This window comes from Hoplias malabaricus, chromosome 14 (assembly GCF_029633855.1).
Source record: "Hoplias malabaricus isolate fHopMal1 chromosome 14, fHopMal1.hap1, whole genome shotgun sequence".
In the NCBI taxonomy this organism is placed as follows: domain Eukaryota; kingdom Metazoa; phylum Chordata; class Actinopteri; order Characiformes; family Erythrinidae; genus Hoplias; species Hoplias malabaricus.
Window position 1 is genome coordinate 27,651,002 of NC_089813.1, and position 114,319 is coordinate 27,765,320.

Here is a 114,319-nt window from a genome sequence, read left to right on the forward strand (position 1 = left end):
AAATAAATCTCTTTATATAAAATAATCTCTTTATCTGTTATTAATATACTTACTCATTCAGCAGTGCCACAATCACAGTCTAAACTTAGATTTTCCTGCTGAATAACAGATAAGAAAAACAGCAAGCAAAAAAAAAAGAGCCCAACAACAAAAAATATTGTCAGCTGTAGCCAGACGCTTGTGTAAACAGACAAGGAGCATTATTTAGCATTCACTTTCACATAGAGGAGAAGAGACAACATGTTGAGTCATGTTGGAGGGAGCTCATTCACATCTACTTTGGTCTGGGGGAAAAAAGTGATTTTTTTCAGATGCGACGAGATGTTAGCGATCAAAATCAAACTGAATTTACATTCTGTTCACGTGCAGTTTGAAAACAGGTTTTCAGATGGTTCTGGCTTTTAGGCCTTTTACAGGATGTCAACAAGACCAAGGAATTGATTGGACCAGGAGGAGAGTGCTTTGAACATTGAAAGGACCATGGTGGAAAATGTGAGCTGCTTCAAGTTCCTACATGTCCACATACCTGAGCATATTACCTGGTTAGTCAACACATCTTATATCACTTAAAAGCTCTTATGTAGGTTCTCCAGAAAGATGTACAGTGACATCAGAGCCAGAACCACCAGATTCAAGAACAGTTTTAACCGGCACTGTTAATGTGGTCACACCAGCCACAGCACAAACACACACATGCAGACTGTTTCTGATCACTCTGATACTCCTAGTTCACTCATTACATCTACAATGAGCTCCACTACCTCAAGGATATATGCACTTTGCACTTTATCTGGAACTCCCTCCACTGTACATAAGCTATCTACTACTGTATACACTACCCCACATGAACAAACTGTACTCTTCAATCAGTTCATACTTTTCATACAAAGTCCATTTTAATTACTAAATTACTTATTAATTAATGTTTAGTTTTAGTGTAGTAACATATTTGGCACTTTAAATTTGACCACTGCCTTCATGCACATATATGTGCATGCTCATATTTATATTTATTGTATTATATTTAATGTCTATTCTATTTATTATCTATTTAATTTGTCTTGTGTTTTAACTATTGTCCCTGCACTACTGTCCATTTCTGTTACTGCACCAGAGAAGTGTGGTACTGTACATACAGTGCCCTCCATAATTATTGGCACCCCTAGTTAAAATGTGTTAATCTCACTCTGAAAAAAATTAGAAAAACACCACCTTCAATTCAAGTGAAAAAAAATAAAAATAAAGAAAAAATCCTAAGAAATAATTATTTCCCATAATAAAAAGCTGAAGATTGGTCGTCAATGGGACTTTCAGCAAAATATCGACCCTAAACATATGGCCAAATCTACTCAAAAGTGGTTCACAAGGCACAAAATCAAGCTCCTCTCATGGCCATCTCAGTCCCCAGACCTCAACCCAATAGAAAACCTGTGGGAGAGTGCATAAGAGAAGACCCAGGACTCTGGAAGATTTAGAGAGGTTGTGCAAAGAGGAAGGGTCAAAGATCCCTCTTTCTGTATTCTCCCATCTTGTGAAGAGTTATAGGAGAAGATTAAGTGCTGTCTTGATGGCAAAAGGAGGTTGTAAAAAGTACTAACACCAGGGGGCGCCAATAATTGTGGCAAACATGATTTCATTTAAAAGATTTATTTCCTAATGTGAGATTTTTCCCCCACCAAATAAAGGCACTGGAATTAAAGCTTAGATTTTTCTCTTTTGCTGCATTGTTGTCCTATATATATATATATATATATATATATATATATATATATATATATATATATATACTTTTTTATTTATTTATTTCTTTTTTAAGAATTTATTAGAAGCCAAAGAACACTTCTTAACCAGGGGTGCAAATAATTATGTAGGGCGCTGTATCTGTATAAATATAATGAAATTGCAGTTGAATTGGATATATATTTGACATTTGGGAATGATTTTATATAGCATGAAAATGTGTTACAGTGTAACCATATTGTGCGGCATAGAAACTTTTTTTTTCAAAAAGGTTACGTACATACGTCTTTTCCCCCAGAAATGTCACTGTGCAAAGAATCATTTAAGCATACACACACTGTATAGGACTCAAGCTGATAAATAGAACTGCTTTCAATAAAGAACCACTGAGGGACCATCATTTTTTAAGAGTGTAGTGTAGGGGCTAATAAAATCAAACTGCTTCCTAAGCTTGGGGTGGTTATGGGGGTGGAGTTGTAGCCTTGAAGTGTTACGACATTCTCTCGAGAAAACTGTCATTTTGGGTCAGTGCAGAGCTGTGAGTGGAAGTGCTGAGAAAATGGCAGACGATAACACACAAGGACCTCAATCCCTCCAAGGACAGTCTATAATTAATTACATTAAAACAAGGAAAGGCATCATTCTCCTGACCGAGAGCGTAAGTATTAATTGATTATCACTTACAGACCAGGCGTGCAGCAAAGTCGCGTGAACATAAAAGAAAAATATGTAACTTTAACCAGGTAACTTTATTACAGTTGTTACTATGCTTTTTAGAAAATTAGGGAATTAATTGCTTAGTAGTCATTGATTGAACCAGCCGTTGTAAAAGAAAACTAAAAAATAGAACAATATATGGCAACTTAGGTTTTGAGTGCTTTTTTTAAGACAGTTTCGAACGTTAGTAAAGATTTGCAAAAGCCCATTCAAATAAATTGCCAACTGACACATATATGCGCAATGGGATTGTATTCCGAAATTGGATCTAAATTTCCACTTAAGAGAATGACCAACCGGACACTGAACCCTTTTCAGATTCCTTTCACGGTCAATGTATGGGTTTTGGGACTCACTAGGGGCGCTATCGCACCATCTACACGTTCAGAGCGTCGAGCGCCACCCTTTAGGATGCAGTTTTTGGGTGTGAAAGGATTTTTTAATGGAAAAATCTATACCATGCACATTCCAATATAGTCAACGGTGTCATATATATTGCAAGTAGAGGTGGGCGGATCGATCCAAATATCGATTTGTTTTTCTTCCGCTAAAGTCTGTGAGCGAGGCAGCGCAGAGCACCCCCCCCCCTCTCTCTAATTGCAAATGGGATGTGTTGACCTCTCTACATTCCAGCCCAAAGCGTGGGGGAGGGTCCAAGCATCCAGAAGGAGCGTAAAAGGTCCAAATTACATATATAACATGGCTTTCCCACTTATGTCATTTATTATTTAAATTTTTATTTTTTACACAAATACGTTTGATATCCCATTTGAAGCATATGTATCCCAATTCACATATACTGCCCATGGAAACATGAAATTTAATTACTTTTTGTATTTTTAACATCCCAATCCCAATATATTTGAATTGCACGTAGTATATTGCAACTGGACACTTGTATAAAAATGTTCATATGCTCATATTATATTGTAAATGGGATGTTGGTCCAATTAGCATATACTTTGTGATATATATATATATATATTGGGAAGGACTGGCGCCCCCTCCAGGGTGTATTCCTGCCTTGCGCCCAATGATTCCAGGTAGGCTCTGGACCCACTGCGACCCTGAATTGGAAAAATCCCTGAAAAAAGTTGAATAAAAACAGAGGCCTAAGTGACAGTTGGAGAGGATTTTTCTGGAATAAATTTGCTACGATATTACAGGGGGCTGTATGACATATGACATATTTGATATGTTGTTCCGATATTAGCCGGCAGTCGACGCTGTGAAGTCAGCAGACCCCTGTAAACCCTGTTTCTGGACATCCCACTCCCAATTTATTCCCATTCAAAGGTCATATATGGCTTTTGGACACCTCTTAGAAGGGTCCGATTGATCCCAAATTGTAATATGTTTATGATGGACACTCCATGAGATGGTGTGTGAAAAGGCGTAAGCTTAGGGTGTTGTTTTCTATGAAAAATCCCTAAAAAGATTCCATTGTTCTGTGCACACATTTGAATGGAGACAGAGGCCTAACTGACAAGTCAGAGGGGATTTTTCTGGAACTAATTACATTTTTTTCCATACTGGGCAAGGTCGCAGTGTCACGGATCTTCGATATGTTGTTCGGGGGTCCGAGATGAGTCCGCAGTCGAAGCAGAAATGTCGGCAGCCCCCCGCATACCGGTTTCCGGACATCCCAATTATATACTAATAATTTGTGTCAAATATATTGCAACTGGGATGGTTAAAGTTAAGACTGTATACATTTTGGGAAAACATTTTATATGGTTAATAAAATACATGTTTCCATACAACCCAAGTCCCCCTGATCTTTTTTCTGTAATTAGTACTGTAAAATTCCACTGTCCAAAACCCATATATTTTTTTGATTGGAATATATTGGAAGTTGGATCATCAGATATCGGCTTAGGAGTGAGATAGCTTGAAAGTAAGACCAGTTTTCTCTAAGTCTGAGTCTCATCAACTCAGGGTGTGAGTTTGGAGATGATTGGAGAAAATAAATATTTTCACTTAAAAAAAAAACTCAAAGGGTGACCCCTTTTAGTTTTTTTGAGTGAAAATAGTTATTCTCTCCAATCTTCTCCAAACTCACACTGAGTAAGATAGACTCAGACTTAGAGAGGAGCGTTTGTAAAAACCTCATATGTTGTTCTGAAGCTGAGATCTGACAATCCCACTTCCAATATATTCAAGTCAAAAAAAAAAATATGGATTTTGGACAGTGAAATTTTACAACTCCAAAGACAGATATGAGATCAGGGAGCCATGGGATGCATGGCTAAATGTTTTTTTAGGCATTAAAATTATGTTTTCCTTAAAAGTACTCTGATGACTTTATGTAGTGATTGGACACCATCCCATTTCCAATATATTTGACACATTCAGGATATCCATAACCTCGGGATATACGTCACCTCAATCCCAATATATTTGACTGCAATGGATTATATTGGAAACGGGACGTTCAGGGCGCCACCTGGTGGGCCCAAATTTTGAGGAATTTTATCTCCCACCACGTGAGGAGCAGGAACTCGGAGAGGGCCGGGAAATACCAGGCGGGTTCCCCCCAGTGCCCAAGACCCACCCCGGCTTTGACAGCTAGATGGTAGCAAGATGAGATCTCAAATTCGCATTTCCCGTATTGCCTTGTCTAAATTGGCTGGCTCTCCCTTTTAATTTGGTTAAAATCCGAAATATGGAAAAATTACCTTTAACCTTTACTTTTTTTGTACAATGCATACCCTTTGAATTATAAGGTACTCTATGAGGAGAATCTGGGGGTAAGGCGAATTGCTGAAGGGCACCTAAACCATGGATTGAATCCTCTTGCCCCCAATTTTCGTGCCAGTCATTGGGATCAAACCAGTGGCCTTACAGCTCCAGACCCACTTCTCTAAACATTAGACCATGTAGCCTCAGATGCTCTCTTGATGATATCTTGAGCTCACTTGAAAGTATTTGAATTCACTTGGCGCTCACTTAATATTATCTGGGTCTTTATTTATTATAAAAATAAATGATTTAGATATTGCTATGAACATACTTGACTTGTTTCACAGTAATGCATCATGAAATGCAAAATTCATTCTACTGTTGGCAGATGAACTTTAGTTAACCCTATGAAGAGGATGTGGTTCCTGGGGAGGATATTCCACTGGATGATTCATTTATACAGTTAAGGTTCCATAGAACATGAAACAATTGAGGTGAAACTGCCTTTTTAACAGTCTGTCTACTGCTGCATTTCCATCCATGCCATATAGTCTGTATAAACTACAAATAAAAAAAATATTTTGAAAGCAGTATTTTATAAACTTATGAATTTGTACCACTTTTGATTAAGACTACACTCATAATCATCAGGTCTATGAATCAATTAAAATCTGTTTATTAATGCATATTATATATCTTGTTATTGCATTAAAAGTCATTAATAACCAATTATTGCACATAGGGCAACAGTGACCTGCTGTTTGGCAAATAGTGAACCCACATCTATCTATACTGTTAAACTTCAGATCATGGCAGATACTGTCCCTACTTTGTCTTCCCATCAGTTGACATTAAGCCAGTCAGCTTCATCTCATGTTTGTCACTAACTAATCTTTTAACCACCGGGGTTAATAGTTTAACCGACAACAGATTGTCTTTTTATGAATTAAGGATTATGTGGTTAACCTTAACATATGCAATGACTAAATTCACATTCTCAGGCCTGGGATTATACCTCATTATGAAATTCTCTGTATGTTTTCTGACATTTTCAGTATTAGACATAAAAAGAGGTCACTGTTGCCCTTTTGATCTCTGTGTTACAAGTGACTTTTTAAATGGCTTTTAAGGAGTTTACAACCTAATTAATAACCATGTCATAAACAAGTTTTTAAGCCCTTTATAAACATTTAGAAACTTAGTCAATTTAGTCTTATTTTAGTGCTCTCTATATAAATATGCCTTTGTGTGTGTGTGTGTGTGTCATTACTGACAAAAACCTCCCCACATTTGAAAACATCCACTCTTCTTTGGACCAGAGGAACTTATTAACATCAGAGATAAGAAGTGTGTGTTTCGACCCAAACTACAGATATTGTCAGATGAGTAAGACAGCAAACTAAAATGAGACATTACTGCTACTAAGTTCATCAAAAAACTCAAATTTGGCAAGGTATCTAGATATTTTACCTCGGTTTGGCTACTATGCTCTAATTAAAAGGGTGAAAACAAAATGGACATCTCTGGTGCCCATTTTATACAAAATAATGATAAAGTTGTTTTCTTTCTAGGTTTGTTTGTTTCTTTTTATTTCTGTAACACATGCTGTAAATCTACCATTAAATTCACATTTAGAGAGGTACAGGTTTTTGTTAGAAGAATAAAATTATGGTGTGCAATTAGTCAGTTGCGTTGCTCCTAATTTTACCTTGTTTGTTCTGTTTATGGAAAATGGGAGATCATCTAACAAGGAGAGGAGTGTTTGTAATTTCAGTTTGTAAGTGGCCAAGGATGTGTATATATTTTTTGACGCTCTTGCTGATTTGCTGCTAATTCTGCCTTTGTACACATAGGTGCTGTCCTTGTTCATCATAATTTGCTTCTCCTGCTCACTGTATGGGCAATACATCATGGTGCCCATCTGGGAGTTGGTCTCCACCCTCATTATCTTTTTCATTTTTGCCCTGGATCTGCAAAATCTCTTCAAATTCATAAATTTTCCATGGACAGTAAGAGACCAGCAAATACATATTTTCCATTCTATAATCCCTTGATGATGGATGTAAAGACAACTTCAGTCTATTGTTAACATATTCTTAAAGTTCTTTATCACAAAATCACATTTCATGTGCATACACATACATCGTAAAACGTCTTATCAGAATTATATTTATTTATGATTTTTTTTTTGTGGGTGTGGGTAATTTCACTCATGTCAGCTCAAATTATTTTTGTAGGACTTTTTCAGAGCAATCACCAGCTGTATCATCTACTTCATCATCTCTCTCCTATGTGTGTTCAGTCGGTGGAAGGACGGTCCACAGATAACTGGAGGGGTAAGATGTTAATGAAGATCTAAATGTGTGTACTACTTAAACAAAAGTGTTTCTATATAAAAATATATACAATATGTGGAAACTCACTACTTTAGGTAGAGGAGAATGAAGAGACAATATGCAAAGTATATTGCCAGTTGGTATTAATGATTAAGTAAGGGTATATTATAAAATGCAATAAAACCAATAATGTCTTATTTGTTAATTCTCTTGAACTGTGAGGCTGTGCATGTGCAGAATGGGACTTGGCATTGTCTTGCTGAAATAACAATGGACAGCAAATGACATGCTCATAATTGAGATACACAGCTTTAAGTGTTTTATGCACTTTTGTGACAAAAAGAACCACCAGAGCACAAAACAAACTGAGCACAGAAATGCAGTATTTATTTGTTTTATCACCTCTATGGATTTTCTTGTTTTGCTGCTGAGGCTGTTTATACTGAAAAGTTTCACTTGTAAAAAGCAAGGCAAATTATTTTGAATGTCTTTCCATCTTGCAGATCTTTGGAATAATGGCAGCGGTTGTTTATGGCTATGATGTTTTCCTCATCTTAACAGACATCAAGATCAATAAAAGACAGAATGAAAATGTAGTTAGTAAGTATTTTCTTTTTTTCTCTGCTGAACTCTGAAATATGCAAAGGCAAAAATGGACATTAAAATATAGCAATAATGAACGATGTTATATATTATCTATAATTGTTTTTAGATTGGCCCACAAAAAGTTAGTATATTATGTTAAACAAAGTACAGAATATGCAAAACTAACCCTATACTGTGGAATCATTGTGAGTGTACATGTATTTTGTAACTTTTGATAACATCCTGTTATTTATGTTAATTATGAAACTCAAAACAGCAAGTCCTCTACATACGAAACCTCAGCTCGCAAACATCCATGTCCATTTGTATATAATTTGTTTAAATAAGTGAAAAATTCAAAATCCCTTGTTTTTAATAAATGCTGAGTAGTCACGTGCATATAGCATACCATTTAGGCCAAAACTTTTTGAAATCATTCACCTGGACATACATCTGATATGAATTTCCTTCCTCCCACTAGTTGTAGGTGTCTGACGACAGTCCACATGAGGATGAAGATATGAAGCAGAACTGAAGATGTCCTGAATGAAGAGGTGTGGGGTCGGCATGACAGCATCAAACTCTCATCTCTGAAAAAAAACACAACAAAGGGACTATAAGAAAATTTTTGTATATTTTTGTATGACTATAAGATTTTTGTATATTTTTACTACTAAATTTTTTACAGCCCACTAAATACTGGGTAAATGCAGAGTAAGTACATGTTAAGTTAGCTGTAAGATAAAATAAGTATTGAGTAAGTAAAGGGCAAGATACTAGAAATGTGTGATTATTTCTGGGTATTATTACTGGGTAAGTACAGAGTACATACATATTAAGTAAGGTGTAAGAAAATGTAAGTATAGAGTAAGTAAAGGGTATTGCACTAGAAATATATGGTTATTACTGGGCATCTTACAAAAACTTACAAATAATGCACATAACTAAGTCCCGAATCTATTGTACCTCTAAGCATAATTTTAGATTACAAAATTTAATCATGTATTACAGTTTATGCAAGTGACTATTATTGCCATTTTTTATAAATAAGATATATATCATTTAAGATTATTTGCAATGCACATAGAGGGAAGGACATGGTCAGTTACTTTCATTACATACACTAGCAGAGTTTTATGGTGCTATAGGTTCGGGACATGTGATTTACCACAATAATCATCATCACTTAGGAGATGTTTTACACTGCTTAGCCTATATGTATTGAGGCATTATATGTACATAGCTGAGTAATTATAAAATTATGAAATGAATTGTAAGATACCCAGCAATAACCACATATTTCTTGTATCATACCCTTTACATGCTCAGTATTTATTTTATCTTATGGTTTACTTAACAGGTATCTTTTATTTTTACTTCAGTGTTGGAATGAACATTTAACAACTTTTCAATCCATGAAACTATGCCTTGCATTTGAGATCTCCACTTTCAGTATTTTCGGACAAATTTACATTTTGATATTGGAGGCTTATGTGTGGAGGCTTATGTCTGGTTAATACAGGTTTTCTGTCATTTTCAACTTGTTTGGAAAATTTATAAAAGGGTGTTATTTGACTTTGAACAGTACATGTGTTTTTTTCTCTTCTGTGAAGACCAGAATTAATTTACAATGAGTCTTAAGTGTTCAGTGCATTTTACATTTAATAGAAAATCATTACAAAAAAAAAAAAACACATTATGGACACAATATAAGACACAAGAATTACACATAGAAAGAAACTAAAGAAGGACAAGATGTACCATATACATGTGCCTGTTTCTCAACACTCCACACACACTTAACAACATGAAGAAACATACAGAATCATTCAGTACAAAATGTATAAAATTATTATTTTTAAAAATTTCAGTAAACATTGTTTTATCTTAATCACATTGCAGCTTATGGAGTTTGTTTAAGTTCTTGGGTATTTCTCAGATGTGTAGGGTCTGTAAACTGGTCTCCTCTTGGATAGATCGGTTCAGCTGTATGAGATTCTAACATTGTTGTCATGAAGTGGTCACCTTTTGATTCCGTTAGTTCAGATGACCCAGTACAATTCTTAAGACCATTTCTAAGCTCCGACAGCTGAAGGGCATGATTCACGAGGGTGCTGTTAACCTGGGACAAGTACTGGTCTGAATGTTTGTCCAGTTCCCCTCGGATAAGCTCCAGATCTTCAGCCAGCCGCGCCAAGCCACCACATTGACCCTCAACGCGGGCCACACGTCCCCCAACCTCAGTCACTTCTTTCTGGACATCAAGGGCAGTGGAGCGGCAGCCTTGGAGCTCGCCAGCCAGCCTCCGCCGAAGGTCCTGGAGTTCACCCTTCAGACGGGTCAACCTCCTTTCTCCTGCACCCAACATGGAGGCCTGCCGTCCAACCAGCTGCACAACCCCTTTAACTTGCTGGGCTAGCCTCTCCTCGCGGTCCTGCCAGGTGAGGTTAATGTGTCCTACTTCTTCGACCACTTTCCCAAATGTGTCTTTCAGGCCGCATATTGTGCGGTTGACAGAGTGAACGCTCACCCTTAGCAACGTCACTTCACTTTCAATACCATTCTCTTCTTGACGTTCAGATAACCGAAGGATCAGAGAGTTCAGAGTGGCATTCAGACGGTCCAAACGTTCTTTCTGTTCATCAAGCTGTCCATTAAGATTTTTGTTAATTTCCTTGATTTCTTCTTCTGGGGCTTGTAGTGGTGCCACAAATCCTGTTAGAACTGCTTGTGGGGCACAGTTGGAAGTGCAGAGAAGCTCCAATGAGCTAAGCTGCTTTTGAAAACGGTCCACATCCACCTCTACTCTTTTCCTGAGGGACTCAACTTCTGTTTCTAACGTGGGCACTGCCTGGCCTTCCAAAAGAGCTGGAGCTGTGGCATTACCAAGTTCCTCTACTGCTGCAAAGAGACGACCTTCAAGGGCCTTCATCTTCTCCTCCAGACATGTCTCAAGGTCACCAAACGTTTCTCTGCCAAGGTTTCCCTGTTGCTTTTCAGACATGCTCAGCTTTTCTTCCACATAGCTCAGTCTACCCTCAATCATGCCCTCAACATGGTCCTTGTGGCTTCCTATTTCAGCTTGAAGATTCACTTGTGACAGGTTTAAACCCTCTGTTGACTGCTCCAGCAGGATGACCCTTTCAGTCAGACCTGACACTGCAGTGCAGCAGGCTTCATCAGGGTCTAGTCCTTGCAGTTGGCCATTGACCTTTCCAAACTCCTGCCTCAAGCCTGCTACCTTGCCATTTAGGGCCTGCTCCAGCTGCTCCAGTCCCTCCATTTGCTCCTTCTTGCATTGGAGACGCACTTCTATGGCACGGCCCTCACACCGTTCCTCTGCACTCTCCACACGCTTCTCAAAGCCATCTAGAATGGCTGCCCTTGCCTCACTGAGTTTTGACTCCACCAGTATCTCTAGGACTTGCTGAGAGCCTGTGAGGTCCACTGCTTTATCTTGTAGCCTCTGCAAGGTCCCATTGTGTTCCATGACTGTTCCTTTCAACTCTGCCAACTCTGTGCTCTTAGCCACTAACTCTGTGCGTAGCTCTTCTATTTTGCCTACCAGCTCGCCCAAGGTTGAAAACTTCCCCACCATGTCCATGCCCTCCATATCAGGTGCCCCACCAGGCAGGTCCCCAAAACCAACTGGGGAATGCTGAGATCCAGCAGCGACTGGGGCTGGAGCTGCGGACAAGAGGGCAGACAACATACGGTTGGCGTCTTCCCGGAGTGAGGAACGCAGGTGGTCCTCTAAACCAGTAACTTTACCACGAAGAGTCTCCAGACCCAGTGAGAGTCTTTGCACGTCTTCCTCCATCCGGTTCAAACGGTCAGCTGTGGCACTGTCATCTTCAGTGTCTGAGGGAAAAGGAGGGTTGGCAGACAACTTCAAATATCAGACAAATATAGACAAAGTTTCTCTGTCATGAATGAATATTTAATACTCACTGTATGAGTTGTACACATAATTGTCAAATAAGAAGAAATGGCAGCTAGTTTTTCCACATTAAGTTTTAAAAAAGCAGCCACACTTTTCAACCTATTTTTAATAGGGAGTCCTTCACATTAATAGAACTGAAAAATAATACTAAATACATTTTAAATACGTTTTCAAGGGTTGAAACGGGCTATATTATCTATGCACAGAACAATCACTTAATTTGAAACACCCACCTTGTATCGTGACTCACTGTCCATTTTCTCTGCTCCACTGACCATAGAGGAGCGCTTTGTAGTTCTATATTTACAGACGTTAGTCCATTTGTTGCTCTGCATACTTTCTTATGCCCATTTCATCCTGCTCTTCAAAGGTAAAGATCTCTCCACAGGACCACCACAAAGCCAGTATGATTTTGGTGGTGGATCATTCTCAGGGCTGCAGTGACACTGACGTGTTGACGGTGGTGTTAGTGGGAATGGATCAGACACAGCAGTGCTGCTTGGGTTTTAACAGAGTGGACAGTGAGTGGACACAGTGTTTAAACTCACGTCCTTGGTCCAGCTTGCACAAGTGAAGTCATAGGCAGTAGCTGCACACATATGTTGCTGCACAGTTTGTATTGTTCATCCCCTAGTCCGTCATCAGTGGACACAGGCCGCTGCTGTCTGGATATTTTTGGTTGGTGGACTATTCCCAGTGCAGCAGTGCCATGAGGACTTTAAAAACTCTAGCAGCCCTGCTGTGTCTGATCCACTCGTACTTGTACTAGCAAAAGCACCCACTAACACAACACAATGTCATTGTCAGCACAGCTCTGTGTAAAATGCACTACCTAAAATCATTCCTCTGTTTTGTGATAGTCCTGTAGGGGTCTTGACTTTTGAAGGCAGGATGAAATGGGGATAAGAAAAAACAACACATGAACTACAGTTTCTAATAATAGAACTACTAAATGCTGCTGTATGGTCAGTGGAGCTGATAAAATGGGCAGTCAGTGTAGATATAAAGCAGGTGTCCTTAATCAGGTGATCATTGGATCATGCTTGTGTTAGAGTGTGTTGAAAAAGCCTAAATCTAACCTGAGTTTAGTTGACTGTCACCAGAGGGCGCCTGTGCCACAGGAATTGCCTCTATCTGTGCTCTCTGAGGAAGTGCAGTCTGGGGATCTGGTAAAGGATCCTGGTAGTCTGTTATTGGTTCAAGATCATCTGGGATTGGCTCGGGTACTGGCTCCTGATCCTCAGTCACAGGGTTGTGCTCCTCTGGCATTGTGTCAGGATGAACTGTCTCCAGTTCTTGATCATCAGGTTGAGGTCCAAATGAGGTTTCAGGATAAGACGGCGCATGATCAGGATTAGGATAGCCACCCATTCTGTTAAATGGTGTGTGGGGCTGATTCCAAGAATTTCCTTTATAGCTGGGTTGGTGCACTGGGCCCTTATAGGAAGGTCTTGGTCCCTTATAAGGAATTGCTGGGCTGTTATAGGAGGGTATATGTCCTTTGAATGCAGGCATTGGCCCTTTGAAGGGTGGCATAGGACCTTTCATAGATGGCTGAGGACCTTTACTAGAGGGCACAGGACCCTTGAATGGTGGCATTGCCTTCATTCCATAGGCAGCAGGCCCAACATTACAACCAACACCAGTGAATCCAGGACAACAACGCCATTCTAATTCAGTCATGGTCTTGTGTATCACTTTAAACAACGGTTTGTAGAACATGCGGTACCTAAAATTACAAATAATACAGAATGTTAATAGTAGTAAAGACAAAATAACAGCTACATTAGCCTTAGTTTATGTTAAATGAACACTAGGTAAAATTTGACGTTTGCGAGAGAGTGTAAATTGGGGGGAGGGGTAGGCAGGGGGGTGGTGTCCTTCTCTCCTCCTCTAAAACGTACATAGTGCAGTGCTGAGACTTTCCCTATTACAGGTCAGTGACACATCACAATGAAAGTGAAGCTGTAAATTTAAGGAAAAACTACCTAATGTTGCCAGATTAAAACTCTTGAACTTACTTCAGCGCTGGACATTTTTTCCCCCATGGACATTTGTTGTATTCTGCCTTCATATAAGGAGCCACTCCATCCTGGATAGTGTAGGACACACTCTTCTCTACTACATAGGCACAGTGGTTTCTGGAAGGAGAGAGAAAAAGGTGAGCTTTGGAGGTTTGAAATAAAACATTCCTGCAGATTTCGATGAAGAAGTCTTAAAATAATCAAAGTTATTATAACATAGAAGAGGGGTTCATTTTCATATGATATTTATTTGTTCAGGTTTCTGTGTAATCCTTTCTTTGAGTATGTTTTTATACTGAAGCTGAAAAATAAATAACATTTTTCAGAAATAAATATGCTCATTTTCTGGGACTTCTCTATGTATTTTATCATTTCATACAGCATGAATATTTTAACATATTACATTTATATTTTAAAACTCTTTCAAATCTGTGGCAAATATTTCTCTGTTAGGGAGACTGGAGTCAAAGGAAATGTACAAATCATGAAAATGAGGCAAAATCTGATAAAAGGAAATAATCATCTGAAATTCCAGGGAGGTACTCAAAATGCAATGTTGGAAATGGAAATTAGAGCCGTCTGTGTTTTAAGTGCTCCATTATTTCCCCAAGTGTTTGAAATCTGTTATTTCTGCACCATAAAGGACTTCAAAGCAAAAGGTAAGCAGCACAATAGCAATAATAATAATAATAATAATAATAAATAAACAAAAGAACACACCATTATGTGTTTTTAAGGGTATGCTGTGTCCATTCTGGAATAATGTTCTGCCTTAATGAACATCAGCATACAAAGTGATGGGCAGCTGTGTTTACTGATTAACACCAAGGTTGAATTCATCAGTGCTGACAGACGTACCTCCAAACGCATTTGTATTCTTACATACACTCTTAAAAATAAAGCCTCCTAACTGTTTCTTAGCTTAGACGTGTTTGTAGGAAAATAACAAAGTGGCTCATCCATGGATGTGACATCAACTTTCACACCTAAAAAATGAAGGTGCCAGATGGAGCTCCATGCTACTGAAATATCACCATTAATTTTCTAAACAACCTTTAAATGGAGGGAAATATTTTTGTAAATAAGAAAAAAGCCTATATGGACAATCCTTTAAAAAAGGTTATGTGCCATAGAAGAAAATAATTTGGTTCTCTGGAAAGCCATGTTTGAAGAAGATATTGGATAGGTGTATGTTAAGAGTTGACTAGAGGAGAACAGCTGCCAGCTTTGGGCTGTGGAGCAGTGGAACTCCATTCTCTAGACTGTTGGAGCTTCATTCAGTAACTTTGGAAACAGTTGGAGATCAGATCCTAACAGAAATGTTACAACATATAGTCTAACACCATAGAACGGTAGAAGCTGCTACTGCAGCACAGGTAAGCACAAGTGGGTAAAACCACTTGGATATATAGTGCAGGAAGGAAGTGAAACCTGCCAGACGGTGGATCTCTTCAGAAGGAGAGGAGTGACCAATGTTTCTGCTCTGCATTCGAAACAGGGCTTTCTGGCACGTCATCTTAAAAGCGTAGACATTTTCAGATATTAGAGTCATCTGATAATTTGGTGATACTCACTTGTGTCTGGCAGTGGGTTTCCCGGAGCTGTAGTGAGGGTCAGGTCCTGAGTGGTAGGGGCTGAAATGCTGGTTGGCCCTGGGATTAAAAGCCCCAAAAGCATTCGTCACAGCCACAACCGTGCTCAGTAAAAGAATCTGAGAGAAAATATCTGACCACAGCATCTTCACTGAAGTGGCGCGGTCCTCAAAAGTAGAAACTGGAAAATGGAGTGTGCGCTTTTCTGGATAAGTGAAAAAAAAAAGTTCAAAAATAATCAAAAAGCTGGGGTAAGCAGTCGTCTCATATTCCTCTTAGCCTGCAATGGTAATTTAAATTAGGGGAAAAAGGAAACTGAGAAAATGGAGAAAGCACGATATAAGCAGTGTGTTAAATGTCCCTTGGTTGTGGTTTTCTGCAGGCTTCTGTGAGCTGATCACTGATGCCCACAGCCACCTAATAAAGCCCTGAGTGACCATAGCCCCGCCCCTTGTGCCTCTAAATGGACAGAAGTGTGGTAGTTCTGCACCTGGCCCATGCAGCACAGTGGCATAATAAGCTTCAGTGCTGAAGGAAACTAGATGTAATTAGCTATAAGATAAGATAAAGTGAGAGAGTAGATATAGCCTGGTGTAGAGCCCAATAATGAAGCATTATTTCCAATCTTGCTTATTTAATCTAATGATTAGACTTCCAGGCAATGTTTGGATTAGGACTTGGACAGCCTATAAAAATGTTTTGCAGTGTAACAGTAATGAACTTTTCTTAAGTTCTGTACTTCATTTATAAACACCTTGAGAGTTCAAAAATATATACTATATAAACACTATATGTCCAGTTATGTCCAGCTCATTTATGTCTGTGTAGCTTGAATCTACAAAGAAATGAATGAATGAAATGGGGCTGTTTAAAGCTGCCACACATGCGCTTAAGGCCATCATGCCCAGTGCCCAGTGTCAGAGGAGTGCAAAAACATTTTTACTTGTTTCATGTTGGGACAGCTTCAGCAGTGCAACAGGTAGTGTCCCTGCCACAGAGCTCCAGGGTCTTGGTGGCCTGGGTTCCATCTTCCCCACAGGTCACTCTGTCTGTGAGGTGTGTTCTCTCTGCCTGTGTCTACAGTTACTCCAGTTTCCTCCCACAATCCAAAAAACCCATGCTATGGCTATGAAACATTGCCATATGTGTGTGCATGACTGTGTGAGTGTGTTTTTCCCCTGCGATGGACAGCCACTCTGTCCAGGGTGTGTGCCTACTTGGACCCAATTATTCTGCATAGTCTCTGGACACACCACAACACTAAACAAGTGGTTACAGAAACTTTATAAATTAGTGAAAGTATTGTTTTGCCAGATTATATTTAGCTTCTTTTAAACAATATTTTTTTTTTAATGAAAGGTTTTAAATAAAAACAAGCCAAATTATTTAGCAGTAAATTACACCAGTTATCCAAATTATTTAATTTTTCTGTAATCGTTTAATCCAGGTCTGAGTCATGATGAGTCTGGAGTCTACAGGGAATCATCAAGTGCAAGGCAGGAATACACCCTGGATAGGATCCATTACATAATCACACAGTCACACACAAGATCACATCAATGAAGAATATTTACTAGTCATTCCATATCAACATGTGTTGTGTTTGATTGGGAAAACACATACTGATATGGGGGAACATATCAAACACACAAGCAGTGACCAGAGGCAGAGTATAAACCCACAACCCAAGGACCCCACCGTACAGCCCCTGTCCTTTGGATACATAATTAAAACAAGTCTAAAAATGTAATAAACTTTGACAATTTTCACAACAGTCTGAGAAATTTTCTCTATTTTTTACTAGATTTATTATGTTATTACTTGCTAAGATATGAGATATTTTAGGCGTGAAAGTACAGGGTAGCAGGTAATTCCAAAAAAAATAAAAAATAAAAATTATAAAGAATAACAAACTTAGAAGGATTTGATTTGATGGATGATATGTTTATTTAATGCAGAATACAGTGCAGTGGTCTTCCGTTAGGGTCAGGAGGGTCAGGAGTCTATATCACAAGTCGGAGAACATATGGACTTGCATTCGCACACAAACACCCGCAGTGACACAAATGTGTGGAATAAACACACTTTAACTCTGCTGCTGAAAAGTAAACAACGACAATTACCTGATAAGACCAAAATAGCTGTAACGGAAAAAACATGGGAGAAAGGGGTATAATTATTAGTCAACTAATTAAGCAAAAGTGGACTAATTGCTTTTTTTATTTTATTAGGCCCCTGAGTTAATGATTTAAAACCATTTATCTGGGCACGTGTGTTTGTTCCTGAAAAAATAAGAATACACAGAAATAGAAGGAACCAATAAAAAATCACAAGAATGTATTTTTAAAGACAAAAGTTCTTGAGACCTTACGGACTTGCTGCAAATTTCCTTAATACTCAATATCATGGAGAGATTAAGCTCCTTTGGGGAGGAGTTGGGATTGGCTTTTGTGATCCAGAAAAAATCATCCAACAGTACCTGCTTTTACAGCTGAATACCATCAAATCCTCACAGCAATGTTTAAATATTTAGCGTTAACCTTTCTTTAAAAAAGTCAAATGATGATGATGATGATGATGATTTTTTCTATTCTTACTTATATTATATTATGTTATAGGATTTCAACTGCTCAGCAGTGTGGTGTCTTTCATTATAGTGGTTTCATTTCATAATGCACCAGTTGTTTTTTAGTGGGTGACAGGTCTGGACTGTGTTAGCACCTGGCTAAATAAGCAAGGCTTTCTCAGAAGAAGACGATGTCTTGATGTTGCTCCAAACTTATATACTCATAAACTTGCATATTTAGTTCAGCAATAACGCCTTTTTCACAGATGTGCAGGTCACTATTTACCATGTGGATGAATACACACCCATACCATCAATGATGCTGCATATTGTAATGTGTACTTGTAACAAGAGGAATGGCACTTTTCCTCTTGGAGGATACAGCATCCATAATTTTAAAAAAATTATAATTTTGATTTGTTTGTTATTTCACCTTAGTCCATCTTAAATGAGCTCAGAGAAGGCTTTAGAGTATCTGGATCCTGTTTGTATATTTTTCTTCTTTGCCTTTTTGAGTTTTAACTTGCTCTTATAAATGCAGCAGTGTTCACAGGCAGTGACATTGGGAAATGTTTCTGAGCCCATGCAGTGATTTTTATTACAGAAACATATCTAATTTTAATGGAGAATAAGCCAGCCTATATTGGTTTTTGGACTTATCCCTTGGGTATAGAGATTTCTTTGGATTCTCTGAAGCTTTCAGTGATATTTTAGACTGTAGATGATGAAATTCCCAAGTTCATTACTATGTTAGGTTTAGAAATATGATTTGTGTATATGATAAATGGGTGAATATCGTCGATGTCCAATTAAAAACATGTCATTTTTATTTTTGTGGATTTTGTGTTTTTTTTACATCACTTGACATAGCAGCTCTCCTTCATATTGTGGTAAAATATCATGATGAATGGGTCAATAGAAATGCTCCAAAAACACTTGGAATTTTACATTGACATCCATTGGAAGTTCATTGTTTTCCCTTCTAATGTATAGTTGCTGTTTTGGAAGATACATGTTTCAATTCTTGCCTTGGGTCACTGACTTTGTGCTGAGTAATGTCAGGTCAGTTGCCTAGGCAAAAATGTTCACAGCTGTGAATGTGTTTACACAGTCTAATCAGTTATATCATACTTTAAATTACTGGTTAGGGTTGAATTTGGTGATGTAAAAGCAAAATGTTAAAAAACTATTCCATCATATATTGTTGAATATATGTATTCCTTAAATATGCTTGTGTATTTTGATATATGATAAATAGACACCACCTCATTGTTTCTACGCTCACTGTTCATTCTCTCAGCTCCACTAACCATACAGGAGCACTCTATAGTTTAATTATTACAGACTATAGTCCATTTGTTGCTCTATATACATTATTTTCCTCCTTTCACCCTATTCTTCAATGGTCAGGACCACCACAGAGCAAGTATGATTTGGGTGGTGGATCATTGTCATTGCGCTGCAGTGACACTGAAGTGGTGGTGGTGTGTGTCATACAGAGGATCAAACACAGCAGTGCTGCTGGAGTTTTTAAAGCCCTCAGTGTAACTTCTGAACTGAGAATAGTCCACCAACCAAAAACATCCAGCCAGAAGAGTCTTGTTCACTAATGAATGACTAGAAGATGGCCAACACAAACTTTTTCAAACTGTGTCAGACAGAGGATCAGACACAGCAGTGCTGCTGGAGTGTTTAAACACTGTGTCCACTCTGTTAGACACACCTACCTTGTTGGTCCATCTTGTAAATATAAAGTCAGAGAAAGTTTGTGTTGGTCATCCTCTAGGCCTCTAAGTGTGTTGTAGATGGGGATAGGTTGCACGACAGTACTCGGCTCCCCCCAGTTAGGGCTTACATGGATGACATGACGACGCTAAGAACAACAGTGCCTTGCACACAGCAGTTGTTAGAGACGTTAAATGATAATCTAAGGTTGGCTAGGCTGAAAGTTAAACCAAACAAGTCTATAAGTCAATTGTCAAAGGAAAACTTGTGCAAGAAAAAAATTATTGATGGAAGGAGAAATGATCCCAACAGTACTGGAGAGACCAGTGAAGAGTTTAGGTAGATGGTATAGTGCAGCAATAAACAATACAGAACAAGTTGTGTGACTAAAAGCTGAACTGGTGAAGGCTGGTAATAGCATTGATAGATCGTGTTTGCCAGGGAAGTTGAAATTGTTATGTGTGCAGGGGGCCACTGACAGTTTATGATGTTTCAATTACAAAAGTAGAGAGGATAGAAAGGGTTATTAAAAAGGCCATAAGTGGCTAGGGGTGCTGCAGTGTTTAAGTAGCATGGCATGGTACGGGAGAGGGGTACTAGAGTTATCACTCGCAAGTTTAATTGAGGAATTTAAATGTGCAAAGGTGACTCGTGAGATGATTTTGTCAGGATCAAAAGATGCAGTGGTAAAAGCAGTAGCACCAATCACAAAAACAGAAAGGAAGTGGAATCCGAAAGTGGCTGTGCAGGTAGCCAGGAGCTCATTGGAAGGGATGTAATTGTATAAGTATAATGCGGAAGATCAGGTCTTGGGTCAGGTGATTTGTGGAAAGCTTGTAGTAAGGCCACATCACCAGAGAGAAGGCAAATGAAGTTTAGATTTATTCGCAAGCAGGAGGAAGAGGCACGGTGTGCAACAGCAGTGTCACAGGTACAACCAGGCCAGTGGATTTGATGGGAGAATCTAGAGAAGCGGAAGATTTCCTGGCAAGTCGTATTAAGTTTTTGCTGGGAGCAACTAATAACGTCCTTCCAACACCGCAAAATTTTGGACAGTGGGTAGGTGAAGACCCTAGTTGTGGATTATGCAAAGGGGCTGGCAAGCTGAAGTACATTTTTTCAGCTTGTAAAGTTAGTTTGTCACAGGGTCGGGATACATAGAGACATAATCAGGTACTAAGGGTTTTAGCACGTTTGTTGGACAGCAAATTGCTAGAGGTTAAGGCATTGGTGTGTAGCTGTAGTAATAAAATAGCTAGCTTTGTGCATGAGGGGGAATGTTTTTGAAAATATGCACAGGCTACAAATATTGGTAGATGGGGTAAAGCACAAGATAGTAAATTGCTGGTGGATGTTGGAAAACAACACTGAAGCCAGACATCATAGAGTTAATGGTTCCATTTGAGAATGCAGTAGATGAAGCGTTCGGAAGGAAGAAGCCGAGGTATGCAGACTTGGCGGCTGAGGTGAGGGAACGCAGGTGGCAGGCACATGTAAGACTAGTGGAGATAGGCATTAGGAGATTTGTAGCCAAGTCAGCCACATCCCTGCTTGTGCATTTTGGCATCAGGGGCCGAAAAATAAGGGCAGATGTGAAGGAGTTATCAGAAACAGCTGAAAGGTCTAGTCAGTGGTTGTGGATAAGGAGAGCACAGATTTTTTCGTGAAATTCACTGTAGAGGTGCTATTGGGATTTTTGGTGATGTAGCATGTAAAGTTCACATGGAACTGAGCATGCATTAATGGTGCCAGTGGGGCTAGATACAGCCTTAGTCACCAGGGAGGCCAGTGTGGATTTACGGTTGTTGATGGAAAAGGGTAAGGTAGAACTGTAAAGCTGGATTGGAGGATGAGGGTGTGGGTCTGGGACTCCAGACTTCACTGTTGAGCCTTCTGGAGGTTTTGTGGGCTTAATTCAGTGAAACACCAATGAGAGGAGGTGCCTGCCTGATGACTCCTGTGAGGAGCTAGTGATACAGATTTGGGTACTCATGGGCTGGGCTCAATAAGTAACCACAGTAGGATAGCTAGTTGCTGATCAGATCATAAATGGCCACGAGAATTTTGGTGGCTGCAGATAGAAAGAGAGTGTGGTGGGCCCTATGTGAAGCTCTAATGGACTGGCATAGGATATTTTATATTTTATCTTGTGTATGATTATAAAAAAGTGAATAGGACACTTCAGGCTGGATGTTTTTGGTTGGTGGACTATTCTCAGTCCAGAAGTGACACTGAGCGCTTTATAAACTCCAGCAGCACTGCTGCGTCTTATCCACTCATACCGATAAAACACACACTAACACACCTCCACCATGTCAGTGTCACTGCAGCTTTGAAAATGATCCACCACCCAAATAATTCCTACTCTGTGGTTGTCCTATGGGGTACTGACAACTGAAAGACAGGGTGAAAGCTTAAAATAAAGTATAGAGAGCAATAAATAGACTATAGTTAGCAAATGTATGGTTAGTGGCCCTTGGAAACAAAGAGGGGGCCATAATCAGTGCATGTCCCAAATTATATATATACAATCTTGGCAAATGCAAATAGGATACAAGGGTATCCATATATTATATGTGAAATACTTAAAATCTATATTGACATCAAAGGCGATTGCTCTAAGACTGCAAGGGAAGCTCAGCTTCCCCTAAAATGTCAAAAAATAAGTGACCAAATATTATACTGTTGCGTGTACATGTCAGTGAATAAATATGCACTACAATGCGCTCAACTTTTGTTCAGATTCAGTTTTTTGTCACTGGTAAAGACGCGGCTTTCCTCTCCATCATTCCCTTCACAGTGCTTTAAACAGTGAGGACGCTGAGTGTCCACAGAGTTCAATAGCGAAGCAGCGAAGTGCAGCGAAACGAGACGAGTCATTGGATAATAGGGGTCTCTGGGGGTCTATGGGGCAGTGGGCTGGCCTCGGCTGGCCCGGACACTCAGCTTCTGCATGATGATTGGATGATCTGTCTGAGGCTGAATCCCTTTTTGATTGATAGCGAAATGAGCGAATCAGCGATCCTTTGGTGTAAAGATCCGTGGGAGCATTTTCATTTTGTTCTGAGTTGAACCGGAGATTTTCTTAAACCTCTAAGCGGCATTTTCTTTGTTAAAAACGACTAGCGACAAATTGAGCTTCTATTTCTGGTGGATTTTTTTTTGTAGCTGCTTGTGTTTGGAGACTGACTTCTATCACTCTTTCTGACTTCTATTGCAGTTTCTGTCCAGCGGGTGCTGCTGAGCCCCTCCACCGTCACAAAGCACTCACAGACGGACACACTTCACATGAGCCAGGGCCGTTTAAGCAGCCTAGCTCTGCTGGCCATTGAGAGGACACTAGTCAAGTCCCTGGAAAAGACCGCTTGTTGGTACGACAGGGTCACAGATCATTTTCTTGAAAAGGAACGGAGGGTAGAATTTATGCATAAATAAACAGACACATTTTATGATGTAGGCTGAAATTGAGCTTCCCCTCCTTGAAAGACCAGCATCCACCACTGATTGACATATATCACATTTCACAATGGGGAAATAAAAATGGCCCGAATTTGGTATTCAATTTTAAATATATATATATATATATATATATATATATACAAGAAGCAAAAATCTGCTCTGTATTGATGTATTAGCGTTGTTTGTTTAGTGTTGTTTAATTTAATATTACTATTTTTTACATTAGTTCTCAGATTTACTCAGGCCCTACATATTTTAGAGTTTTAAAATATGTTTTAAACAAGCAGTTCTGCTTGTTAAAAATCTGAGCTTCTTCTCTTAATGTACACTGAACATGATTTTAGTTGTATCAGTAGGGTTTTGCTTGTGGTTGCAGCTGAGATTGAGTTTGAACACTTGGCCCACATCTGGGAGAGAGTGAGTAAACCAAACCTTCTGTCTAGCACGCACACACACTGTACACCTCAGTAAACTACCACACATGCATGCACACACTCACACACATTTACTCACACAGTACGTAAACACCACCCGCCAACCACCCTCCTCTTCGAACCTAAAACATAAGTCTTTGTTTAGTTGCTGTGGCTAATAAGCCCACAGTATTTACCTTGTTTCCAAAAGCTCCACTGTGCTTTAACCAGGCCTCTGTTCTGGCTGCAACCTTGATTGGAAAAAACATGCTACACTTTTACAGAGAGAAATCGTTTTGCAAATGTAAACAAATATATATTTATTAATTTATTTTTAGCATCTTCTTCTGTCCTTTGATTTCTCCTGTGAGTTTCCATCTTCCATCCATCCAGTGGGTTTCCATCTTTTTGGAGAAATTTGTTGAAATTATTGTTGTGGTATCTTATTATACGACAGGTACAGCAGACAAACATTACATCAGAAAACTGGCTAATAATTAATTTAATGAATTTATATCATGAAAATACATTTCAGGCTCTTAATGTGTAAATGTTCCGTATTTTTATTCAGAAGGGCCAGTTTTCCAGGTCTGAGTTAGTAGAATTATTTCAGTCCTGGCCAAATGTTGGCACTGCAACTTAGCATAAGAATAGGCTTAATCCTGTTTATCTACATGCTATTTAAAGAACATGTAATTGTTAATTTTATTAATAAACTTATTAAACAATTTAAAATGAATGGAAAATCTGCCATTATGTAGTTGTTATTGTGAATGTGAAATTTAATTATGCCTATTTTATGCCTAATTATTTTATTTAGCAGGAAGTCTGCTCTCAGATGTCTTAGACCGTTGTCTTGTCCAATTTTCGGCCCCATGAAATCAGAATTAATCAGATCAGTTTCAAGCTTCATTTGTAGGTGGTTCAAATCTGATTTAAATTCACTTAATAGGGCCAACATTCCTTTTCCCATACAAATTGAAATTTGGTTGTAATTACAGTGTGAAAATTTAAAAGAAGTTTAGCTTAAGGGACAAATTTGATTTGCTCTGCAGTGTGAAAAGCCTAGCTGGAGGCTTCTATTGAGTCTGATCTGAAATTTGCAGTGAGTAGAGGCTTATTAAGTTTACAGAGTTTGACCTCAGATTAGATGTGAGCGTGTGCTTGTGCTTTACAGTCTCAGATTAGTAGATGAAAAGTTTTTGTGCCAGAGTTCAATCTCAGATTAGTTGTGAGTGGAGTCTTACTGGTTTTACAGAGTCAGATCACAGATTAGCTCTGAGTGGAGTCTTACTGAGTAGACTGAGTATTTTAGTTGACCTGTGAAACAGGCCTGGGGTGTAGGCACTGGCCATTCACAAGAAACCCATCATACGTTTCTTTCTCTTTTCTCTCTTTCCTTTCCAGCCACCTCCACCCAGGAAGTGCTTGAGAAGTGTTGTCACAATGGTGCAGCTGTTCAGGTTCAGAATCACCTGCACTGAAGAAAGCCAGCCTTTATTCTAACACTGGGCACCACCCGGGCCCATCAAAGAACTCAGTGTCTAAATTGGGTGGGGTTCTTTTTCCCCCTTTGACTACAATTTGTACCTTGTGGAACCTTTAGCTAAAAAGTGATTTAGAGGCAGCAGAACATGGAAAGTGAGTGAAAGGTGTGTGTGTATATATGTGTGAGTCTAGGGCATGAGTTAGCACCTTAAAGGTCATGAAACCTGACCAAAGCCTGCCTGTCTGTATACTCTTTTTTCTGTTTCTTCCTGTCTTTTTCTCTTTGTTTTTCTCTGTTTATAGGTAGCACCAAGCTTCCACATTCAGCCCCTCACTGTAAGGTCAGCTCTTTGTTTGTCCAGCCAGAGCTGATGTGTTTGGAATGTGGCTGACCACACATGACAGTGTCACTATAAGAACCTTCTGGAAACAAGGCTGTTTATATTGCTTTCCAAGTCTAGAGCCAAAAGGGATCACCATTTCCTCTAGATTTTGTTTTTATTGTAATAAAATATTAGCTGTACAAATACGTTTTGAAGCAAAAATTCTTGCACTTTCTTGACATTTTATGGTAAATGTTGCATAGTATTAAGCATTTTGACTACATGTGTTATGAGATCCATTAAGGAAAATGCACTGCATAGGTTTATGTTGTATTCTAAGTGCAGTCATGGGCATATTAAAAATATAGTTAACCTGATTATATGCTACAAGTGCAGTTGACAGACATTAGTTTATGTTAGTCAAAATATTCTATTACAGCATAAATATGTTTTTATTTTTAAAATAAAACCCATAAACCACTAGACACCATTACTATAGCCACAGCTCAGCTGAAAACATCTAACTATAAAAGAAAACATAAAACAAATGGAGTACACTTACAAAAAGTATTAAAGTACATTATAGGATTCAGTACATTCTATAAATATGCCCTTGACATCCGAGAACGGTCCTCCAAGACAATGAATTGCTTCTTGTAAAGGAGGTGAACTGGACTTATTTGTATTTGCCATTCTAAATTATATGGTAGAGCAGTTTCATTCTTGCACAGATTTTATATCTGTCACTAAGTAATTTGGAATGGATACATTTTGGCTATATTGAACATTTCATATATATGTAGTGTCATGTAACCTTATGAACGATGACCTATTCAATGAATGTTTTAGCTTTATTCTTTTGTGTTAGTAGAATTATAACTACCAGTCTTACCTGAAACATGCGGTTCTTGTTTTATAACAATTTCATCATAACATTAATGTTTCAGAGGTGTTAATATTGCATGGCATGTCTCCACACTGAGTAACAGGGCACTTTAATTTGCCTTCTCTGCTCCCCTGACGATTTTCTTTCTTGCTGGGAGCCACAAACTCATGAATTTTGAGCCACATACAGTAAATAGTAATTAATCCGATGTCCATGTTGGAATGTAGATGCAGGCACAGAGGGAAAATGTGAATATGGAAATGGAAAGTGCTGAAAGTCTTATCATCTTTGCAGACTTTTCTGATTGGGTGAATTAAAAGTGTTCCAGCTGCTCCCTGTTACTCGTCTCCCTGAAGGATAAAGACTATTACTTTAATATATATGCCTCCAAGTCTGCTTTTATAATATATAAGGCCAAGATATAGGACAAACCCTGCAATGGAGTGAAATATAAAGTATTACACTCTTTTCCCAGCACTTACAGTGACAATCCCATGTCTTCTGTCTTTTGGATATTCCTTGGCAATGCCCGTATTATGCCATGTTAAATGTGAATGTACAAGGTAATCTTTTGGGCACTGATTTGTATGTACCACCAGCTGTGTGTCAAAGTTTTCATATTTTAGGCAACACACCCATGACATATTCTAAAGGAGCTGTTTTACTATTGGTTTATGAACTGTAGAAACTGCAGACTGAATATGTTTGCAGTGCTTGCACAGTGCTGCAAAGAGTTCAAAAAAAGGAAAATGGCATATATTTCACAGCCTACTATAGTTAATGAGTCTACAGGGATGAGGTGCAGCACCTGGCTGCGTGGTGCAATGACAACAACCTGACACTCAACACCCAGAAAACCAAAGAGATCATCATGGACTTTAGGAGTGTTAGGAATGAGGACCACACTCCAATGTGTGTCTGACTTCAAGTTCCTTGGATTCCACATTTCTGAGGATCTCACCTGGTCACTGAACTCCATCAAAAAGGCGCAACAGCATCTTTACTTCTTACGGAGAATCAAGAAGGTTCACCTGTGTCCCAGGATACTGGTGGACTTCTACCGCTGTACCACTTAGAGCATAATCGCAAACTGCATCTCAGTGTCGTATGGCAGCTGCTCTGTATCTGACCGCAAAGTGCTTCAGAGGGTGTTGAAAACTCAGCAAAACATCAAAACATTTCAAACAGCCTACTCCCATGGAAATGTCCTCACCTTCATCAGAAGGGACTTTTCTCTTCTAGAATCTGTGAAACTTTGATCTCAAGACTAACCTTAACCCTAACCATGTTTGCTTTAGAATGAGCATTAAAGGGCAGATTGTCCCTTTTTTACTTTAATATTGTAGACATTCTCTGATGTGTGTAGGACACTGTGTGTGCGTGTGTGTTTGTGTGTGTGCTCTAGGAACATAAGAAAAACATGATGATTTGGTTAAATGACACACTCGTCTGTACTGAAGTTATCTTAGAAAAGAAATCAACAAGTATTCTAGATTCCTGACTTACTTTCTGGACAATTTTCAAATTGAATACTTGTACTCAAGCATATTTCTGAGGAAAAAAATCTACTTTTGAATCAATACATTTTAGGCACATTTAATTATGGCCTGTGTGGCACAGTGTCACGACATGTGCTGGAGTTGGAATGTGGCTTGTTCTCCTTGTGTCTACATGAGTTTCTGGGTGCTCTGGTTTCCACACACTATCCATGAACACATGTTGGTAGGTTTGATGCCCTGTGATTGGACTGGCAAGGTTCAGGGTATTCATTCTCTCCAAACTGTGTACTTGCCCAGTGATTTCAGGCTCCAGACCTACTGTGAACTTGAACAGGATGGGGCCTATTTCATCAATGTCCAAAGAAAAACAATGTATCTCCATTTTTATGAATTTTTATTTTACTACTTAATTTGAATTTGATTACAGCAGAGGTATTCAAACTTTTTCCTCCCGAGCCCACCTTTGGCACTTTTCTGAGAACTTGTTCCCCCACTCCCCCTCAACTAAAACGTGTCAATATGCAAACTACTACAGTGTATATATAAAAATAACAAGTCACTCTATTTGTCCAGAACTTACTTATATATAACAATAATCAATTAAATTAAAAGCAGCACATACATTCTCCTGTATTTAACACAGAAGAACACAACTATTTCACTCCCAATCCTGTCCATAAGTAGTCTAAATTCCATTTCAGTCCTTTAGGTTTTTATCTCGCTTGTTGCTCTTTTACAAGTTGAGTATATGGCATTTGAATATTTACTAGTGGCAGGGTAGAGGCCAAACTAAAAAGAAAGAACAAAAAAATCACAGTGTACACCCATGTATACAAACCTACAACTAAATTGCTCATGTGACACTAATAAAATAAAGCACCATCACTCAACTGGATTGTGGAACAATATTAAAACAATAAAAAATAAAACTGCTTTGTCATTTAAATATTTGCATTTTTTTATTTCTCCTTTCACCTGTACACCCCCACCCCCTGCTATTGAACATCTCTGGATTATAGTGTAGCATAGTTTAGGTACCACCTCTTGCCCTACTGTAGTTTGTCGTTGGTGCCGGAGTATCAGTGAAATGTTGCCCTCTAGTGTACAGCATTAGAATAATCTATTACAGCAACAGCCTTAGATCATCACCACACCCTTTACACACACACACACACACACACACACACACACACACACACACACAAACAAACAAACAAACAAACAAACAAACAAACAAACAAACAAACATTATGTTTTTGAGCATTAAGAGAGGTATCCTTAACTTATACAGGAATATTAGCCCAACCCTAGGCCTAAATCTAAACTTTAACCATGAAAGATGTCTTCACTTTCAATTGTTTAACGATTAATATTATAGGGACAAGCTTGTGGTGAAGAAGTGAAAGAAGTATTGCTTTAATTTCACTTTATTTAAATGTATTGCATTGATTCCACATGAATAAAATACATTACAAAAATCAAACTCTTGCCAAACGCAAGGAAATTAATTCAATATATCTCATTCAAACCGAACCAATCTACATCTAATAATCAAGAAAATTCAGAGCAGGGTTTTGTTTTACTCTGGCACCTTATTGATTTACTTTTAAAGACATCTACAGAGTTTGAATATGCACACCAATCAGCCACTAGATTAAAATGACCTCATTGTTTCTACACTAATTCTCCATTTTATCAGCTCCACTGACCATATAGTAGTACGTTGTTGTTCTAGAAGGAGCACATTGTTAGCCCCTTTTCACCCCAATCTTCAAGAGTCAGGACCACCACAGAGTAGGTATAATTTAGGGCGTGGGTCTTTCTCTGTATTATAGTAATTCTGACATGGAGGTGGTGTGTTATAAAACAACATAATTATCATCAACAACAACAACAACATTAATAATTTAAATATGTCGTTGTCAATATTATAATATTATTATTGTTATTGTTATTATCATTAAGAGGCTATTGTTTTTTTATTGTTGTGATTGTTAGAATATTATTAGCAGTGTATAGTTTACAGATTAGTGCTTTTGTGGACATTGTGGTGGTGTCTAAATGCAGTGATTACTATAAAAATCAAACGCTCTACTGAGAGAAATCTAATAATAATATAAATTCCATAAATTCTATCTGGTTCTGTTTTTTAGGCTTGCGCCCACGTCCTGTGTTTTCAAAGCTTCCCCTAATTAGAGACTTGCTCAGAATGAACCAGAGCAGCGTGGGACACTGCAGGACGCCCAGTTCTCACGAGACCGCCATAAGATTCATTCACTTGTAGAGATAAGAGAGAGGAGGAGGGGAAGAGAGGAGAGGAGAGGAGAGGAAGAGGAGAGGAGAGGAGAGGAGAGGAGAGGAGAAAAGCCCAAAAATTAGAAGGACAGAACAAAGGACAGAAACGTGAAGTGAAAAGAGGGCAGAAGAATAAAGAAATGAGCAGAGACCCTACAGGTAGAAATGAAAGGGGGATAAGATATGAGGAAAAAGAAGAGAAGAAGATAAAGGAGCATAAAAGATGAGAAAAATGAGAGGAGAAGAAAAGATGGGAGGGAGTAGAAACATTAAGAGATGTAAGGAGGGGAGAGGAGAGGAGACGTGAAGAGTAGAAAGGAGTGGGGAGAGAAAATAGTAGAAATAAGGACAGCAAGAGAGATCAGAGCAGGAGGAAAGAATTAAAGAGGGGAAAAGAGGAGATATGGTGAGAAGATGGAGGAAGAGGACGTCACAGCGCCTCAGAGAAAATAACAAAAAAGAGAGTGAAACCTAATGCACGAGGCGGGAGTTTCTGCTTGGTTCCGAACATATGTAGCGCAGAATACAACAACAGACATGTTTTACCATTCCTGTTACACAACTTAATGCTTATCAAAGACAAGATTACTTACATGCTGCCTGTGTGATGTTTGTTTTATTCCAGAAGATGTACATGCGTTAAATAAGTAGTCCCATGGCAGAGAATATTAATCTGCAGAGTTTCAAATACAGTTATAATGGGCAAATTTGGACCGAGTTTCTTACATCATAGACTTAATGAACCAGTCCTGTCAGTTTGTTAGGCGGGGTAGAGGAGAGAGAAATAATTGCATATTTAAGGCTTGTTTTCTTGGGAAAACTTCTAAATGTGTATTGTTTTGATAAACCGAGTTATGTAGTGGATATTTAAACGATAACCAGAAGGGGGTTTAAAAGCTGGACGTTAACCGTTTCTTTAGAACGACCAGAGAACGACGTTCCTGTCACCTGCGCTGAAGGGGCGGGGTTATGCAGATTATTGACACATGGCTCCGCCCCTTTGTATTCTATTGGCTGGTGGCTAATTCTCTCTCAGCGTCCGCGCGGCGGAGAGAGCAGAGTCGTCACTGCGCGCGCTGGACGGATGTTCTCCGCGCGGACTGACACGAGCCAGGAGACGAGCATGGAGAGATTTGCAAAACAACTTTTCCTTTAAGAGGAACCCAGGGCTGAGCCGCTGTCATGGCTGTGGACGGTAAATAGATGTACTTGTGGTTCTGTTTTGCGTCTCTCCGGTGACTTCACTTAGAGCGGTTTGAGGCGGAACTTAATCATTTGAGGAACGTATACCTTGTCAAAATGTGACAGTGTTTCTGTTGGAGTTTACTATTTCAAAGAACACAGGTTTTACTCTTCAGTGTTGATTCTTAATTCCTTGTAACATACTTTCTTAAGCTAAAGTTCGTTAACTTCTGGTCCTATTAGTTTACATTTTTTGTGCTACGCCATATTAAGTATATATCATCTACAGAAAACACACCTCTACACATTTAAACCACATATTCTGTGTATATGCTTAATGTTACACACTTGGAAGTAAAAACAGAAAAACAGCATAAGTGTTCAAACGTCATGGCCTATTTTATGGGCTATATTTCTTACCACGATATTTTAGACAGAAATCATGATTTAAAATAAGCAGAAAACGACAATTATATGTTTCCATCAGTTGTGCATATCATAATTTTACCATTGGTGTCAAAACCTGTGCATACAACTCTAGTTCCTTTAAGTAAGAGACGTAGAACTCACTCAGTTCTATGTCCCAAAATAGAGCAGAATCTTGAGAACATTCTCGTGAAAGTTGTTTCCGTGTAAATGTTTTTTTTCTTCTCACTGAGACTTTGAAAGAGAAAGCAGGCTCTTCAGGTAGCTTTGGAATGTCCCCTTGTTCCTTGGGAATGTTGTGAGTGACAAGGTTGTGCTCTCGTTTGCTGATTATCTTTTTATTGTAGCCTGGCCCTGGGAGAAGCATTGTCTCATTAAAAGTGATTAGCCTGGAGCTTGTAGGTGCTGTAAAGATTACAGGGTGTTAAAATATTGGTCTGTCATCACACTGATGCTCTCAACCATGTCTGAGCTTGCTTGCTTCGCAGCCCTCATCACCCACCTATTCATACACACACATACACACACACAAACATGGACCTATAAAAACATACTATTTGGATGAATGTCAGGCTGATATCAGCAGGAAATATTGCACACTGGAGGGAAAGAAATGATGCAGTTCTGTAACAAATCAAGCCTGAAATACCACACAACCACTACACAACCTCTGTCATATTGTTATTTGTGTAATGCCTTCCTGTGGGTGATACCACAAAAATATTTTATTACAAAAAGGTATAAGACACTATCCTTAAAGACATTTTCTGTGTATACAATAAAAATTACATTATCATGATACACAAACACAATGCTCAACTGCTATCAAAAAAATGTGGTAAAATGTTTCTCAATAATTCACATAAGTTCACATAGTAAATATAATACATATATTTAACAAGACAAATGATGATCGCTAGGGTTAGGATTAGGATTATGATTAGGATTTATCATGTTAATTAGTATAAGGAAAAGCAAAACAATAACAACACTGTATGGTCTTACTGCCCACATCTGTAGTTGAGTTTTAGAGTGCTTTAAGAGTAATGTGTTCACACATGTATTCAGGTATAAATCACAGCCTCACATTATTACTGGGTACAAGGGTTTTGTAGGCCCCCAACCCAACACTCTATAAAAATATTGCTAAAATAATTAAAAATCTAGACTGCAAATTAACTTAACAGCGCTGGAAAAGTAATTTAAACAATGATTATTTTCCAATTAAGCTGTAATAGCCCCAATTGTCCTAATCATTTTTGTGATTTGAAGCTTTATATTATTTTAAATTATGTCATGAAAGGCTCTTATTTAATCTATTTAATCATTGCACATTTAAGCTAGTTTTTCCAAGATTTTATTTATTTATTTATTTATTTATTTATTTATTTATTTATTTATGCATCAGTGGTATCTGCGCTGATTTTAATCCCTCCAACCATCCAAAATGCATGTGCACACACACACACACACACACACAGAGATATCCAAGTACCCAAGAAATCATTCCCATATAGGTGTATACAGTAGCCATTATTCACACAAATACACAAGCATCAAACACATAAGCCCACGTACTGAACTTCAGCTTTGATCACTGGTGTTATTAACAGAAAATCAACATGCCTGCTGAGAGGCACTTCACTACTTTAATAGTGACACACATATTCATTCTGGCATTCATCTGCATCGATAATTAAGGATGTGCGAGCTGGCGGGGCTGGCTGAAGAACTGTCTCAGCCTCTCCCTCCAGCTCATTACTCTGCACAGATGTTGCATGTCACTCACCCTGTGAAGTTCAAAGCCTCGCATGCTGCTGCCAGCTCTAGTTCACATGGCTCTTACAAGAGACTGCATGATTAACTTGGACAAGTTGATCTAAGATGCTATATCAGGTGTCAGATGTACTGCTTTTTCACTGCATTGATCTAATGTTGAGTGGAGTAGTAGCATGGCAATATGTATTATATTTGAATGGGTAGTTCTCTTCTTTCAGTCAACTTTTGCCATAAAACAAAAACTATCTGCCATTGTTTGGTTACTTAAAGTAGTTCAATAAACCAAAGTGACATTTGAAGTCAGTTGGCCAAGTTCTGTGTCCAAAGTCTTTTTTTTTGCGTTTGTACTGGAGTTATGATGCTTAATATTTTTTTCACAGCTGGCATGAACTAATACATTCCAAATATTAAAAAACTGGAAGTATACTGGATTTTCATCTCAGCTGAACAAGAAAGTCAACAGTTTTAATGTTTTCAGTGTGTTTTAAAGCTAATGTGACATTCAGAAACACATTTTGGTTAGAAAACCTTTGCTGTCCATATTATCTCAGTATGGCCATCTATATAGAGCTATTTTTTTCAGACCGAAGGGTCCTTATGCAGCCATTTCCACCCCCTTCACTCCCTAGCAGCCCAACACCATCTGTTAACACTATCGTAGATAATCTGATAACAGAGTTATGAGGAGAATAAGAAATATTCTGATGTTCATTAGGGATCTTCAGATATTACTGGTTCATTAGTGCTTTTAGACACCAATTTAGCATTGTGTACACTGCCTGTCTAAGTCAGCACATTCTTATTTCTTCAAACATTTTTGACTTAAGAAAAAACGATTATGTGGCTTCTGATACTGTAAAACATAAGGTTAACATTTTTAATATTCTTTTTAATCTCATTCTTATCTAAACTATCGAATAGAACTATCACTTAATGGGGACATACTATGAAAAAAATAACTTTTTATTTTATTTATTTATTTTATTTTATTTGTATTTTTTTGCAAAAGTACATGTAAATTTATGTATCTGGGGTGCCTACCCACCCACAAAGTGTGAAACATGCAACCTGTCCTTTTTCATAAGATAAAATTAGCTGTTCTGGGTTTGTGCTGCTTCCTATTTAGAATATACTGACACTTTAGAATGGCCCCACCCCTCACCTGAGTTTCACCATTCACAACTGTGGACCTGCATTTATGTGAGAGCACATAACAAGGTTAAAAAATAAACAAAAGAAAGGGTGGCACGGTGGCGCAGCAGGTAGTGTCGCAGTCACACAGTTCCGGGTGACTGTCTGTGAGGAGTGTGGTGTGTTCTCTCTGTGTCCCTTTGGGTTTCCTCCATGTGCTCCGGTTTCCTCCCACAGTCCAAAAACACATGGTATGTTAGTTGGCTATTCAAAGTGGGTTGGCTACTCAAAAGTGTCTGTAGGTGTGAGTGTGTGTTGCCCTGTGAAGGACTGGCGCCCCCCAAGGGTGTGTTCCTGCCTTGCGCCCAGTGATGCCGGGTAGGCTCCGGCCCCACCGCGACCCTGAATTGGATAAGTGGTTTCAGACAATGAATGAATGAAAAAAAAACACACACACAAGAGGCACCGATAGTTAAGTTTACTGATGAAATTGTGACAAAAAAGAGAATAAAATAGAAAGAGTTAGAAACAGAACCAAGTCAAAGTGGCTAAAAAACAGTTCCTGCTCTGAAACTTTGTTCTGAACAAGGCTTTTATTGCAATGCAGGTCACAGATGTTTTGACTGTGTTGTGATTATAAGTGAATGATCTATAATACAATCTGAAGTTATAAAACATGTTTGCATGTTTTAAAAAGCTCTGTTTCGAAGGGGAAGCATCCTTCACGTGTTGACAGTGAGCACAGACAGTGTATGTTTAGTGTGATTTTGCTGGAGAATGTTGTGTGTAGAAACTGAAGACCTAGATGCAAGTTGTTGTACTAGTTCAGAGAAATGTGAGTTAGATTGTTGGACTGCGTGATAAGAATATTTAATGCAATGAACTAATATACTTTCATTAGCCAATACTTTTTTAAGGCCCATTAACTACAGTGCGCAAACTAAACCTTCACACCTGAAAAAGCTGATGTTTGAATGGAAAAGCATAATGACTTTCTCTGGGTTTTCTCTTTGAGAAACATGACTGGCTTTTGTGGAGGTTTTTCGTTTGAGACAGTATACCAAGATTTTCTTTAATCCCGTTTACCACACATTACTACAAACACCACCCCACCGCCACACATGCACGCACACACACACACACATGCACGCGCACACACACACACACACACACACACACACACTAATACGTTCACTTCAGAGGGTAAGTAATGAAAGACACTTTGTCAGTGCGCAGCTCTATCCCAAAGTGAATCTCGTTCACAACTCACATGCAGCGATCTGGCCTTGATGAGAACAGTCTTTGTAGGTTTGTGGGGCTGGAAGCAGTGGCAGAGAGAGAAAGGGAGAGAGAAACAAGCAAGAGATCCCTTTTATCACAGCCTGTACCCTCCACCCCACCCCACCGCCACTGCCACAGACACACAAACACCTTGTATTATCACAGTTGACTGGTTGTCCTCGTTTGTGCTATGACAACGGTGTCAGTGAGGTTTTAATGAGCGAGTGCACTCATCCTTTGCCCTCATCTGTAAACACACTGGCCGCTCAGCCCTCGTCGACAAAACACACTCTGGCTGCCTCCTGAATCATTAACGCTGCTGATGCTGCCGGAATATGCATGGCGAGCAAACCAGGATACACACACATTTGCCTTCTGGCTCCCTGCTCACTGGAGCTATGAATTCGGGGCTAATGCTGCATCTGGCAGCTAACGTTTATGAAGTCATTATGAACGTGCTATTGTTTGGCACAAATTTCAGAATAAAAAGCCCTTGTCCTGTGATGAGACCAGCATGCTGTCAGTTCCCATAGACTCGTGAGGAAACAAGGCATCATTAGCAATGCATTAGCAAAAGAAATTATAAATAATAATAATAATAATATCTGAATCTTGACAAAAGAATTCTATTGAACTCTCTTTGGTTCAGTTATCCTACTGCATCTGTACCGTTTACTTAGCTTACTATTCCTGATTATTTCCCACTAAGTGCTCTTATTTTGTTCCGCTGGCTTACACACAGCTTTTAAAGGGAAAGTGATTGGTTAATTTGATTGGATATTGATGTGGCTCGCCTAATCACTCTTGTTGATCATGTGTGCAGTCTACCCAATGCTCTTGTTGTAATTGCACTACTCTGCACCAGATCAGAGCCACTGTGTCTCTGTCTTGTCCCTTATTTCTGTGCTTGCACTGTGTCCACAAAAACAGAGCTTTTCATCTGTCACTGTGCTACTCTAAATACTAGTTAAATTAGAAGATATCTAACTGTGTGTCTTCACCTAAAAAGCTATAACTTGTTACGTATTTATGTGTATTTAGTTGCATGGGGGGGGGTTCCAGTCCTTTGCAGGACACACATATTTAACACACACTCACACCTATGGACACTTTTGAATAGCCAACTAACATAACGTATGTTTTTGGACTGTGGGAGGAAACCGGAGCACACAGAGGAAACCCATGCGAACATGGGGAGAATACACTAAACTCCTCACCCGGAAAGGGGCTTGAAACTACAACCCCAGGACCCTGGAACTGTGCGACTGCAACAATACATGCTGCACCATCGTGCTGCCCTATTAATATATACTATCTACATTATACAATCTAATATACTACATTATAATGCATGTCACAATTGCAATACTGATATTTATGCCCGTATTTTCCATCCACAGTGTTTTTTGGTATGAGAAATTATGAAGGAGATACAAATCTGGGATTAGTAAGGTCTTTTGGTTTAAGTGGCTTCTCTTTGAGTAAGAACTACATGTGTATGCAATTTTTAATGGTTTTTGTTCTGTCAGCAGTTTCTCGTTTAACAATGCCAACATTTTCCATGAAGTAACCCACATGTGCAGATCCATATGCTCTTCATTATAATAACCTACAGTTCACAAAACCACTGCTGTTTTACAGCCCTCTTGTATGTCAGAGTATGCTGTTTGCTAAAAAAAAAAAATTCCAAAAGCATTCAGTACATTTGCAAGAGTATCTAGTATCTGGCCTTTTCCATTTGAAGTTCTGTTTTGCTCAAATAGAAGATCAAACAGAACCGAGTCTCAACGGCATAAAGCAAAGTAAAGTTTATTCTTATGTTAATGTGGAATGAAGTCCAATTCTCATTGGGTCCTTGGGTTTGTGAAAGGTGCTAAATTAATTAATTCATTCATTCATTATCTGTAACCGCTTATCCAGTTCAGGGTCGCAGGGGGTCCAGAGCCTACCTGGAATCATTGGGCGCAAGGCGGGAATACACCCTGGAGGGGGCGCCAGTCCTTCACAGGCCAACACAGACACACATTCACATATACCTACAGATACTTTTGAGTCGCCAATCCACCTACCAACGTGTGTTTTTGGAAAGTGGGAGGAAACTGGAGCACCCGGAGAAAACCCACGCAGACACGGGGAGAACACACCAACTCCTCACAGACAGTCACCCGGAGCGGGAATCGAACCCACAACCTCCAGGCCACTGGAGCTGTGTGACTGCGCCACTACCTGCTGCGCCACCGTAATATATATAATATTATAATAATATTATTAATTCTCATATTCTCTGTTTCCTAGCTGCCTCCAGCTTTAGTTTCTGTCGTCCTGCAGTCGAGTACAAGGCTCTACCAGAGGATTTTAAGTACCAGTTGAGCCGCTGTACTGGTGGAAACCTTACCTGGCATGAGGGCAGAGGGCACAAAACAGCGGGTGGCCGAACCGTCAAACTTCTGCAGCAGCCTGGAACTGAGGGCCTACAGGTAACTATAGAAAACTCTTCATAACTTCTTCAAGGTACAGACTGGAATAAAGCATGCTGACTTCACTGCTTTGATGCCTGATTGCTGCAGAAATATAGTTGGACATGTTTGGTCCCATTTGCATACATAGAGAGCAAAATATGTAATTTCAAGAAGCCAGTAAACTGAAACTAATGAAACTACAATTTTCGCTTGTTAAAGTTGTTGGCTTTAGTCTCAAGAGCAATTTTTATGTTGACGTATAAACAAATGAATATCCTATGAAGTTTTTATTAAAGTAAAACAAACCCACCGAATTCATAAATCTTTACAGAATGTGTACAAAACATTATGGGGACATCTGCCTTGGTGAAACTGATATTTAACAAAAGTGTGCTAAATATTTAACTGTGTGCTTAGAGTATCCTGACTAATTAAATATGTTATTTAATTGTTCAGATAAATCAGGGTATTCAGTATTAAGATTATGTCAGTTTAGGTCATTTTGGTAGAAAAAAAACAATTATGGAGCCTAATCTTTCACCACATGCCACGTTAAGGATTCATTTTTGTGTTTGCAGTATATTGAAAGATTTTTTGCAGTTGTAGTTTTAGGCATTGACATTTGAGTAAGTGTATTTTTCCTTGTGGTACAGTGTGTTTTAATGGAATAAAATTAACTGTTGAATTAAGCCCAAAATTATTGATGTACTTATCTCACCCTCTAGGCATACCATTCCCTTTTTAAGAATAGCTTATCTGCATAAATTCCTTTAGAAATTCCTTTAGTCCTTTATGTTGTAACATAAAATATCACAGTTTGACTTTTTTACTGGAGATATTTCAGCCCTTCTGTAAAGTAAAGTCTTCAGGTGTTAGACCCAGTGAAATTACCATAAAGAAATGGACAGAGATAGAGACACCTTGCGCAGAGACCCTGTGGATAAGTGTGCCTGTCAAATTCCATGCATTTAAATGCCATAAATGTAATATTATGTCCTATATGCTAAAACTTATATAGACATGCAAACAAAAATGCACTGCCAGGCCCTTAAAAGTGGCTGTATTGGCATAAATGCCCATATATTTTTTGCCAACGCCCCATCCTTATGTATGTGGATATGGCTTCCCTTGATCTTTCATTACAGACTAGAAGTAGTGCAGCAGAAGCACAATGACAGCATGATACCATTGCCGAAGACCTCTTTAGAGCTAAGAGAGATCACCCATCACTTTTAAGTGCACCATCTATTATCACCATACTACTTTCATGCTACAGCTTCATGCTTTTAATGAGCCATTCTCTTTATGGCTCCAGTCCACACTTTATTCATAAAACAGTGCCACACGAGAGAGAGGGTGTTTTTACTCCCGCCAATCTGTGGTTGGGTTTTGCATTATTAAAGTGGCCGATATGTTGCATGTATCTATCTCTTTGGCTTTTCTGACATTCACTTACAAAGGCTCGACCATAAGGTCAGGGGACAGAAAGCATTCTCTGTGCATCTCTCTATTTTACTTTCTTTGCTTCACTCTCACTCTCCCTGCGCTCTATCCAACCATCCATCCAAATCAGGACTTTGTTTGCAGAGAATGGGGAAGATGCAGTTGAGCCGCGAGGCAGAGCACAGCAAAGGCTCTTGCTCCAGAATGGCTTTAAATAGACTGTGGAGCCTTTTGGCTCCTGAGCACTGGAGATGGATGATTGAACACTATAGGCAGAGATATGGACCTTAATGTCTGTGCTGAACTCAGGCTGATCCTTTACATTTCCATATTAACAAAGAATCTTCTTGTGGCTCCCCTCTGAGATCCAAAAGTAATATTCAGTCTCTGTCTATAGGGCAGCCATGTCTCTTCTTTATAACTTTGTATATTTTTGCTAGTTAATAAGGACTAAATTGACAGCGCTAAGCTAAACTAGTTAGCGTTATCTTAATGGGTATGCAGAATGCTCTTAATTGCCTTTATTCGGAAGTAATTATTAGAGGCAAGTACATCAGCCTGGGTTAAAGATACTTCATTTCCTTTTGTTCATAGCCTAAATTGAGTTTTTTTTTAATCTCTTCCATGAAATTACCTGAGGTGCCGTCCATTTGGAGATCTGTTGTGTGTTCTGTAAGTGCTAATTATGTGGATTTTCTCAGTTTGTTTTTCCAGACTCCTCCTCAGACATAAGCAATGGCTTTGAATTTTTATAGACTGGAGACACGTGTCTGGAAATGTCATTTCTCAAGTGTCTTTTGGCTGATTTGTTCTTTTACCATGTTGCCTCTTGGACAGAGGAATGGATCCAAATTAACTCTTATTTATTGACACACTACCCTCCTGAGAGCTTAGAGATCTAATCTAAAACCTAAAGGATATTTAGATGAAGTTGCATGTTGCATGCTTGTCCATATAAGTCTTGGGAGGAATGCTTTATCAGTGAAGTTAGGCCATGGACCCCAGGCTAGCTGTGAATTTTTTTTCAGGGGATGTGCTGATGTGCTGCTCTCTGCAGGAGGCGATCAGAGCGGAATAGCTCGCCTTTGATTTCCCTGTAAGTGAATCTATGATCAAAAGCTGTAATTCATTAGTCCCCCATGTTAATTTACCTCTTGTGGAGATTCCAATCTTTGGGTTCCCCTATCCTGGATTGTTTCTGTGCATTTTGGGCTTTAATGTGCATCATAATTCCTGAATACTGAAGCTAGTCTGTAGCTTCCTCCACACAAAGCAGGGTGTGTGTGGACTGGAGAGAGACCCTGCTTTTAATGATGTGACTTCCTAATGTTTTGTTAGAAACAGAATTCCACTGCAGTTAGGGAGAATTTTCTTCAGAAGACACAAAGGCTATAGCACCAATTAGGGACAAGACAAAACTCTCTGTTTTAAGTCCAAACGGACAAACCATAATAGGGTTTAAGGTGGATGGCTGTGTGGTAATATTTGTAATAGATATGAAAATAGAAATGGCTTCCACATTGTATCAAGATACAGTGTGTCCTGCTGGGGTGTGAGAGAATTGAATTTGTGAATTATTAATGTAGGACTCTCTCTCTCTCTCTTTCTGTCTCTCTCTCTCTGTGTCTCTCTCTCTCTGGGTCTCTCTCTATATATATAATTTTTGTTTTGTTTGTTTTTTCTTGCTTTTTTGTCTGTCTCATTGTCTCTATATCTGTTTCTATGCCTCATTTTTAATTTTTTTTGCACTCTATTATTTGTTAATTTTTTTTTATTTCTTTATCTTGGCCTCTTTCTCTCTCACTCTCTCTCTCTTTCTCTTTCTCTCTATCTCTTTCCATTTCTTTCTATTTTATATCCTTGTCTGCCAATCTTTCTCTGTTTCTGTCTTTTTTCTCTCCAGCATTTTTTCATTCATTTGTTTCTTTATTTCTCTCTATGTCACTGTCTGTCTTTATATTCCTAAGCCTCTTTGTGTGTCTTTTCTTGTTTGCTTGGTGTTTCTATGTGTATGTCTCTCTGTACCTGCTTCTATTTCTCTTTTTTCTCCATGTTTCTTTAACTCCCTCCCTCCCTCTCTCTCCCTCTCTCTCTCTCTCTCTCTCTCTCTCTCTCTCTCTCTCTCTCTCTCTCTCTCTCTCTCTCTCTCTCTCTCTCTCTCTCTCTCCAGCAACATAACAGGGCGAGCAGGATGAGAAACATTCTGATGGCTTCTGCACAACTGCCCTCTGTAATTATATTTCCGAGGAGCTGTCTGTAGATCTTAAATGAGGGACAAATGGGGTATTTAAAAAGTCTAAGCCATTAGAACATAGCTAATGGTAACAGACAAATGGGAAACAGAAGGGAAATCAACCACTTTGCCTCTCGTCCGCATTCCAGATGGATGTGCAGTGACCGACATGCCCAGTATTCTGCTGTTGTACTATCTAATGGCTTTGTCTTTGATCGATGGTTCTGGTGTTTGTGCACATGCCTGCTTTCTAGTAGCAGTGTCCCTTAAGGTTCCAGTCAGAGCATTGAAGAGAGAATGAATGGGATGGAGAAGGACATGCGTATCCAGTCCAGTTCCCACAGGGCATACCATCCTCTGACTTGCTTGGCGTGTGTGTGTGTGTGTGTGTGTGTGTGTGTGTGTTTGTGTGTTTGTGTGGTCCAGATACGTACCATGTTGTGGGGACAAAAACCTGTGTACACACTCGCATTGTGGGGAATTGTCTGCTTTATGGGGACAAAAAAATCATGTGCCCGTAATGTAAATTAATATATTTTAAGGGGAATTATGTCTTATGGTTAGTGTAGGCTTAGGATAAGGGTTAAAGTAAAGGTTAAGGTTTGTAAGTCTTCACAAAAGAATTGAGGTCCCCTGAAGTCTCCTGAAACCATCAAAACAAGCCTGTGTTTGGGTGTGTGTGTTCGTGCAATGAAAATCTCCCCAGGGCCACTCAAGGGCGAACACTGCAGTTAAAATAGGGTGTCAGAGAGACAGAGAGAGAGAGAGAGAGAGAGAGAGAGAGAGGGAGAGAGAGAGAGAGAGAGAGAGAGAGAGAGGGGGAGCGGAGCAAAAAGTGTGAAGGAGAAAAGAAATTGGAGATGAATGAGAGTGGGCCTGAACAAAAACAGACACAGATGGCAGCTAATGGGTTAGAAAAGCAAAACAAATAGAAGAAAAGGCAAAAAAAATTGCTCTGAGTAAAGAAAAAGTCTTTGTGGGAGTGAATGATACAGCAAATTAAAAGTATTGGATTGGGAGTGCATGGCTTTGACAAATGCATAACCATAATAGCCAAGGCATTAACTTGTCTAAGTTTCAATGGCCTAATAAAATGTTTAAGCTGCCTTTCTCTTCACCAAAACAGATTCCAATATATCGCCGTCAGTCCTGGAAGGTTTTCTGCAGTAATGTTTCTTGATGCTGGAGCTGGCATTTTTATTGTAAATATGTTTTTTGGGATGCCTGCACTGACATCTGTGTTGGCACCTCAATAAAGAATACTAATCAACTTTTAAATTGCCATTGTTAAATGAGCTCTGTTTGTGGCACAGTCGTGTCTTGGGTTTAACAAATCACGTGGATTCCTGAGATTAAATGATCCATCTTAATTATGGCCAGAGCATAGAGCAGAACACTGCTATTACAAGGGCAAAAAAAGGGAAAAAACTTTATTTCCCAATGCTCTTAGCTGAATGTTATCACCGTCACAGGACATCGCTCGTCCAGTCAAGAGGGAGAATCTGTGTGTGTGTGGGTCTGTCCTTGTTGCTGTGCCAAGGAAATTCATTCTTAACAAGCTTTGATACGTGATGCACCATATGTTTGCTCTGCCGACCCAAAGCCACCTTTCAGAATGTTGTTGCTCTTTTTTAGAATTCTGCCATTTCGTTTACATTTTGTTAACCACTGCTCTCTCTCTCTCTCTCTCTCTCTCTCTCTCTCTCTCTCTCTCACACACACACACACAGCTTCGCACCGGAGATTCATACTCTGTTTACCACACCAGCCCCACTCTGCCCAGCCTGTCCAGACCAGTAGTTTTGTGGTCCCAGCAGGACGTGTGCAGGTGGTTAAAGAAACACTGTCCTCACAACTACCTGACCTACGTGGAGGCGTTTTCTCAACACGCAATCACAGGTACACTCTTTCACCTCTGAGTTCTCTGCTGACATTGACAACATGCTCTGGGGACTGCTGTGTTCAGCTGTGAGGTTAAAAAGCTGACAAAAGTAGCCGTTTTTGACATCACAGTTGGACATAGTCCATTTATTATATAAGAACTAATGCTGAGTGACATCACAGAGAAGAGAAGGTTTTGTCACAGGGTGTTTATGACATTATAGTAGGTCACAATGTATTTGGTGAAACATTATAAATAATATAAAGCATACTTGAAATTTGATTATGACTTCACAATAGTTAGTAATGTAATAAAGCTTATCCTGAAAACAGTTTATAACATAATGGAAACAGTGCTATAGTGTCTGACTGACAAAATACAAGATATTCATGTTATCATTGTAATATAGAATGAAAATCTTTCTGGAGTTTGTGTAAGAAGAACCAGATGTTGTACAAAGTGATTTTAAAAGACATGTGCTCAGCAATTCACCCCAGCCTCAGTTATGTTCTGACACATTACTTTATATATTTGACAGGAGAGCTGGCTTTCTGAGCTAAAAGGTCAATGGCTTCTGGCTCTGCCACTTTTTTTTTTTCCAGGAACTCTATCTGAGAGTGATGTAATCAGAACACCTTGGAGCCTGACCAACCTTCATTACACTAACTTATGCACATATGCTGCCAGTGCTCTGCACATTTGTTGAAGGAAGTAGGATTTTTTTTTATTAAATCAGTCACAGCGACTGAGCAGTAGAAAACCTCTCTGCAATTTTGTGCTAGTGTATATTAGAACCTGTGCAGTAGCTGTAGCACCAGAATTAACCTGTCCACCTCCAGCCAGACTTTGATTACAGTGTACAAATCAAAGCCCTACCCACTGCTATAAATACATTCACGGGTGTGACATGCATCTTAAAAATGTTTCCCCTCTTGAAAATGTTTTCATTTACCTCCCTATTAATAGTGCATGTTGCATATTCATGCAATTGATGCAAGCATAATCATGAATTTCTTTCTGATACATATTAATTTTATACAGTAACCCTGAAGTTAATGATTAGGCAAGGTTACTGGCCTGCCCTGGCCTTCACAAATGGGAAATAATTTAGAAGCACCCGAACTGCAGGGCCTCTGGGATCAGAGGTTATGCCAGCGTAGTTCATGGAAGAGCTTATAAGCTCAGATCCATTAGTGATTCTTAATGAGAACATTCTGTTGCTTCTAATATAAACCCTGCAAACCACAGCCAAAACATTATTGCTGCTTTCAAGAGCAAGTTGTGTGCTTGCTTTAGTGTGATTCATTCACCCAACTTGGCCTCGCCACATTTGTATGTTTTTGCCTTTTAAAGTGAGTTTTTGAAACCATAGAAGAAACACACTGCATATTGTTTATGAAATGATAGAGGGCGACATTCGCTTTTTCATTTTACACTTCAAGCAGCCATTACATTGAAGGTGTTTGTGTTCAAAATATATTTTTGGAGATATTAGATAAAATAAGAAAATCCACTTGAGAAAAGGGGGAAAAGCGAATAAATTAAAGTGGAAAAAGTTGCCAAAATGGGTGTTAAAAAAATACCAGACCATCTGATAAACAGTACTAGACAAACATTCATCTTTACTACAGCTGTGAATGAAACAGTCGTACCATATGGTTCAGATCTGTGGTAAGAATCAATGAGGTTTATGTAGTAAACACTCACACACAATGCACAATGGATCTGAAAGGATGTGTGAATATTGAAGGGCAGTTACACATAGACATAAAAAAGTAAAACATTCTTAAATCAAAATGATGTTATGCTTAGAACAACCCAACCATTGGGGCCAACCCAAACTGAGGAGCCCAAGCCTCATCAACACTGAATGGGATTACTTGGATCATTAAACACAGAAAATGTTACCAGCTTCTAAGACTTTGGAGGAGTGGAAAACAATATTTTCATAGGTAAAAATAATATGTGAATGATGGTCTCTGGTATACAACAGTAAGAAAAATCTTGGAATTATTCTGAGAATATTCTCTTAATAATGTCTGAGAAAAAATCTCTAAATAATTCGAAGAACAGTCTTGGAATAATTCGCTGCACATATAATGGGGCAGACAGAGTGTGCGAGTGTGTCCCAATTCAGCTCTCAACTATATGACCCCTTGAACACGCATTTTTTAGGTCGCAAAAACAGTACATGTCCAAGGAAAAGAGGACCTCCGGTCACCGCTGAACGGTTCCAAATTTAGTTCACGAACTGGAATGTGAAATATGGCTGAACTAACAACAGACAGTGTGTTGTAGTGATGCCACCTTAAGTTCTCTCTGTGAAATATGGCTGAATTAACAGTTCTTACTTGCGCATGTGCATTTCAACATTAGGTATCAATCAGTCACTCAGTCGGTAAGCACAAATGCCTCTTCTAGCCTGGCCCGGCATTTTTACCATCACTTTTTACTTTAGCCATAACGAAAATGTTGTTGATGTCACAAATTCTTTTTGCCTTTGAAGGGTGTTTTTTGAAGGGTGTTCACATGGTAACCTATGGAGGGAAATTGGTTTAATCTGAAAAAAAAAAACTAGACTACTAGAATGTAGCGTGTGTGTGATTGTGCGTATGTGCGCACGCAAATATCTCAGACTGTAATTTTTTTTTTGATGAATTCGTGCTTGCAGCGTATCCAACTGTATAATTAGCTCAGCGTCTGTGTATGTGTGAGTGTGTGTGTGTGTCTTAGTGTATGTACAGTGTGTTTGGACAGAACCACCACTTCTGTCCTCAGGCTGTTCCCGCCCCCTCTTGCTCCAGCAGGACCCGTCTGGCTCCATGTTCCTCTCCTCTCTCTCTAATTGGACACAAAGAATCAAGGGCTCAGACATGCTGGGAGAGAGGGACAGTGAGAGAGTATGACTAAGGTAGAGTCAGATAGAGGGAGAGAGAATCATTAACTAAAAAAAAGCATGGAATAAAACATTTGTCTTAAAACAAAAACAAACATTTGTCCTGAAAGGCATTGGGATGAATCGTTTAGAGAAGCAGTGAGAGCGGCTCAGTTGGGTTCAGAGGCGTGAGAGTGACTGCAGGCTCACTTCTCCCTTAGGCGGAAGCTTCCCCCAGCAGGCTGCCGCAGTCACTCTCAGAACTCCCCCACCGGTCATTTGGAAGAGGGCTCATGAAGAACAGAGAAGACTTCTCTAAGCTTGAGGAGGAACAGCTATGTCATAGTGTAGTGGTCCTAGTGTAGGATGCTTGTCCTAGTAATGAAGGATGTTTCTTTTTTTTGAAATAGTATGTCTAGCAACATTTGAAACAGTACACTTCCCTAGTACCTACATTCACACATAAATATTAGACAAACTTATGATTTATGCTCACATTTTGGTGCACTTTTAAGGCGTTCAATTACTGCCTGTACACCTTCTAATGCTGATCAGTCCTCTACTACATCAATAAAACGGGTTCTCTATCCATGGGTTGCAGGCTATATCACTGTGTGTAGTAGCCACCATATTCTGTACCAACTCATTACTCAAACACACAACTCAAATTAAAACTGTGGTGTTTAAAATGTTGCATTGTTTTTTTTCAAGACTTTTAGTTCTCATGTGCACTGAAAGCAGTTGGCACACAATATGCAAAAAAATAAATAAATCACCAAACAATTGATAAGACCGCAAATTGCTAGATACTATTTGGTTGATGTTCTCAACACAGCTCAGCACGTCATTTTTATGCAGCAATAAGCAGAATGTGAATAAAATGTGTTTATGTTTACTAGGTTGAAGGAATACAACATATTAATGGAAGAGCACAAAACAAATGTCCTTATACACATCATAGACCATGGGTCATTAGGCTGGGCTTTGTTTAGGCTTAATGGTATGAAGTTGGTACTAAGGCATCTTTAGAAGGCAGCATTGGGGGATATGTGTTTATTTGAGCTTATGCTGCATCTGATTTTGAAAACTACTAAGAATAAGGAGCTAGCATGCAAGATACTGTATTTATCCAGCCAATTTGAGCATGTTATGCTTGTATTTTAAGAACACAACAAAGCATACTGAAGAATTAGTTGTTAAAAACAGCTATTTATATGTCATCAGCTCAAAGTTAATAACTGTGACATGCCTAGCTGGCTTAGATGTAAACATATTAAAAACAAAAGAAATGGGTATTGACTTTGTGAAAAGACCCCCCTTGCTGCCTATTAATTTATAGGGCATGACTATTGAGACTGCAGAGGGGTTTATAAGCATCTGGGTACTGTTGTTGACTCACAATTCTTTTGTTTTTTATGTTAGGGTTTTTATGTAGGAAAAACAATAGAAATACAGCAGGCATCCAATTTTCTTTTCTTTCCTGTGCACTATTGCTGCTGATGCCACAAATGCCACATAACAGGAAATGTTAACTTTCCATGTCTGTCTCTCTCTCAGGACGAGCTCTGCTGAGACTGAATGGTGAAAAGCTGGAAAGAATGGGCCTAGTGCAGGAGACTCTCAGGCAGGAGCTTCTTCAGCAGGTGCTGCAGCTTCAAGTGCAGGAGGAGGGACGCAACCTCCAGCTGCTGAGTCGAGGTGAGAGGAGATAGAAACTGATTAAGAAAGACAAGAGTGTGAAGGGTGAGGAATAATGGTGAGAAGACGACGGAGGCAGGGAGCTTGTTTTTCCAGGTTTCCACGTGAACGGCTCTGCCTCTCCTTGACTGTATTCTATATTCATTCATCCTTTCTCTCTTTATTCTCTGGCTGCAGGCTCTTTCAGGAACCTGTCATAACCCCAGCCATGCGTAGGCACCTCTCCCAGGCTCAGAGGCACAGTGAAGGGGCATCGAGGCATGGGGTAGAAAGAGGCTGAAATGAGAGACCTCTGCTCTTGGACTGTCACAAGCCACAGAGTCACAGACACAAGCTTTCAGTTTCACATGTTCAACCTCCATCTCCCTCTCAAACCACTGCCAAGAAGAAAACAGTGAATCTATAACAACAGGGAGAATAACAAAGACCCTAACCTGAATCTCCTCTCGCTCTCAGTGTTGCGCTCTATTCTATAATGTATATGTATTCTCACTGTGAGCGTGAGGCTACAGAACTCTAAAAAGAAGAGCTGGAAAGCAAATGTTTTCTTGCTAGCCAGCTCGAGCTGGTTATTTTTAAGAAATAATAACTGTTCTTCTCCTCCTTGCCATGCCAACAAAGACTTCTTCTTAGCCTCAAAGGAAGGTGACTGTGTGTTTTGACACTTCACACAATATCTCACTTTAATAATCCTAAGAGAGACAAATGTCAGTTGGGATGCGGATGGAAGCAGATGAAATGTTACAGCTCAACTGCCTAAAAATAAAGGGCAAGCCCAGACTTGCCTTTCAAAGACACCACATCAAGACAAAATGTCTGTTTGATACTGTATCATAGCACAATAGAAGGAGTAGGCAGTGCAAACACACTCATCAGGACTTATACTGTACAAAATCAGTAAATAAAAAAAATGATTCTGTTTTTAGAAGGCTGTGAAAGTAAAGAGATGAAAGCAAAAATAGTTGATTGAATATGAGAACATACCCTACTGTGAATAAGTACATGTAATTCATTTTTCACCTTCATGACATACTGCACTTTACCTGGTGACCTTAGAAAATTGCAGGAAATACACATTACAACATGGGAACATTCTCATTGCGCTTACTGAATATTCGTGAGTTTGTAGCTTTACTTTTACATACTTCCTATTAGGTCTTATTTTGAAAACAGAAAAGCAAAACAAAAAAACAATGGGAACCAATTGTTTGACTGATGTCATGTGAAAAAAGTTGTTTCTGATGTAAGAAGACATATAATCTAAGTAAGTATATACTCTCAGGCATTCCACATGACAGAATTAATCTCCTGAGACAATGAGGTCATATGTCCAAGCCCATCTCACTGTGTTTTGCAATGTTCATTTTCATACCTTTCATGTGACCTTTGTAATAATGTAAACAAAATACATTACTATTAAATAGTACACTTAATGAATTGTTTTAAAGTGTACAGATTATTGATTATTTAAATTGCTATTGTACAAATCAATGTTTTGATATGTAGTCTATTGTTTTATATGGTAGCCTAGCTGCTTTGATTGATCAGAGTGAGATTATGATGTTTAAATATAGTACATGCCAACACTACATTGATGGGCATTGATCTGGATGCATATATCGTTGCATATACATATATTATTGTTTCACATTTCAAATACATTTATTGTTTTAAAGGAACACTACGTGATATTTGGTATTTTTGCTCCTGGGCTCTCCCTGAAGTTCATGCACAATCATGAAACATGGGTGTGATCGTAAACTGTCCATTGTGCCAATAGATGGTATGTACATGAGGGGAGTGTTTCTGCCTTTCAACACTAGACACCCTCATCAAAGGTGTTCAGCTACAGTGTGATCAATCCTGAGATTGTGTCCCATGTCCAATCATGAAAATTGCCTGGTTATTTAAATGGTGCAGCCCATGGGACTATGCAAGGCAGGGGCATCCTCTTCCCTGAGTCAAGCCTAGAGCTGACCGCATATTTTATTTACCTTCTTTCTGGACTCACTTAATTCACTTACAGCACTTGCCTGAAATTAGAGAGAGGTAGGAGGGGTGGTTTCCAACCATCCTCCAAATGTTACATAGTGCAATTTCTGAAGTGCTGTGCCCAGTGTAGCAATCTAGGCTGTATTCTACATATTACAGGTCAGTTAAGCATCACAATTATTTTGAAGCTGTAATATTAAGGTAAAACTACTGCCTAGTGATCCTTTAAAGCTTTAAAGCACAAAGGAATGTCATATATGTACTAGAACTTAATTTCAGACTTGGTTCTGTTCAAAGGGTAAACATACTGATCTTCTGGGCTTTGGAAGGAAGAGGATGTTCTTTTTTAAGGGAAATATATGTGATAATGTGCATTATTAAATCTCCAGTCAAAAAAGCCCTTTAGTATGTTATTCATGTACAGTCATGTCTAAGACTCTTTAATAGGAAACAAAATCAATGAAATTCTGATTATCTTACCAAGTTACCATTCAGTTCTTTACCATTATAGAAGGTTTAACAACCGCCCTAATAAAGCATCCTATTTTATTTCATATTTTAACCTCCAAAACAACAAACCCATATGGGGCTCCTATGGGCAGCATTTTAGGCCACATTATATATGCCATCAAGGCTCAGTGATAGGACAAGGATAGATTAAATATATTGCCCATCTGGGCCTATACAGAGATGTGTGCCCATCTGGCCAATACAGAGATTTACAGGCTCATATAGAAGGCACACCTGTGTCCCACACCATACACCAACCCAGCCACAACCTGTACTACGGCCAGTAAACCCAGCCAGCTTAGGTTTAACTGATGTGGATTCTAAGGTGTGCTGGCTGGAGGATAAAAATAAAAATGTTCTTACAATTTCCTACCAACCAGGATGAAAACATTTGTGTCACTATTGAGAAATTCTGCATGAACTCCAGTTCTTGTTTTACCCTGCCCTCTACTGGATAAAATAATAAAGATTGAGAAGTGAAGGGAAAGCCAGCTCTAAAGTATACATATCACTTTCTTAAAATACGTCAAATCGACTTATATATTTCTGATAAATGTTAACCCAAAACAGAACTGATTATTGGGAATTACTGGGGGATGTTACATTAACGTTCCTACAATTCCCATAATGCCTTTCCGTGAGGTTTTAACAACTGAGTGAGCGGCACTTTTATGGCGGTCTGTGGCGGCGGACTGTGGGGGGAATGCTGAATTCAGGAGATGGAGTACAGCAAGAAAACTTCAGCCCGTTCAGACAGGTACTAACACTCTTTATAATATACAGGAACCGCAGGAAACTTGACAGAGTGGCCAGTCTCTCCGTCCTTCAGTCTGAAATCCCCTGGGTAACTACTCTACTGACGTAACGGTAACGTTACGCTACGTTTTCACTAGTTACTGTGTAGCTAGCCTTCTAAATATACATTTATTTACATCTATGAGGCGTAAAGGTTGTTTTGCGGCTCCTCCGTACGATTACTAGTTGCGGGGTTTGATTTTTTTTGCGATATATATGTTAGTCTACCTCCACAAAAGACATTATCACTAATGGACGGACACGTAGCCAGGACTTGTGTGTTCAGTGTGTATTACACTGTCGTGTTATTAAAAGGGAAATTCTACAATTTCTTTCAAAATATTTCTCAGAACTGTGTGATTTAAGCAAATTCGTCCATATGTTGTTCTGCGTACATTGTCTGCCCCCTTTCACCCTGTTCTTCAATGGTCAGGATCCGCAGAAAGCAGGTATGATTTGGGTGGTGGGTCCTTCTCAGCACTGTAGTGATGTTGTGTTAGTGAATGTTGCCCTGAACAGGTGGATCAGCAGTGCCGCTGGAGTTTTTAAACACTGACCACTCACTGTCCTCTCTGTTAGTCACTAATACCTTGGTGGTCCACCTTGTAAATGTAAAGTCAGAGACAGTAGCTCATCTATTGATACAGTCTTCCTCTAGTAAATCATTGGTCAGCACATTCTACCCACAAGACACGGTTGGTTGAATATTTTCAGTTGGTTGGCTATTCTCAGTCCAGCAGTGACACTGATGGGTTTAAAACTCGACCAGTCCTGCTGTGTCAGATCCACTCCAACACATCACAAACTGTCACCCCACCATTATGTCAGTTTCACTGCAGTGCAGAGAATAAGACAGCAGCCAAATTATACCTGCACATTGAAGAAGAAGTGGAAAGGGAGCTAAAATAGCAATGCAGAGCAACATAAAGTGCACAAGGATGTGGCTTTAAATAGTTAATATATTTGGGACCATTAGTTAACTCAGAATTAAACCACATACCAATTAGTAAAGAAAATCATAGCAGAGAGTTTAATATCCCTGTAGGTTCTGCTATATAAGAAGGAGATCATATGGAAAGACAAATAACATTTCAGCTGCTCAGATACCTCTCCTGAGAAATAAAAGCAGCCAGTAATTTCTCTTCTTGAATTTTACTGGAAATTTTAGTGACATTTCACACTGTGCTCTGATTTGCTGACAAAATAGCACCCAACTAAAGATGGAAATTTCTTTATAAGCTCCTAGGACTGAAGAATCTCTGTTTTGATGTTGTGCATAAATATTTTTTGTCTGAGCCAAAATTGTCTCATGTCTTCTCTTTTTCTGATGCTATTTATCCAATAGAACATCAAGAGAATCATCTTTAATGCAGTTGAAGCAATAAATGTTTCCACCATCAAACACCATTTGTTTGACCAGTTTGTGATTTAGCTTCTAGAGGGTTAAACCTCTGCCATCAACATGAAATATTCCGACATTGTAAATATATGTAAAATGGACTTTTCACATTAAGACACAATTGACTTAATACTCCTTAAAAATTGAATGAGGCATTTAGGATGATTTGTAGTTCCCCATTAAACTGTAGTTGGTTCTTTGGCATGATTGGTGGTGACTTGCTGACACAATGTGTGACTCTCTCTCTCACCTCTCCCTCTCTCACGGATCAACAGTAGGGGGTTGTCACTTGCTTGCTAGAGGCTCTATTAATAATCTGAACATACGTCACCTGTCATAGGTGATCCTCTTAAACTAACCACCAAGAGAGTGTCCAAGAGTGTGAGAGTGGTGTTTGTGTCATTAAAGGTCTTGAAGTTAGCACAAGTTGGAGTGGATTGTTGTTAATCAGGAATGACCAGCAGAATATGGGAATGAATGAAGAGTGCTTCAGTTTAGAGTACAGAACTCATTTCATTTCCCTTCTCCTTTTTATGCTGTGCCACATTAATGCAGATTATGCACAGACTATGATTTGTAGGAGTTCAGATATTCTGCAGGGGGTGTTGGGCATTTTTATCTAGACTAGGCCTTACTGCATTACCTGTGGTGTGAGGACAGTTAGCAGTCGTTCTGAGGGGCAGCTATGACCAGCCTGCCTGTCTACACTGGAGCCAGAATTTCAGGCTGTTGGGCACTGCAGTCAAATGGAGGGTAAGTGAATATTTTAAGTTAGATTTTCTGATCTGGGATCAAGGTGTGTTTTTTGCTGCTTCTGATTTAAGGCGCTGAGATCTAATGTTGTGACATTTTAGATGTTTTTTCTCATGATTCATATTTCATTAAGAGCTATTTTCTGAAGAGTGGTTCATGTTGTGTAAGTATGCGTAACACTGTGTTTTTTATTGTTTTTTTTTTTTAACTATTACTTTCCTTAGTATGTGGTACAGGGCAAATAAAGACAGAAGTGTTCATTTCAGATGGTTAGATGTTCCAGCATTTGCTCTGGCTGTGGGGCATGTCAATAATTGATGCTATATATAGTTTCAGTGTTGCATCATTTGATGTAAAGACATAGGGAATATTGCATTATGAAGCATGTTAATAGTTAATGTATAATATACTGGCAATATGTTTCACCTGATTGTCTTTTAATATTCTTTTAGCACGTCACGTTTGTGTCTGCAGTCTACACTACTCAGCCATAACATTAAAAGGACCATGTTGTTTCTACACTCATCTGTTTTCTCAGGTCTACTGAACATATAGATGGACATTTTAGTTCTACAGTTACAGAGTGTAATTGTTGCACTGTAGATTTTGTCAGCCCAATGTCACCCATTTCTTCAGAGGTCAGGGCCCCCCACAGGACCACCAAATAGCAGGTGTGATTTGGGTGGTGGATCGTTCTCTGCGCTGCAGTGATACTGATGTTGTGATGGTGTGTGTTGTGCTGGAATTTTAAACACCTTAACAAAGTATGCAGAGCAACAGGTGGACTTTAATCTGTAGTTGTACAACTACATAATGCTCCTCTGTGGTCAGTAGAAGTGTGAGAATGGATAATGAGGTCATTTTAATGTTATGGCTTATCTGTGTATGTGTCAAGAAAAGCTATTAATAATTCAGCATCTTTATCTATTTTTTAAGCAAATTGATTATTCATAACACGTTGTTTACGTACCTGTGGGAAGCTATAATTAATTTATGACTTTGGAACACCAGCTGCTCCATTCACCTGATTACGGCCTTAATTAATAAAAGTGGAGGTTGAAAGTGGGATGAACTAAATTATTTTACAAGCTGTTTCTGCTGATACTAAAATAGCTTTGTGCATGGCTTCTAATCGTTTAGCTTCATTTGGTTTGAATTGTAAACAAGGATAAAGACAGGTTGGAATCAACTCAAGGACACAGTCCACAGCCAGACACCACCTACTCTTACACACATGGTCTAAGGTGTATTTTTTAATACAGATTTATTTTTGCTGTTTCCTTCCTTGTCTTTTTTTCAATATATGTCAATATACTGAATGTTAATAAGCTCACCGGACAAAACATTTGTCACATGTGATCGAAACTTACCTAATAGCATGTAATACCTCCAGGAGCACAAATAGCAGCAGCAATTTTATTTGGCATGGACTGGACAAGTGTCTGGATATAGCTGACCTCAATGTTCAGACACTCTTGAATCAACAAATTGTGCAATTTGACCAGATTTTGTAGAAGCCTTCCCTGGAATTTCCTTGTTGTTTCAGGTAGTCCCACAGATTTAAGAGATGATTAAAATCTGGGGATTTAGCAGGCCAGTCCAGATGTATGAATGATCCTGAATGGTCAACAGCCTTATGAACAAGAGAATTGTCATCTTAGAATACAGAGACAAGAATTTTATGTTTCTCAGCAAGACGATGAGCAAAAGGTATATCCTGGTTGTCCAGCTCAATGTAGGCAAATCAATTTTCATTCACAAGCCATGAATCATTCTGTTGATCCATGTCTGTCAGTGTAATCTTTCAGGCACAGCTCTGATGAGATGTTTCTGTAGACTGTTGTTTTTGCCACTGCTGGTATATCAGTTTGGCCATTTCCTTTCATCCCCCTGCAAATTCAGCTACTTCCAACATCCTTTGACATGCCCAAATGCAGTCACTCCTTTTTGCCAGTCATTAACATCTATGATTTTAACAACCCTTTTTCAACATTTCCAATAAGACATTTACTGCACTGTACCACCTCATCTCAATCTAAAACATGCAAGGTGGCTAATTTGTTGTCCAGGGAGCTTATTTCACATTGGTTGGACAATGATACAGATGATAAAATGTCTGCATAAATGTAATTTCCCCAGATAATGAAAAAAATTGTTAAAAGGTTAACTGTTGCTTATAATGTTGCAGTGGCAGTGGGGAGGACTCTTTGGACAGGCTCCTCCCATTAGTCAATACCCCCCGGAGGAAGAGCACAACTTTGGGTAAAGCAGAGCCACCACTACTACGCACTGGCACCCGCACAATCTACACTGCCGGCAGACCGCCCTGGTACAATGAGCATGGAACACAGTCCAAAGAAGCCTTTGTCATTGGTACGAAGAGGCTTCATGTGATAAACTGAGCAAACATCCTGTAAATACAACAATTTAGTAGTGATGAACAGTGATATTGTAATTTTTATTTTTAGACAGGTCCAATGTTTGGTTTCCTACTTACTGTATTCTGGAAGAGCAGGGCATTTAGTGGATGCTAAGTTGCTAAGTTTTCTTAATTATAAATAATAAAAATATATATTTATAGGTCAATATACCTTAATATAAAGGCGGTTCTCAAACTGTGGTATGCTTACCACTGGTGGTACATAAAGCAGCAAGAGGTGGTACGCCAAATGACCTTGAACAATGTACTAATTATGTGTCATAACTGAACATCTAAAGTTTTCATGTGTAAATTACATGATGTTTCACAGTTTTCATAATTATACCCATTTGAAATTAGTTTGTTTAAAAAAAAAAATAGGCATGCACAGTAGTTGATTAAGTCTGTAAAAGAACAAGGGGGGGGGCAGCATTTCTTAAGCAAAGGCTAGAGACAGACATGCGCAGTTTGGACCTTATTACAAAAAGGACAAAGCAGAAGCGAGAAAAACAAGCCGATACCAAGCCTGAGAAATAGTCTGGAGCCCAGAAGGTCTAATTCAAAGAGGCAAAATATAGAAAGAAACAAAGTGAGAATTCTGTACATGTGAAGGCAAAATAGAAGAAAATGCTCAGCTATATAGGAAAAAAGTGGCCATTCTTAGCATCAATAGAGCGCAGTGCCTCCTTTACCTGCTGATACAAGTGCCAAAAGCCACTGTTAGCACCTGCTCCAAGCACCGCTCTGTTTACACCTATTAAATGTAATTTTAAAAATATTAAAATGACTTCTCATTTGTTTTAAAACATGTATTTCCCATATATTTTCTGTGTTATAAATGTATAATTGTGTTTAAAACATTTGGTTAAGGCCTAGTTATTTGACTTGATTTTATAACATGGTTTTGGTTTGATAATGGGCAGTACTTGGTCTAAAAAGTTACTATTGACATTGATAGTTATTGGATGTCAGCACTGGCTTAAAATTCCCCTATCTGTGCACCTCTACCATTTATATGTAACTTTTATATGATAATATTGTGAATGTAAATTGGGTAAATAATTATGCAAAACCTAAGATACTACGTACTTGTAGTAGGGGTGCAGAGTGTAGTGTCTGACATAATTATGAGGTCAAGTGATCTTTATTTATATCATTATTGATATTGAAAATGTATTTGACGTGAGGGCTCTAACAAATCCCAAGTTATTTTTAAACATACAGGTTTATATTTTGACCAACACATTAATTGAGATCCTTTGGGGCTTTTTTTAACACTGTTAGAAAAATTGTCAGTGTGGTGGTAACTTTTGCTGTCACTGTGGTGATACCCTCAAGGGTACATATTTGTATTTTTAAATAGGGAACATAATTGTACCTTAACCTATTAATAATTGTAGATTTTAAAATTGTATGATTTCATACTCCTCATTTCATCTTCGGGTACTTATGTTCTCTTACTTTACACAGTTCTATAATGAAAAATTATGAATATTCATCTCTCTGGAGAAGAGAATGTGTAATGTACCTTTAAGGAAGACAACTGGATTTTAACACCACTGCTGTATCTTTTAAAGGTACATTTACAGAGTTTGTACCTTTAGTGACCAATAATGTACCTCTACTGCATCTTTGTTTCTGAGAGTGTACAAAAGATACAAACAATCTACCTTAACGAGATTTTTTGGCTTTGATAAAAGATAAAATTTAAAGTACAATCTGATAATAATACAGAATGTTAGTAACAAAGTACTTGGTCATTTCATATCCCTTTCCACTGTATAGGTTTATGTGGTGGCAGTGCCTCAGGAAAGACTACAGTTGCTAATGAGATCATAGAGGCTCTGGATGTTCCCTGGGTAGTTCTCCTGTCCATGGACTCTTTCTACAAGGTGAGTTGAGTGTGTGTTTTTGCATGCATGTGTGTGTTTGTTCTGAATGAGTCTACAGTAAGTTGCTTTCCTACCGTTCCCTCTTGATATATATATGATAATAAAAGCAAATAGAGGATGAAGCAATTATATATATATAATTGCTTCATCCTCTATTTGCTTTTATTAAAATTGCTTGAACAATTTTTCAAGGAAATCTGCAGTTCAGTTGTAGAGGTTAGTTGCACCTTCTGCTTCTTCCAGTAGTATTGAGGTCTCCGCTGAGCCAAAAAATTACTTTTACTTAATGGTTAGTTTGACTGGAAATTAAAGGTGTGGTAACATATTATAGCACTAAGATAATCTAATGTCAACAAACCTCATCATAACTATGCAGGCCATTCTGTTACGTCATATCATGTCCTATTTTAACAACAGTAAAATGAAAATTTTGCATATTAATAATACATATATATATAATATCTATATTGTGCTATCCTGCTGTATCTTGTCTGAATTTGTGATCCAATGTCATGACTTGTTGTTTCCAGGTCCTCTCAGCAGAAGAGCAAACTCTAGCTGCTAGTAATGACTATAATTTTGACCACCCCGGAGCCTTCGATTTTGAGCTTCTAGTGACCACACTCAGGAAGCTCAAACTGGGCAAGAGTGTGAAGATCCCAGTGTATGACTTCACCACTCATGGGCGACAGAAAGAGTGGGTGAGTGTGTCAGAGATGAGCTACTGAAATCAGAACTTTAAAAATAAGGGTTTTTGTTTTTTTTGCTTTTTCAGGATGGATTAAGTTTTATCATCTTAACATATGAATGGATTTATGTTAGTTTTGTACTGTCATTCATTCATTCATTATCTGTAACCACTTATCCAGTTCAGGGTCACGGTGGGTCCAGAACCTACCTGGAATTATTTGGCGCAAGGCAGGAATACACCCTGGAGGGGGCGCCAGTCCTTCACAGGGCAACACACACATTCACACCTACGGACACTTTTGAGTCGACAATCCACCTGCCAATGTGTGTTTTTGGACTGTGGGAGGAAACTTGAGCACCCAGAGGAAACCCACGCGGACGAGGGGAGAACACACCAACTCCTCACAGACAGTCACCCAGAGCGGGAATCAAACCCAAAACCTCCAGGTCCCTGGAGCTTTGTGACTGCGACACTACCTGCTGCACCACTGTGCCACCTATGTATATATATTCATTTAAAAATAAATACAAACACACACACACACACACATACACACACACAAATGGATGATTGCAAATTTTCTCATCCCTCCTAATCTTCCCTAGAAAAATGTTTATGGTGCCAGTGTCATCATCTTTGAAGGGATTATGGCTTTTGCTGATAAAGAGCTTTTGCAGGTAAAATACCTTTTTTAGTTTAGATATAAGGAAAGAGGTTAGAAAAGCCTGTTGTAGCTCTCTTGAAAAAGCTAAGGGATTTTAATCTTAATAATCAACATAAATTTTAGTTTCTTTTTATGCAGGAGCTTCTAATAATACTTTCAACTCACGCTGTGATATGCCATTATCCTGCAGCTGTTGGACATGAAGATCTTTGTGGACACAGATTCAGATATCCGCCTGGTACGGAGGCTGAAGAGGGACATTACTGAGCGTGGAAGGGACATTGAAGGTGTCATCAAGCAATATAATAAATTTGTGAAGCCAGCCTTTGAGCAGTACATCGAACCCACTATGAGACTGGCAGATATTGTGGTCCCACGAGGTCAGTTATATAGTTACTGTTTTGTCAAGACCTTCTATATCTAAAATGGAACTTTTTTTTATTATTTATTCATTGTAATAGCAGCATAAACCTTCCCAGGAAATGCAGATGAATATTATCCTTTTGGCTACATTTTCTGCAATTATATGCATTGTCCCTGTTAAATAAACAAATAAATTAAATGGCAAAATCTTATTCCTAGTACAAATTTCATTTACCCATTCATAATGAAATTACGGTCGAGGTCATAATAAGACAACACAAGTATGTAACTATACCAGCATCCAGCAAGTGTTACATACATTGCATGCAACAATCTAATAAAAAAACTAAGGGCATGTCCTATTTTTTCACCTCACTTAATCACATTCTTGCAGGTGGGGAAAACATGGTGGCCATTGACCTGATTGTACAGCATGTTCACAGCCAGCTGGAGGAGGTATGTTTGGCACACATTTCTAAATTGCACATTTCATTACATATCCAGAAGCTTGTTGCTTATAGAAATAGCACCCTCTGCCTTTCACAAGGGAAGGTACTTTTTTACCTGTTACATACAGAATTGAAAATATTAGGTATTGTCATGTATGTCGTTAGACCATTTCAAGGGGGCTGTAGCCACCCGTAAAATGTTCTTTAGCCCCCCCACCCAATTATTTCAACAACATTCCTCTGTGGACAGATAGCTGTTGGAATTCAGTCTGTATTGATTTCTTGACAGAATACACACAGTGTTGCCAACCGTCCCGTAAAATACGGAATCATCTCGTATTTGGACACTAAAATGTGTGTTCCGTTTTGAACCGATACGAGACTCGTTTTGTTTTGTATTTTTGAGGTCACACTGTTTTGGCGATAGACAGAAACACGCAGCTTTCTCCTAGTCGTAGCAAGGGGCAGATTCTCCACGGCTCCTAAACAGAAAATGCGCTTTCATTGGTCGTGACCTTTATTTATCCAATCAGCAGCCAGTGTTACCTGTCCATCATTCAGTTCTGCAGCCAATGGGTTCACAGTCCCTCCTACAGCGATTTGTTTTGCAGCGGAGCTGAGAGCAGCGGGTCAGTACTGAAACCATTCTCCCTCAACATACCACAGGTACATTTCTGAATCAAAATAATTCTTTATACATTAAAATCACATTAGATATTTTCAAATAGATTATTTGTGTAAGACAAATATGAGTACTAATTCATTCTATGACATGTTGACTGGACATAAGTTAAATATGATAATGTAATGAGGATGAGACTTTTAAACTCTTGGACCAATAAGATTCTTTCACTTCAGATCTTATTGTAATTAATGAACAATTAAAAATAATACAGTTATTTAAATTGGTAATACAGTATTTGAAAATATATGGACAGATTCTGCTTTGCTATTGTTCAAAAAAGCTACAGACGGACACTGACCATCCTGATGGCAGTTGGATTAATAAATGTCTGACAAAAAAAGTTTATTTGATCGACTACAGTCAAAAAGAATTTACAAGCGCATTCCCTGGCCTCTGCATTCCTTATTTTGATTTCAGAAAGTTGGCAACCCTACACACACGTGAACGTATAGTGAGTTTCCTAAAAGTAAGGGAAATAACTTCATGCAGTAGAGGAAACCTGATTACTGAATGTAAATTAAACTTGCTGAAAAGGCCAGTTAAAATGTTCATGCATTAAACACTGCAGTATTTAGGGCAGACTGAATTGATGTTAGTGTCGTTTCCTGACGTTATGACTGTGTATTTTAATAGTTGCTCACAGCTCAGTTTTTTTTTACTGCCTATAGATGGATATTCAAAATTTTTGTAAAGGCAGCAGCTATTTGTGGCTTTGCTTAATATGTACCTCATCAAAGAAATTTGCTGCTATGAGGCAATTACCCCAGACCTCCTTGGTCAAAGCTTAGCCCCCCAAATCATAAATCTCTAGTGACAGTCCTGGGTATTGTATAACATAAAAGAAAATACTCCTGGTGGGTTTCATGTGGGACAGGGTCATGTGTATATACGGTTCTTGATATCTTACCCCAAAATAATATTATAATAGCACATGGGACATGGCATTGATTTAGTGTTAAGGGGTGAACAGGAATACATTTTTGAGTGTAGCATGGCTTGGTCAGCTGGCCTAAATGTGTTATTTTTTTATGATAATTGCAGTTGGTCAGTCTTTTAGTAGTATTGCCGACACCTATTTATAGCCGAAACCTGTGAACACCTGTTTATCCAACAGTCCTGAAATGATTGTAGTAGGTAATAGGTAGTTTGTCCTTATCTTTAGCTGCAGTAACGCTGCTACTTGTCTATGAAGGCGTTGGTGACATTGGTTTTTGTGACTGCTTTTTTTCTGGGATATTACAAGCTGTGCATGCACAAACATGCATTTTATAACATGCATTTTTATTTGCCATTGTACAACGCACAATGTGTCTTCTACATTTAACCTATCCATGGCAGTGAACATACACACACACTCTCTATTGCACACAACCCAGAGTGGCAAGCATCCATCCCCAGCACAATTGATCAGTTAGGTGCCTAGCTCAAGGGCATCTTGGATGTGAACCAAGGGAGGAGACGGTGCTGTTCCTTTGCTCTCACCACTCCCAGTTTTCCTGCCTGTCTTGGGGATAGAACCAGCAACCTTCCAGTCCCAAGCACTCTTCCCTAACCATAAGGCCAGGGTAGCTCCACAACACCACCACATCGAGTGCACCTAAAAGAAGCTAAATGTATTAATTAGGATATATCGATAAATCTTTAAACGTATGCTATATATCTTATTAATATTAAAATATCTTCATTGTTATATTGAATATTAGTCATTGTTTCAACAGTATTTAAAAGGTGTTGTCCAACTCCTTAGTGGAGGCCATTGTAAGTTCTGTATTTATTCACTTCTTGTATCTTCTCTCTTTGCTCTTTGTCGTCTTGCTGTCTTCTTAACTGAGCAGCGAGAGCTCAGTGTCAGGTGGAGTATTTACCTCTTTTAACTTCCTAATTTAGCTCCTTTAATAGCTTCCCATTAATCCATGGCTTCATGTTATCCTCTCGCTGTGTCTCTAGTGTTGTTTTTGTTCTTCTTTCTCTGTCTGGTCCTGTGATCCTGGGGGAGTTGTCGTGATTGTTTGTCCCATCATTATCCTCTGTTAGACTACAAGGAGAGACAGCAAGCTTTCTGATCTTCTCTCTACCTGTAGCTGTTAAGGCAGAGGTCAGACGCAAAGCTGTAAAGCGTTTAGTAACACTGCCACACGTCCTCAGATGAGCTGTCAGCTGCTCTCCCCAGAGCCAAAGCTGTAGACAGCAGCAAAGCTGTGGATAAGTGTACATTTGTGTGTTTGTGTGTGTGTGTGTGTGTTTCCATTTGAAATCAAATGGCTCACACACTTGCCCTTTTGAGCAGCGTTCTCGTCTCTGTTCAAATTCTCACATTCTTCACAGATGTTTCCCTGTCATTCCTTACACCGTTGTTTTTCTTATTAAGGCTTATAAAGACAACTCCAACTTTGTCATTTCTCATCCTTTCATTTCATTTTAGGGTTATGAAATATTTCTGGCCCATACTAATAACATTAAAGAAACTAACAGTTCTGATATTCACTTTCAGCTTTACAAGACATATTTTAGGGTCTAGACAACACTTTAATATAATTGTCTAGTAATCCACAGGTTCTAGATATGACAAATGGAGATTAGGTTAACAAATGTTAAGAAATTCCTTTGATATGTTGCTAATTTTATTTCACTCATACACTCACAGGGCACTTCTGGCTACAGCTCACCAGTCCCAGCCGCTCCCTCAAACTCTCAGTGTATTGGAAAGCACTCCACAAGTCCGCGGTCTCCATACCATCATCAGGTTGGCACTCAGATGAAACCTGCCTAGAGAGCAGGGGTAAAATATTGGGTGAGGGGCAACAAATGTTAAGCCAAATCAACATAAATATTCTGTACCTTCATTTAGTGACTTTCTCATCCACTATTTCACATCCAAGTTGCTGATAGGTGTTTCTTCAATGATTGCAGCAATAGCTTCTACTCTTATGATAACTTAGATGTTTGAACATTTCTGTAAGGACGTGATGGCATTCAGCCACCAGAATATGAGTTAGATACTGATTGCACTGTTGAATGATTAGATCTAGATCAGTTCCACTGTTATACAACCTGGGGAGCTGGGGAGGGGGGTTGTAAAGTGTAAATATTCTGCATTATTTTTGGAAGTTAGTATGCTAGGTTATGTGAATCTGCTTCAGAGTATCCCATTCTCATTTCATGCATTTCATGCTTTTTTTGCCAATGAGAAGTCTGTGTCCAAAACTGGTTTACCTTAATTTACTGATTGCACTGTGATTTTGTGGTAGTGCTACATGTTTAAACACATTTAAATGTTAACTTCTGAAAAAGTCTTACCATTGCACTTACAATTTTATATCTATAAACCTTAAACTGGTGTTTATGTCTTTTATCCTTTGTGCTATATTACATTAAATTATATCTTTTTTTCCCCTTCAATTTTTGTAGGAATAAAGACACCAGTCGGGACGAGTTTATCTTCTACTCAAAGAGACTAATGCGGTTACTGATTGAACACGCTTTGTCATTCTTACCTTCTAAGGTGTGTGTATATATATAATATATCTGTGTGAGAGTGAAGCAGTTCTCAGATTTTTTTTTACCCCTTTGGCAAACTTTGCTGGTGTTTATGAGATCAAAGCCATCTCCGCAGTGCACAATACTAATTATAGCTTTGTATTCTTCTGCTGTATCTTTTCTACACTCTTCTGCTGACCTGGATTCATTAATTTTTCATACACTAATTAATACACCGAACAGCACTTCACCATTCGCAAGTGTGTGTATGTGTGAAATGACGAGAATGCACAATGGTTCTTTTTACTACAGAAGAGCATGGTGCAGACTCCTCAAGGTCAAGCGTATGAAGGACGCACTTTCAGTGGGAAAGGGGTAAGAGCAGGTGTGAAGGTCTGAGCATGTTCTTTGGTCCCTGTGGGTGTTTTCACACTTTCAAAAGAGTTGTTTTCAGAATTCAAGACTGTTTGCACACAGAGGTCAGTACATTTGTACACAGTAGAAATTTGTGCATGAACCAAAGAAAATCCCTTTGGTCAACCTAAAAATTGGCCCTGGATTCAGTAGCTTGCTCTTAAACAGCACTCGTTTCTTTCTTTGAATACATGACATACAGGTTGTGTGGATTAAGTGATAAAGTGCTGCCAGTAGACATGAACTCACTAAGCTAATTAATATATAGGTTTGAAGATTACACTTTGAGGAATGCAGGTTTGATTTCTGTATCTCTGTTCTCCAGTCATTGTATGTATTTATTTTAATTTCATCAGGAGAAACTAAATTTAGTTAATGAAGGATAGATACTAGATATTGGATTTCAGCTGTAAATACTAGCCTACCATGAGGAAGCATTAGGAAGTGATGACACATGATGAATAAGTTTCATAATATTAATATATTTTAGTAAGTGGCGGGCGTAGTGTTGCAGTCACACAGCGCCAGTGTTCTCCCTGTGTCCATGTGGGTTTCCTCCAGGTGCCCTGGTTTCCTCACGCAGTGCACGTTGGTAGGTGGATTGGCTACTTAAAAAGATGTGAGTGAATGTGTGTGTGTGTGTGTGTTTGTCGCACTGCGAAAGACTCGCCCCCTCCAGAGTGTGTTCCTGCTTTGCGCCCAATGATTCCGTGTAGGCTCCGGACCCAACAAGAACCTGAACTGGATAAGCGCTTACAGACAATAAATAAATGAATGAATGAATATCTAATGTCTGAATAATAAGATTAAAATTGAACGAGTTATATGTGGAGTGCTGAAAGCCTCCCAAAACACATTGACAGATGTTTTGTGAGACAGGCCATTCACCCAGCAGTAAGTGCAGTCATGTGTTTGAGTGTAGGTATGTGATGTATGGAACTGCGCAATCGATTTCTTTGTTCAGAATGTATTCTCGTGTGAAAACAAACCTCTGATGGGACCATAGAGTAGCATAAAATTGATTCAGAGTGTGAAAATGCCCATCCACAGTATTCCCAGTTTAATTCTTTTATCTTTCTCTCTGTCCCTGTCTCTCAGTCTGTCTCTTTCACAGACTAGCCTCTGCTTGTCTCTTAGACTACAATGTCTGTCTTTGTTTCTTTGAGAGCTATACAGTCTGTTGCATTCCTTTGAGCTGTGCACATTTTTTTTTTTTTTTTTTTTTTTTTTGTGATAGATCACAGGTGTGTCTGTCCTGCGGGCTGGTGAGACTATGGAGCCTGCTTTGAGGGCTGTGTGTAAGGACGTCCGCATCGGAAAGATCCTCATACAGACTAATTTGGACTCAGGAGAACCAGAGGTACTTCCCTGCAGTTACTGAACCACTCTATTAGCCATAGACCCTTTTACATATGTATTAGGGATGCAAATCATGAACATGAAGTGTAATTGTTGTAAATAAATTTGTAGAATTGTCAGCAATATAACTATATATTTAATTCCTTAAAAAGTCTCCTTATCATGATGTTTGCATTATTAATACCAATTACTGACAGCATGTTACAGTCAAGAAATTAAGAATGTACTAGTCTTTGAGTCATTTAGTTGTTTTAGGCTTTTGGTGGGATGGTTAAATTACTGGCTGTCCATGCCATTTGTAAGCCCAGTGCAGCTTTTTGCCAGTTTAGCCACATCAGATTGTCTATTAGAAGTGAGTCATACACTGGGCCTGAGAAATGGGCCCTTAGGTTAGGTTCAATAATAGTAAGATGAGACTCCATTCTTATTTGAGTTTTTCAAATTACGAACACTTGCTCATCTCCATGTTTATTATCAGGAGTGTGAACCCTACTCGGTAAAGTTAATGTAAAGGTAAAGTTATGTCTTTGTTTTTAGTATATTTCTCTTCACCCCTAAAACAACTCCTGTCCTCTTTGTCTGGTGGCATGACTCAGTCTCCATGGTAACAAGAGCCCTGACTCCTCGGTTTGTGTTCATTTTGGCGCCAGTAGCTTGCCTCTTCCTCACTTTGTTTCCTTGGTAACAGCATCTGTATTTGCTCCTCTTCCTCTGGCTTCCTCGGCCCTGTCCTCCTGTGTTCAGCTGCACTACCTGCGACTGCCCAAAGACATCAGTGAGGACCATGTGATTCTGATGGACAGCACTGTGTCCACTGGAGCAGCGGCCATGATGGCTATAAGAGTGCTGTTGGTACGTAGAATGACCAGTAAAACTGGTCAGTAAAACAATCACATGCATGCAATAACAAAGGAAGACAGTGGTGACCGTGTACCTGGTTATGTGGAGGAAAAAGAGAAAATCACGCATAGAAGAATACATTCACATTGTTCATATAAAGCTCTTTTGACTGAATTATGTGTTGTTCACAAATACTCCTAAAGGAACACTATGTAATATGTATTTTTTAAATAACAGATTTTAAATTATTGTGATGCTTCACCAACCTGTAATAGGGAGAATATAGCCTCTGTCATTGATATTCCAGGCTCTGCACTGCAGAAACTGCACTATATAACTTTTAGAGGAGGGTGGGTAATCAATCCCTTCCCCTCCCCCTCCCCTTTGATTGCAGTACAGTGCTGTAAAAAATGTATTATTTGAATTACATATTGATTGTAGCAACAATCAATGTGCCGGTGTGTGTGTGTGTGTATTTGTGTTTGTGCAGGACCACGACGTTCAAGAAGAGAATATTCTCTTGGTGTCTCTACTGATGGCCGAACTAGGGGTCCACTCTGTGGCCTATGCCTTCCCTCAGGTCAAAATCATCACTAGTGCAGTAGACAAGAGTCTCGATGATTTTCTTCATGTCATTCCAGGGATAGGTGGGTCCTAACACTTGGGGTCAGATTTACAATGCAAAAATGTGCCTTGATATGGCCAGTCTCTCTCTTACTCACACACACTCTCTCTCTCACACACACAGTGCCTCTGTACATAATATTCAGTTTAATGACACTGTGACACTGCAGATTATCAAATTGCATATAGAACCGCCCCTTTAACCAATAGCTTGTGAGTCTGAGAGAAAAATTACAGAGTACATGTGCATATTGAAGCCATATGTTGGCATATTTTGCGCTTCATCTCCACATATCTGTCCATCTGGTCAGAAAGTCCCTAAAAGACCCAAATGGAAATGCATGCATATGGTGAAGGACAATCAACATAAAATAGTAAAAGGAGTTTAGTAAAACATGCATAATTTAATCTGAAGTGCTTTTAAAACCTACACCCAACTTTTCAGTGATCCTCAGGTGATTTGTGTGGCTCTTAAAAGCATGAAATAGAGAAATGCACTGTGTGTGTGTGTGTGTGTGTGTGTGTGTGTGTATGTGTTTCACACATAAAGGTGACTTTGGGGACCGCTACTTTGGAACAGATGCCCCTTCATCATGGAGTGACAATGAGGACCAAAAACTGCCCAGCTGCTAATGTTGAGTCATATATTTCATCCACCTCAAGAATTCTGCAATTTGAGTATATGTAACTTCTCCACATCTCTTTTAAACACACCCCATATACTTTTCCTGTCATTTGACAAGAATAGTTTGACTAAAATGATAGATTCAGTATTCAGCCAGACCAAATAGGACTGCATTTTAAGTACTCAAGGGATCACAAGGAGTCTGTCATGGGGAAACAACACTACTTTTAGACAAAATGTAGATGCCACTTATATCACTTACTTACTGGGGTGTCATTAGAAAATGTTCCATTGAATGAGACACTGAAGCAATAGTTGCACAAGAGTTGTCTTCCAGATGGATTATATTCAGAGTGATAACAGCACAGTAATAATGGACACAACAATGTCATTTTGCGGAAAAACAAGTGGGAACCAACTACATTTTTCAAGACTTTCCCTCATGGAAATTTGTAATGGTGTTTTTTAATCCTGTGTGGCTAGTGAAAATTGCAGCAGCCTTTTATATGTTCAGGTGCTGAGTATCAGACACCAGTATCAGAAAAAATCTGCATAATTTTTCAATTTGACAATTAATCTTTCAGGAGTAATGAAACAGTTGTAATAAAAGTTGTAGAGAGAATTATTAACTCTGAATTTATTTCAGTAGCAATGATAGGAACCTGATATCCAAATGTGCATTGCTGTTTTATTTAATATTCAAAAATGGTTTGGTGTGTTTTTTCTTATACAATTTTCATAATATCCAGTGAAATAGTACTAAACAATATAAAAAAATAAAAATAGTAGTTATGCCTAACAATTTGTCTAGGAAGAATCTGTTTTTAATAAATGGAAATTAATCGAAAAGTGAGCTTCTGCTACAATGCTACCAATCACCTCAGGTTTTCCTACTTTGTTTACAATGGTTTAATTATGAAGAAATAAAAAAAATCAGTGAAATTCCCCTTTAATCTATGCTTTTCTGTCTATTTCAAAGACATGGATACACATTCAGTTGTGTAAACTTTATGTAACTCGATATGTTTAACCTGTCAAACTCTCTCCCCCCAGAAATAAGTAGAGGACGTTTTTCCCCCAAGTGCTCCACCCCCAGTGATTGATTCAGTGCTGGAATCCCTGAAGTCCTGTTCTGTATGATCTTCACCACCAGGTGGCAGTATATCTCTCCCTCTCTCTCACACCTTTTCAGGCTGTTACCATGGAAGCCTATTGGAAGTACAGAGAACTATAGAATACATTTAAAAGGGAGAGTTTTGGTTGTAAGGTTTATTATGTAAAGTACAGCTAAGGGAGCACGAGGAGTTTATTCTGTGCAGAAAAGTGAATAATCCAAGTTATTTTTGTAATCTACAAAAATGAGCAATTGCACACAGGTTTTGACCCACGTGTGACCCATGTGAGTCGTAATAAAAAGGACAAAAAAGCTCAAACTGGGCACACGTACATTACAATTCATAACAAGCTTTGAGCTCAAGGACTTACGAAAAGGCCTGAATGAAAAAAACAGGTTCCAAAAAGAAGACGAAAAAGCAGCTAGCTCTGGAAAGAGAAGGTATAAGAATATGAGAGAGAGAGAGATTCAACTCAGCGGGAAACTGTCCTCATTGGCTGTAATGGCTATTGCAAAAAATAAACATCTAACAGAAGCCAAATTCTCCTAGTAACACTGCCGTATTGTGAAAATGAGTCTGTTTTACAACTCTCGCTGCTGTTACTTGGCGCATCACAAATTTGTAGAAATGAACACAGACATGATTGCTCAGTAAGACTTTCAGTTATGCTGTGTCTGAAATGTGGGAAGGGAGGTCTTGATTAAAGACATCTGATGGTTTAATAAATTCATTCATTCATTGTCTGTAACCGCTTATCCAGTTGAGGGTCACAGTGGATCCAAAGCCTACTCGAAATCACTGGAGGGGGCACCAGTCCTTCACAGGGCCACACACACTGAAACATTCACTCACACGCTCACAACTATGGACACTTTTGAGTCTCCAATCCACCTACCAAAATGTGTTTATGGACTGTGCAGGGAAACCCAGAGGAAACCCACGGGGAGAACACACCAAACTCCTCACAGACAGTCACCCAGAATGGGGCCCGAACGCACAACCCCAGGACCCTGGAGCTATGTGACAGCGACAGCATTGCGCTGCCATGATGGTTTAATCATAGTCTTTATAATACTACTCATCAGATTATGCATGTGATCTGTAACAACTAATGTTTTTGAATGCACTTTATTAGGAAGCATCACATTTGGAAATATGTATAAAATAGAATTGGTCAAAATTACACTTTTCTGTCATCAAATTGGAATTAGTAATTGTTAAATTGTAAAATTGTTTTTCTGAAGTTTATCTAAGAAGAGAAAATTGTGTTCTCTTTGAATAGAAACATGCAGTTGGGCAGCGCTCTTAACTGCTGGCAATATCCACAAAACGATAAAAAGAAACTGTGTGATAATTTATCCTACAGCCAAACCCAAATTTAACTGAATTATGATTTTAAAGTTCTGAATTATTTTTTTATGTCCTGTTATTAAATGTTTTTATCAGTACTAATACGGTTTATTTTTATATTTTCCCACAGATTAAATGATATCAAAAAAGTCCTGGAACAAAACTCAAAAGAGTAAGTGGGAAATCCTGGTTTTAAAAAATGTTATTACTAATGACTAATTCAAGTAAACGGGCATCATCATCAGTTCCACTTTCCTAATCTAGGCTTACCACCACTATTGTTGGTATTTGTGTATCTGCAAAATAGGGAACAAAAACCAAATTTTACATCCAACCATAAGCAGCCTACAGGATTAAATATGCAGAGACAATTGTGGTGGTGTTGTAAACGGCTCTACACAGAGGAGGTCAGCTCTGTTCAGGAATGTCCATGAACGTGTGTGTAGTTACACAACTTTGCTAACCCTAGTGTAGCATTAATGTTTTAGGAGAGCTGCCTGTGCCAGACTGGCCTCTGTCTCTGCCCAATTGCTGCTGCGCTTGACATCTTTCTTCCCTAACAGAGCTCTCATGCATGCTGGATTCTCCTAGACAACAAACTGGTCTGTGACTGCAGCCTCAAGGTTAACCTGTTACTATGGAGACAAGGCAGCCAATAGAAAATCAGAAGATGGTTGCTATGTTGACTGCTAGCATTTTGTTATAAGGATGACCTATTTTTTTCCCCTCCCCAGAGCAAGTCAGACTCAGGTCTACAACAGGAACATTCACTACAAGGTGTAGGCTACACATAAACATACTCTAAATGTAATTGGGTTCATTGAATTTCAAATATGATTCATTGATTCTTTTCGAGGCTCTCCGGGCCATCTCCTGTTAAAAAGAAAGGAAATTTTGTCCCAGATTGGGGCAGGGGTGTGGGAAGGGGGAGGGATCAAACGTACCATACCATGAAGAAGCTGCTGTTGTCATGGAAACGACATGTAAAGTGAGGACAAAGCATCTTCAATGGTCAATTAGTGTAAACAAAGATCTCTAATCAACCCAGCCCCCCCTCCCACACATCTACCTGACTGTTAACAAATCGAAGCAGGTTTAGTTTAAACTGAGCAATCAAATCCAGACAGAAAGCAGATTTGAAATCTCCTTGGGGAAAAATCATCTGACCTCATGCATGCATGCCCACAAATGTCAAACATGATTCGAACTGAAGCTACAATTTACATCTGGCTCTCATGTTATGCCGGCACTGTGGCAAAGACTGGCTTGTTAGGGCTAAAAAATAGGTTTTGATTTTCAGAGTTTTTGTAATGCGTTTTGATTTTTTGTTTTTCCAGGACCCAGCATGTGAATGCGGTGCAGCATTGTTTTTAGGTGCTACTTTATTACAAAAGTATAAACTTGACCCGACATTTTTATGAATAGTAATTTTTGTTATAAAAACATTACAATCTTTTGCACATGAGTACTTACACGGCTTGAATACACACCACCCTGTTGTTTTATAAGCAAACGCACAACATCAGCTGCCACACTAATACTCGGTTGATCTTGGAAATACACATTTTACAGTTGAAATGGCTAGGGAAGAGGAAATAATAATAACAAAAAAAAATCCCACACACGTCAAAACTCAGAAAACTCACAGAGATACTGCGGCGCAAAGTTATCACCAGAGGAAAAGAAAACCATTCCTGAAGAACAACCCAAAAAGAAACATATACTCTCAAGAACACCTAGGGCAACTTCATCATGTTCACTGCTTTTTTTCCCTTTTCTTTTCATTACTTTTCATAACACTCCAGTAACATATTTACAATGTTGCATCGACATATATGACAGTAAGTGAGCTGGACTCAGACTCCAGGTTTTGTTTGTTTGGGTCAGGCCACTAAGGCTTGTTTAGTCAGTTGTATCCCATTCGCAGGGAACACTTTTTTTTTCTCCCCTTTCTCTCTATTCTCTTTTCTTGTGTAAAATTGGACAGCTCTGAGCATGACGCTGTCCACTATTTTTGCCCCAGCACTTGGACATAAATTAAATGTAAATAGCACTGTAGGGCATCGTGATGTTTCAATGACCTAAGACTCCAATTCAGTTAGTTTACAGTACTTTACCGTATAATGTGTGTAGCACAGCTGGCTGCTATTTGAGTCCATCTGTAGCTTATGTTCACTTACAAAATGAGCAGGCCAAACAGGGTCATCCTGATTGGTCGCAGCAGAAAGGAGGAGGAGGATGAGGATTGTCTACGATATGTTTACTATGACCAGTCGCATTCTGCTTCTGTTTATCCACTTGCCCACTCCATATGATAAAGTTGTCCTTGCGCTGTCATCCTAAAAGCAGACTGATCCCACGGTCCTCAAGCAAAATAACATTGTGCTCTCTCTTGGATGGAGGAAAAGGCATTTTAAAACAAATAAGCAAACGACAACAGCAAGAAATAAACCAATCTCAGATACCACATAACAGTGGTTCTTTTTTTCTTTCTTTCCTTTGTAAGTTTTTTTTTTTGTTGTTGTTTTTTTTCTTTCTTTCTTTTTTTTTTTTTTTTTTTTTTAAAGCATGCATCTTTTTGTCAGGCAAAGTGCATTAACAGTATTGACAAAGTAAAACACTTATTGTACTGTACTTCATGGCAGTGGTGACTCATTCACAGCCAGTCTGGTGTTCATGTTATGAGCTTAAAACCAAAACAGAAACACCATGAAAACAAGTAAAATCTAATTCTGAATAGGAACATCAGGGTCCTGTGCCTACCACTTTTTTCCAGTTTTGTTTCAATTGGAGGAAAACCATACTTGTGTGAAACTAATTTGATTACCGTTATATTTCACTGTCCCTGAGCGTCTGCTAATTCTCTTCATGAGTTCTCTGTAATTGCTACTGTAATTATCATATAATTACCTTTTTAGTTCACAATTCAAATCACCTTTCTGTCTCACAGGGGTCTACAACAGATTAAGTGCTAAAAGAGAAAATTCGCAGTATATGCTTCTGTGCTTCTGAATAAAATAGGGCATCAATTTTATAGTGATACAATACTGCACTTGTGTAATTCAAAGAGTGGGAATACTGCCTTTATATCCATTTCAATAATATATCCCCATATAATTTCTTTAGAGAAATAGAGGCTTTATCATTACAAAAATAGTGTCACACATTTTTTCTAAAGCTTTAGGATAAAGCTGTACTCTATATAAAGAATTTAGATAAAGGCTTTTGATCATTGTCAATCGGCGATAAAAGGTTTGGCGACAGCTTTCTCATTTAGACTAGCTTTACCACTTTGCTTTTTCATTAATGCTTTGTCACTAAAATAATATTTATTTTTTTTACTTCATCATTGTCTCTGTGGATATACTCTTACCATTTCAGTTCACCAGCTCTGTGCCTTTAAAGAAATGACGTTTCCTTATAGAGTTGTGCTCATTTCTTCCTCTCCTTTGGAAATATCTAGAGGTTAAATTAGAGTTTGACCCGCAATTCCGATGGTCACCCAAATGAAAACGAATGGGCGAGTGAATGTGCTCTCAAAAATAAGAATTCTAAAGTGGGACTCCCCTTCTAATACAGTTTCCTGTGCAAAATGTGTTAATGCAATACAGTACTGTGCAAAATCAGAGGCTACCGTTCATTTATTTCATTTCCAGTATAAACAGCCAGAGGGGGAGGAAACTTTACTGGAAATTAGAAACCTGCTTTTAGTTTTTATAAAGAAATATATTTGCTAATATATCTTTCTATAGCTGAGATCAAAGTGTTTAATTAAATATCCCACTTCTCATGTAATCTCAAACACATTCTGGCATGTTGAGATCTGGGCTCTGGTGTCTGTCCATTGTTCTAAGAACACCAGTAGCGTCTTTGTTCGATTTGCAGCATTTTGCTGCCTTTTCTCAGTAAAGGCTTCTGAAAAGGGTTCTCCTCCTTTCATACCCATAGTGCACTGGATTCATACCAGAAGCAAGAGTAGAGGGGTTTGTGTAGTCTTATAAAGGTTTTTAAATATTTCACTTAATATACTGCAATTACATCTTACTTTTGCAGGGACACGATTTTATATCTAATCTAAAAAATATCTCCTTAAAATATGACTTAATGGCTTTGACTGGAAATTAAATAAATTAAATCAGTGACGAGTGATCTCAGACCTTTACATAGTACTGTAAGTTAGAGTTGGTGATGGGTGCAAGGTTTTTTTTTCTCTCTCTCTTTCACAAAGATGTAACTGCATGAAATAACTGAGATACCTAGGCAGTTTTATACCTAGGCATTTTATCATTAGTTTATCCATCACACTTTAAAAACTCAATCAATAGACAATACATACTGCTACTACATGTTAGATATACAGTGATAGTGCAATGCGTGTATACCAGGTGACGTACGACACAACAGCTTTTTCCTTTATAACATAAGCCCATCATCTTCCATAAGTAATGTCCCTTTTCCCAGACTGCTTCCATAAGGCAATGAGTGGGGCTACTTGGGAACTGAAATGTAAACAAGATGTGTGATGAGTGCAAAAGGAAAACTCCTTTATGTTCAAGTTGTCCTGTCACATCTTTCCACCCCCCACCCCCCCTCGCTTGGAAATTTTCCAAATGGGGAAAGTGTTGTCAGAAAAAAGATAATGTAGATCGCTTACAGCTCCCCCTACAGACCTGTGACATACATTTCCATCCCATCGTTGAAGGTAAATATGGTGGTGGTGCTGGATGTGGCAGAGCCCTGTTTTAGGTCAGGAATACTCTCATACAGATTCTCCCCGGGCAGCAGGAGGGCTTTGGCCGGCAGATGCTGCAGCTTGGGCGTCTGCTGTGGAGGTGGGGGAGGGGGTGGAGGCTGCTGCAAGGGCTGCTGGGGCTTCTTCTTCTTGGGCCTCAGAGTGGCGCTAGCGTTGGGCGGCGGTCTGTCCCTCTTCCAGCCCCCTCCGCCCTCCATTGCCTCATAACCCAGCTCGTTCTCCTCTGTACTGATAGCCTCATAGCAGTGGTCCTCCATGGAGCCAGGAGGCACTCTCGCGCTTTTGCCCTCCTGTGGAGCCCACGTTTGTGGTTTGACCACCACATTGAAGCCTCCATCACGCTCCCCACGGTCACCACGAGCCAAGGTCCGATAGCCACTGATGTCCCTGGGGGCCGTGGGGGAGCCAGGCATGCCTCTCTTCTTCTTTCCAGGTTTACAGACTTTAGAGTACATTTCTGAGATCTGGAGGACAATACACTTGGTTGATTAATAGTAATCAGCATTGATCCTAAACTAACAGTGACATTCCAGCAGACATTTGTAATTGTCATGTATTTTCTGTAAAATGGTATAGGTTATAATGGTCTTAAGCTTAAATGTGGCTGTTTGTAGAGCCTCCTACTTTCAGTGATTTTCTGCATAATCACTAACATATAGTCTGTCTGTGTGGTACCTACACACCTTTCCGTTTTTCTGTTCACGTGCTCTTCGCATGCTGAGCAAAAGTTCCATTAACTCTCCTCCATGGTAAAGACATAATGAGGGAGAGAAGATTAAAAGCAGAGAAACTCACGCACCCCAGCTGCAGATGCTGCCATGGTGTCTCCCAGGTGAGGACTCAGAGGGCCTATGTGCTTGTGTTGAAACATGATGTCATCATCTTCCGGAGGTTTCCATATGTACTCCTCTCCATTTCCAATAAACACTGCCTCCTGATCGACCCACACAGAGAACAAGCTGTTCAAACATGCTTTTGTGCAGCTTCATAAATGCATAGTATGTTTCTGATTTTCATTAGCCTGGCCTGAAAATGACATCTGGATCAAAACTATGCACTCAGGCTCTGTAAAAGATCTCCATCAATGCCTTTGAGGCTGTATTGCCAAATAAGGGTAAGAACAAGAAACAGGACAGGGTTTAGAACTAAACTGTAAGTCTGATTTCATGATGCATTGAATTGTTGCCTGCAGAATCAAAATCAAATTGAATGTTGAGGTCAGTGATTTACAAGGAGTAGTTCTATTTAAATGTAGTGCAGGTTAGAGCTGCACTAAAGTCTGACAGGTGACAGGTCACATTTGTCAGGACAAACCAGACTACAGGGCTTTGCCAAAAAAAGGAAAAGATTTAAAGAGGTCGTGCACCACTGTTTTGTCCTGTCCAAATTTTATAGTTGCCTGAAGACAAAAGAGACCAAAAAATAATAAAAAGAAAATAATAATAATAATAATTAACCCACCACAGCCTGAGAAATCCACATTTCCCCAGGGTCTTTATCTACAAGAACAAAAAACTTCCACAACGCAATGCAGACATGTATATACATTAGGGCTGCCAATCAATTAAATAAATTAACTAATCCCAAAACTTGCTGCAATTGTATATGATTATTCATTGTAATAATTGTTCCTTACATTTAAATGTAAAATAGAAGAATCAATGATAGATCAACATAATAATATTATATTTATATTTGTTTTGTCTATCAATTAAAATGTAATCACAACAATTAAAGTACTAATACTTCCTTGTTTCTTTGGAAGGGGGCTAAATATGTGAGAATATGAGAGAGAGAGAGAGAGATAGTTATGATATTTGATACATATTCAACAGCAATGACACTGGGGGGATGATGGGGGGGCGGTTATTGGCAAATTTAGTACAATGGCTAATTAGTACAATATCATTGTAAATTCCCATGTGCATTAACGTGTTAATTTTGACAGCACTAATTTATATACAAGCTATTCAGACGTCCTCATTTAACACTCCAACACAGCAAAAGTAGCATAGAGTGTCAACCTTACTACCTTAAAAAAAGAGTAGAGTGAGTATGTTTTGCAGATCTTAATAATTGTGTAGTATTCAGGAAAACAAGGACACAGTGCTATTGAAAATTTTTGTGTGATAATGGTGCCACCCAATGGAGAATCTTCAACCTGCTAAAGTGAGTGAGTAAGTGAGTGAGTGTGTGAGTGAGTGAATTACAAGCCAGGTCCACAAGCTTCTTTGTATCTAAAATACTGGTTACAGGTTTGTGCCCAAGTGAATATAAGTAAGAAAAAGCGAGGAGTGTGACTGCAAAGGTTAAAGTGGAAGCAAGGCAATGAAAGCTAAAATTTCCAGATGATACAAAACACACACAACTGACACAAGATTAAGAGCACTGACAAGTGAAGTGAATAACATGAATTCATGAATTGAACATGAAGTTCAATTGTTAGAAACTGGAAAAACGGGCAACCATACGGATCTGAATGACATGGGCCCAATTTTGTTGGTCATAGTGTTTTGGTCAAGGTATACAAAAATTAGCTTTTGTGATGTGTTCCTGGTATTCAGTGGTTATTACTGACCAAAAGTGGTCCAAGGAAGGACTTTGGAAACAAAGGCATGGCTCTCCTAGGCACACTGATGGGACTGGTTAGTGAAGGCTAGTCAGCCTGGTCCAATTCGCAGAAGAGCTGCTGACAGACTGCTGAAAAAGTCAACTTTGACCCAGTTAGTTGTAAGAACATGATACATGGCACCTTGCTGCATATGAGGCTGCATGCTCACACTGACCTCTTTGCTCCTACATGCATCAGTGAGAATTGGGTGCCCATGAACCTTTCGCCAATTCACCTGTTGTGCTTTACCAGGTGCCATTGTAATGAGATAATCCATGTTATTCACTTCACCAGTCAGTTGTTTTAATTTTGCAGCTGATCTAAAAGAATCATATGTGATGGTATGCAGTCTGAAGGATTATGAATGATGCGACCTTCAAGCTGAGTTAACCTGTTGTCCACAAAGCAGATGAAAAGTAACTGCCATTTCTTCAGTATTTGCAGAACCAGCAATAAAGGCAGTAAATATTTAATCAGCAGCTGCACAAATGTCTGAAAAAATAGTGAGGAAAAAAGATCTGAGGTGACTGATCTTTCATAACTCAGCATTTGCATTTATTGTATGTGGTGGATACTTTTATCCAGAGCAACTTACAGTTTTTAATCATTTCACAGTGGTAAGAAACTGAAAATCCTGAGCTGTGACTAAAATGGCTCCCTATACTCCCTCATTACCATTGTGCTATATAATTAAGCACTTTTTAGCTCCCTTATATATAGTGGTAGAATCACAGTTGAATTCGGACACTTCCACTGTCTGTTTAGTAACAAAGAAAATCACAATGCATTTTGGTCCACATTCAGCTCATGTAATGATCTCCACTGTTTATTACAATAACAAAGGTATTGTGGGAGAATGAAATCCCCTTAAAATTATGCTCAAATTACACTTTACTATTTGGAAACTCAGAGAAAAATGGTGACTTAAAATGTAAACAGGGAGCCATTTCAGACACAGCCCTAGTATTGCCCAACTGGTTTACAATGCCAAGCGAGCATTGACAAATATCCCACATTATTTAGGTCTGTTTACATTTAAGCATATTGTGGTGCATATTTACAGGTTTTGTTGCAGTAAGATGTTGCATGTAGCATCGTCATACAAATTTCATACAAACACTTATAATCTGCATAAAAAAAATTCTTGCTAAATGCACCACACAAAATAAATTTTTCTTTTTTAATCCCAAGTGACATATAAGTAACCCAAGTAGCAAGATTTGTTAACTCATAATTGTAATATGGCAAGAAACGCTTTAATGTAAATGGCATACTATCACATTACAAATAGAGACTTGTCAGAGTCATGCTGTCAAGGTTTAGTGGAAGGGCAAAGCAGCACAGTGGTCATCTTCACAGTTTACAAAAAAGACAAGCAGATTTGAAAATGTCTCTTTCACCCATCTCAAGCAAAATGCTCTTCACTATTGGAGATCAAGCATAATGGAAGGTCCCCAATGTCAAATGAATTTAAATAGAATCAATTCCAATTTAAATACAAGTGGACCAGAATGAAGTTCAGAATAATGAATATTATTTTTTAAACATTTGTGCTCTGAGAGTTTGGAGGAAGTGAATTGCAGTGTGTCCTCTAATGGAGCAGTAAGGTCAGTGTAATGCAGCTGGTTTTTGCACTACTGATTGACTAGCTCATCTATAACCACTCAGTGGATCTAATGACACGAAGCTTAATGTGTTCCCCCCACCTGGCACTGGTGAGGGAGCAATAGCCTTCTGCTTGCTATTCAGCTCCTGCTCGTTCTCATTCTCACACTGAGAAGTGAGCACCAGAGTGTGCTCTTTTATTTATTATGTTCATTTTTTTTAAAACAATGCAGTGTGTCCTGCCAGGGTTATCTTACTATTTCTCCCTCTTTGCCACTTCAGTGGCAACACCTTAGATGTGAAATCTTACAACAGAAGCTGCAACATACTGCAGCCAAGCCAAGCTATGACCATATAAGGCATTGTTCATGTCATAGTGGCTTTTATCTATGACACATTTCCCTTGTCACCCGTACTGAATGCCTGTGTGCCTGGGACTTGCATTTGACTGATGTGTATGACTGTATGCAGGTATTTCACTCCGCTTGCGAGTTTCTGTTTGTTGCGTCATCTTTATGGCAGAGGGCTTCTGGGTATGCCTCAGTAGGAATGCTAAGTGGACAGAACTCCTGCTAGTGTCAGTAACTCGAATGGTTTTCTTGCAGAAGCACATAATTAGGCAGCATTTGTGTGACACACTTTCCATCGCCTCTTCTCAAGTGCTCTCCATTCAGAAGAATGGGCACTGCGGTCTTATGCATGCATAACATGTGCCAAGGCACTCAGTAATTTATAGACAGAGATGGAGTGTTAGGAATTAACTGTAATTTACATAATATTTTCTGTATGTCATTTATGGAGACAGACATAAAAGCATGTGTAAACACCAAACATCATTTTTAGTTACAGCATATCTTCCTGGTTATTAATACACAGATGCAAGCTGATATCATGCCTTATAGTTTTTAATCATATACCACAGTATTAAACCCCATGGAAATCATATTGTTTCAAAATAAAATAAATTAGACATTTGTTTACCGTTACAGTATATTAAATCATAGCACCCACAAAGACAACCCATGTTTAAAATTATACTTTAAGTGGCTGATATTTTTATAATTGTATACACATTTGTTTATTTCTAGGGGTTCCGAATAATATAAAATAAACCTTTATGAATATGACATGTCCCTAATTGCATTTCTGATGCGAAGAACCAAAAGGACCCAGTGACTCAGTTGTGTTCAGCAGGCTAAAAATTCTCCACTAGGGGGTGCCAAACTGCAGCAACCAAATGTTTTTTCATGCTTTATTAAACCAGTACTGTGTGTCACTGGTGCTATATATTATTATAAGTATATTAGTATGTTTAAACATACAAGAAGAACACTGAAATTCATGAAAACTTTGACCATTGGTATCTTAATTTTCTCGCATGGCCTTATATTAACTGTTCCTCACTTACCTTAGGAAAGGATGGCAGGTTGAAGGCTTCCACGTTTTTACGCGGCATTTTCTGGCTGTGTGGGTGTGGAGGAGGTGGTGCTGGATGAGTGGGCGGGGCATGTCTTAGCTCTCCGCTGCTGTGCCGATGCTGGCCAAGGCCTTCCTCCGTCTCCGTCCCGTTGTCTCTCTTCTGGGCTGCTTTGTCCACTTTGCGTACTTTCCGGATGCATGCATACTCTGCCGTCTCTTGGGGCTGTGGAGGTGGGTTCACCACCTGAGGGAGGGTCTCTGGTTCAGGAATGCTGCCCTCTAGGCCATCTCCATCCGGATCTGGTGGGGCAGGAGTGTTGGCGGGGACGGCCGGGGGAGCTGGTGTGTCTGTCTCACCAGCTCGTCCTCTTAGAGAGTCTTCAGGACAGCGAGTAGGGGAGGAGCGGCGGCCCACTTCTGCATATGTGTGCTCACCATCCTCACCGGATGGGATCTGGGGCAGCTGCCGACCCTGCGCGCGAAGGTCTGAGTTTGAGCGCCGACTGGGCAGCAGGAGCAGGTCCATGCTGGCTGGACGGTTCTTCTTAGAAGACTCTGTGAAGAAGACATAATTTTGCTACCTACACAGTCAACAGTAAGGCATGTAGGATATCAAAGAGGGGAAAACAAATCAGTAATAAAATGGGCTAAACTGCAGAGGCAAAGGCGGCACAGACGCCAACCCTTACACAGAGAAACATCTACTCCAGAAGCACGGAGAAAGTGATCCCGAATCCCCAAATGAAACTTGTTCTATTCCCAGACATGCCCAGACTCTACATCCGAATTCGAGGCAGCTTGGCGACCTCAGTAACGCTATCAAGCAGTGCATGAAGTGAATGTACATACTTTTGCCATTGCAGTTGAGTCTGTTCATCTCATGGAGCTTGGTGTCTGACTTACTGATGGAGCGCAGTTTGGACTGCCGCAATATACTCTAGAAACACAGAGAACAAGATTAGTAAAATTCATTAAACGGAACTGAATACAACACATAATACAGTATGCAGTATCATATCAGTGTTTCCCACAAATAGGATATACATGTGCACCCCAAACCAAGTATACTGACCGTTTACTCAAGTATATACAGTCCAGTTTTAACTGTTTACAGCTGCAATTTTTTCTGAAATTAAAAATTCTAAAATATTTCATGTTGTGTTATATAAACAGGGGGGGGGGGGCATTGCCAGAGTCCCAGAATCTCAGCATCCTGGGATCAGTCCTCTCCTTGGGTGACAGTTTGTGAAGAGCTTGATGTGTTTTCCCTGTGTCTGCACAATCTAAAGGCACATGCTGGTAGGTGGATTGGCTATGTGAAATTGCTCACGGACATGAATGAATAAATGAATGTGTGATGCTTTGCAATGGACTGGCGCCCTGTCTGGGGTGTGTTCATGTTCTTTGCGCCCAGGCATTCCAGGAGGGCTCCAGATCCAACCAACCCTGATCAAGATGAAGTGGTTACAGAAGCTGAATGAATAATACAATGAATGATATCTGTGGCTATTTCCGTGTAACAGTGCTCTGTTTAGTCTTTTTTGACTGCTCAGTTAAATAACCACAAAAGATCACTGAAGTGAGTTTGCATTTCATGCTTGTTCTTGATGCTTTCCCCTAGTTTTTATCAGATCTGTGGGAAACGCTACGCACTGCCTTGGGTTTATGAAGTGATTAGTTTATTAGCAACTTTCAAATGATTTGCAGATATGTAAATTAAAAGTAAATAAAAGTTCTTCATGCTTTCCTATCTTATTTACAAACACAGTTTTTAATATTCTTATATATTTTTATTGGGAACCAGAAGTGTTTGTTCAATGGTAATATTCTGGGACCTTAATATCTGAGGATGTATATTAATAGTCAAAATTAGTCACTGTCCATCTTCTTGCAATCTTCCCAGTCAACGACAAACAAAGGACAAGCTTCATTACAATGTGAAGTATGAAATAGACTGTCACCATGTCCATGAGTCTGTGCTTTCTCTCTTCACCAGAACCATTGTGACTCTTCCCCTTCCTGTGGAACATATAATGAGCACAAAATATGCTGATTATACAGTGTCCATCCAATATTATCAGTCCCTATACAAACAGTGATAGTGGAGATGACTGCAGACTTTTAGAAGATGGGGAAATGATTAGCAGTGTGGATTAGAAGCCTCTGACTTTCTAGACAGGATTCGGGATTCAGGCCAAGTCTTTGGGTAAATCATAGCGTAATTCAATCGGTTTCAATCAGGCCATTAGACAAGAGACTTAATATGCCATGATTATTTCGAAGCAATTACAGAGACTTAGTGGTCCGTGTAAGTTACATTTTTGGACCATTTGAGACAAAATTTTGAAAATACAAATTTGGGTGTAAAACTTTTCATCCAAACTATTTTTATTTGTTACAGAAAAAAGAAATTTGATTTAATTGTTTTTTTTTCTAATACCCTAATTTTAAATTTCTGCCCTTCACAATCTGAATTACAGGTAAAAATAGCTCAAATGGTTTAGATTCTTTATTTATTTATTTATTATTTTTTCATCTTTTAATGAAAGGGGTAGGATTAGCATACCATCAGATTGGGGAAGAAAAGGACACCAGTTTGTAATTGGTCAGTGAGACTGTGCATCATTGAAGGAGAATTAAAGTAGTGATTAATATCTGCATACTCAGCAGACATTAGACATAGACAAATGGGAAAGAACTGGGACAGGGGGACAGGGTAAATTTATTTAAATTGTTACACTACTGTAACATTTGAAAAAGTGCTGATACTTTTTATTTTTATTTCTCCTGGCAATGACACTCAATGTCATTGACCAATCACAGACAAGCATCTGATTATATAGTCCTTACACCACTTTCATTACAAGATGCAAAAATAAAAAAAAGAAACTGAAAATTACTAGGGCGGCACAGTGGTGCAGTAGGCAATGTTGCAGTCACACAGCTGCAGGGACCTGGAGGTTGTGGGTTCAAGTCCCGCTCCAAGTGACTGTGAGGAGTTTGGTGTGATCTCCCTGTGTCTGCGTGGGTTTCCTTCCATGGTCCAAAAACACACATTGGTAGGTGGATTGGCGACTCAAAAGTGCCCATAGGTGTGAATGTGTGAGTGTGTTGCCCTGTGAAGGACTGGCACCCCCTCCAGGGTGTATTCTTGCCTTGTGCCCAATGATTCCGGGTAGGCTCTGGACCCACCTGGACTGGATAAGTGGTAACAGTTAATGAATGAAAATTACTATTTTAATGGAAAAACTAGTAAAATAAAAAAAAATATTAAATTATTTTATTATTATTATTATTATTATTATTATTATACCAAATGAAATACATTCAATGATGAAATTTTACACACAAATTTTGTATTCTTGGTTTTAGACTCAGTGGTCAGAAAATGTAACTTATAGTTGTTTCATGGACACTCAGTCATCCATGTAATAGCACCACAACAAGAGAACATAGACCAAGGCTCTCACATTAACTACACACACTCAGAAATTTTCTGGGGATTCTTTTTTTTCTTTTTTCTCTAAAGTGCTGTAGTGCAGCTTTCTTTTTGGAGTGTCTTTGAGCAGAAATTCGTTTACTCCCCTTTGGAAAAAACATCATTCAGCTGTCACCTCCAAATTCTCCTGCAACGATTAGATAGGAGTGCGGGATTTTTGGAGAGAGAGAGCTTCAGATTTTAAAGTCTAGACAGGAAAGACTTACTGCGGACGGAGGCACGCATACATTTTTCATTTGATAATACAGTTTGATAAAGACTAGAGCTCTGTGCTGCATTCAAGCACTATACCTCAACATATATCTTTGAGCACTGGCTGCTTAATATGCTACCTAAATGCTAAATTAGTATTCTAGATTGCTTACATTCACAGGTTTTCATCTGAGGAAATAATGGCAGTCACTGAACTTACATTTTCTGAGGTTAACAGCTCAGAGTGCCTTTAAATCCTGCAAATGACATGTGTAGTGAGCTGGAAGTTTTGTGTGTACTGTGTAATCCTGGTCTGGTATACACTCTGCTATGCCAATACACTTAAACAAATTCTGGAAGAAATGTTGCACCTGAAACCTTCTCAGGCACACTGTACAAGCTCCTATTTACTGAAATCAGAATGTACTTTAAAGATGTTTTGGCAATAAATGTACAAATATCTGTCAATGCGGATCATGTTACATTATTCAAAGACTAGCATCTTTGTCTGCTGATCAGAAATTATTTTACAGTCTGCAAGTTTTTCCAGCAATATTTTCACCACATTTTAGGCACATATTGTGGTTGTAAGAAGTCATATTTTGCACAGTACCTACCCTCAACATTGACCCTCAGAGCACAAACACATTACTGGAGTACTTTTCTTCTCATTTTATGCTAATATGTTCAGTGATGCCCTCAATACTGATACACTTTGTATATCCTTATAATCTACACAGCTAAGAAAATGACAAAAAATGACACTGCTATGAAAGAGTTGAACAAGGAAAACAGAAGCCCTTGGGTTTGTGGATCACTACTTTTACAAAAATGATGTTCCCTCTCAGAGCACTAACAGCCTAATATCACAACTATCATTCACAAATGGTCTGAAATACATTTGGATTCAAGCACTCAGTAAGTAAGGGACATGAGCAGAAAGTGTGTCAATTTAATTCAATTGAACTCTTTATTTTACTCTTAGCATACTATATTCTCACCAAGTAATCATTAGGCAGAATGGGGCCTACATTCATGGTGCAGTGCAGTGGAGTGCAAAAGACAGATATTTCTCAATTGAATAACAAAGTATCTATGGGTTACTTTTGATATAAAAAATATTTTTTAGACAGAAATTTTAATTTACCACAAAATGAAGCCAACTAGTCAAGACATATTTGGTGTTTCAGGATTGCTTGTTTAGTTCTGTTTAGGAAGCTAATGCAGTTAATGTAAGCTATACCACTTTTAAAGAAAATTTTAGCCATGTCTGAGGTGATGTGACATGCCTTGATATTTTAACAAATTTCACCTACCTAAAAAGTTTATTCCCAAAAAGCTACACATGCTAATATTCAGCACAAACCCAGCAACAATAATGTGAGAGATACATGTGTTACTCATCTGTTTTTGGTTTAAATTAACTCTAAATATGGACTTCCCAAAAAGCTATTTTCTAAGGTGCTGATATATAATGAAAAAACACATTGTGAACATTTATGAAGTTTAATGTTGAGCTCTGAACTTTGTAGACATGGGTGTTGGCTACACACTGGTGTTTACAGCTTTCTGATATTTTAATTAGTTTTTCTTCTATATTGCTACAGATCTGATGTGATACTGTTTATCTCAATGTCTGTGGCTCACACATTGACTATTCATGAGATAGGTGTGGAACACAGGTGAGAAATCCCCTCCCAACTGTCAAAGATAATGGCCCATTAGTCCCCACCCCATCAGTGAGAACAACTGAATCGCAAACTGTGGTATTTTAGTTATTTAGCAACTGCTTTGGAGCAACAAAGCCATAAATATGAGCTTCAGATGAATGCTTGAAAGCAGCAGAAAGCATCCAAACTCTACTACAAGCCATTTTCCCCTCTATCAGCTGAGGTCTGTGCCTCTGGGCATTTACAAAACCTTTAGCATCAGCTTTGCGAATTCCTTTGCTAGAATATTGTACTGAACTAGTGTAGTGTCAAAGCTAACCAGCGGTAAACGTGCTGCAGAAAAATTAGTAAAATATATTTGACTTTCTCATCACAAAGTGAAGCCGTTCCTCTTCAGGCAGCCATAATGCATGACTGTCCTGTTTTGGAGCTCCAAGCTCAGTGTGAAAAATTAGTGTTTTCACACATCATAATCCTCCAATAAGAGCAGCCGAATTAGCATGCTATTATCATATGAATATGAATGGTGCCTCTTGTTACTTATCTATAATCTTAATTTTATAATTCTATAAAAACAGGCAAAAATGTATTTCTTTTCATGTTTATTATGCTTCAAAAATCTCGATGGACAAAATCTCGATGAGTAGTATAAGTATTTTCATGCAAGTTCTAATTTATCTCACCAATGGGAGCGCAGACCCCAGAGGGTTAAAAACTTTGAGAATTGGGACCTAAACAATTGCTTAAAAGATGCAACACCCTTTTCAGGTAAACCACAGAAACTAAAATTTGTAAATATGTTGAACAAGTAGAAGTGAGATGAAACTGATCATGTTTAATCCTGGAAGCTCAGAGTGCTGGTCATTTGATCTATGGGACATCCTACTTTTAACCTGTTTTTACCCATAAGTGCCAAGCATTTGCATTTAAAGGTGTGATTCTCTTTTCTGCCAGTAGGTGTTATCAAGAATTTTAGTTCCTGAACATGGACCAACAGACCACTAGAGGGTACCTCATGGCAAACTAGGGGTCTGTGCCCCATAGGTTGAGAAACCCTGTTTTAAAGTGTATATGTTGAGAGTTGGGGGAAAATTCCTTGTCACTCACCTTTGACAGCCCACACACAGCACAACGATGAGGATGGTCACGACAAAGGCAGAGGCGGCAGCAATGGCCCCGAGCAGCAACACCTTGCCGTAGGGGGGAGCAGTGAAGTTCACCCCGTCCTGCATCGAGGCCATATGAGAGTGTTCACACACACTGGCTCGTTCACTCCCACCAGCTCTCTCTCTCTCTCCCACACACACACACACACACACACACAACACACACTCACACTCACACACACACACACCCACACACACACACACACACACACACACACACACACACACACACACACACTCACACACACTCACACACACTAATGTACACTCTCCACAGGATCTGAGGGATAGAGAGGGGAGAGAGGTTACAATTAAAGTTCTAATTAGATGCACTTCCTTTGAGCACATTTAAAAAATAAAAAATACATAAAACAGCAGCACAATGCTAGTTTATTTTCTATCCAAAATGACCAGTGAATGTATATGTACTTTTTATTTGTAACATTGTATATGATGAAAAAAAGGTGGAAAATCTAAACAAAGTGTACTAATTTGCAGTACCACATCATGTATATCTCCACTATAAATGGATTCCCTATTAGAGGCATTAAGTCTTCAGGCGCCTGGTTCCTATCACCGACACTGTGAACAGTTTTGATTTGCTCATTTTCTCAGGATTTTCTCCCTTTTTAAAAATTGATGCAACTCCCCAAAAAATAAGTTGCAGGTTTATACACAGAGATGACTGTTGTGTTACCTTACTGTTAGATGGTCAATTCATCATAAGGCATTAAGACAAGCATAACTTTTGCGGTTTTATCTTTTTGGGCATTATGAAAGCCATATTCTACAATACAGTACTACAATGAATTATTTTTTGCTTAGTGTGAGTTAGACCAAACGTCAACACTCCCACAAATAAATGATAAGCCTCTGCAGGCCCCCCTCTCTCCCACTCTCACTCTCTCTCCCTGCAGCCCTGAGATGCACTATGTGAATGAAATGTGCGAGAGAGAGTGTGTGAGAAAAGAGGAAGCCCCAGCTCCATCTATCTCCATTTCTCTCACTCTCTCTCTGTCATTTTCGCCCCATTGACTGTCACTCAGCCCTCGGCTCGCACTATTATCCTCAGCTGCCTCCATTCGGGGGGGGGCATTTTTGATCTTTTCACGCTGACAGATTCACGAACGGCAGGCACTAAACCTGTCCATAGCCAAAAGTGCTACTCTTACTAGGATCAAGCCAAAGCAATGGCATGCATGCCTTAATGCATTCTTATCAGATTGTACACTGAACATGTACCCTGGGTGTGATATCAGAATAATTATTGTTGCTAGGGAAGATAAGAATCTGATATTAAGAAGAAGCTTTTGTTATGCTCTGCCTTTGCAAATTCAGGCAAGATATGCTACTAAGGATTCATGTCATCTTTTGTCTATTTATTTGAGAAGTCTTTAAACTAAATGTTTCTGTGAGGATTTGACAGCATTCAGCAGCAAGTACTTCAGTGTAGTCAGGTACTGGTGTTATATGATTAGTTTTGGAATACAGACATCAGGTGTGAAATGGTGCTAATACAGAGATCAAAGTTCCACTGTTCCACAACTTGGCACTGATAATGGTGACATTAAATTCTTATCAGCATCTTAAATATAAAAATAAATGTTGTACACACTCTTGTGTGCAGCTATACATTACTCTACATTTTGCTTTAAATGCCACATCCCTTCAACATAAATCAAAGAGACTGGGATGTTGCTTATTTCTGAGACTCTACCATCTTCATGAAAATGACTGTACGGTCCCTTCTTCTCCTTTTACAGTTATGTACAGACTGAGATGCCCCTGGGGCAGCCGTGACCCAGACACACAAGACCCACGCCTCTCATCCCCTCATTCCATATAACCTCCTCTTGCCCTCTGACCACTCCCTCACTCCACATGGTGGGGGGGGTTCTCTCAACAGCTGACAGGAGAAATAAACACTCACTGAAATGAACTGAACCCAAAACAAGCGTCTTGTGTATACATAATCGCCCATTCACTGTCAGCAACCTTCCCTTATTTCCCTGCGTACCTATACACCATCCCATCCTTTAGAGCCCAGTTTAGAAAATGGCGATGTGAATGAACCTTCTTGGATGGAATTCACACTCCTACTGGGTCATTTTGCTTCCCAAATACATGCTACACTTGTTTCATTTAGGTTTATTAGGAGCCTCCACATTGCCCTCGGTTGATGTAGCAGCAATAGATATATGAATATTAAGAAATATCATATGACAAGCCTTGACTGAAAATGACAGGTGTGTTTGTATCTCTGTTTGTGTGTATGTATGTTTATGTATGTGTGGGAAGAAAGAGGGATGCTTGCTTTGTGTGTTCATCTGCCTGTTTGTTTATTGATCATGGTTTAATTGGGCAGCGAGTGGATGCTGAAATCAGACACGGGTGCGTTTTAATCATTTGGCTCCTGATTTTGGTGTAGTATCAAAGGGAGCCGTGAGTCATGATGAAGGCTAAAAATATTGCGGCACACAGGCAAAGCTCTGGCACGGTAAGATGTCAAAAACGTGGTGAGGAATAAAGAAGATGCAAGAGGCTTCTTTCAATTTTGTCATGCTCCCCACCTCCCCTGCCTCTTTTTTGTCTCTCCCTTACTCTTGGGGGGAGGGAAGAGAAGCCCTTGTTAGTTTGATGTTCTTTTCACAGCCGGGTAAACACACCCAAGCCTTGGATTCTGTCTTCAACACTCCAGGCTCCATCGGCACCTTTGCTGAACTCTGAGAAATCTGAATCACTGCCACCACATGCCATGCTCTTAACATATTGATCCATAGTGGACATATTCACTTTTCTTCTGCAGACAACAAAGCATATCTTGCGTTTTTACTTCCAGTCCCAAACCAAACAAAACAGAGCTCTGAAACTGGACTACCCAATACATCTATTTAATGAAATTCCCTATAAAGAATGACAAGTGAATTTCAGGTTTCTTCCTCAACAATTCAAACACACCAGTTCTATATGCTGTATGCAGCATTTATAATCAGCAGTTAATTTATTAATGCTTCATTTCTATAGAAAGGCATGAAATGAAATCAATGCCAAGCATTGACCAGAGCCCCATCTAACACTTTTTGGAGAGATTGGACATTTTTTATTCCATAATTAATCATCCAACATGACTTCACTAAGGTTCTTTGTGGTTGAATGCAACCAAATTCTTAGAGAAAATGTACTTCAATAGTTTTAATACAATTGAGGCAGTTATTGCAGCAATGTATACAAATGTCTGAACAATGCACTTCAAAATGTTCAAAAGGAAATGTTTTGGTAATTTCCTTTTGAAACACCTGATACTGACAAGGTTTCAGGTATTGGTGTCTGTTGAGAAAAGGGCAGAGGCTCTTGGCATCCACAAACCGTGGCGGCATAAAGTATGTAGAAATATAACCTCACTGGGGAGGAGCTGGACCTAGTGGAAGCTGGTGGAGCAGGACCTTCCATCTAGTAGAAGTATGAGTCCTAACAACCAAACCTCTTTAGGAGTGATGGCTCAGTGCAACATTGTGGTTCAGAGAGGAGAAACCAACTTCAGACTACTGAGCATTCTTGGAGAAAGTTGCAGAAAGGTGCAAATCTAGTGAGAGTCCCATGTACTGATTCCAATATTTGGCTGTGTAGCTTGAATGCTAGGACTTGGAACCCTGGAAATGAATAACTGGGAGGAATGGTCTGCCCAAACTGAACTAGAGTGTGGTAATATTATTTTAATTCTGTGCTAGTTATGGCTAGTTATGGTCCATAAGGTGTCTTATTATCTACTTGGTACTGGAGCACTTTGGAACAAAGTAAATCATAGATTTTATGGTTGTGTCATCTGACCTGAGGCCTTATGTGTTGGATACTTGAGTAATGAGGGGTGCCAAACTGTCAACTGATCACCATTTAGTGATGTGCTGGATCAGACGGCAAGGAAATGGGCCATACAGACATGGTATGCACAGAGAGGTAGTTAGGAACTGTTGGTAAATGTTGACAGAGGACTATGTCCAAAATGATTTCAACTTCCACCCCTGAGAGAGAGTTTCTCACATGGATATGGAGTTTGAATAGACCATATTCAAGACCTCCATTGTGCTGTAGCTGTGGCCAAAGCTAGTCTGTACCTATGATGGCAGCAACCCAAAAACCCGTTGTTGGACACTAGTGGTGAGGGAAGCTATCAGGATGAAGAAAGAGACATTGTGAGCCCTGCTGGCTTCCGGATCTCAGTATTCAGCTACAGTATACCAGCAGGTGAAAAAAAAATGGTCTTGACAATCTCAAAACCAAAATCCACAGCATGGGAGATGTTTGAAGAGCCCATGTAGAATGACTTTCAAATGGCATTAAAAAGGTTATGTAAAACGCTTTGACAAATTCAGGAGAGGAGAGGGGAACATTGTGCAGGCTGTCTTCAGCAAAGGTGGTGAATCTCTGATCTTCATTTCCCTGGTCAGATTTGTGGGGTAGTTGGAGAGCTACATGTTGCAAGATGCCTGTTTTGGATTAGATTTACCAAAGGCTCAAGGCCCTGGATGTCAGGGGCATTCTTAGCTCTCTGCAATATTGCATGGACCTCAGGGACTGTGCCTCAGGACTGGCAAACTAGGGTGGTGTTCCACATTTTTAAGAAAGAAAAATCGAAAGGGTTTTCAAAAGAGTGGGTTGTAATACTTCTCACCATCTTGGGTAAGTCTATTACAGGGTACTGTAAAAGAGACTCTGTCGATGGTCAAGCCTTGGATTCAGGAGGAACATTATGGATTCTGTCTTTTTCTCAGATACCTAAGGAGGCATGGGAGTTTACTGCTCCAGTCTACACGTGATTTATGGATTTGATGATTTAAGGGTTTACCATCCTGTTCCTTGAGATGCTCTCTTGAAAGTGCTGCAAAAGTATGAGGTGCCAGGACTCTAATATGAGTAATTTAGATTTTTATACTCTCAGAGTGTGAGCTGTGTCTGCATTCTTGGCATTAATCCAGACCTGTTCAGTTCGGTCAATGTGCCCTCCACTCCTGTTTATAATATTTATGGACACGATAGCAAGGCATAGACAAGGACAAGAGGGCTTCTGGCAGAAAGACCTGGCAATAGCATCTCTGCGTTTTGTAGATGATGCTGTCCTTCTGTCTTCTTTGTAAAGATGCTTCCAGTGTGAACTTGAGTCTGAATTTTAATCTGAATCTAATGTGGCCAGCACGGAAATTCAAGTTTGAAGCTTGAATTGAAGATTTTTATCTACAGGAAAAGAATGGCATGCTCTCACCAGGTAAGGTGGGAGAACCTATACCAAGTGGAGAAGTTCAAGTATCTTGATGCCTTGTTAATAAATGATGGGACGCAGAAATGTTATATTTACCATAGGTTAGATGCATGGAATGCAGGATTGTTGCTGTGTAAAGGGAGCATAGCTTTTAAAGAGAAGTTCTCACTTCCTGAATCAAGGAGTTTAGAGTAAAGCCACTGCTCCTTCATGATGAGAGAAGCAACCTGAGGTGATTTGGGCATTTGTTAAGAATGCCCCCTTGTTGCCTCCCATTGGACATATACCTAATATGATTAACTCCTAGGAGAAACTGAGATAGACACAGTAACTACTGGAGTGATTATACCTCCTGACTCACCTGGTCATCCCTCAGGAAGGGCTGGAGACAGAGAATCCTGGGCTCTTAACTTACTCTACTCCCAAAAGTCCCTGCACTGAACTAAGCAGAAAAGGCATTGAAGAATGAGATTCCTGCATGACCAAGAATGACCAGACATTATTTCCAAAGAAATGATTTCCAGATGGTAGAAAAGCTATAAAATCCTATGCATTCATAAAAAATAAAGAAAACAAGCCTCATGATTTATCCGCATATCTCACCAACGTTTCAATTAATGTGATTCTGGACCTGCTGCTGTAAATATCAGCCAAATGTCTCATGCCATCTGTGTTTCACTCTCAAACATGCAACACTCTCCAACACTTTCAGTTTCAGGGTCTTACTCTCCCTCTCACACAGACGTTTTAACACTTTCTTTAATGTTCTGCTATAAAGTGGTATCTCCTCTGTGGATAGACCAGTGCAGGGAACATATGGCTCCTTGTGAACAAAGAGCTCAGTCTTCTAGTACTGCTGCTTTTCCCTCTATTTCTAACTCTTTCAGGAGCTAATGCGCTCATATGGGTGAGTACATTACTCAAGTTTAATTACTAAACTCCAAGACAAAGTGTCCATTCTCAGTTTTTCTGTTTTTCAGTGATCTGTGGTGCACACATTTAGAGTCTGTGCCAGGTGTCCACAGACAGTAACAACACATCTAATGAGGCTATGAAAAAATCTTGATGTATAAGTATGTGATTTGAATTCAATGCAATGCAGAGTTTTTTTCACAGATCTGCAAGTTTTTTTTTTATCAAATCTAATTATTCTTTTTTTGAACAAGGAAGCTTTATAGTACAATGTATTGTAATGTTTCCATAACACACATTGGTGTATAAACAGTGACTGGTCATTTACATTCTCTGTAATAAAGCTGGATCACAAGATTGACTATTGACTTAGTAAGTTGCCCTACACTCAAGTGTTTTACATACTACTAGTACCGGACACCTAGTAGGTTTGCACCCCGCACCCCTTGCATAAATAACAGCTTCCACTATTCTGCAAGGACTTTCAGCAAGTGTATTCAGTCACATAATACTAATACTACCAAATTGTACCAATGTGTGTCCTACAAGCACAGTCAAAATTAATACACTTTATTTAGCCAATATTTACATAAATATTGTTAATTCAATCATAAATAATCAAGATATTGTTCACTTCTAAATTTGTTAAGAGGCACAGGTCTGATTTATTTTCTACTGCTGAGTTTAAAATATTTCTGTATAATTAAATCGTTAAGTTAACAAATTGTTAACAAATTTAATTGTTAACAAATTATTTCAGAGCGCTGTGATGTGAAAAGTTTAAAGCAACATACTGAGTGAGAAATAATCATGATGGTGATAGGAACCAAACAATTGAAGAGTTTAATGACTCCATTCATGGCAGACGGGTACATGCAAGTTGTTATAAAGCAAAATTTCTATAAAAAACATACAGTATTTACCACTATTTTACTGATACTAAGACTATATGTAAGGGCTCATTAGATATGCATATTTAATTGTGTTTTGGAGAGTGCCTGTTTTGTGAGCACTGCTGTCCTGAAATGCTGGATAAGTGAAATAAATAAAGAACATCAAACATTGAAATGAAGAAACATTTCAAACATTGTAAATAATGTAGTCTAGCATTGTGTAATAATGAGCATGCAAATGCCTACTGATTGGATAAATGCATATAGGATTTGTAAATGCATATAGGATCATTCATTATCAGGGTCGTGGTGGGTCCGGAGCCTACCCGGAATAACTGAGCACAAGGCAGGAACACACCTTCACAGGGCAACACACACACATCTATGGACACTTTTGAGTCGCCAATCCACCTACCAAAGTGTGTTTTTGGAATGTGGGAGGAAATTAGAGCACCTGGAGGAAACCCACGCAGACACAGGAAGAACACACCAAGCTCCTCACAGACAGCCAACCAGAGTGGGACTACAACCCACAATCTCTCGGTCCCTGAAACTGTGTGATTGTGACACTACCTGCTGCGCCACCGTGTCTCCACTGCACAGAATTTGTCCACCAAATTTGGTGTGATAGTTTCCTCATGTACCTGCATCCTCTATGACAGCACTGAACCTTCTTATGGAAAATAAATGGCATCCACTGAGATATTCTCTTGCCTCTCCATGCTTCAAATTACAGCCAGAGAGCCCAAAGTCTGGGACAGAGATCTTAAGATATGTGTGTATCTGTATGTATTCACAACTATGTGTGTGTGTATGTCTACAACGGAGGTCCGTCAGGACTCACTCCACTATGAACACATCATTAGTTTGATCAGATGGAGGCTGAGGTGAGTTTTTGTGGACGGGAATCCAATTTCACGACCATCACTGCTGTTTGTGTTCCACTGCTGGGCATGTAGCTCAGGCAGTTCCTGCATTGGACACAAACTGTCAAATAATACTCTGTGGTACTGACTGCAGCAGAAATAGAAAGAGAACAGTCTGCAGGATTACAGCAGGTGCGGATGCCCTTAAATCGTGTCTCCAGGCCAGTAGTAGCATGTTTTTAGCTCAGAGAATTAAGGTCAGGATTACATTTTAAGAAAAAAAAATAACGCATCAGCTCCCACCAATTATAGTCCCAACCATATCCAGTTTTGCTGCCCACTAAATCTACTAGCATCACAGCGCATATTTCCTCTAGAGTGATGCTCACGCAAATGCCACACTGTAGGCAGTTTTTAATCATTGAAAGGAGCACATTTTCACTCTTAAAAAGAGACAAACGTTTGATCTTTCAGGAAGGAAAGGGGTAATGATTCACTGACGATCTGTGATTGCAGTTCTCTTTCACTCTTACACAGAAGTCACCTAGCCTTGAAAACTCTAATCAGCCATAATAAATATACACAAGAACCAGAATGAAATCATTTTTCATTAGTTCAGAGTCAGCCTCAGTTTATTATCCTTGGCTTAATTAATCTATTTATGCTCAGATAACAAAATAATGATAGATTGAACAAGCTTTCCTGAATGTTGGCACAATCACATCCAGGAGTGAAGCATCTTCCTAAGCATTGGTGCTATCATCATTGTGAGTTAGATCATAGGTGAAACCTCAGGTATCCATTGGCCAGGAGATCAAAAGAGCATCGCTAACCATCATCTTTTTCTGGGTAGGCAGGCTAGCCAAAATAAGCATGTTAGCTAGTCTCAGCCACAGGCGCTCCGCCCACAAGTTGACAGAGAGTCTGATACTTTCATGGCACTAATCTGGCTTCACTGCCAGGAATCTGCCGATTGCATTCTGATTGGCTCTATTTACATGCATGTATACACACTTCCATGCATTTTGGAGTAGCCGATACCGATAATAACAGAAAATGTTATCTTTTTTAATTAAATTCAAATTCACATTGGATTGAAGCAAAACAAAATCTTGTCTTGTTGTTAAACCTTTTCTTCAGTATTTGTACATTTCTAAACTTTTTAAGTTTATTAGGTGTAGATCATTTATACTTCTAACAAAGATTTACTGCAGGTTCCGCAGTGAATAGTTTGTAGAGGGGCGCTAATTAGTGCAGTGGAGAGTGCCATAAAGTGGTTCTGAGCGAGTAAAGGAGAGAAGTGTGTTTGAGCAAGTGTTTGTACTCATTTATCATCATGTTTCAGTAATTAATTCAAACATAGAATGACTCTGTATCTATTTTCAACTAAAGGTCTTGGTCCTACATGGCTGAAGATTTTTCTGTGTCCCTGACTTAGCCCACGAGAAAAGGCATCTGGAGGTTTTTGAATGATGGAGAGACCCGAGAGCATTGAAAAGTATAGAAATTGTTATAGAAATAGAAATGTTGAGGATATGGCTCTTTTTATGCTCAGTATGTGGTTAATATTGAGCAATGTTACTGATATCTGAATTATATTGTACTGAAATTAAGAAATATATTGTTATAAAAATTTTGTCCATAATGCCCAGCTCTACTTGCAACAGAGATTTTTGCACTTGTGAGCAGAACATAGTCTGGTCAAACAGCATATATGGCAGACTGTTATGGGGCATAAGGGCACTTAAATCTTACTGATGTAAAAATGCCTCTTTGTACTTTTATAAAATATGAGTTAGCGTGAGATGGTTTTGAAAGTGGCCCACAAACAAGCTCAGCCACATGCACAGATGTATCCAATTTCCTCTTCCTCTCCAGCCCTGCCAATGCCTATAATCTCTCGCTCTCACTCTCTCTCACTTACGCAGACAGAATTGCGACGCCACCTCTTTTGCCAGCACTCCCTCCACAACCTCCAACCCCCACCTGACCAATTCCTCTTTTTCTCTCTCTTCCTTCCTGCCTCCCTCAGTCTATTCCTAAGCCTATGTCGCTCACCCATCCCCTCTCGCTCTCCCTCTGTTTCCCTAATAGGAGTGACACCTTGCCACTGCAGTGCAATCTCCAGGCCCTGAGCGGATCTCTCTAAAGCCTGCCAATCTCACACAGTGCACATACAGCTCTGATAACCCCTCCACACTCTTACTGTCCTCGGCACTAACAGCACTCTTCCAGCCGCTATAACACACAGACCTGAGGCTCTGTTATAATGCTCTAATCCCCAAGCTCACACCTCCACTATATCAGAGCAGGGTTCAAATATGCCTTGAGTAGGAGCATGGCTGAGGAGAAGAGGATAACGGATGCAAAGGAAGGTCAGAGTAGCCTGCCTCCAGTCGCCAGATCATCTGCCCGTTGGCAGGTGGGGCTTTATTATTTCCACAGCACTTCTCTGGAAGGTGACAGTAGTAGGCCTACTGTACTGCCTTCCAGAGAAGCCTAATTAACCAGCAAATAGCCATCTCCCCCTACAGCTTAATTGCATGGTCACGGTTGGGAAGGAACCAGAATCTTGTGCCTGCTGCTGTCTCTTTTCCTATTTTTAAGGTTTTAGTTTTTGCAGTTTTCTGTAAGAAAAAAAGGAAAAAATGACTAATGTATTCAAGCAAGACAGGACATTTTCATGTATAATTACTATGAAAACAGCCAAATATGAGCAATTATTTAAACAACACAGAGCGTTCCTCTCAAATTATAATCATGTTATCTTTAATTCATGTGATGACGCAGCATTACTTGAGACAGCTGATTCAAATCCTGGCGAGGAACACCACTGCCTCTGAGGCAAAGGCAGAAAGCTTTGTGTATTAAAAAAACCCACACACATTCAATTGAATATACAACTGCAAATATAAAACATCCGAAATACAACTAATGAATCTGAAATTGTCACAGTGTAATGGTCAAAATTGAAAGGAAGAAAGTTTAATAGTTGTGAGGAATGTGGCAAAAATTATATGTGAAATTTTACAGCATTAATGGAACACTATGTAATATTTTTAACTTAAAATTAGATCTTCAAAATTGTTGTGATGCTCACTTGATTTGTAATATGGAGCATAGAGGCTCTGTCTTTGCTACTTCGGGCTCAGCATTGCAGAAACTGCACTATGTAATATCTAGAGGAGGGTAGATAACCTCCACTCTCCCCAATGATTTCAGTACAGGGCTGTAAAAATTAATTACCCTAGGTGGAGCCCCAAAAGTAAAAAAGCCTAATCTTATCTAGTGTTCTTTTGAACCACAAGAGCATGGCACTTTTCCACTGCACAGAACCTACATTTTTTAATCGGCTCAGGTGTTTTGCTTTTCCACTAGCCAAATCTGGTACCTGGTCCCTGGAGCCGGGTAATTTTTTTAGTCACTGCTTGCGTCAAATAGGTACTAAATGTGAAGTGTAAACCTTGCAGAGTGCTGATTGGCCAGAGAGACCTGTCAATCACCACAAAATGTAGAGCTCCAGCACAAACATGCCGTGTGTAAAATCTCTCAAGTTACACCAGTGGTCACATTTATTTTCACAACAGCTAGTAAAATAACCCTGTGGTGTTTTGAAGTGGTTCAAATGCTCCTTGGGTTGCTGGCAGACAAAAAATCTCCAGCAAAAAGCCCAAAATGCAACAAGGAAAACTGATCTGAGAACTGGGACACGGAGTAGTGTTCAGTCCAAAAAACAAAACCAACATGTTAATACACAACAAATAAACAATGCCTAACTTTACCGTGGACATTGTTGTGGTTTCAAAGCCCATGGTTCCTGTTAGAGACAGCGTTTATGATGTCACCGGCACCAATTTGTGGGGGAGCTTTGCTAGTGGAAAAGCAAACCAGTTAAAAGCGAGCCGTGCTGAGCCGATCCCATTCAGTGGAAAATCACCATTAGTGAGGTCCGGTACTGACATTAGGTACTCATTAGTGGATGACAACCATCACTCCAACTCAACACCAAAGATTTGAAAGAAGCTGTCAATTCAAACAGCAGGGATCCACTGCACCTAAGCCCAGTCATACAGTGTGTGTTCATGGTAAATACTGAATATTAGCATCAGCTCCAAATTGCTATATGCATATTGTTGTGTGATATCAGGTTATTTATTATGGTAATAATAATTATCCCACCCCTACTCTATAGGAAATTGAGCTTTATCTGAATGAACCCAAGAACACTGGAGTGTTTTAATAGCTTCTTCTCAGCCATTCCCCTCAGTTTATTGATGCATACAATGAGCTCTTAAGCCAGAACTTTCCTGCTTTTATGTTAATTGATCTCTGATGGATTTGCCCATAATTTTCCTCACACTCAGCCACACACAACGCTCCCTGTTGGTCACCACCTGCAACTGCAAACATATCAAACATCAAATCTGTTCACTCCTCAGGAACCTCCCAGAAACATCAACACATCCAAGGCATGGTAAAAAAATGGTCAGTAGTACATGAATTAGGTTGCTCATTTAGGTGCCAAATGTCTCAGTTTCTACTAATTTTTAATTGCTGGTGTGCGGGAGTCAAAACTCCGATCACGTAACAATGGCAGAAGCTTCATCCCTGATTCAGACACCAGCTACCAATTCCCTGCCAATTACTGCCCTAGAGAGAGAGAGAGAGAGAGAGAGAGAGAGAGAGAGAGAAGGGGGGGGGGTTTGGGAATGGCATGTTTTAATTACTGTGAAGCCCTAGATTTCAGAGAGAGAGTGAAAAAACTGGCACATCTCCCCCTCCCTAAACCCCCGAGACACGACTTTCTCCACTCGTTCTGCTCTTCTCCTCTCCCCCTCTTTTCTCCTCCCTCACTCTCTCTACTTTTCCCCCATTTTTTCCTCTCTCCCACTCCTCTCTTCTTCCCTTTCTCGAGCTCTCCCACTCGCCATGCTGGTTCCACCAGCATCAGAGACAGAGCCTCTTTCATCTAAAGGAAACGAGAGATATAGCTGAGAAGCAATAACAGACGAATACACTTCACGAAAACAGACAGCAGCAGCCCTGTGCCCTCAGCAAGACTTCACAACACAGGCTTACATAGGATCTGCTCGTTAAAGGAGTTGGTGAATCTCTTTATGCAAGCTGTTCAATGATTTATTTCAGAATAAACTTCCAGGAGAGCAGTGCTTTAACTGGCCTGAAGCTCTGTGTTCTGTTTGAAAGGTGTATTTTTTATCCAGGCCAACAAAACAAAGTGCTGACCTTTCAGTTCCAGTAACACTAATGCTGCTCTGATTGTAACTCATTTCCTTTTGCTGCTGACCGTAATTTAGTGTAAATTAAATAAAATAAATAAATAAATAAATAAATAGGCCAAACATCTGTAGATCCTTGCTCATTAAGTGTTTCTCCTGAAATCAAAGATATTAAGACAGTTTGTCCATTCTTTGCTGCAGTAACCACCTTTTCTCTTCTAGAAAGGCTTACACTAATTGTTGAAACATTGCTGTGAGCTCTTGTTGGCATTTAGTCACAAGAACATTAGTGAGGTCAGGTACTAATGTTGGCCATTAGCTCTGGATCACAAAACCACTCCAGATCAGTACCCAATAGTATTAGACAGAAACATTTCAACAGTCAGTTCTTATATTACTTGATTCCCCCCATGGGTAAATTTCACTGTATAAAGGGTCCTAATAGTTTAACATATGAACTGTGGCTGCTTCTGGATGCATATGATTTTTTAGGAGGATCTAAAGTTATTCAACTGGATATTAGTGGTCTCTAATGATGACAATTAAGCCAGTTTCTGTTAGGAAAACTGTAAAATCATCGAGTTGTAACTGTAATGGTTTTATTGGCCTTTTAATGGCAGGTGTGTCCACTCATGAAAATATTATTCATCTTTAACTTTGCAATGCTATTAAAACGATTATTTTGTATTTTACAACTGGATGTTAATTATTGAATGCTAACATATGGATAATCAAACAAACAAACAGATGGACAAACAAACAAAACAAGCTGACAAAAAAAAGGGTCAGTGGACAACAGGCTCGTCCATATGTGCTGGATTGATGCTAGGTTAAACTTTTCTTGTTTGACTCAAACAGAGATAGACCTTTTTTTTAATTAAAGTTGTGTGTGGCAGTATATCCAGCTTTGTGACTGAATAGAATACGGATTACATCAGCATGAGCAAAGATTAGCGCTGCCTAATTTGCACTGCAACAGGCGAATAATGGTGAAGCATATCAAATGTTTTATGTGCTCTTTAAAATGATTGACAAATATTGCACAAGATATCAGTATTTTTGTCTATTACAAAGAAATCACAAATGTATTCCCTAGAGACTTTTATAAAAAACAAAAACAATTAGCTGCTAGGTATGTAGTTAGCCAGGGTTTATTGAGTGCTGTATGGATTTGGATTGGATCTGAATTTGTTGTGTGATGTATTTGTGTAAAGCATGCTGGATATTGTAGTGAGAGGATTGCTACACAGCATTTTAAACTGTAATTTTTTTCATTAATAGGATATAGTACAGGGCTAAGCTTAATTCCTATCTATGTTTCCAAGTGTTGTGTTGACCCTGAATTCACATTCTTAAAGGTTCATTTATTATGGAAACAGATGCTTGACTATGCAGCATCTCCAATATTAATAATAATAATAAAATAAATAAACACTGACGAATAGAAAGGAATTCTCTTAAAATACTTCACCTAGGACTTTACAAAAAAACGTTTAGTTGGTCAGTCTTCATCAAAAACACATGCATTTTTTCAAAAATTTCTTCCACCTTCATTATGTATCAAAAAGGGTATTTTTCATAGGAAATCTTACAACAGAATCTAGGGCGGCACGTTAGTGAAGCAGATGGGGTCGCAGCCACATAGCTCCAGGGTCCTGGGGTTGTTCAAAACCTGCCTCAGGTTTCTGTGAGGAGTTTGGTGTTTTCTCCCTGTGTCTGCGTACGTTTCCTCCTGCTTCCTCCCAGTGTCCAAAACCACACATTGGTATGTGGACTGGTCATGCAAAAGCATCCATATATGTAAGCGTGAGTGACTGTGTAAGCGTGTGGTGCTCTATGATGGATTATTGTTCAGGGTGCATTCCTGCCTTGTGCCCAATATTCTGGGAGGGCTCTGGACACAATGTGACCCTGAACAGAATAAAGTGGCTGCAGACAATAAATTAACAACAGAGACTACACCAGCCCTGGTGTAAGAGTAAGCATTTTTCCAATAAATATGGCAATCTTTATTCATTTTTTTTCATTTCTTCAAATGCATCCCTTTGAACAGGTAAAAAATCTGATCTCTTCGAATGAAATCTTAAGAGTTTTCCCTTAGCAATAATAGTATGCAGTTTAAGGGTATTTTATAGGATAGAGTCATATTTGGTTGTATGAAAACAGCATTTTCTTACTGGCATTTTCAATCGCAGCTGCCAAATATTATATTAGCCAGGACCTATTAAAAAATAGCAATCCTGCAATGTAAAACTGACTCATGAACACTAGCAAAAGGTAAGTAAAAGAGATAGGGAAATTAAGCAGCCAAATAAAGAACATTATTCATGCGCTGAGACGATAGCTATCTGACATGTTGATGTTGTGGCAGTGTTCCTGTCCTTGGTTGGGGTCAACCATGTCCAAACCTGACTCGTCATGCTTGTGCTGCCCTCACTACATGATATTACTAATGGACGCTGTTCATATCTACGTGTCTTGCAGTGGAGAATCGCAGTGACAGAGAACAGTCATCAGGCAGATTTGACAGATCTTTCAGGACAATAGCAATAAAGCCATTCTCCAGCCCTGTAGATGATTGTTTCTGGAGATAAAGAGCTCCTGTGTATTTCCTGATGCTCGTTACTTTGAATTGCTCACCCTTAATTTTATTTTCATTGACCCACTTAATAAAATTATATTATGAACCAGCATTCAGCTGAATGCAGTTTAACTTCAGAGTCATAACTGGACTTCTTGGCCTTACATATGCTTGTCCAGTTAGCATTTATATCTATCAGGTGTAAGAAATGACTAACCAGCGTGATACACTGGTAAACCAAACATTAAAACCACTCACAAATGACACAAAAACACTATATTTAATGAATATTTTATTAATTTAAAAAATACTTATAAACAACATTGCATGTCAAGGCCTGGGGTATATTACATGATAAGTTAACAGTCAGATATTATTGTTAGTGTTTTGGAGTTTGTTAAGGTTGTTGCCAGTCAGCAGTGGTCAGTATCTATCAACATTGGTCTGTGTAGAGACATGCCATTACCATTCATTCATTATCTGTAACCGCTTATCCAATTCAGGGTCTCGGTGGGTCCAGAGCCTACCTGGAATCATTGGGCGCAAGGTGGCCCCCTACCCTACACCCTGGAGGGGGGCGTAAGTCCTTCACAGGGCAACACAGACACACACACATTCACACCTTCGGTCACTTTTGAGTCTCCAATCCACCTACCAACGTGTGTTTTTGGACTGTGGGAGGAAACCGGAGCACCCGGAGGAAACCCACGCGAACACACCAACTCCTCACAGACAGTCACCCGGAGCGGGAATCGAACCCACAACCTCCAGGTTTCTGGAGCTGTGTGACTGCGACACTACCTGCTGCGCCACCATGCCACCCCATGCCATTACCAGTGACTGTGTATTTGATGTCCAAGCCTCAATGATGTGAGAAGTTAATGAATATATATACTTTCTATATTCTCTGCTATGATAGCTATGGGAAGAAGTGTGTGTGTGTGTGTGTGTGTGTCGGGACTGGACCTACACTTCTGAAAAACCGTCACTCTGGTTGTATCTTTTGCTGTCCCTGTCAGTAGAAACAGGAAACACAACTGGAATTTTAAACCACTGTTGTACCTGCTGGTAGTTTTGGTGACTATAATGTGCCTGTACAGTAACTTTTTTTCTGACAGTGCATGAATGGAAGAATGGAATGGAAATAGGCCTGATCTTACAAGTCTCTTTCAGTTCCTTTCCACATAGATGCCAAGGTAAGGGTTTGGTGTGGTGTACTGGGAAATGTTCTGCTTGGAAACCCTGGACCAGGGCATTCAAATGAACACTGACTTGACACAGACCTTAATACAATACGACGCAGGTGTTCTTATAGTTTTGATTAATGATTGCAAAATTAGCTTTTGCACTGATATTGCATAAGACTGCGAAATCCAAGGGAGCTACATTTGTGCTTGTGCTGTCAACATTGTCATTAATATCAGATATTTCAGGACTGTTTTTGTAGGTTCTTTGATGAAGGAAACATGATCAAGGCCTAATAAATAATGCAGGTCTATCCAGTACCATCAAATTTCACTATTTTATTGCAAGTGAAATATGAAGCAATATAATCACAGTATGTTTTTTTTGTCTCTATTAGTTTTTTTTCCAAACAGGGTCCCTGAGGGAAAGCCCAATGATACTGGGGATACGCTACAGATTCTGACATTAATCTTCATTTAATTTTATTAAATTATCTGACCGTGCAATTACACAGGTACTTCCCTGATAGGCATGACACAAACAGCAAGATGAGAGAGACTCTCTCAAATTACTGTAAATGTGTTAGAAAACATGTTGTGCCCTCATATTGACCACTGTCTGTGTTGCTGCCTTTGTGATTACAATCAAGAGGGCATAGAAAGACATGCATTAGAATGTTTACAGGAAACTATTTCAGTTTCAGATTACTGTACACTAGGAGGGCATAACTATGACATCTATAATGGATTAAATTATGTTAAAATGATGTGTTCCTCTAGTACTGACACTGTTGTGCCTAACCCTGTATTGTAGTCTCTTCCTAATCTCTGTCTCTGCCATTTCCCTCTTTGAGTCACGTTATAAATGGGAAGCACAGACATTATCAAGCCAACTAACCAATACAAATTGTTTGTTTTTTTTAATTATCAATAATCTTGATTGGTTGTTGCTGCCTACTGTGTGATGGGAATTTCCGTCACATCACCATGTTAAATAAAACCACAAAGAAATGAACACAATGACAGCAGTGGGCATGTCTAGGCAGCAATGAAAATCTGTGTTTGTGCTGGACACACCGCAAATTCATCAGAGATTTCCTTCTTGTTGCCTTTTGACCTTAACCCCAGCACATGGCAGTGAGGGGAGCGCTGACCTTCCTGTAATGGCTGTCAGAATTATGGAACATCTCTCTCAAAGACACATACACACATTCTGACACACAACCCCTAATACTGCATTCAAACCAGGGCATCAAATCAGATCATTCTTTCTGATTCTCCCTCTAATAGAATCTATAATGATCAACTGTTACAAATGCTGCAGACAGAAATTAGGTTGAAAATTGTGGGAGTGGGAGTATGGCTTTAAAATGCCAGGGCTCTGCCATGTGTTATGTTCCATTAAAAACCAATTTGACCAGTGGAGAAGCAGCGGGTTAACTGAAGTGTGCCGTGTGGCTTATCGTCCAGGTACAGGCCTGCACAGGTTCTCTCCAATCTGTTGGCAAGATCAGGAGCTCATATTTACACATTAAAGCATCAGTGATGTGGTAACAGGTAAGAAGGCCTGCAGTGGAGGGAGATTTCTTTCTTCTATGGACTGCAGGAAATATTAAGATTAAATTAATTTCCTTGCCAATGAGCCTTTCAGATTCTCTCTCACGATGCATGATGTGTACATGCTCGGCTGCTCCAGTACATGGAATCTTAATGTCTTTCAATGGCTAAGGCTCCCCGTTTTTTACTTCACTGCTTTCTGCTTGCTAGCTATGCTTAAGTCTGCAAGGAATAAGAGCTCTCTGACTGTAATTGTAGTGTTGAACTGTCTCCAAGGGCAAAGGCCATGAGTCCATTCATGAATGTGGGAAATACCCCTGAATGAGTAGACAAACGGGAAAGTTGCCGGTTTCCACTGGGAGACAGCAAAACTCAGTAAGGCCTAACAAAAAAAAAGAGAAAAAAATAAAGCAAGCCAAGAGGTGTTCTTTAGAGAAGGGCCACAGAGCACGGCTGCCTAAATTTGGGCCAGGGATCTTGGGTGGTTCCTGAACATTAATATTTTTACCCAAGTTTAATCACATTTTTTTAGTCACTGCCAAATCCACCCATTAATAGGTCTCCCCTAATGCTACCAAACTGAGAATAAAGGTTAGGGTTAGGTTTAGAGAGGGGCGATATTGCAAAAATATATAATCACAATTTTTGTTTTGCAGGATCACAGTCACAATTTTATCAAGATTCTTTTTCATGCTGGTTTTTAACCTCAACACTCCAGGTATTTTTTTCCATTTTCTGCCTGAAATTACATGCTCAAATCTTGAGGCAGTGAATAAACTAGAGGCAATTTTATTAAGTGATGCTACTGAATTCCCTTTCAAAATTATTAAAGATATTGAAATGACTCTTAAGTGGTCAAAATATTATCAAAACCGCAAAGCATTTCAGGCACTTTTGTCAATTTAATTTGAAATCTTCTTTGAAATCTTCCTTTGGAATCATCAAAAACCCCAACCTCTCCATAAGGAAACTGATTCATTTTACCGCAGAAAAAAAATGTATGGTCAAAGCTTAATGGCCACATTTTACATTTTACCTTTGTTGACAAACTAATGGGCGGTACAGTGACACAGCAGGTAGTGTTGCCGTCACACAGCTCCAGGGACCTGGAGGTTGTGGGATCCATTCCTGCTCCGGGTGACTGTCTGTAAGAAGTTGATGTGTTCTCCCTGTGTCTGCGTGGGTTTCCTTCCACAATCCAAAAACACATATTGGTAGGTGGATTGGCAACTCAAAAGTGTATGTGGGTGTGAGTGAGTGTGTGTGTTGCCCTGTGAAGGATTGGCGCCCCCTCCAGGGTTGATTCCCGCCTTGCGCCCAATGATTCCAGGTATCTGGACCCACCATGACCCAGAACTGGATAAGGGTTACAGATAATGAATTAATGAAATCGTCTTTGAAATCTTCAAAGACCCCAACCTCTCCATAAGGAAAATTATTCATTTTACTGCAGAAAAAAACGTATTGTCAAAGCTTAATGGCCACATTTTGCATTTTACCTTCCTTGACAAACTAATGGACGGTACAGTGGCACAGCAGGTAGTGTTGCAGTCACACAGCTCCAGGGACGTGGAGGTTGTGGGTTCGAGTCCCGCTCCAGATGACTGTCTGTGAGGAGTTTAGTGTGTTCTCCCTGTGTCTGCATGGGTTTCCTCTTGGTGCTCCAGTTTCCTCCCACAGTCCAAAAACACACTTTGGTAGGTGGATTGGTGACTCAAAAGTGTGAGTGTGTGTTGCCCTGTGAAGGACTGGCGCCCCCTCCATGGTGTGTTCCTGTCTTACTTCCAAGTGATTCCGTTTAGGCTTCGACCCCACCACGACCCTGAATTGGATTAGTGGTTTCAGACAATGAATGACAAACTAATCTCATGCACCTCTCCAAATGGTTTTTTATCCTCACTAAACAGGAAAATAGTTCTGACTCATGTAGGTTTATTCTGATATTTAGTCTCGTTTCTAACCCAGTAGCCTTGCACTTTAAGGCCAGTCTCGTTGGAAGGAGGGAGGTTTCCCCGATTGGCTGTAGAGTGAGTCCACCTCCCTCACTCCCCTCCTGTGTTTAAATGGTCTCAGGGCAGACAGTGAAAAGGATCTAAGCTTTGCAAATTTGAAACTTTTAAACTTATTTATTGTTTTGATTGTTGTTTATTTTGATTGCTCTTGCCATATAAAACTGTCTGAGTCATCTCTCATGGTGTGCGTCTGATAGGTGCCGAAGCATGGTTGCTTCCCCGCCTCCTTGGCTCAGCATCGCGACTGCTTGGCCTGCAGACTTGATGGACGTGTCGTTAAAGCCGAGAGCCCAAGCTACACGACCATAGTGGAGATGCACATATTTTTTGTATTGTTTTTTCTTGAAAAGACTCAAATTTAATCTTGTTTGGAAGGGGACAATCTACATAAGCGCTGGTATACTTCGTGTATGGTGCCACCGTTTTGTTTTTGTTTTTGTTTTTTGTTTTTTTTTTGAGAGGAAGAGATCTCATGTATGGAATAACAAATACTTTGGGTTTTAATTCAGTATTACATTGTAATTCAGTAGTACATTGTATAGTAGTGACTTACATTATTGGTGCTCATTAAACTGATGTGTAATTGTTGTTGTAACATTTGAATTCCTACCCTCTTGGAAAACTGAGATATTACTATAGTCCTTGTCTGGATTTCATACCAGGGAGTGTCTGGGACCTCTCTGGAATTTGGAGTGTTTCTGGAGGTTTGTGTGGGTGTATGTTGAGGGGATTTTACAAGAACAGGTGCTACTACTCATCGCAAATGCATGTTCTGAGCATGGAGTGCACATTCTAGCTGGTGGACAATACCTCCCTGCTCATTTTTCAAATGCTCAAGCATGTTCTAGAGGAGTTAATTATTTTCAATTGGATTTTCCCACTGTAAGACCTGTTGAACCTTACAACATCCATAAACATGAATCAAATGTAGAATCTTTGAAGAAATAGCAGTTTTGGGTGTGTCCGAGTATGACTATCAAATGCAGAAAGTTATTTAAACCTTTCAGAAACGGGTGGAGAGAGATTTCTTGTTAAAGGTCTATGCCCCTGATTTTGTCACTTCATGTATTGATTTCTCCATGTTTCTCATTCATTATCATGGTCAAGCTATAGCTCTTGCTATCTCATTTACTCATGGGCAGAGGTAGCATCTTTTCGTCCCCACCTGCCAGCTGGAAGCTTATATGATTGAGCAGCTTGGCCTCATTGCTTTCTGAGTCATTTCAAACACTCGCTGTCCCCTCTTTCTCCTTCAAATCTTTTACTGTGTGGGGATCTTGCCAGGTAATGCATTAGCTTATTGCAGGCACCAAATGTCCCCAGATTGAAAGGAAAATATAAAGGGACACTCTGGGCAAAATTAAAAATGTAGCCATTAGTACCTCTGTTTAAAACATGCCTTCTAACCTCCAAAAGTGATGCTATATTATTCTCTACAGTGCGATTTTGCCATTTTAAAACCAGGAAAACCACATTTTGATGATGTGGCTTGAAAGTGGAAGGACATTTTACAAGGTCTTTGTGCTTTGATGATGGGCTATTTGATTTGTTTCACTAAACATTGCTGGTGCACAAGGCATAAAAATGTATAACATTTGTATACAATTATATAAATGAGTAACTAAGCTACTTTTGCTCAGAAAATAATTACAAATAACAAATAAAATGCTACCATTTGTGTTGAATATACATTGTCCATATTGTTCAGTAGATACTATGAATATACAATTTATGAAGTATTTAGAGTGAGGATGTGTGAGGTTAATACAGGTCCTGAGGGTTTAAGGCATTAGATGCAGGGCTAAATAAGAGCTGAAGTAACACAGAGGAAGTATTTCCCACACATAGAATATGCTTTGATGCCCACCCCGCCCTAAGTATATTGAGGCCACTCAAGTATATTTTATCCAATTTTAATATTTTATATTTTTATGAATAACTAATGACACACAGTGTTCCCCTGTGGTGATTTCCATGACATAAATTTCACTTCAGATGAGTCAATGAAGTGTCTCACATATAAAAGTAAAAACATGGCAGGCTTTTCATAAACTGATGTTAAGGCTCATTTGAATTATTTGAATATCCAAATAAGTAAACAAATATTAACATCAGTTTGTGTTTATATAGTCAAATCATGTCAATGAATGGCCCTCCCCAGGTTTGTTTCAAACCTGTGGGAAACACTAGAGAAGGCAATGGAAATACAACTCAGATACAGGAAAACCTACACACAAAAACATTGTATGGAACCCATTTATGGCTTGGGAAAAGTGACTATTTCAGGTAATTGTCTAATTTTTCTGAGCCTCTGGCACCTACACAGAATCACTGGGCGCAAGGCAGAACACACCCTGGACAGTGTGCTAGTCCATCACAGGGCATCACACACACACACATTCACGAACACACTCACAACTATAGACACTCTTGAATAACTAATCAACCTCCCAGCCTATGTTTTTGGACTATGGGAGAAAACCAGAGCACCCAAAGGAAACCCATGCAGACACACCCATCTCCTCACTTAAAAAACTGAGATAAATTATATCCATTTTTAAAGCCTACTCTGGACCTCATAGGATTCTGGTTGAAGATATTCCAATAACCAAAAAAACACAGTCCAAGGCTAGATTTAATCCCAGCCGACTAAACTAGGCTCAAGCCAGACTCACAGTCAGTTGCGGTTGTGTTGCCATGTACACAGCACATGTTTGTTTGCTTCTGATTGGTCTCATCCTTAGGCAGATCACAGCTTTGTGTTGTTAGGCTAAATTTACCCTTGCTGAGACAATGCTGTTGATAATGTAGACCATCATTAAAACAGCAGCTCCTTCAGACTGAAAAGCTGGGTTTACAATTCATTTATCAGCCTCACTGACCACTTAAAGGCCAAAATGTCATGTCATTCAGTTGCATGTCTGTTTCGGATCTGGCTTTAGACTGGACCTTCAGAGGTTGATGACCGACCAGTGTATGGACTGCAGTCTCCTACACCCAACAGGTTAAAGGCAAAACAGCTAAATCCTGCCTTCTCTGAGGATGCATCCCATAGTGACTGCCACTCAGCTTAAAAGCACCAGAGCATAAGATGCATGCACGCAGGATCTTTATGGCATCTTCTGATCCAGATGCAATCAAACTTCGATCAATTGCTTCCATTTGCACTAGTCTACATGTGTCTGCTGTCCCTTGTGTGGACCTGGTCCTGGATGTGCTGTGAGTATATTGTTTATTTTTGAATCTCTGAAGGAACCAACGAGGATTTTCCCGCCTAAAATCCTGCTCTGCTTCATTCTGGTTTATTCCATGCATCAGACTCTACACCATTGTTTCACGCCTTGGACTATGTGGCGGTCTGCGGCGCGCGCCATTCGTCGCTCGCTCGCGCTCAGTCCCACCAATCACGACGCGCCCAGTGCCAAATAAGCACAGAAAAAAAACATAAGAGAATGAGAGGTGAATGAATCAGCTCTATTGCTGCTGGGCAAAATGCTCACACAACACCGTCGAACGTCAAGCAAAAGCAAACGTGGCTCTACCTCTGCTGTGACACCATACGGTCCTTAAGGGGGGAATCATTTCAGCGCTCGCGCAATCACAAAGGGCAATGCAGATACATACGGCTGCTGCACACGTGTCGTTTGCTTTTACACGAAGCCAGTCTCTAGGGCTCTCTGTTGCTAACGCATAACCCTCATTAGAGCTCTGTATTGAGGATGCACCAATCACACTCACGGCATGAAGCGTTTCTACGATGCTAGTGTGGGTGGCATTGATGGAGCGGGAACGCGACCTCCACACGCGCCGTACTCACTCAGGTTAGAGGCTGGAGGAGGGGGGTGTCCGCCCTGCTGGCTTCTTCGTCTCTGCGCCTGAGAATCGCTCGTGCTGCCCGTGGCCCTCCGTCACATACACCGTGCACAGTCCGCTCTCCGTTACCATCACTCACTTATCCGTGCGTGGCGGGGAAGGCGCGCGCGCCGTGCCGTCTAACATCACGAGCTCGCAGCCTTCCCATTGTTCGGTTTTGGCGACGACTGGGGCTCGCGCTGCTCCACGTTGCCGTAGGAGCGAGCAAAATCGTGTGTCCGCTCGCCGAGACTCCCGAAGCTCGTAAAGCTCGCGCTGCCCGGTGTCTCGCTGCTGCTCGGGCGACGTTACCATGTGACAGCGCTCCAACGGCATCTGCATCTACGCCCACTAGCGGCTCACAGAGGCATTACAGGTATAGATGTATAAACAGACTAGACGTGGGAACACACATGGAGAACAGAAAACAGCTTTCAAGGGGGTGTAGTCTCATGATACGCACTCCACGGTCAGAGAATAGATGCTTAACTGTCTCTGAGGGGCTTATCTTCAGGATCTACATGTACTGTGTTTAGCTTGTACTGAGTATGCTTCCTGTTTTTGTTTCAAATATGGATAAGGAACGTGAATATTGTGGATTTTAAAAAGTAATTTAAGGTGCAATACTGAATCTTAAGACCTTGGCGAATAAACATATGCCTGTATATCATCCAAACTTCTGACCACTGCACTTAACATTGTACTATGAAACACTATGTCAGAACCTATTTAACAACACAGACTGTGGACACAGATGTTCATCACATCAGCTTGTATAATCTCCATAGGAATTAAATGGATGTTCTGGAGCAGCTGCACATGAACCTAAGGTCACGATGCTCAAAGCTATGGGCAAGAGGATCGCAAATCCCCTCAGCAATGAACTGTATAACAATGGAACAGAATTTTCCGGAGTGTTGAAGCACCCGTCAGTAATTTTAGGCTAAACTGGGGAGGCAAAACATCAGGCCTGACTTCACTAATACTACTGTGGCTGATCAAATCCCTACAGAAATGTTCCAACCTGCCTTTAAGTCTAATATTTATCGTCATTGCCCAATTAAAAACATGTATCTCCATTTTTGTGGAATTTTAGTTTACTGCATCATTTGAATGCAGCAGCTGCCTTTCACATTGTGGTCAGTCTTCATGAACCAATAGAAATGCTCCAAAGTTACTAGGAATAAAATATTTTTTATTTTGTCTCCATTAAAATTTAAGATGGTATTTCCCTTCTCCTTTAAAGTTGCTATTTTGGGAGATACCTGTTTTTAACTGGACAGCGATGAGTGCCTTGCATTGTGTTTTTGCAGCTGAGATTTAGCATTTGGACTTGGAAGATAATGCTATATTTTGGAAATTATAATAATGTTTACATACTTCATTAAATTCTGCATTACAATAACAGAACAATTTGCTTCTGATTAAAAAAAATAGATTCCTCTATTCAGAGAATATCGTCTGAGGATTCTGTTACTTCCCACTCATTTGCAGCACTGTTCATATTTACCTGATGAATCTATTTTTGAAAACTGCCTCTCTTCCCAAAGGGCCAGCTACACAGAGGCCAAAAAGACCACACCCACATCTCCAGCAAATCTCACTGAAAGCAATCAGCAGTGAAAGGCAGTGGAGTATGGGAGGCCGTCTAGGGCAAATACACTGAAACACTTGCGCACACTACATTGAAACACTTGCGCACACTACACTGAAACACTTGCACAATACACACTGAAACACTTGCGCACACTACATTGAAACACTTGCGCACACTACATTGAAACACTTGCGCACACTACATTGAAACACTTGCGCACACTACACTGAAACACTTGCACACACTACACTGAAACACTTGCGCACACTACATTGAAACACTTGCGCACACTACACTGAAACACTTGCACATACTACACTGAGACACTTGCACACTTGTCGATCAATTCCAAAAATGGAAGCGATTCTTTGCCAATTAAAT

The 114,319-nt window shown here is 39.4% G+C and overlaps 5 protein-coding genes across 8 annotated transcripts; 3 read left to right on the forward strand and 2 right to left on the reverse strand.

Moving 5' to 3' along the window:
• Window positions 1-2,267: 2,267 nt before the first annotated feature.
• On the forward strand, window positions 2,268-9,661 carry plp2a (proteolipid protein 2a). 2 transcript variants are annotated; one of them, XR_010795391.1, is made up of 6 exons: window positions 2,269-2,398; window positions 5,528-5,633; window positions 6,993-7,148; window positions 7,377-7,475; window positions 7,979-8,075; window positions 8,542-9,661. XR_010795391.1 is itself a non-coding variant. In XM_066644867.1 (5 exons), the coding sequence occupies exons 1-5, from the start codon at window positions 2,300-2,302 to the stop codon at window positions 8,553-8,555; spliced, it is 465 nt and encodes a 154-aa protein (XP_066500964.1). In that variant the 5' UTR covers window positions 2,268-2,299; the 3' UTR covers window positions 8,556-9,654. The 2 variants fall into 2 exon arrangements, 1 of the variants encoding a protein (XP_066500964.1); XM_066644867.1 differs by lacking the exon at window positions 5,528-5,633 and having other exon boundaries at window positions 2,268-2,398; window positions 8,542-9,654.
• Window positions 9,662-9,863: 202 nt separating this feature from the next.
• Window positions 9,864-15,931, reverse strand: emilin3a (elastin microfibril interfacer 3a). The gene is made up of 4 exons (XM_066644866.1): window positions 15,602-15,931; window positions 14,025-14,144; window positions 13,083-13,732; window positions 9,864-11,921 (listed from the first exon to the last, which is right to left on the reverse strand). The coding sequence occupies exons 1-4, from the start codon at window positions 15,763-15,765 to the stop codon at window positions 9,964-9,966; spliced, it is 2,892 nt and encodes a 963-aa protein (XP_066500963.1). The 5' UTR covers window positions 15,766-15,931; the 3' UTR covers window positions 9,864-9,963.
• Window positions 15,932-31,341: 15,410 nt separating this feature from the next.
• On the forward strand, window positions 31,342-50,305 carry samd10a (sterile alpha motif domain containing 10a). The gene is made up of 5 exons (XM_066644661.1): window positions 31,342-31,468; window positions 38,368-38,549; window positions 43,938-44,106; window positions 48,522-48,662; window positions 48,840-50,305. The coding sequence occupies exons 1-5, from the start codon at window positions 31,456-31,458 to the stop codon at window positions 48,860-48,862; spliced, it is 528 nt and encodes a 175-aa protein (XP_066500758.1). The 5' UTR covers window positions 31,342-31,455; the 3' UTR covers window positions 48,863-50,305.
• A 1,544-nt stretch (window positions 50,306-51,849) lies between these two features.
• Window positions 51,850-70,809, forward strand: uckl1a (uridine-cytidine kinase 1-like 1a). 2 transcript variants are annotated; one of them, XM_066643554.1, is made up of 16 exons: window positions 51,850-51,921; window positions 54,019-54,111; window positions 56,300-56,484; window positions 58,316-58,422; window positions 58,953-59,123; window positions 59,719-59,790; window positions 59,968-60,157; window positions 60,535-60,596; window positions 63,110-63,126; window positions 63,919-64,017; window positions 64,683-64,776; window positions 65,064-65,126; window positions 66,403-66,525; window positions 67,269-67,376; window positions 67,855-68,011; window positions 68,539-70,809. In XM_066643554.1, exons 2-16 carry the CDS (start codon window positions 54,044-54,046, stop codon window positions 68,619-68,621), a joined length of 1,599 nt encoding a protein of 532 aa, XP_066499651.1. In that variant the 5' UTR covers window positions 51,850-51,921; window positions 54,019-54,043; the 3' UTR covers window positions 68,622-70,809. The 2 variants fall into 2 exon arrangements, with proteins under 2 accessions (XP_066499651.1, XP_066499652.1); XM_066643555.1 differs by lacking the exon at window positions 51,850-51,921 and having other exon boundaries at window positions 53,995-54,111.
• Window positions 70,810-73,049: 2,240 nt separating this feature from the next.
• Window positions 73,050-112,621, reverse strand: si:dkey-70p6.1 (uncharacterized protein LOC570575 homolog). Of its 2 annotated transcripts, none has more exons than XM_066643557.1 (7): window positions 112,307-112,621; window positions 87,935-88,273; window positions 83,428-83,485; window positions 82,370-82,403; window positions 81,456-82,021; window positions 76,631-76,765; window positions 73,050-76,295 (listed from the first exon to the last, which is right to left on the reverse strand). In XM_066643557.1, exons 2-7 carry the CDS (start codon window positions 88,066-88,068, stop codon window positions 75,741-75,743), a joined length of 1,482 nt encoding a protein of 493 aa, XP_066499654.1. In that variant the 5' UTR covers window positions 88,069-88,273; window positions 112,307-112,621; the 3' UTR covers window positions 73,050-75,740. The 2 variants fall into 2 exon arrangements, with proteins under 2 accessions (XP_066499654.1, XP_066499653.1); XM_066643556.1 differs by having other exon boundaries at window positions 82,316-82,403.
• Window positions 112,622-114,319: the final 1,698 nt, after the last annotated feature.

What these genes read in the sequence shown, in the direction of transcription:
- uckl1a (XM_066643554.1), top strand. Translation starts at nt 54,044, where the DNA reads ATGACCAGCCTGCCTGTCTACACTGGAGCCAGAATTTCAGGCTGTTGG. An exon ending in GCACTTTCAGTGGGAAAGGG is followed by an intron (nt 65,127 to 66,402) that starts GTAAGAGCAGGT and finishes TTTTTGTGATAG; the next exon opens with ATCACAGGTGTGTCTGTCCT. An exon ending in TGGACTCAGGAGAACCAGAG is followed by an intron (nt 66,526 to 67,268) that starts GTACTTCCCTGC and finishes TCCTGTGTTCAG; the next exon opens with CTGCACTACCTGCGACTGCC.
- si:dkey-70p6.1 (XM_066643556.1), bottom strand. Translation starts at nt 88,068, where the DNA reads ATGGCCTCGATGCAGGACGGGGTGAACTTCACTGCTCCCCCCTACGGC. An exon ending in ACCTGCCATCCTTTCCTAAG is followed by an intron (nt 76,766 to 81,455) that starts GTAAGTGAGGAA and finishes TGGGTCGATCAG; the next exon opens with GAGGCAGTGTTTATTGGAAA. An exon ending in TGGCAGCATCTGCAGCTGGG is followed by an intron (nt 76,296 to 76,630) that starts GTGCGTGAGTTT and finishes ATTGTCCTCCAG; the next exon opens with ATCTCAGAAATGTACTCTAA.
- plp2a (XM_066644867.1), top strand. Translation starts at nt 2,300, where the DNA reads ATGGCAGACGATAACACACAAGGACCTCAATCCCTCCAAGGACAGTCT. An exon ending in TCATTCTCCTGACCGAGAGC is followed by an intron (nt 2,399 to 6,992) that starts GTAAGTATTAAT and finishes TTGTACACATAG; the next exon opens with GTGCTGTCCTTGTTCATCAT. An exon ending in TCATAAATTTTCCATGGACA is followed by an intron (nt 7,149 to 7,376) that starts GTAAGAGACCAG and finishes TTATTTTTGTAG; the next exon opens with GACTTTTTCAGAGCAATCAC.
- emilin3a (XM_066644866.1), bottom strand. Translation starts at nt 15,765, where the DNA reads ATGCTGTGGTCAGATATTTTCTCTCAGATTCTTTTACTGAGCACGGTT. An exon ending in AAACCCACTGCCAGACACAA is followed by an intron (nt 14,145 to 15,601) that starts GTGAGTATCACC and finishes CTCTCCTTCCAG; the next exon opens with AAACCACTGTGCCTATGTAG. An exon ending in AAAAAATGTCCAGCGCTGAA is followed by an intron (nt 13,733 to 14,024) that starts GTAAGTTCAAGA and finishes TTGTAATTTTAG; the next exon opens with GTACCGCATGTTCTACAAAC.
- samd10a (XM_066644661.1), top strand. An exon ending in CTGGAACTGAGGGCCTACAG is followed by an intron (nt 38,550 to 43,937) that starts GTAACTATAGAA and finishes ACACACACACAG; the next exon opens with CTTCGCACCGGAGATTCATA. An exon ending in TTCTCAACACGCAATCACAG is followed by an intron (nt 44,107 to 48,521) that starts GTACACTCTTTC and finishes TCTCTCTCTCAG; the next exon opens with GACGAGCTCTGCTGAGACTG.